General features: G+C 32.2%; 2 protein-coding genes and 2 non-coding genes across 4 annotated transcripts; 1 reads left to right on the top strand and 3 right to left on the bottom strand.

The window, feature by feature from the left end:
• The first annotated feature begins 22,035 nt into the window (after window positions 1–22,035).
• On the top strand, window positions 22,036–75,918 carry LOC149958398 (uncharacterized). Its single transcript, XM_090165822.1, has 3 exons — window positions 22,036–22,729; window positions 69,036–69,153; window positions 73,910–75,918. Exons 1-2 carry the CDS (start codon window positions 22,294–22,296, stop codon window positions 69,143–69,145), a joined length of 546 nt encoding a protein of 181 aa, XP_090021948.1. The 5' UTR covers window positions 22,036–22,293; the 3' UTR covers window positions 69,146–69,153; window positions 73,910–75,918.
• Window positions 75,919–82,525: 6,607 nt separating this feature from the next.
• Window positions 82,526–110,043, bottom strand: LOC149958397 (G1/S-specific cyclin-D3-like). The gene is made up of 5 exons (XM_090164947.1): window positions 109,597–110,043; window positions 106,223–106,438; window positions 100,963–101,122; window positions 86,731–86,879; window positions 82,526–84,647 (listed from the first exon to the last, which is right to left on the bottom strand). The coding sequence occupies exons 1-5, from the start codon at window positions 109,804–109,806 to the stop codon at window positions 84,441–84,443; spliced, it is 942 nt and encodes a 313-aa protein (XP_090021073.1). The 5' UTR covers window positions 109,807–110,043; the 3' UTR covers window positions 82,526–84,440.
• Window positions 110,044–115,627: 5,584 nt separating this feature from the next.
• LOC149958396 (5S ribosomal RNA) lies at window positions 115,628–115,746 on the bottom strand. Its single transcript, XR_016478701.1, has one exon. It is a non-coding gene; the product is annotated as a 5S ribosomal RNA (ribosomal RNA).
• A 961-nt stretch (window positions 115,747–116,707) lies between these two features.
• LOC149958395 (5S ribosomal RNA) lies at window positions 116,708–116,826 on the bottom strand. The gene has a single exon (XR_016479478.1). It is a non-coding gene; the product is annotated as a 5S ribosomal RNA (ribosomal RNA).
• Window positions 116,827–132,575: the final 15,749 nt, after the last annotated feature.

Genomic DNA, 132,575 nt, shown 5'->3' with positions numbered 1-132,575 from the left:
AATCAACGCGTGACCTCTACTGGCGAAAACAAATTGAACGTTACGCGCGCCACGCCAAAGAAACCACGACTTTCTTTTCTTACTTTCTATTTCGGAGTTTTGTTGAAATGCGGGTTTGGCTGGCTGGATGGGCGGACAGATATTTACGGTTTGTTTTTATCCACGTGTCGGTCGAGATTGATAGTATTTAGTAACCACACTTGTTTTTATTATCCATTTCGTCGAAATTAGAACTTGTCTAATAATTAGGATTAAGGGAATTTTCAAAATGAATTTTAAATTATGAAATGGGGGCTTAAATGTTAGTGACTGCCTGGTTGGAATAGTAATGTTTTATGACACTAGATGGGGTTAGAGGTTCTTGGAGGAGATAAATATTATAGTACTAACTGTACTATAGTTGGAATGGAGCATTTAAATAAGTCGATCCCAGTTTGTCATGGTGATAGGCGTGTGGCATACGGAAATGTGGCGCCCAGTGTGAGAAATAAGGCACTATCACAGGCCAATCGCCAGTTTAAAAATTAGCTGGGCCAGTTTAAAAATTAAATGCTTGGGGGTGTTAGTGGCCCTGGTGACCACTTAATAAATTTTTTTTCCCTTCAAGATTTTAGTTCATTAAAAAATACTATAATAATAATAATCCCTAAAACTGTTGGGTCTTTGTTTCTAGCACATATTGTCAAGAATAGATAATTTGACCATAAATTATGAACGCCTGATTTTGAAGGTTAAAAATGGCGAGTGGCCAGTGGCCAGTTTTTTAATTAAACGACCTAGGCTCTACTGGCCACAGGTCCAGTTTAAAAAAAATCCTTATTTCTCAGCCTGTTGGCGCCATCCCTTGATTAATTGCTGAACTATTTATCAGGGAAGCTGTCGTTTGCAACGAATCTAGAAGAGGGATCTACTCTTCGCTTGTTCTTGGATTTTGGAGGTGCGTAAGAAGAGTAGCCATATGACGTCACTTTACTCCGATTCTCCGGGGGCGAATAGTTCGTTTGCCCAAAATGTCTGCCATTTTAAGCAGATAAAGTCTGCATTTACAAAGGCAATTTGATCGACTAATTAAAATTATTTAATGCAAGTACTAAAAAAATTACTTCTTTAGCTCGTATAAGTAGAAATGCATTTAAAAAAAAAGTATATTTAAAGGGCCACAAGTAGTAGCAGATATGACCAATCACATTCTGGAAACAAGCGCGAGAAACTGGTCAAATTCAAACGCCGGTGTGTCCCTTTAACTCCCTGATTCCACATAAAAAAATTATCTTTGCAATAAAGACCAAGTGAAGGTTTATCTTGGCCCCACTTTTTAATTTAACTTGGGAATTTTTTTTTGCGACGGGCGGACGTTGTCGCATATTTAGTCTGAGCTGATTTCTACCTTCGATAATTTGTTTTCTATTACCATCAGATTTTCGGACACAGTCTATTTATAGCGTGACTATGTGAAGAGGATTAATCAATGAGGTAGAATAAATAGAGAACCAAAAATTCCAAATCCGCCTTCCAGGACCCATGGACCTACCGTTTCGCGGGACAGAGAGTTAAGCCTAGTAAATGAACTTAATCAAATCGTGTTGGCGCCATCTATCGTGTTATTGGAAAAGTAAACCTAAATATATTTTGCAAAAGTGTCTGCTTATAGAAACAGATGGCGCCAACACGATCATAGAACTAGAAATGAGACTAGAACCACTGCGCTATCCGGTAATCTCAAGGAAAACGGGCAAGTTAGAAGGCGGCCATGAGAGTGAAAACGATACTAATCCACGCCGGAGGGTGCCATCTAGGAGCAACAAAAACAAGGAGAACGCAGCTAGCCTTTAAACACGCTAACGAAGGGGTGTTGTACGAATTTCATTGGATGAGCGTCACGAGCCTTTACGCTGAACGTTTTACGGGCGGGGGGGGGGGAGACAATTTCCGAATTTTCCCCTACCGACGACAGCAGGCGCTAAATTGTCAAACCAATGAAAAACGTACGCAAGAAAATGCACGACTTTTGACGGGTTGCGTTCTCCTTGTGTGGGGTGTTGTGTTTGTTGCTCCTAGGTGCCATCTATTAAAAGAAATTGAAACTTTAATTTTTTTAAAATCGATGGCGTGCCTTCTAACTCGTATGTCTCACCACAATCTAATCGTGCTTCTAGTGTCATTTCTATTTCTATGAACACGATTGGATAAAGTTGAAACTTAAGCCTAATTCTCCTACTCAAATATAACGTGTCCCACGAATCCCAGATTTGTGTGGATCTCTAGTTCATATTCTATTCTACCTCATTGGGATTAATATTCCCAACTCAATGGTGGGTAATTTGATGTGAAATTAATTTTCTTGATAAACCAGGGTACGCGACGGAAGAAAACGTTATGGTAAAAGCTTTGAAGACTACAGTTCATGCTTTCTCTTTCAACGCCGTATGCCCTGTTTTACCAGAAAAATATTAGTCGGCCATAATGCTTTGAATTAGCGGTTGAATTGAGTTTTGAAACCGTTTCTTTAGCTAAATTTAAAAGCATCATCGAGCCGATTTGTGTGGTCGTGTGATTTCAAAAGGTTTTTTATAAATTCAATAACGTCTGCTATCGTACACAATTATTTTTTCATAGTTTGAGGACTATGGGATAATGGGTTTTAGTCGATTCGTTTCATGAAAGGTAATTTAGTTTTAAATACAAAGGTGTATAAGATTTTTTTGGTTTTTTACTTTTAATTCCCACGATTTTTAATTTAAAATCCTACGCAGACTTTGTTACCTGCTAGGCCTATGCAAAGATAATATAACTACGGACCCTAGATTCGAAATCAAGCTCCTTTCACGTAACGCAGGCTCTTACTGTGTTCCCGGCGGAAGTCGGAAAAAACTGCCTCCATGGAGCTGGCAGGGCTACCAACATATAGGTAAAACGTAAAGTTTTAGTGAAAATTGCGCCGTGGTTTTTGACTCGCGGTTTTCAAGATACTGGATATTTTTTCTACTTGAAACCAACTTTCTACCACTTACGGTTCTCGAGTTAGGTTTTGGATGACCTTGGAGACATGGTTCAAGGTCATCGACATTTTCGCAGTAGGTTTCCCCCTAAATCTTGTATACGACTTGAAAATTTAAAAATCGTACCTAAAACATATTTTGAGATATTCGCCCTGGTGTTTTTTTAGTGGACACCCTGTATTTTCCTATAATTCGCCTATTTTATTTCCTATATTTTCCTATAATTCGCCTATTTTATTTCCTATATTTTCCTATAATTCGCCTATTTTATTTCCTATATTTTCCTATAATTCGCCTATTTTATTTCCTATATTTTCCTATAATTCGCCTATTTTATTTCATATATTTTCCTATAATTCGCCTATTTTATTTAATATATTTTCCTATAATTCGCCTATTTTATTTAATATATTTTCGTATAATTCGCCTATTTTATTTCCTATATTTTCCTATAATTCGCCTATTTTATTTCATATATTTTCCTATAATTCGCCTATTTTATTTCATATATTTTCCTATAATTCGCCTATTTTATTTCATATATTTTCCTATAATTCGCCTATTTTATTTCCTATATTTTCCTATAATTCGCCTATTTTATTTCCTATATTTTCCTATAATTCGCCTATTTTATTTCCTATATTTTCCTATAATTCGCCTATTTTATTTCCTATATTTTCCTATAATTCGCCTATTTTATTTCATATATTTTCGTATAATTCGCCTATTTTATTTCATATATTTTCCTATAATTCGCCTATTTTATTTCATATATTTTCCTATAAATTCGCCTATTTTATTTCATATATTTTCGTATAATTCGCCTCTAAAATTCCTATTTTTCCTATAAAATTTTCGAAGACTTTCCCTGGTCACCCTGCGTATGTCGACGTCAGCCATGTTTTTTCCTATAGATAAAAATCTGCCCTCAAAATGGCGCCCATAGCCCAAGGTACAGATCGATAATACTCTATAGGAAAAAATATGGGTGACGTCGACAAACGTCACACCGATATAACTCTATAGGTTAATTTGAAAACGTCTGTACCATAGTTAAGGTCTAGAATAGCTGATCAGTTCAATTATTTACCGTATTTACCAGAGGGCGCATGTTGAACCGGTCCCAAAATTAATAAAACCAAGAACGTATATATGTATAAGAACGATGAGTAAAAGGCATCGCTTGGCACATGGGGTATGTCAAATGGAGAATATATTTTCCTTATTATAAGAAACGGTTTAGCAAGAAACATTCTTATTATAAGATTTCGCGATTTTTGCGTCAAGTTGAAAAGTTTGCGAAGTCGCAAACAAAATGGCGGCTGTGTCAGAGAAAGCAAATCAACAAAAACGTAAAGAGTGGTTTGATTCTTTCGTTGAAATACTTTTTATTTCAAAAGTATCGAAATTTTTAACGAATTTATTCGTAAAGAATTTAAGTCAAACAAGAGTGTTTTAAATGTGCTACTGATAATGCATGTTGCAGCTCAAAATAAGGCCAAGGCTTAAGAATTCTAATGACACTAGAGAGTACTAATTAATATAAATATCATTAAGCCTTGCCATCAAATGCTATTTCATAAATAGTACTCCGAAATGTTGATTTAATATTATAAAAAGCCTCGAAGAACAATAAAGATATATTTACCTTTCAAAATTCGCTCAAATTCTTCGGCTGTAACTTCAAATTTATAAATTATTCCCGTATCATCGTCTTTAAGGTATGTTAAATAATTCACCGCCATTCGACGCCATCTTGAATTCTTATTTAAAACTACCTCTAAAGCGATCTTACTAATCTTGCAAGATCTCTGACGTCAATCGCTCTTACTTCCGGTTTTAAAAATCGTCAAGTTCACGAGATCACAAGAAATCTTACATTTCTTGCAAGAAATCTTATCAACTTGACGTGCCCATGAGTTAATCGGTTTCAGAATAGCTCCGCCCTAAAATCCGCGCTGAACTAGAAACGGTTTTAAAGTGTTGGTTGCACGAAAAATCGATAGTAATAAAATCGAAAGAATGCGGGCTTGTTTTGAAGCCCAGGACGTTCTCTTTCCAAAAATGTCATTGTCGAAGCAAATTTCCAAGCCTAAGTGTATAAACTTTGAGTCCGAAACTGACCTTTTTCGCTCCCCAAAATCCTGAAATTTTCGGCGAATTTCTCTCTTCCGTAGCACGAGCAATTTGGGGCATATCGAAGCTGTAGTTTTATTCCTAAAATAGAAGGAACTGAAGTGGAGGGATTCTGTTTACTTGTAGAAGTTTTCAAACCAGAGGTTTTTTATCATAATATTAGGCTTATTATCGAAATAAAAAATATTTTTTTAGAGGGGCGCGTTGGAACGTTCTGGATTTAGGGGGGTACAGTGTAGAAGATTAATTTTGCGATCCCCCAACTTTTCACTTTGTTGAGACGGTGTAAGGGTTTTCACCCCGAGTTCTTCGGTTTCCCCTTCCCATATAAACTTGTGTAGGTTAACGGTAATAATGAGTGTAGTGAGCTGTTCGCTGCTTTGGCATGAAGGGCTTGTCACCACCCTCCTACGCGTTGTAACCCGGCCACCTGATTTTAAAGGCCAAAGGTGGTGACTTGTCTCCTTCCCCCAACCTCGTCCGGGTAAATAAGACCCAGGTTCCCCCGAATCGTCTCGACATAACCATTATCCCAAAGTACCATTATCCCTAAGTACCATTATCCCTAAGTACCATTATCCCTAAGTACCATTATCCCTAAGTACCATTATCCCTAAGTACCATTATCCCTAAGTACCATTATCCCTAAGTACCATTATCCCTAAGTACCATTATCCCTAAGTACCATTATCCCTAAGTACCATTATCCCTAAGTACCATTATCCCTAAGTACCATTATCCCTAAGTACCATTATCCCTAAGTACCATTATCCCTAAGTACCATTATCCCTAAGTACCATTATCCCTAAGTACCATTATCCCTAAGTACCATTATCCCTAAGTACCATTATCCCTAAGTACCATTATCCCTAACTACCATTATCCCTAACTACCATTATCCCTAACTACCATTATCTCTAAGTACCATTATCCCTAAGTACCATTATCCCTAACTACCATTATCCCTAACTACCATTATCCCTAACTACCATTATCCCTAAGTACCATTATCCCTAAGTACCATTATCTCTAAGTACCATTATCCCTAACTACCATTATCCCTAACTACCATTATCCCTAACTACCATTATCCCTAACTACCATTATCCCTAAGTACCATTATCTCTAAGTACCATTATCTCTAAGTACCATTATCTCTAAGTACCATTATCCCTAAGTACCATTATCCCTAACTACCATTATCCCTAACTACCATTATCCCTAAGTACCATTATCCCTAAGTACCATTATCTCTAAGTACCATTATCCCTAAGTACCATTATCCCTAAGTACCATTATCCCTAAGTACAAATACATTATCGCTATAATCTTACATAGGAATCCATATCTCTACTTGGAATGCTTATCGCGGCAGATTTTCGTCTCGATGCGGCGGACGGTTTTTTTGACGTCATGATGTTAACTTAACAAACAACAACGTGAGAGGGGAGCGTGCGCAGAGGGGATTTTTTCTCTCGTAGGTGGGGCCAAAGCTGTCTGAGTGATCTTACCATACGCGATACGCCACGATAAGCAAATGTTCCAAGTAGAGGTTTGGATTCCTGTCTTACACTTCCCACGGATAGTTACTCATATTTTACCAATGCAATTGTTTTTGAAAATCATTAACTATTTTTGAAAAATCATTGGGAGACTGCTGACGGGCATATCACTCGTTTTTATGGTGCATACTTAAAGGGAATATAACCCGCAAAGCAATCTTTATGGAAGACCTCTTCAATTTTTTTAAATTTCCCTGTACAGTGGCGCCAAACATTTCTTAAGTCAAAGGCAAGAGCGGCCAGAGCTGCAAACGTTGGTGTTCCACACCAAATACCTGAGGTTATATTCCCTTTAATCGGATTAAATGTATTAAATCATAGTAATCACGATTAAATTTTTAAATCCGATATAATTAATAATAATTAATATTTTAATCTTTTTAATATTGATTTAATCACAAGTTTATCTGTTTAATCACAAGTTAATCTGTTTAATCACAAGTTAATCTGTTTAATCACAAGTTAATCTGTTTAATCACAAGTTAATCTGTTTAATCACAAGTTAATCTGTTTAATCACAAGTTAATCTGTTTAATCACAAGTTAATCTGTTTAATCACAAGTTAATCTGTTTAATCACAAGTTAATCTGTTTAATCACAAGTTAATCTGTTTAATCACAAGTTAATCTGTTTAATCACAAGTTAATCTGTTTAATCACAAGTTAATCTGTTTAATCACAAGTTAATCTGTTTAATCACAAGTTAATCTGTTTGATCACAAGTTAATCTGTTTAATCACAAGTTAATCTGTTTAATCACAAGTTAATCTGTTTAATCACAAGTTAATCTGTTTAATCACAAGTTAATCTGTTTAATCACAAGTTAATCTGTTTAATCACAAGTTAATCTGTTTAATCACAAGTTAATCTGTTTAATCACAAGTTAATCTGTTTAATCACAAGTTAATCTGTTTAATCACAAGTTAATCTGTTTAATCACAAGTTAATCTGTTTAATCACAAGTTAATCTGTTTAATCACAAGTTAATCTGTGTTATCACAAGTTAATCTGTGTAATCACAAGTTAATCTGTTTTATCACAAATTAATCTGTTTTATCACAAGTTAATCTGTTTTATCACAAGTTAATCTGTTTTATCACAAGTTAATCTGTTTTATCACAAGTTAATCTGTTTTATCACAAGTTAATCTGTTTTATCACAAGTTAATCTGTTTTATCACAAGTTAATCTGTTTTATCACAAGTTAATCTGTTTTATCACAAGTTAATCTGTTTAATCACAAGTTTATCTGTTTAATCACAAGTTAATCTGTTTAATCATAAGTTAATCTGTTTAATCATAAGTTAATCTGTTTTATCACAAGTTAATCTGTTTTATCACAAGTTAATCTGTTTTATCACAAGTTAATCTGTTTTATCACAAGTTAATCTGTTTTATCACAAGTTAATCTGTTTTATCACAAGTTAATCTGTTTAATCACAAGTTAATCTGTTTAATCACAAGTTAATCTGTTTAATCATAAGTTAATCTGTTTAATCACAAGTTAATCTGTTTAATCACAAGTTAATCTGTTTAATCACAAGTTAATCTGTTTAATCACAAGTTTATCTGTTTAATCACAAGTTTATCTGTTTAATCACAAGTTTATCTGTTTAATCACAAGTTAATCTGTTTAATCACAAGTTAATCTGTTTAATCACAAGTTAATCTGTTTAATCACAAGTTAATCTGTTTAATCACAAGTTAATCTGTTTAATCACAAGTTAATCTGTGTTATCACAAGTTAATCTGTGTAATCACAAGTTAATCTGTTTTATCACAAGTTAATCTGTTTTATCACAAGTTAATCTGTTTTATCACAAGTTAATCTGTTTTATCACAAGTTAATCTGTTTTATCACAAGTTAATCTGTTTTATCACAAGTTAATCTGTTTTATCACAAGTTAATCTGTTTTATCACAAGTTAATCTGTTTTATCACAAGTTAATCTGTTTAATCACAAGTTTATCTGTTTAATCACAAGTTAATCTGTTTAATCATAAGTTAATCTGTTTAATCATAAGTTAATCTGTTTTATCACAAGTTAATCTGTTTTATCACAAGTTAATCTGTTTTATCACAAGTTAATCTGTTTTATCACAAGTTAATCTGTTTAATCACAAGTTTATCTGTTTAATCACAAGTTAATCTGTTTAATCATAAGTTAATCTGTTTAATCATAAGTTAATCTGTTTTATCACAAGTTAATCTGTTTTATCACAAGTTAATCTGTTTAATCACAAGTTAATCTGTTTTATCACAAGTTAATCTGTTTAATCACAAGTTAATCTGTTTAATCACAAGTTAATCTGTTTAATCACAAGTTAATCTGTTTAATCACAAGTTAATCTGTTTAATCATAAGTTAATCTGTTTAATCACAAGTTAATCTGTTTAATCACAAGTTAATCTGTTTAATCACAAGTTAATCTGTTTAATCACAAGTTAATCTGTTTAATCACAAGTTAATCTGTTTAATCACAAGTTTATCTGTTTAATCACAAGTTTATCTGTTTAATCACAAGTTTATCTGTTTAATCACAAGTTAATCTGTTTAATCACAAGTTAATCTGTTTAATCACAAGTTAATCTGTTTAATCACAAGTTAATCTGTTTAATCACAAGTTAATCTGTTTAATCACAAGTTAATCTGTTTAATCACAAGTTAATCTGTTTAATCACAAGTTAATCTGTTTAATCACAAGTTAATCTGTTTAATCACAAGTTAATCTGTTTAATCACAAGTTAATCTGTTTAATCACAAGTTAATCTGTTTAATCACAAGTTAATCTGTTTAATCACAAGTTAATCTGTTTAATCACAAGTTAATCTGTTTAATCACAAGTTAATCTGTTTTATCACAAGTTAATCTGTTTTATCACAAGTTAATCTGTTTAATCACAAGTTAATCTGTTTTATCACAAGTTAATCTGTTTTATCACAAGTTAATCTGTTTAATCATAAGTTAATCTGTTTAATCACAAGTTAATCTGTTTAATCACAAGTTAATCTGTTTAATCACAAGTTAATCTGTTTAATCACAAGTTAATCTGTTTAATCACAAGTTAATCTGTTTAATCACAAGTTAATCTGTTTAATCACAAGTTAATCTGTTTAATCACAAGTTAATCTGTTTAATCACAAGTTAATCTGTTTAATCACAAGTTAATCTGTTTAATCACAAGTTAATCTGTTTAATCACAAGTTAATCTGTTTAATCACAAGTTAATCTGTTTAATCACAAGTTAATCTGTTTAATCACAAGTTAATCTGTTTGATCACAAGTTAATCTGTTTTATCACAAGTTAATCTGTTTTATCACAAGTTAATCTGTTTAATCATAAGTTAATCTGTTTAATCACAAGTTAATCTGTTTAATCACAAGTTAATCTGTTTTATCACAAGTTAATCTGTTTAATCACAAGTTAATCTGTTTAATCACAAGTTAATCTGTTTAATCACAAGTTAATCTGTTTAATCACAAGTTAATCTGTTTAATCACAAGTTAATCTGTTTAATCACAAGTTAATCTGTTTAATCACAAGTTAATCTGTTTAATCATAAGTTAATCTGTTTAATAATAAGTTAATCTGTTTAATCACAAGTTAATCTGTTTAATCACAAGTTAATCTGTTTAATCACAAGTTAATCTGTTTAATCACAAGTTAATCTGTTTAATCACAAGTTAATCTGTTTAATCACAAGTTAATCTGTTTAATCACAAGTTAATCTGTTTAATCACAAGTTAATCTGTTTAATCACAAGTTAATCTGTTTAATCACAAGTTAATCTGTTTAATCACAAGTTAATCTGTTTAATCACAAGTTAATCTGTTTAATCACAAGTTAATCTGTTTAATCACAAGTTAATCTGTTTAATCACAAGTTAATCTGTTTAATCACAAGTTAATCTGTTTAATCACAAGTTTATCTGTTTAATCACAAGTTTATCTGTTTAATCACAAGTTTATCTGTTTAATCACAAGTTAATCTGTTTAATCACAAGTTAATCTGTTTAATCACAAGTTAATCTGTTTAATCACAAGTTAATCTGTTTAATCACAAGTTAATCTGTTTAATCACAAGTTAATCTGTTTAATCACAAGTTAATCTGTTTAATCACAAGTTAATCTGTTTAATCACAAGTTAATCTGTTTTATCACAAGTTAATCTGTTTAATCACAAGTTAATCTGTTTAATCACAAGTTAATCTGTTTAATCACAAGTTAATCTGTTTAATCACAAGTTAATCTGTTTAATCACAAGTTAATCTGTTTAATCATAAGTTAATCTGTTTAATAATAAGTTAATCTGTTTAATCACAAGTTAATCTGTTTAATCACAAGTTAATCTGTTTAATCACAAGTTAATCTGTTTAATCACAAGTTAATCTGTTTAATCACAAGTTAATCTGTTTAATCACAAGTTAATCTGTTTAATCACAAGTTAATCTGTTTAATCACAAGTTAATCTGTTTAATCACAAGTTAATCTGTTTAATCACAAGTTAATCTGTTTAATCACAAGTTAATCTGTTTAATCACAAGTTAATCTGTTTAATCACAAGTTAATCTGTTTAATCACAAGTTAATCTGTTTAATCACAAGTTAATCTGTTTGATCACAAGTTAATCTGTTTTATCACAAGTTAATCTGTTTTATCACAAGTTAATCTGTTTAATCATAAGTTAATCTGTTTAATCACAAGTTAATCTGTTTAATCACAAGTTAATCTGTTTTATCACAAGTTAATCTGTTTAATCACAAGTTAATCTGTTTAATCACAAGTTAATCTGTTTAATCACAAGTTAATCTGTTTAATCACAAGTTAATCTGTTTAATCACAAGTTAATCTGTTTAATCACAAGTTAATCTGTTTAATCACAAGTTAATCTGTTTAATCATAAGTTAATCTGTTTAATAATAAGTTAATCTGTTTAATCACAAGTTAATCTGTTTAATCATAAGTTAATCTGTTTAATAATAAGTTAATCTGTTTAATCACAAGTTAATCTGTTTAATCACAAGTTAATCTGTTTAATCACAAGTTAATCTGTTTAATCACAAGTTAATCTGTTTAATCATAAGTTAATCTGTTTAATCACGATCTAATCTTTTAATCACAAGTTAATCTGTTTAATCACAAGTTAATCTGTTTAATCATAAGTTAATCTGTTTAATCACGATCTAATCTTTTAATCATGATTTAATTCCTTTAATCACGATCTAAATTTTTTAATATATTTATTTTTAATCGTTATTTAATCAGCTTAACCGAGTTATAATCAATCAATCAATAAATCGATTTAATCGTCATTTAATCCTAATTTAATCATCAAGGGTGGAAACTTAATCATCGAAGTGAAGTGCCCCTCTGAGACTGCAAAGGTGTGTTTCATGAAAATATAATAATAACATTTATTTAGCAAAATAAGTATTGCAAGGATCCAATGAGACAGGGTGCTTTTCAGGGCAATACAACCAAATAATTAAATTAATTAATTAAAAACATTTAGAAACGAAAAACTCTTAAACCAACGAAATAAAAAATTCTAGATCAACGAAACGGAAAGTCCCTAGACCAACGAAATGAAAAATTCCTAGATCAACGAAACGAAAAATTCCTAGATAAACAAAACAAAAAATTCCGAGATCAATGAAACGAAAAAAAATCATAGACCTACGAAACGAATAAATCCCTAAATCAACGAAAAGAAAAAACCATAGAACTACGAAACGAAAAATTCCTACACCAACGAAACCAAACATTTATAGATAAAAGAAACGAAACATTTCTATTTCAACGAAACGAAAATATCCTACGTCAACGAAACGAAAAGTTCCCAAACCAACGAGACGAAAAAAACCATAGACCAACGAAACAAAAAGTTCCCAGACTAACGAAACGAAAAGTTCCCAAACCAACTAGACGAAAAAAACCATAGACCAACGAAACAAAAAGTTCCCAGACCAACGAAACGAAAAGTTCCCAAACCAACGAGACGAAAAAAACCATAGACCAACGAAACAAAAAGTTCCCAGACCAACGAAACGAAAAGTTCCCAAACCAACGAGACGAAAAAAACCATAGACCAACGAAACAAAAAGTTCCCAGACTAACGAAACGAAAAGTTCCCAAACCAACTAGACGAAAAAAACCATAGACCAACGAAACAAAAAGTTCCCAGACCAACGAAACGAAAAGTTCCCAAACCAACGAGACGAAAAAAACCATAGACCAACGAAACAAAAAGTTCCCAGACTAACGAAACGAAAAGTTCCCAAACCAACTAGACGAAAAAAACCATAGACCAACGAAACAAAAAGTTCCCAGACCAACGAAACGAAAAGTTCCCAAACCAACGAGACGAAAAAAACCATAGACCAACGAAACAAAAAGTTCCCAGACCAACGAAACGAAAAACTCCTAGACCAACGAAACAAAAAGGTTCCCAGACCAACGAAACGAAAAGTTCCCAAACCAACGAGACGAAAAAAACCATAGACCAACGAAACAAAAAGTTCCCAAACCAACGTTACGAAAAAAAATCATAGACCAACGAAACAAAAAGTTCCCAGACCAACGAAACGAAAAGTTCCCAAACCAACGAGACGAAAAAAACCATAGACCAACGAAACAAAAAGTTCCCAGACTAACGAAACGAAAAGTTCCCAAACCAACTAGACGAAAAAAACCATAGACCAACGAAACAAAAAGTTCCCAGACCAACGAAACGAAAAGTTCCCAAACCAACGAGACGAAAAAAACCATAGACCAACGAAACAAAAAGTTCCCAGACTAACGAAACGAAAAGTTCCCAAACCAACTAGACGAAAAAAACCATAGACCAACGAAACAAAAAGTTCCCAGACCAACGAAACGAAAAGTTCCCAAACCAACGAGACGAAAAAAACCATAGACCAACGAAACAAAAAGTTCCCAGACCAACGAAACGAAAAACTCCTAGACCAACGAAACAAAAAGGTTCCCAGACCAACGAAACGAAAAGTTCCCAAACCAACGAGACGAAAAAAACCATAGACCAACGAAACAAAAAGTTCCCAAACCAACGTTACGAAAAAAAATCATAGACCAACGAAACAAAAAGTTCCCAGACCAACGAAACGAAACATTGGCAGTTTACGAAGATGAATAATTCCCTAAAGGTATATTATAACGTACTTCTGGTATAAGTAACTTTCACGAACCGTCATCATCCCTTCACAACGAACGTCTATTGTCATCCCCGTTCAACGGCTTTCCCCATCACGCCCTGCTTTTAAATCATGGCCGTCATCTCAACCGAAACTTTACAATCCATTAAATACTTTAAATTTTCTTTTTAAAATTCCTCCAGCGAAACGCTTAGATAAGATTTTAGAAGAAAGCTATAGACAATTTCAAATCGTAGTTGTCCGTTGTTGTCTAAGTGCGGAAAACATTAACGGATAAATGGCAGACCTTTATTCGGGAAACTCGCGGGTTTACGACCACGCCACCCTTCAGGCGCTGTAATGACCATTGACCTCCTGACCCGCGCGACGCCCATGGCTCTAATGTCTCGCGCGTGCTTCAGACAACAATAGCTGGAGCCGCGATCGGCAATTTTGTAGAGGTCCAAGCGTACCCGCCCCCGGATTTTGATACAGCGCCGCAAATTTATAAATAATTTCAGGGGATGCTTCGTATCAGATTATTTCGTGTAGAAAAGCATTCTTTGGGGTGCTAACTCGTTGTCTGAGGACGGGGGGGGGGGGGGGGCACGTCTGGAATGTCTGCTCAGTGCTCATGTGGGAATGGATTTTGGGATACATTCTCTTTTTTACCGACTTGGATGGGAAAGTCTACTCAATCGTTGATGTTTTACCTTGATTGGAAGATTCGGAATCACGTTAGGCAATTTTTTACAAGTTAGAGAATTTATTTAAATAGTTTTTGATTCTCTGAAATGTAATTGTATTTAAAATTTAAAATATCTATATGAAATGTATGTCAAATGTATGTTCATTATTTTGGCAAAATCACTCTGATTTAAGGTGATTTCATAATTTTAAGCACTTTTAAATCATTTCAATCTCGATTTAAACATTTCCATATCGATATAATTATTTCCATATCGATATAATTATTTCAATTTCGATATAATCATTTAAATTTCGATATAATCATTTCAATTTCGATATAATCATTTCAATTTCGATATAATCATTTCAATTTCGATATAATCATTTCAATTTCGATATAATCATTTCAATTTCGATATAATCATTTCAATTTCGATATAATCATTTCAATTTCGATATAATCATTTCAATTTCGATATAATCATTTCAATTTCGATATAATCATTTCAATTTCGATATAATCATTTCAATTTCGATATAATCATTTTAATCTTGATTTAATCATTTCAATCTCGATTTAATCATTTCAATCTCGATTTAAACATTTCAATCTCGATTTAAACATTTCAATCTCGATTTAAACATTTCAATCTCGATTTAAACATTTCAATCTCTATTTAAATATTTCAATCTCGATTTAAACATTTCAATCTCGATATAATCATTTCAATCTCGATATAATCATTTCAATCTCGTTTTAATCATTTCAATCTCGTTTTTATCATTTCAATCTCGATATAATCATTTCAATCTCGTTTTAATCATTTCAATCTCGTTTTAATCATTTCAATCTCGTTTTAATCATTTCAATCTCGATATAATAATTTCAATCTCAATTTAATCATTTCTTATCGATTTAATCATTTCAATCTCGATTTAATCATTTCAATCTCGATTTAATCATTTCAATCTCGATTTAATCATTTCTTATCGATTTAATCATTTCTTATCGATTTAATCATTTCAATATCAATATTATTATTATTATTATTATTATTCAAATCACAATTTCATCTTTTATTCGTGATTTAATCATTTCTTATCGATTTAATCATTTCAATATCAATATTATTATTATTATTCAAATCGCAATTTAATCTTTTATTCGTGATTTAATACATGTGTCATAATTTAATCCAATTAATCAAGATTCAATTATTTTAATCTTGATTTAATGTGATTTAATCTTTTGAGGGGGTCTTAATAATAATGAAAGGACCATACAAATAATTGTAAAATTAAATTAAACGAAATTAATATTTTAAACAACATGGAATTCAGAAAAGGAAAAATGAATTAAACTAAGAATTTTGAAGCTTAATATCTAAAGTAGTCATAAATATATATTATTATTATTTTTATATTTATTATATAAGTACATAATGTTGTTCATATCTTAATTTTTAATTTCTTTGAAATAAAATTTTAACAAAAAATAATTGTCGGATGCGTTTTATTGCATGTTTTCGGTCAAAAACGTACGAAATCACTGCGAGTCATTCAGAAAACGTGTGTACGTTGCGCTGTTAATGAAGCCAAGAGCGTGAAATCTCTTAATTCGGCGTGTTTCCTAAATTGATGCCGAAATTCGCGTCCATTAGCTGGAAATCGTAGCGGTCATTATCAGCCTAATTATACAGGCTGACAATTTCTCATTTCGTCCTGTTGATCGTATCAGATACGAGGATTTCTATTTCGTGGACAAATTGAAAAATCAAACGTGAAATATTCGTTTCAATGGTTCAACGATTTTACGTATAATAATTTTTTTAGACAATTTCAAATTATTTTCGGTTGATCCACAAATATTTAAATTACCGTTAACTGTTATCAAAAATTTTAGTGAACTACAGTGGCGTAACTAGGAACTCCGCCCCCCCCCCCCTCCGCGAAAAACAACTCTGGGCCCTTTTAAATAGCACCGATTTTAATCATAAACGTTTGGGGGCCCCACCACGGGGTCTGCGGGGGCGCTATAATTTGTGACAAAATTTAAACTTATAGCTAGTACTTTTGTAAGTCAGGGTAAAACGAATCGTAATATTTAATAATATTATTAATAATTAAAAATTGGTTAAATTTAGCCCTCATTAAGTATAACTAGTATTCGATTAAAGTTATTTTATTAATAAATTAAATGGCTAACGAGCTTTTCCAATTAATTAAAAACTAATTACTTGGTTAGATTCAAATACAAAATTAACGAATTTTGTACTTATAACTTAATTAATATTTAATGAAAACCATTTTTATTGCCTGTATAAAATTGAAAATGTAGAAAATATTCAATTTTCAAAACTTTATGCAAAATTTAAACAAATAAAATGTCTAAGTCATACACCATTTAATTTATGGGCTTAGAGCGTTAATAATAATAATAATATTATTAATAATAATAAGCTAGATTAATGCCCAACGCACCAATTCAGGCTCAAGTCTTCGAGCGACTTTTAATACCCTAAATACAGGTGCGAGCGTACAGGTGGCCGGGTTACAATGCGTAGGAGGGTGGTGGCAAGCCCTTTATGCCACGCGAGCCAACAGCTCCCTACACTAGTTGTACACTTATTATTACCGTTAACCTAGACAAGTTTTTTTCTATAATAAACATAAACTAAATCAAAATAAACAAACTAAATCAAAATAAACAAACTAAATCAAAATAAACAAAAACTAAATCAAAATAAACAAAAACTAAATCAAAATAAACAAAAACTAAATCAAAATAAACAAAAACTAAATCAAAATAAACAAAAACTAAATCAAAATAAACAAAAACTAAATCAAAATAAACAAAAACTAAATCAAAATGGAATCAAAAACTTAAATCAAAAGAAAAACAAAAATAAAAACAAACGGGAAAAAAAGATAAATTTAAAACTAACCCTTATTTAGAAAACAAAATATAAACACAAAACAAATTCTTATCCAAGCAAATGAAAGCGGTGATATCGAATGACGTCGACGTCAACCCCCAAATAGCAACGCGGCGCAGCTGCAAAAACAGGAGAAAATTTCGTTGCAGCGCTCGTCAGAAAAATTCGAAATTCAAATTTGCGCGACCGGTAACCCACCAAAGTCGTTTAATAGTAATGTATCATCAGATAATAGTTAAACAATGCAACCTCGTTCTTACTCTGTGTTTTGTTAGAAGTGGGGGGGGGGTCTCATCTCGGTCGCCCATTCTATTTATTCACCTTAAAATCATTATCTCTTTGGGATGTCATTGTGTTTTGAAGCAGGTGAGAGGCGGGGGCAGACAGGGCGCTATCTGCTGCCGCGGCCACCAACAAGTGGTCGCGTCGAGTCCTTAAACATCTTCCATGGAAGACTTCGTTGAGTTACTTGAAAGCGGAAATTCAAATATTACATTCACATCATGTTGATATATTCATTTCGTACAAAAGTAGATTAAAACTAGTTTTTACAAAACTTATAAGGGACTTCGTTTTACCAAAAAGTCTCTAGGGTCTAGGGCTAGGCCCTGCACGATTAAATACAAACTAGTCCTGCACCTGTTTAAAATGTCCCGACGTAGTTTAAGACTTGTCCCTAATCAGTTTAAGATCGTTTAAGATCTCTCTAGAACTAATTTAAGATATCTCTAGAACCAGTTTAAGATATCTCTAGAACCAGTTTAAGATATCTCTCGAACCAGTTTAAGATATCTCTAGAACCAGTTTAAGATATATCTAGAACTAATTTAAGATATCTCTAGAACCAGTTTACGATCTCTCTAGAACCAGTTTACGATCTCTCTAGAACCAGTTTACGATCTCTCTAGAACCAGTTTACGATCTCTCTAGAACCAGTTTACGATCTCTCTAGAACCAGTTTACGATCTCTCTAGAACCAGTTTACGATCTCTCTAGAACCAGTTTACGATCTCTCTAGAACCAGTTTACGATCTCTCTAGAACCAGTTTACGATCTCTCTAGAACCAGTTTACGATCTCTCTAGAACCAGTTTACGATCTCTCTAGAACCAGTTTACGATCTCTCTAGAACCAGTTTACGATCTCTCTAGAACCAGTTTACGATCTCTCTAGAACCAGTTTACGATCTCTCTAGAACCAGTTTACGATCTCTCTAGAACCAGTTTACGATCTCTCTAGAACCAGTTTACGATCTCTCTAGAACCAGTTTACGATCTCTCTAGAACCAGTTTACGATCTCTCTAGAACCAGTTTAAGATTTATCAAGAACCAGTTTAAGATTTATCAAGAACCAGTTTAAGACTTGTCGCGCACAAGCTAAGATCTGTCTCTAACCAGTTTAAGTTAAGACCTGTCCCAACCCAGTTTACGAACCGTCCCGAACCAGTTTAAGACTCTCCACGAACAAATACAGACCCTCACACACGAGTTTAAGATCTGTCCAGAAGCGCTTTATGATAACTTCCAAATTAGTTTGAAATAATGCAAGCACCTGTCACGTTAAAATTGATCGAAAGTTCGAAACTAAATAAAGTCAATTTTGCCTTGGCGGGGACGTACACAGTGACCACCCTCATAAGGCCTCCGCGTGTGAGCGCGTCCCGGAGCCAGCCCGGGAAAAACCGTTGCCGAAGCGGGCAATTTGAAAACTCTGAGCTACGTGGCGTCGGATCGCTATGGCTCGTGATTTACCGTTGGGGGCTTACTGTTCCAACACAATAGGAATTGCGCTTGGCTGACTTTGTGAAATTTGTGACTTACTCTTCGTATAATACACGAAGCGCATCTTTTAGCTTTTATTTTGTTTTCTTTGTCGCGACGGTAGTTGTTGCCTGGTGTTTGTTTGTCGAACTAAAAAAAAGCCGTTGCGGTCGAAAATATCACGAGATCTCACGCACCTGTGTTTTTTAAATTGTTGCGCAACGATTTACGTTGTTTTTTCAGACTTGGTAACGTTGAATTTGGATACATTGTGTCTGGATATAAATACCTGTCTATTTTATTATATGAATATTAATTATTTTACGTATTATTCATATTATTAATTTATATTGTGTTAATGTTATGATAGTTATTATTAAAATCAAGTATTAATGGTAGTTTTTCGTAATTTTTTATTAAACCAGATATAAACTTATATTTTATATTTTTATAATTCTATTTTTATGTTTTAATAATTCTATTTTTATATTTTTATAATTCTATTTGTAAATATTTAAAATTCTAATTTTATATTGATATTTTTATATTTTAATTTTATATTGATATTTTTATAATTCTAATTTTATATTAATATTTTTATAATTCTAATTTTATATTAATATTTTTATAATTCTAATTTTATATTAATATTTTTATAATTCTAATTTTATATTGATATTTTTATAATTTTAATTTTGTATTAATATTTTTATAATTCTAATTTTATTTCGATATTTCTATTACTCTAATTTTATATCGATATTTTTAAAATTCTAATTTTATATTGATATTTTTATTATTCTAATTTTATATTAATATTTTTATTATTCTAATTTTATATTAATATTTTTATTATTCTAATTTTATATTAATATTTTTATTATTCTAATTTTATATTGATATTTTTATAATTTTAATTTTGTATTAATATTTTTATAATTCTAATTTTATATCGACATTTCTATTATTCTAATTTTATATTGATATTTTTATAATTTTAATTTTGTATTAATATTTTTATAATTCTAATTTTATATCGACATTTCTATTATTCTAATTTCATATCGATTTTTTTATAATTCTAATTATATAAATTTCATGATTCTGATTTAATATTGCTATTTTGATCATTCTAATTTTACATTTATATTTTTATAATTTTAATTTTATATTTTTATAATTCTAAATTTATATTGCTATTTTGATCATTGTAATTTTACATTTATATTTTTATAATTTTAATTTTATATTTATATTTTTATAATTCTAAATTTATATTATATATTTAAAAAATGAATAAACATTTAGCGAACTAATCGTTGTTACTAGTCTAAATATAAATCAGTGTTAATGCAATTAATCAAATTATATTAATCTAACGAGATAAATTGGTTCATTGCCAAGCACCCGGCGACCCGAATGACCTCTAGTAGCAAGAAAAAACCTCCAACTTTATCGCAAGCGCTAAATTCAAACCGCGTTTTGTGCTGAGGTAATTGGAAACAGCTGTGCAATTTCTTTGACATCGATAGAGACCTAAAAAAATACTATTAACGGTTCAATCTTTGAATTTCAAAATAAAAAACGTATTTTTTACTCACAAACATGATTAAATTCAATCAAGAGGAATTTTTATTCGATTAAAAAATTGTTTTTTAACCGATGAATGTTTGTTTTTTATTTATAAGCATTTATTTCCGCTTTTTATTACGGTTCTATTACTAGATGGCGCTGGTTTTGTTCGGAGATATGTGGACGATTTCGAAGTTTTTGTGACTCAGCACATTAATTCTATTAATGCGAAATAAGGTTTTGTTTATTATGCGAAATTCTACCGTTGGCAGTTATTTTGATTCGATTTCAAATTCAAAAGTGAACCGTTGGACCGTGTTTTTCTATGTTAATTGAGTTAATTTAATTTCATGCGGCTTTACTTTTAGTAATTAATGCTAATTTTTCTTGTTTGATTTGGCAAGTTAGGTTCAATGATATATTAAATTGATTAAAAGTAATTTAAAAATGTTATATTTATTAATTGTAGCTTTTAACAGACCTAGGTATTTATGAATAACTAAATATTTATTTATTTACTAATCATGAAGGTATTAAATGAATTTAAGTTTTCGTGATTGTGGAAAATAAACCAAAATTGTTCAATTATTAATTAATATGTAAAATACAGCATGTAAAATTTTAGACCAAAATGCTTTAAATATTCCAAAATATGTGAAATACAGCAAACACCATTTTAGACCAAATAGTCCCAATCAACATATATTAATTTATTTAAAATGGTATTGAATAAATCTTAAATTATATAGTTATTCCACAAAAAATATTGTAAACTGTTGATTTAATTCTTAAAAAAAAATAAACTGGTAAAAAATGAAGCCTTGTAATGACCTCTACGACCTTCCTGGAACCAAAATATAGAAAAACAAAATAACCCAAAACGAGTTTATAAAGAAATGTAAACAAACCGAAATTTCGAAGAATTCTTAGCCACTTATATTTAATAACACGAGAACGAGAGTGAATTCTACTTCTGCTTTATATGAATACGAAAAATCATTCAAAACATCTCCCTAAGAGTTTTAAAAAAATAATAAAAATATCAATTACAAACGTTTCTAAAGAAACGCCCCATAAATCTAACCGTTACAGCCACGCGCTCAACTTATTACGCACCGCGTCTCGGCAACATCACCCGAGAGCGATTTAAATTCAATTCGACCAATGAGAGAGGCGCGTCGCGTCACGTGACGCGTCAAAGGGGAAAAAACGCGAGCAACTGGCTAGCGTTCAAACTAGACGGCGGGTAGGGAATGAAGTTTTGACATCGGCGGCGTGGTTCCGCTAAAAAGGCATCGGTTCACGTTGGAACGGCTCAAACCCTGCCGGGCCTCGCACTCGGTAAGGTCGGCGCTGAGCCACGCAGATTTCGGACGCGTTTTAACTGGCTCGCGCGCGGTAAACTTATGAGAGTTCTGTTTACGTTTATACGGCCACGACGGGGGAAGGATTAGGACCTACCAAGGGCCCGGGGCAGGGGTCAACCAGTATGGGTGAAGTTGCGAGGCCCTGGACGAAAGGAGTGACCTTAGGGGAGCGTCGCAGGTCCGGGGGTCATACCCCGAGCGGAGTTTGCAGGAATCTGTTCGGAACGTTCGACCGAGAGGAAAATACGCGTTTTGTGAAGGAGGAATTAGCCTTGATAGCGGAACGCGAACGGGAGCGGTGGAATTTCGACTTCAAGGAGGAGAAACCAAAACAGGGACGGTACGAGTGGACATTGTTGTCGAAGGACGACGGGGACTTGGCTCCGGATCGCGGTCGAAGGTTCGCCGTCGATCAACCAGGGACGAGTGCCGGCGACGAACCTGAGAAGGACGCGGAAGAACTCGGTTCGTCTTCGCCTAACAAGAAGCGCGATTTGACGACCAAAAGTTCGAAGGATCTAAAAGACGGCGAGTCGTTGACGCAAACGCAAATTACAGGTTGGTCTGATTTCTATTATCTTACGATGCTACATGCAAGGTTTTACAGGGCTGCCACGGTACCTGGAAAAGTCAGGGATTTTGAATATGGGTATAAAAATCAGGGAAAAGTTAGGGAATTTTTTAAATTAGACTAAAAATCAGGGAAATGTCAGGGAATATAATTTCGGTTGCAAATAGAAAACTTTTACTAAAAAATAGGTTAAAAATTCAAAATCTTGGCACAAAATAAGTCAGGGAAAATCTGCGGAGATGGTCAGGAAAAGTCAGGGAATTTGATTGTGAAAAAACTGTGGCAACCGTGTTTTAGTATTTAGTAACATTTTGAAACTGCGGAGTTACACAAGTGTGCGCGGTATATGTTTTTACATGAGTTCAGTTCAGTTTAATTGTGGTTCAAAGAATAATTGTGTGTGAAAATTAAAATACTTGTTTCTGTGCTATGGTGGGGTTATTTTCATAGCTGTCACTCGTGGGAGACTGCGGGCGTTTTAATTTTAAGAGATTGTGGTACAATGTGTTAATGTTTTACTCGAGGCTATCAAACCTGCCATCAGTGTTGCGTAGTGGAAAATTCCAGGTGGCAAATAGTATGGAAAATAGTCCAGGCTAGAAAACCCACTATGAGTTTACTAGGCACTAAAATAGTGAACGAATATATATTAGAGACTTAGCATTGCAACTGGTACTTTTTGAGTGATTTTTGTGGTATTATTGAAAATTGAAGTATTATGTTCAATAGTTTAAAAATTTCAAACTAACTACGTGTTTATAGTTTTGAGACTTAGCCACTTTTTGCCAATGATCTGAGTTATTATAGCCTTTTGGTAAAACTGGTTGCCATGGAAATGGATCGTTTAGGTTCACTCTTCTGAGATAAAAAATTGAAAAGTTTTACTAAATTTTTAGAATGTAAATATTTGGTATTTGAGTGGCGTTGGATTTAGTTTTCAGTAATGGACGCAATTTCCAAGTTTTGAGACCTCATAAACGAATTTTAAGGGTTTTAGAAATTGCGTAAAATTATATAAATATTAAAATTTCTTCTGGCTGAAGAAAGATGCAAAATTCGTTTTGTAATTTCAGGGAAAAGTCAGGGAATTTAAAAATAGTCCTAAAAAGTCAGGGAATTCAATTTTATCTTGGCACTTTTTGAATTTAATTTTACTCTAGATGTATGACTTCCTTTATTTCCTTGAAAGTTTGGCAAAGTTTTTCAACATTGCAATAACCTTTTAAGTGAAATATTTAAATTTAAATTTATTAACTTCTGAAAAAAGTAAAAGATAAAATAAAAATTGTGGCCTTAAAAAGTCGGGGAAAATCTCTTAAATTGGTCAGGGAATTTGAATCCAAAATTTTATGGTAACCCTGAAGGGTTAAGAGTTTTATAAAACTACTGGAAATTTGCAATTTACCGATTTTGAAATGACACTACCGCTACATAATGAGGTAGGCTCGTCAACTCTAACATGGTGACGTATTTAACCATCTAAAATTAATTTTGATACCGATCAACGATTTTGAACAATGAAAATAACTCGTTCTAAAGTGATAATTTAACTTTCGTTGAAACCATTTTGAAAGTGTTAGCAATAGTTCTTTTAATAAAGTAACGTGGCCTTCTTGTTTAAATTTTGCTCTTACGTCACAGTCACTTACGTTAAAATTTACTAGTCTACGAGCGCGCGCTACATATAGCTCTTTCGTAGCGCGCGTGAGAATCGCACGCGCGAAGAATATACTTAAATAAAGCTGTGCCTCGTGACGTAACACCGACATTATAACAAGTTGGGCAAGACCACTTTTCATTGTATAAAATCAACTACTTTTTAAAATTAAGTAAAAAGTTGTCGAATATTGGTTTAAAAAAATGTCTGTAATTTTAAAACCTGAAAATAAAATCAGGGAAAATAATTAATAATCGTTGTGGCAACCCTGTTTCATAATAAGGGTTAACATTTTATTATAATTAAAACCCCTATATTTAAAATCAATGCTATCGTAGGCATTGTGTTAATAGTACCCTAATATTTACAACTACGCGCGTAAACGTAGCCAACCGTAACCAGCCGCCCTAAAACACTCACCCAGTACGCAACCTTTCATCGCGTACGAAAAAAAGTTGTAGCTTACGTTTCACCCCTAACCCTAATGGCACGCGCAAGCTCGTCCCGGGCTGATGCCTCCTCCTACGGTTTTATGTCAAAAACATCCCCTCCAATGAGGCACCCTCAAATCCCGGGCATTTATTTTCGGGGGGTACCCGAAGAGCGCCCTCTCACGGCACTTTTTAAAACCAACCGTCGCTGGAGGGAGATTCGGCCATTTTTGGAAAACGCCAAAAAACGCCTACTTTGTTTCAAGGGTTTTTAAGCGGCGTATTTTTATTTTCTACCTCCTTAGCTACGGACTAGACGGTTTTCAATTATGCCATTTCCAGCCTCGAAGACTAACGACAGGATAATAGTCTGTCTTTAGGGCTTTTTCGGTGTGTACATCCAGATGTGTGTGTTTTGTTGGCCGCCTCCTAGACTGTTCAGAATATGCAAATTTTTAGATTTTGTTTTTCAAAGGGCGGGTTTTTGGGGGGCTTGGTTTTGAATTGGTTAATTGGTTTCGTTGTTGTATTAATACTTGGGAGAATTACTATTTTGAGACAAGCATCATGGTTTAGTTTCAGATTCTGTCACGAGGGGCGTTGGAAGACGTTAAGTTTAGGGAACTAATCAGTGTTGCCAGGTGTTAAAAAATAAATAATGATAAAAGCTCCAAAATAGATTTCTTGGCAAAATGATTTCACTTCCATTATGAAGTTTTGAGATTTTAAGTGATTTTTCCTGACAAAACTCGAGGGGCTAACCACTCTTAGAAAGTCTGTACACCGGATTTCGCTAAGATTACCACTGCCAAAGGCAGGGACTTCAAAGATTACGTGTAATCCCATTAGTACAGTGAAAGGTACGGCTCTGTACACCGATTACGCGGAGTGATCAGCCCCTCGACAAAACTACGAAAAATTGCCTTTGGGAACGTCAAAATTTAATTGAAACGAAGACCTTTTTGAGCTAAACTTGAGAGAAAAATGTTAGTGGGTTCGAATATTATTGATAATGTGGTACACCCTATTAATATTATTGAAAATGTGGTACACCCTATTAGAATTATTGATAATGTGGTACACCCTATTAGAATTATTGATAATGTGGTACACCCTATTATAATTATTGATAATGTGGTACACCCTATTATAATTATTGATAATGTGGTACACCCTATTATAATTATTGATAATGTGGTACACCCTATTATAATTATTGATAATGTGGTACACCCTATTATAATTATTGATAATGTGGTACACCCTATTATAATTATTGATAATGTGGTACACCCTATTATAATTATTGATAATGTGGTACACCCTATTAGAATTATAAATTATATTTCTGTTAGAGCGTAAGGTGAATTGGAAGAAAGTCTTATCAGGGTACGGGGAAAACTTAGAAAATTCGGGGAATTTCAAAATTGATCTAAAACTCAGTCAATTTTTAAAACTTGTAAAAACGTCCAAGTTAGCGCCTATGATCTAGCGTCTGCTACAGACAAGTCATAAGCAGTGATGCCAGATTGTGGAAAATTTCCCACATTTAAAAAAAAATGGCACACCTTCATAAAATTGACTTTTTATGAAAGAGTCAATTAATACAATCATAAGTATTTTGTCGGATTCACTTTAACTGGCACCCCTGCAATTTTTTATGGCAATTTGGAAAGTCGTCTGCTAAATAACTGGCCCGTACAAACTGTGATTTTTATACTGGTAAAATTGTTCCTGGTTTTTATTCATTGCGAGATGAAAATAAAAGTAATATTTTCTTCAGGACATTTGTTATTTTTGTTTTACTCAAATATCATTGTTGTTTTTAGTGTTTTGGAGAACTAGGGGAATTTAAAGGGTCTGAAAGGGAAATTTCCTTTTCGTGACCTGGCATCACTGGTCTTAAGAACATTTTTTTCTTAAATATACTTATCAAAATGTAAGCAAACGATTTAAAAATTTATATTAAAATGCAAATCATTATTTATAAAGTCAAATTTACGATGAGGGAAAAGTAATTTAGCCGCTAGCTATCTAGTTTTCAATGGTGAATGAAAAGGGGTGTAGCTATAGTTTTCGGTCGCGAATAAGTTCGTGGAAATGGTCAGGTAATTTGAATCTTAAAAATCTGTGGCAACCCTGTTTCAACATAGTCGTTCGTCCTAAACATAAATACATAAGAGTAAAATTTAAAAAAATACGCGCTTTAAAATTCGTTCTGTTTCTATTCAAAATGCATGGAGATTTAAGTGAGCTATTCTAAGGCTTTGTCAAAACGCGTTTTTCCTCAAATAACGTCCGGATTGAGGAAACTGGTGAAATGAATTATAAGTAAATGCCTCAAGATGGCGCTGCTAGAATTCTTAGGGCTTTGTCCTTAAACCCATTACCCCTAAATCTTAAAAAGGGGCCTTGGCCAAACCGCAGTAAAAATATGACGTAACTGTAAAAAGGCCTTTAATCTCAACTAAATCTGCATTTTTTTAAACCAAATCTGGAAGCGTAGAATAGAAACGAATGAGAAAATTATGAATAGCTCGGACCCATTCCATACATCTCAATAACTGCCATCTCGTTTTAAAGCGGCGAACTAAATGGGGGGAACCCTAACGGTAACTCTTTCAAACTCGCACAAAAGAAAGCGTCCTATTATTATGTACCGAATCTCAACCCCGAATTCAACTACTAGTACGGTCGAGAACGAAAAGCGCCGTAGAGTCTGCGCGCTTAAGTTCACGTACGCGATCCCAGCTTAGGGGGAATTTGATGGTAGTTTTCTACCATTGGCCTTGACCCGGGTTTGTCAGGGCGCCGGGAGAGAATATGAATCGTTGAATAACCCTTATCCCTGAGCTACAGGGGGATCTACTCTAATCTCATACTATACGAGACATTTATGATGGTTCCTTTCTATTCTGTTTGCGCAAGGCTCCGTACAATGAATTTAATGGGAAACTTTGTAGCGCTTTTTGCCGCCACATTGTTATGGTTGAGTTCCAAAAGATTTATTTAGAATAGAATACGAAAATACTTAGCCCTCGCTTTACAAAAAATTTACGCGAATTTTTTTTTATGCCGTGAATAATTGCGTTCTGTCGTTGCTATGGTTACAGATAATGTATTGTGATATAAGTTTAGGTGAGTTTTAGCTAGTTTTTTCTGTATTCATTTATCATTGGTAGTAACATAAGTGTATAATATTCTTACATAAGTGTGACACTTCCTATTCTTCACATGCCAAGTTTTACTGAGAGCTATTCACAAGACACTGTATTACGGGCTTCGTCGCCGTTTGACAGCGCCTGGCTAGGGGAGATTTTCTTCTTGTGGTGACGTCATTCCGTTACTAGCTCTCAGTAAAATATTCCGCAAAGTGACAAACTTATGAAATAATATTATAGATTTATGGTAGTAACTATACGGGATGTATGGAATTTTGCGTATAAATATATTTTTATTTAGTATGTAAATTGTCTAAATGTAGATTTAATTCTAAATAAAATAATTAATTTCAGGGTTAGGTGATTTAAATCATAAGTTAAGTCTAGTTTTATTTAAATCTTAATTTTTAATCATAATTTAGGTCAAATTATTTGAAATCATAATTTAAGTGAAATTATTTAAAATCATTATTTAAGTCAAATTATTTAAAATCATTATTTAAGTCAAATTATTTAAAATCATTATTTAAGTCAAATTATTTAAAATCATTATTTAAGTCAAATTATTTAAAATCATTATGCCAAATTATTTAAAATCATTATTTAAGTGAAATTATTTAAAATCATAATTTAAGTGAAATTATTTAAAATCATTATTTAAGTCAAATTATTTAAAATCATTATTTAAGTCAAATTATTTAAAATCATTATTTAAGTCAAATTATTTAAAATCATTATGCCAAATTATTTAAAATCATTATTTAAGTGAAATTATTTAAAATCATTATTTAAGTGAAATTATTTGAAATCATAATTTAAGTGAAATTATTTGAAATCATAATTTAAGTGAAATTATTTAAGTGAAATTATTTAAAATCATTATTTAAGTCAAATTATTTAAAATCATTATTTAAGTCAAATTATTTAAAATCATTATTTAAGTCAAATTATTTAAAATCATTATTTAAGTCAAATTATTTAAAATCATTATTTAAGTCAAATTATTTAAAATCATTATTTAAGTCAAATTATTTAAAATCATTATTTATGTCAAATTATTTAAAATCATTATTTATGTCAAATTATTTAAAATCATTATTTATGTCAAATTATTTAAAATCATTATTTATGTCAAATTATTTAAAATCATTATTTATGTCAAATTATTTAAAATCATTATTTAAATCAAATTATTTAAAATCATTATTTAAATAAAATTATTTAAAACCTTAATTTAAGTCGGATTTATTTAACTAAAAAGCTTTTCATTAAAAAATAGGAAAATCACTGATTATTTTAAATATTTGATTACCTAGTTGGTTTAAAATAATCCCATTTTACAAAAAAAGTTTGAAAATTAATTTAATTATTACACTTGCCCATAACTATAAAAATCTGAAATTTAAATTTAAATCGAAATTAATCTATTAGCCTATCTATTTTAAATAGATCCACGTAGCAGCCAACGTGATAAGTTCTTCTGTCGGTTTGTCGTCTGCTAAGCAGACGATTTGGGTTTATAAATACAAAGCCTCTGATTAGTAGGCGAAAATGAGCTTCTCTCATTGGCCGCTATGTGGCTCTATGTAACCTGATAGGGAAAGTATCGCACAGTTTTAAATGAATTAATTCAAGAAATTAGTACGTGGTGAAGGTTAACCAATAACGGACAAAAGTAGGCTTTTCCCAAGCCAATTTTAAGTAATAGAAAGTAATTTAAAATCGTCTGCTACCACACGGTACGTCTTTTTTAAGCATCATAATAATCAGCTAGGCTAATACTCGAGGCCTAAGTCATCGAGCGACTTTTTAAGCCATTAATTCCGGTGGCTGGGTTACAATGCGTTAAAGACTTCAATATCGAAGGTTACTACCATTGTGTACTGTTTACTTGAATTGGAATTGTTGTAATTTGAAAATTTGAATAAATTTTAATTCTTGGATTTTGTTCCCTGGATTTCTTTTCAACGTCTTTTTCCCCCTGGATTTCATTTCAAGGTTTTTTTCCCCCTGGATTTCATTTCAAGGTTTTTTTCCCCCTGGATTTCATTTCAAGGTTTTTCCCCCCTGGATTTCATTTCAAGGTTTTTTTCCCCCTGGATTTCATTTCAAGGTTTTTTTCCCCCTGGATTTCATTTCAAGGTTTTTTTCCCCCTGGATTTCATTTCAAGGTTTTTTTCCCCCTGGATTTCATTTCAAGGTTTTTTTCCCCCTGGATTTCATTTCAAGGTTTTTTTCCCCCTGGATTTCATTTCAAGGTTTTTTTCCCCCTGGATTTCATTTCAAGGTTTTTTTCCCCCTGGATTTCATTTCAAGGTTTTTTTCCCCCTGGATTTCATTTCAAGGTTTTTTTCCCCCTGGATTTCATTTCAAGGTTTTTTTCCCCCTGGATTTCATTTCAAGGTTTTTTTCCCCCTGGATTTCATTTCAAGGTTTTTTTCCCCCTGGATTTCATTTCAAGGTTTTTTTCCCCCTGGATTTCATTTCAAGGTTTTTTTCCCCCTGGATTTCATTTCAAGGTTTTTTTCCCCCTGGATTTCATTTCAAGGTTTTTTTCCCCCTGGATTTCATTTCAAGGTTTTTTTCCCCCTGGATTTCATTTCAAGGTTTTTTTCCCCCTGGATTTCATTTCAAGGTTTTTTTCCCCCTGGATTTCATTTCAAGGTTTTTTTCCCCCTGGATTTCATTTCAAGGTTTTTTTTCCCCTGGATTTCATTTCAAGGTTTTTTTCCCCCTGGATTTCATTTCAAGGTTTTTTTCCCCCTGGATTTCATTTCAAGGTTTTTTTCCCCCTGGATTTCATTTCAAGGTTTTTTTCCCCCTGGATTTCATTTCAAGGTTTTTTTCCCCCTGGATTTCATTTCAAGGTTTTTTTCCCCCTGGATTTCATTTCTTTAGATTTTGTACCTAGATTCGTTTTATGCAAGCAGCCAGCTGCCAGTGTAAGGCAGACTAAACCGAATAACTATGTAGTCCGCCTTCAAACTTGGTGTGCAGAAACGCAAAATTTCGTTGAATACCCTTAACGTCCATTACATACTGCGTTTAAATTCTTTTGACAAGGCTTAAAACAACCCGGCAAGCGTCCATTGTAAATGATATTATTTTAGATTTTCGCTGCTGGAGGCGTTGGTAGTTTCGCGAATCGGCCACCAGGAGCGCCGTATTATTGAGCGCGTGAAATTAAAAATAGCATCCGCCCCCGCGAAGCGCCGCTAGTAAACAAAACCGAAGCGCGCTTTAAAAAGGCCCGTTTCGGGTTGGCCAATTTACAACTGGTAGACGTACGAGTTGAGAGATACGAGTGTAGAGGCAGACTGATATGAGCCTGTTGTGCTTGAACGAGGAAGTCGGCCGCCTATCGGAAGCAAAAACAAAGTCGACGCGTTTTCCTACCTCTGTATTCCAAAACGAATGTTTACTTATTATCTCGCCAGAATATGGTTTCGTCTTTTTGTTTTTTTGCGGGGATAATGCCTAATAACGTATCGGCATTTAGTTTGTTGCTTTGTTGTCGATGAGTCATTTAGCTGTGTTCGCACTAACACGTTTTACACACCTTCGGTAATTACAGGGCCCCCAGAGCTCCTATATTTCGTATAAAATACTATATTTTCAAACATTTCCTATAAAATCCTATATTTTTAGCAATGTCCTATAACATTCTATATTTTTAGCAAAGTCATATAAAATCCTATATTTTTAGCAAAGTCATATAAAATCCTATATTTTTAGCAAAGTCATATACAATCCTATATTTTTAGCAAAGTCATATAAAATCTTATTTTTAGCAAAGTCATATAAAATCCTATTTTTAGCAAAGTCATATAAAATCCTATTTTTTAGCAAAGTCATATAAAATCCTATATTTTTAGCAAACTCATATAAAATCCTATATTTTTAACAATGTCCTATAACATCCTATATTTTTAACAATGTCCTATAACATCCTATATCATTCTATATTTTTAGCCAAGTCTTATAACATCCTCAGGGCTCCCACCAGGTCCCTAAAATGCCTAAAAGCCCCTACTTTTTTCGAGGTCCCTAAACCACCATAAAACCGGGATTTGGTCACTAAATCACCCTATTTCTAGTGCATTTGGTGAAAAGTACCATCGGCTTAAAATATTTCGTAGAAAAGCGAAAAAAACCCGATTTAATGTGATAGAATTATTACAAAAAATTTAGTCATTTTTGGATTGATAAAAGTTTTTTAGAAATTAAAACTAAGTACTTAATTTTTGTGATAAAACATTTTTAAATTAAAACTAAGTCAGTTTTAAAAATTTGCTGCTTTTAAAAGTTTAAATAAAGATCTTATTTTTGTTTATTAAAATGGTCCCTATTTGGTTCCTACTTTAAAATATTTGGTTCCTATTTCACCCTATTTCTAGCCAGAAAAATCCCCTATTTCCCTATTTTTTTTTTGAGATTTTGGTGGGAGCCCTGCATCCTATATTTTTAGCAAAAAAAAAATTAAGATTTGAGTGTAGGCCCTGAAGTTATGTTAGGTCTAACGATGATTTTTGGCGTCGACTTGAAAAAAATTGTGTTAGGCCTAACGGAGATTTTCGGCGAGTGGGAGCCCTGAAATTACCATCGTCTTAGACGAGTTAACATTTACTTGAGCTTAAAACCCAGTTAAAATCTGTTTGAATTCTAGTTTTGACCAATGGAATTTAGAAATAACTCGGCATGATAACTTAGTTTCAAAGCGATAGTGTGAACGTAGCCATTACGACGTTAGCTAACGTAAACCAAGCTTTAAGTTTTTAAAGCCTTTGTAGTTTATTTGAAATTGCTCTATTTTTAAAATTGTGGTGGTCGTTTATGCGTTTTTTAAGGTTTATTTCAAATGTTTAAGTTTAGTGGTCGTTCTGATCATTTTTAAAATTTATTATTGCCAAACACGTTTTTACTTATTTGAAATTTATTACGAATTTATTTATATATAAAATGTGTTGCTGTTGTATTTCCATGTTTTTAAGGCAGTTTTGAAAACGTAACTGTGCAGTGTTCTTCATTTAATTCTTACATTTCGGACCCGTAAACGCCGTATGAAGTTAAAATTTGAGACCTGTCATTTAATTTCAAATCCCCATTTCACACTTAACCAAGTCTGCACATTTCAGTACATATTGCGATAGGAGTGTTCTCGAAATGTACGAAAGTGAGCTGTTTAGCATAACCATCTTCGAACGAATCATCGTGCCATAAAACCCGCGGAAAAGGCGCACGCGCTAATCATCTGCATAACGCGGTAGGAATAGAGGCTACTACAGACTATTCACCTTAAAAGATAACAAACAGCGCTCCAAGCGTCAAAAACATGAAATTCGCCGATCCGCCATACTCAAGTAATTATAACGGTTAAATGTTTAGGCTATAATTTATGCATTTTACAGTATGATAAAATTTTGAAGAGCCATTTAACAAAATTAACGAATCGTAGATATTTTGGGTATGTCTAGGCGCGGTTCTATATAGGGGGTGACCTTATGGGCCCGTGCCCACACTAAAATTTATGATAATATATACTTCCATTCGATTTCCTCCCCCATTCCCTATTACAGGGTTGCCACGGTACCCGGAAAACCGGGAATTCCTGGAAAAGATAGGGAATTTCAATATGGGTTTGAAAATTAGGGTAAAGTCGGGGAATTTGAAAAATTAATCTAAAAATTCGGGCCAAAGTCGGGGAATGTTAAAAATTTATCTAAAAATTTGGGCCAAAGTCGGGGAATTTGAAAAATTAATCTAAAAATTCGGGCCAAAGTCGGGGAACTTTAAAAATTAGTCTAAAAATCAGGGAAATGTCCGGGAATTTAATTTCGGTTGCCAATAGGAAACTTACTAAAATATAGGTTAAAAAATATAAAATGTTGGCACAAAATAAGTCAGGGAAAGCCTGGAAAAGTCAGGGAATTTTATTGTGAAAAACATTTGGCAACCCTGTATTATTTCCTAAAGTATGGACCAACTTAAGAATAATTTTCTAGAACCGTGCCTGGGTATGTCCAGAACGTCACGATGCTCAATAGTCTATTTTTTGTTACGTACAAAGCGTGGGCGAACCTCAACAACAACTCGTGAATCAGCGCAACCTTGAATAAATTAGCGTTCAACCCGCGCGTTGACAGTACAGCGTCGCGTTCATTGTACAAAGGCCGACGGAATGGAGATGACAAAATATGAAAATACGACGCGTTGTCTAACGAATACGTTTGTGGAACGGCAGGGGGGAGGGAGTCCGATTGGTAGAGCAGCCAGATTGTCTCGCGTAGTGAGACCGCGAGGGGGCAGTACTGTAAAGGCGCTCGCGATTGGGAATTACGCGCTAGTTCATCCGTACATTGTCTGCCGGTAGACGTCGTGGCTATTTTGGGAGAAAATGGAATGGCGCAATGCCACGGATAATTACCTGCAGAACTACGCACTCTCGCTCTCTTTAGCGGCTGCGGTGGGCTCGTCTCTCTGCGTCTCCGGCTGATGGAGATTATATCAGTGGTCGCTCGAAAGGACAAGATCTGAAAACAAGCAGTCCCGTTTTGTAGGCATGAGCTACGGTTCGGTTTATTTTATTTTTGTCAATTCGAAAAATCGATTTATATCAATTTTTTTATTTAAAAATTTAAATTTATTTTTTATTTTTTAAATATTTTATACCCCCTTTTTCGTTACAAATTTATAAATATTTGGAATTTAATGGTTTTATCGTCGTGGTATTTGATATTGATCGTTTTTATCGTCGTGGTATTTGAAATTGAGCGTTTTTATCGTCGTGGTATTTGAAATTGAGCGTTTTTATCGTCGTGGTATTTGAAATTGATCGTTTTTTATCGTCGTGGTATTTGAAATTGAGCGTTATTATTGTCGTGGTATTTGAAATTGAGCTTTGTATTGTATATTTGTTAATTTAGTACGTCTTTAAATAATGGAAACTTTTCACCTGCAAACAGAACTCATAATTTTAACAAGCACTATATCAACAGTGACTTGCAGGTCCTGGCTCTCGGAAATATTACTTCTTGGCAGTTTCCTTGAAGTTGTTTTATTGAAGCGTCTATGGCAGAAATTTCCCAAAAATAAATTTTCGTACGGACAAAGATGAAAACATCGTATAAGCCCCCCCGCGATGAAACGGCCGGTCGTCGAATAAAAGTCAACTTTTGGGTGAATTTTTCAGTGCCGCTTGGTTGACTCCGACGACGTGAATCGTAATATAGAAAACAAATTTATCACGCTTCAAGCTACATTTAAAATAATAGAGGGAGCCACTAGCGCTGCTACAATGGACGTCATTTCCAAAACTCTATTCACTCGAGAAATTAGGTTTTTGACTCTTGGCCCGTTTCGTTTCAAGGTTGGGACCCTATTAGGCACTGCTTTCCCCCATTAAGTCCCCCTCCGCTACAAAAAAAAACCCTTTTTATTGAAAATTATGGACTCAATTTTTTATAGCGTTGATATTTGTTAATTAACTTTCGTCTGGTTTTTTTTTTGTTTCAATGTTTGATGTTTTTTTAAATTTAAGGACGGTTATTAAAGAAATTATGTAAAGCAAATATTAATTTGTTTTAAAAATGGGTTTTTTTGACATAATTTGTTTTATTCAAATCTTAACGTAGGGAAATTGAGAGTTAATTTTCACGGGTTGAATTTTTTTAATTGGATGCGTTTCTTTGGATTAGTTCTACTCACGATTTTATGCAAATCTTTAAAACGGTTGGTTTGGTTTCAGCTTAATTAGACTCTGTCTGGTGGTTTTTACATTAATAGGTTGTTTATATGCATTGCTGTATTTTACTAATGGTATTCAGTTACTCATTTTACGAAAATTGCCAATTATTGAAATTTAATTCCAAAAAATATATGTATTTTTGAAAAAACCCGTTTGATAAATTTTTGAAAAAAAAAACTTTTACGAACTTTCAAAATATCTTTGAAAAAAAACTTTCTCGCAATTTAAATAAATAACCTTAGTAATTTAAAAGAACAGTTTTCAAAACAAATTTCCTTTTAAAATAGTAAGCATGAACTGCAGTCCTATGATCGTTTTACCATTGCTGTATTATTGTATTGTCCAATCACTTTTCTCTATTTCGTCTATCATGTTGTCCGGGTTGGCAATTTTTGGACTTAAACAAAAATCAAATTAATCGATTTTTTTTTAAATCGGACTTTTTTTATTTATTTGATTTTAATTAATTTCAAAGTTTTATATAATTTAATTAGTATCATAATTTTACCCAAAACAAATGTTTTAATTTTTAAAGTCTAATATGTATAATTAATTTATTAAATTTAAGCTAATAATCATATAGAAGTTTTTATTTTTTAAAACCTATTTTTTTACTTTACAAAACAAATTCGGCGGAATCTCCACCCACAGGTAGAATCCAATGCAGCATTAGGGGGGAGTACAAGAAATATTATAATTAAACCTTAATTATAGCAATTGGCGAGGTTTTTTTTTTCAAAAATACTTTATGAATATTTATTTAAATCAATGTTTTTTTTAAAATTTCATTGATTTAAATCGTGATTAAAGGCAATGTCATATCCGTCGAAACACTTTTGATTGACTAGTTCGGTATTTCTTCAATTAATTAGATAAACTTTTGGTGCAGTGAAACGCGTGAAAACAAAACTTTTAAAAACTATAGTCAAAACGTTTGAAATATTTACTGAAACTAAATTGTGATTTAGCTCTCCTTTTTGAATAATATGCAAATATCATATCTTTTGGTAGTTGAGCAATCGATTTTGTTTTGGGGTCGGTCGGGTTGGGGATGCTCAGGTACTCCAATTATCACCTGCTAGTGTTCGTACGGGGACCCCGACCCCGACCCTGAAAGTCGCGGATCCCCGACTTTTGTCCCCGTCCCCGACCCCGACCCCGACCCCGACTGTCGCAAACTAAGTCGGGGTTTTCCATTTTTCGGTGTTATGTTTTTGTAGTGTAATTTTAAATTTTCGCGCCAACGCACCCCGCTAAAATCCTAAAAATATATAAAATATATAGGTTCCTTTTCTCCCTTTTTTCGTGGGCGACAATAGAATAATCCGAATGACCTTCGGCTGATGCCGCTGAAGTAGCTCTCGCTTGACGCTTAACTCCGACTTGAGTAGCTTATTTAAATTTTAGTTTCACTTTCATAATTTCCGTTGTTTCGGGCTCTCTCTGGGTACGTTCAACAACTAGGTAACGTTCATTCAACGTAATCTTAAAAAAAACTCAACGTTTCAACGGTGGGTATCGTGACGTCATCAGTTGTTGAACGGCAAAATAAATTCAACGCTTCAGCGTTGAGAATTTATTTGTTGAACGGGGTTGCGTTGGATTGTTGAATTTTTTTTTGGCGTCGTATTCAAAAGTCATGGAAAGGAAAAGGAAGCTTGCCTCTAATTTTCGTTAATGACGATGAAATCAGCCGACATCTTGGCAAAACTGATCAGACGCTTCTGCAGACGACCTTTTAGCGCACTCAACGTACTTACAACGTCTCCCCTAGGCGTTGAGTTTTTTCCTCAACCGTTGAGCATCGTGACGTCAATACCGGAAGTTCTAAAAGTCGTTCAACAACTTTCAACGCTCCAACGCTGCCACCGTTGACTCCGTTTCCTAGTTGTTGAACGTACCCTCAGTCTCAGCTAAGGAGTTACAACGTTTGTAAATAACTTGTGAATTTATGAAACAACTTACTTAAACAATTGCCTAAGCTATAGACCTCTAGGCTCAGTAAAATTGGGTTATTTTTATAATTTTTCTATTCATAATAAACTCAAACAATTTTCCATCCCCGACCCCGACCCCGACCCCGACTTGTTTTTCGCGGGGTTAGACCCACCCCGACCCAGACCCCGACTTTATTTTGTCCCCGTACGAACACTATCCCCTGCCCCCCCCCATATACGGGTCTGTTTCTTATTGCCCCAAAGAAAGAACTTTAATGGTTCATTTACAATAATTGTAATTATTAAATATCGTCTCGAACTAGTCATAAATAAAAAATTTAAATATTTAATATCCGAAACTACCCATCCATAAACTCCAATTCCAAACTTCAATTTCTAAAAACTTAAACCGTAACACCATACCATTAACAAATATAAGTAGCCTCTCGGGCGGAAAAATATCAAAATTAGCATATTCGAAAATCACCGTGCAATCCAATTTTCACAACCAAACAGAGAAATAACTATATTTAAATACAATAAACATGACTTACAATATTTTGTACTCGTTATCAATAAGTATTCTCCACTTAAAAATAACCCGCGGAGTACACCTGTCTATGAGAACTGTTTTTAAAAATAAAAGAAAATATTGTATAATAATTTTGAGTCGAACCTATTATTAGCCAAACCCATGTTACGCGTACCTTCTGACTCTGAGCTATCACGATTTTCCAAATAGCGCTTCTCGTCAAGTTAAGTTTGTAGCGTCTAGATCGGAGGGAAAAGCCTAGATCGAAGCCTTCGTTGATAGCCTAGTACGCGCTGTAAGGTTAAGTAGGGGGATCTTTTGGTTTCTCTTTAAGGAGGTATCGCCCATACTAATGGAAATTTCAAGGCTGTTTTCGCGAAAGAAAAAGTTGAATTTCTTTTTTCGAAAGAACGCATCGCCAATTGTACCGAACACGGGGATCATTTTAAAGTACTTTAAAACGATGTAATATTTCAGGCTGAACGCGAGGATTTTGTGTCAAATGTTCGAAAGGCTGTTCTTTCTTTTGTGCTGTTTCGCGAGTCTCGTTTCCAGCCGATTGTGTAACACGTTAAAAATAAAATTTACCCCCCCCCGTAATAGTTTTGAAAATTAGGTATACTTTACTTTGAATTTTATTATAATTAATATTTTTTGTATTATATTATTATTACTATTTTTTGTATTATATTATATTATTATTACTATCTTTTGTATTATATTATATTATTATTACTATTTTTTGTATTATATTATATTATTATTACTATTTTGTATTATATTATATTATTATTACTATTTTGTATTATATTATTATTACTATTTTTGTATTATATTATATTATTATTACTATTTTTTGTATTATATTATATTATTATTACTATTTTTTGTATTATATTATATTATTATTACTATTTTTTGTATTATATTATATTATTATTACTATTTTGTATTATATTATATTATTATTACTATTTTTTGTATTATATTATATTATTATTACTATTTTGTATTATATTATATTATTATTACTATTTTGTATTATATTATAACATATTATTAATATTTTGGAACTTTTACTTTATACTAGATGATTATTTAATATGTGAAATTAAAATTAAACAATTTCAAATAATAGGTTATTTGTAGACCATTTAAATTATATAACTTCTTGTTATTTTACATAATTTGAATTTCGATCAGTTTTAAAATGTGATCGTTGCATTTTATTGAAAGTTTTCAAAAATGTGATTGTTGCATTTTTTGGACAGTTTTCTAAAATGTGATCGTTGCATTTTTTGGACAGTTTTCAAAAATATGTGATCGTTGCATTTTTTGGACAGTTTTCAAAAATATGTGATCATTGCATTTTTTGGACAGTTTTCAAAAAAATGGGATCATTTCATTTTTTGGACAGTTTAAAAAAATGTGATCATTGCATTTTTTGGACAGTTTAAAAAAATGTGATCATTGCATTTTTTGGACAGTTTAAAAATATGTGATCATTGCATTTTTTGGACAGTTTTCAAAAATATGTGATCATTTCATTTTTTGGACAGTTTAAAAAAATGTGATCATTTCATTTTTTGGACAGTTTAAAAAAATGTGATCATTTCATTTTTTGGACAGTTTAAAAAATGTGATCATTTCATTTTTTGGACAGTTTAAAAAAATGTGATCATTTCATTTTTTGGACAGTTTAAAAAAATGTGATCATTTCATTTTTTTGACAGTTTAGAAAAATGTGATCATTTCATTTTTTGGACAGTTTAAAAAAATGTGATCATTTCATTTTTTGGACAGTTTAAAAAAATGTGATCATTTCATTTTTTGGACAGTTTAAAAAAATGTGATCATTTCATTTTTTGGACAGTTTAAAAAAAATGTGATCATTGCATTTCGTTGGGAATTTAATTAGTATAGAATTATTAGTAGAATAGAACCCACGACGTAATATGCAAGGGAGGAATAAATATTTATTTCTAATTTATTTTATTAATGACATACATCTGGGGTGGTATATTAAAATTTTTAATCGGGTGCTAAATCTGTAATCACTTAAGGCTTGTCACTATCCGAACTATTATGTCACAAAATAACTTAAATTTATCTCAATGAACCAGACTAATTGGTATTTTAATTTATATCAGAAATTTTGAAAAACCTTCTCTAATTATCCAAACTGAAATTTTATTTATTTATTTATTTATTTATTTATTTAATTTATTTCCATAATAGGAACTTGGCCTTGCAAGCCGAATCGGCTTTTGCGCAGGCACTTACAGGGAATAATCATTCGCATGAAACGAATATACCAAGTACAAAAAAAAATAATATTTGAAGTATTTAAGCTACAAAACAAAATACAAATCAAATCCAAAATATTTTTTTTTGCAAATGAAAAATATTAAACGAATAACCTGAATTTTTGTGTTCTTTATAAACCATACAAGAAGCAGTTTAACCCAACCCTTAATTCCCTTAAAACCCCTTTACGAAAAAGCCTTATAAATCTCTGAAGCTCAAAGTAGCCCCCACCCAAAGTCAAAATAAGGCTTCTTCCAATTTTTTTAAGCGCGTACATATATTTCAATCTTTTTCGAACCCGTTTTTTTTCCTTGTTCCAAAGCAATCCTGTATTTAGTTCTTGTTTTTTTTGTTAAGCTCCTATATTCTCTGCCCATTAAAAGTAGCATAGCAGCATAAATCTTGACGCGTGGATTGTGATGGGAGACGCGTGGAGCGATTCCCCCGGGTTTTATTTCGTGCTTTTTTCTTTTTATTTTCGTGCCTTTATTTTCTTTTTCGCCAACAGCCAACAATCTTCTTATTTTTTCGCACTCGAAGCGAAGTCCGGATTTATTATCTTTCTTAGCTTATCGTTTTGGTTTTAAGAAAAACGAGCTGACTTTACCTTTTTTCGACTTTGATTGTAGTGTCGGGTGGTGTTGGTTTAATTAAGGAGCGTGTGGGCTAGAGCGAAAATGTTGTATCTCGCGGATGGTAGTTTTAGGTTTTATGGGCGAGTTTTAATGGTTAGATATATTTTTTTTTATTAGATTTGTCTAGTGCCAAACGTAATATTTTTAGGTGGTAATTTAAAATAGACAATTTTTTATCTTGGGTTAAAAATTTAAATTTATTATTTAGACCGTTTTTTTTCAAGTTATTACAAATTTGCACACAAAAATTTTATTAATTATAAATAAATACAGTTACCGATAAAAAATTATATGATTTTATTTATCAGTTATATTTTCTATTTCAAAAATATTTCAGTTAAATCGATCTTTGTATTTTGTTAATTTTTTTAAACATTTATCCTTAAGTTATAATTAAATAATAAGGATTAATTAAGAAATTAAAATTAAAATTTAATTAAATTTAATTATTAGCAATTGCACGGGCAGCAAAAGTCAGCATTTAAATATTCACACCCTCAGAAATCGCTTTCCAGGCATGAAATAAAGATTTTAGAAATTTATTAAAAACAATTTTGAGATAAAGTAGAACTCGCGACTAACGCAATTTAAACTAGACTATACTAAAACATATAATAAAAATAAATTACATTTTTGCTCAACAGATGACGTGCCCCAAAAAGCCCCCGCGGAAACTTCACTACTTTAAATGTTAACGATATAATAAACAGAAATGCAATGCAATTTTCTGATTGTTTTAAATATATTTAAAAAAATCTGACATTCTATAGAATATTTTTTTATAAAACCTATGCGTAAAAATAGTTAAAAAAATTTCGAGTTCCAATAAAATGTTTCTTGACTGAAAAGTCAAAAGATTAATTGAGGATAATGTGGCAATTAGAACCACTCTCCGATCTAATAGGAACTACACTACTTGCAACCTTTTCACATTCCTTTAATGTAAACATTAAAAATAGGAGATACGACGTTATGATTTCGTCACAAAAACTCTGGGCTTGTTGCGACTTGTTGGGCGCGTATCTACGTACAAAGCTTCGATGCAAACTGGTTTTCGCTAACTCCAATATAAGCTTGAGTTTTGGCGTTTTGGAGGGGCGGGATAAAAGTTTTTGCCATCAGGGCTTCATGGCAAGGTCAACAGTCCAATCCAAGGATTTTAAAAAGACTCGCAAACGCTGCCATGCGCCCGAACCTTCTCTTCTTGTAGAGAGTTCTGTTTCGAAGATTTACGTGAACTAATCTTTCTTCATCTATTAAATATATTATCTTATTTTTTTTATATTTTATATTTAACGCGATTGGCCGATGGGCTGTGACTTTGGCTTGGAAAACTTTCGGTGTTGATGGCTTAGTAATGTTTTTTTACCCTCGAGGGCTTCAATGTTTATTTTGGTTGGCTGGTGTCATAGACACGCCATGGTACCTACGCGAGGGTTGATTGAGGGTCTCCTACACACCCAATTTTGTTTTACAGTTTACGTCATATCATTTGGAATTATATAATAGACAACAAATTTAGCAGATGGAATTCCATTCTGATTAAATGAGATTTATTTAAAAAATTGTCCATTTAAATTATTCTTTAATAATCAAATGATTTTCGAAAATAGTTGGCGATTTAAATCAAATGATTTTCGAAAATAGTTGGCGATTTAAATCAAATGATTTTCGAAAATAGTTGGCGATTTAAATCAAATGATTTTCGAAAATAGTTGGCGATTTAAATCAAATGATTTTCGAAAATAGTTGGCGATTTAAATCAAATGATTTTCGAAAATAGTTGGCGATTTAAATCGACTGATTTTTGAAGAGAGTTGGCGATTTAAATCGACTGATTTAATTTTTTTAATCCCTGATTTAAATAGCCTGATGTTTTACTGTATTTAAGAATGTTCAAAAAATGTTTCTGTAGCAACGTCAATACAAAATTGTTTCAGGTACTAATTAAAATTTAAATAATTTTCATGCATAATTTAAATTAATCTGATCAAATCAAGGAAATAGAGGGCAAAAAATTAATAAAAATTATTAATCAATGAATTTAAAAAAAATCACAGTCAGCTAAGTTGGAAAGTCTGTGTAAATATTGAATTTCCACCAGTTAAATCAATGTTTTTGGATTAAATCTCACATTACAAAAAATGTTAAGTCCGATAAAAGTTATTTTGTTATTAGGCAATTTTTGAAAGTGGTTAAATATTCGCGATTTAAAATAATATCATTTGAAAGGTTTTTTTTTTTCAAAATTTAACAAACATTTGAAATTTGACGCAAAATTAGAAAAATTATTTTTAAATTTGAAATCGTTAGGAAATTTAAATTGGCATCTGAAATATTTTGAAATTACGGTAATATTGAAAATAGCACGTGAAATCAATGGGAATTATGGTAAATCGTGGATATTGTAAAAAATGCAATAGAGTGGTGTCGTCTGATACGATTTTGAAAACTTGTAACGTCACAGCTGTAGTGTTAATAGTGGCCGCCATGACAGTTACCGTTTTTTATCAATAGGCAAATTACAATGGTGACGTCGCTGGGTTTCAGACGACAACACTATTGAAATATTTTGGTAATATAAAATAGATTCTTAAATGACACCGGAAAGTTTAAAATTTCTTTGTTAATATGAAATAATAATGAAAATACATAAATTTGTTCAATTTGAAGCATTTCAATTTTATACAAATAAAATACTTGTCATTGAAGCTTAATTTGCACGATGAACTTATTATTTAAAAAAATATTAAAAAGGTCAATATTTACTTAAATTGGGAAGTATTTTCATCATTCATTTCGTATTTACAAAGAAATTTTAAACTTTCTAGTGTCATTTTCAACGATATTTTATATTACCAAAATATTTCACGCTCAATTTTTACAATATACAAAAAATTTAGGTATTTCTCAAAGCCCATATTTAAATCAAGTTTTGTAGATAAACGTGTTTTTCTTAGCAATAAAAACGCCAATTTAAATGACGTTTGAAGATACCCAAATAAATTAGATAATGATGTTTACAAATATCGTACGTTACGTCGATTCTAAGAACCGAATTATCGATAAAGAGGGAAATTTACAATATGCAAATTATATTAGCTTCCTGGCCTTATCTTCCTTGGCCGCTGTTTTGTTTTTCGAGTTTAGTGAACTTCGAAAAGAAGTATGCAAATCTGTTTTTTTCCCAAGCATGTGCCCTTCGAAGTGAAACGAGGACATTAGGAATCGAGATTTTAAATTTACGACTGTGGGCTGTGGCACATTCGAAACCGGCGAACCAAGATGCCCCAGGAAGGAATATTCAACGAAAATTTAGGTTTAGTTCTTTCAAAGTGGGCATAAAAAATAATGTTGTTGATACCAGAAATAGACCACGTTAGTCGATCTGGTTTCACCGTTCTGTGGCGAAAAGAGCGTTAGTCAGATACCAGATAAGTGGGGTGGCGGAGTGGTTAGCGCTTTCGCCTCGCAGCAAGAGGAGCCGGGTTCGATCCCAACTTGTGGTACTGGGTGAAAACTCGGAACTTCTAATTCTGCGTTGAGTTTGCAAGTTCTCTCCCCACTGGTTAAGGGGGATTTCCCCCGAGTTTTTGTAGAGGTTAACGGTAATAGTGAGTGTAGGGAGCTGTTGGCTCGCGTGGCATGAAGGGCTTGTTACCACCCTCCTACGCATTGTAACCCGGCCACCTGTTTAAAGGCATTATAAGTCGCTAGATGACTTGGGCCTAAGGTTGTGCCTTGGGTATTAGCCTAGTCGATTATAATTATAACCACAAATACATTTGTACCCCGGGGAATCCAGACGCCACGTGCACCGATACATCGATTTTATTAATATTTGAACCGATACATCGATTTTATTAATACTTGAACCGATATATCCATTTAATTAATATTTGAACCGATACATCGATTTTATTAATATTAGAACCGATATCCATTTTATTAATATTTGAACCGATATATCCATTTAATTAATATTTGAACCGATATATCCATTTTATTAATATTTGAACCGATACATCCATTTTATTAATATTTCAACCGATATATCGATTTTATTAATATTTGAACCGATATATCCATTTAATTAATATTTGAACCGATACATCGATTTTATTAATATTAGAACCGATATATCCATTTTATTAATATTTGGGCCGATACATCGATTTTATTAATATTAGAACAGATATATCCATTTTATTAATATTTGGGCCGATACATCGATTTTATTAATATTAGAACAGATATATCCATTTTATTAATACTTGAACCGATATATTGATTTTATTAATACTTGAACCGATATATGCATTTAATTAATATTAGAACCGATATATCCATTTTAATAATATTTGAACCGATATATCGTTTTTATAATTTTGAACCGATATATCGTTTTTATAATTTTGAACCGATATATCGTTTTTATAATTTTGAACCGATATATCGTTTTTATTAATTCGAAACATATATCTTTTTTATTAATTTGAAACCGATATTTGAACTGACAACTGATTCACACATAATCATTATTTGAACTAATATTAGGATTTTACCGATGGTAAACCGGTTCCATTATTTGAACCGATATATAGGTAGCCAGGAATCCATACCTCTACTTGGAATGCTTATCGCGACAGATTTTCGTCTCGATGTGGCTGTCGGTTTTTCTGACGTCACTAGGTTAACTTGACGAACAACAACGCAGAGGGGATTTTTTTATCTCGTAGGCGGGGCCAAAGCCGTCAGTGATCTTACCATACGCCATACGCCAGGATAAGCTTTCCAAGTAGATGGTATAGATTTCTGAGGGAGCTAACAGTACTACGTCCCACGACGTCACCCATGCTTTTTCCTATTGGAAACAAATTCTATCCAACATGGCGGCCAAAGCCAAAGCTACGGTGTGTTGGTTCCCTTGGGAATTTAACCTAAATAAAGCCTTAATTTACCTTTTGGGGTCTCGATTAATTATCGGTTTCAATAACGGTATCGGTTTAAAGTAAAAAGTAGGTTTCATTATAGCCGCGTTCACACTACGCACTTTGGAAACGTTTTAAAACGGTTTCGAAAGATCAAATTCAACATTTTCGTAGTCAACTGTACTAATAGGCATACGATAAATACATTCGACACCCAAATTTTACAATTTGATATTTCGAAACCGTTTTAAAACGTTTCGAAAGTGTCTAGTGTGAACGCGGCTTATGTAGTTATCCAATTAGTTTTATTTTATTTATAATAAGCTAGGCTAATACCCAAGGCACCACCTTATTAATAGTTAGTGAGAATGGCGGTGTTGAAACGATCCCGGCAAGACGGGGAAGATAAACTTCACCGACGTTAGGCAATTTGCAGGGTTGGAAATGTTTTATTTAAAAAAAATCAAATAAATAGATTTTTTTGATTTAAATCGGATTTTTAATGATTTTTTTATTTAAATCGGATTTTTCATGATTTTTTATTTAAATCGGATTTTTAATGATTTTTTTATTTAAATCGGATTTTTCATGATTTTTTATTTAAATCGGATTTTTAATGATTTTTTTGATTTAAATCGGATTTTTAATGATTTTTTGATTTAAATCGGATTTTTATTGATTTTTTTGATTTAAATCGGATTTTAATGATTTTTTTGATTTAAATCGGATTTTTAATGATTTTTTTATTTAAATCGGATTTTTCATGATTTTTTATTTAAATCGGATTTTTAATGATTTTTTTGATTTAAATCGGATTTTTAATGATTTTTTGATTTAAATCGGATTTTTATTGATTTTTTTGATTTAAATCGGATTTTAATGATTTTTTTGATTTAAATCGGATTTTTAATGATTTTTTTATTTAAATCGGATTTTTCATGATTTTTTTATTTAAATCGGATTTTTATTGATTTTTTTTATTTAAATCGGATTTTTAATGATTTTTTTATTTAAATCGGATTTTAATGATTTTTTTGATTTAAATCGGATTTTTAATGATTTTTTTATTTAAATCGGATTTTTCATGATTTTTTTATTTAAATCGGATTTTTATTGATTTTTTTGATTTAAATCGGATTTTTAATGATTTTTTTATTTAAATCGGATTTTTCATGATTTTTTATTTAAATCGGATTTTTAATGATTTTTTTGATTTAAATCGGATTTTTAATGATTTTTTGATTTAAATCGGATTTTTATTGATTTTTTTGATTTAAATCGGATTTTAATGATTTTTTTTATTTAAATCGGATTTTTCATGATTTTTTATTTAAATCGGATTTTTAATGATTTTTTTGATTTAAATCGGATTTTTAATGATTTTTTGATTTAAATCGGATTTTTATTGATTTTTTTGATTTAAATCGGATTTTAATGATTTTTTTGATTTAAATCGGATTTTTAATGATTTTTTTATTTAAATCGGATTTTTCATGATTTTTTATTTAAATCGGATTTTTAATGATTTTTTTGATTTAAATCGGATTTTTAATGATTTTTTGATTTAAATCGGATTTTTATTGATTTTTTTGATTTAAATCGGATTTTAATGATTTTTTTGATTTAAATCGGATTTTTAATGATTTTTTTATTTAAATCGGATTTTTCATGATTTTTTTATTTAAATCGGATTTTTATTGATTTTTTTTATTTAAATCGGATTTTTAATGATTTTTTTATTTAAATCGGATTTTTAATGATTTTTTATTTAAATCGGATTTTTAATGATTTTTTTGATTTAAATCGGATTTTTAATGATTTTTTATTTAAATCGGATTTTTATTGATTTTTTTGATTTAAATCGGATTTTAATGATTTTTTTGATTTAAATCGGATTTTTAATGATTTTTTTATTTAAATCGGATTTTTCATGATTTTTTTATTTAAATCGGATTTTTATTGATTTTTTTGATTTAAATCGGATTTTTAATGATTTTTTTATTTAAATCGGATTTTTCATGATTTTTTATTTAAATCGGATTTTTAATGATTTTTTTGATTTAAATCGGATTTTTAATGATTTTTTGATTTAAATCGGATTTTTATTGATTTTTTTGATTTAAATCGGATTTTAATGATTTTTTTGATTTAAATCGGATTTTTAATGATTTTTTTATTTAAATCGGATTTTTCATGATTTTTTATTTAAATCGGATTTTTAATGATTTTTTTGATTTAAATCGGATTTTTAATGATTTTTTGATTTAAATCGGATTTTTATTGATTTTTTTGATTTAAATCGGATTTTAATGATTTTTTTGATTTAAATCGGATTTTTAATGATTTTTTTATTTAAATCGGATTTTTCATGATTTTTTTATTTAAATCGGATTTTTATTGATTTTTTTTATTTAAATCGGATTTTTAATGATTTTTTTATTTAAATCGGATTTTTAATGATTTTTTATTTAAATCGGATTTTTATTGATTTTTTTGATTTAAATCGGATTTTTATTGATTTTTTTGATTTAAATCGGATTTTTAATGATTTTTTTATTTAAATCGGATTTTTATTGATTTTTTTGATTTAAATCGGATTTTTATAGATTTTTTTGATTTAAATCGGATTTTTAATGATTTTTTTATTTAAATCGGATTTTTATTGATTTTTTTGATTTAAATCGGATTTTTATTGATTTTTTTGATTTAAATCGGATTTTTATTGATTTTTTGATTTAAATCGGATTTTTATTGATTTTTTGATTTAAATCGGATTTTAATGATTTTTTTGATTTAAATCGGATTTTTAATGATTTTTTTATTTAAATCGGATTTTTCATGATTTTTTTATTTAAATCGGATTTTTATTGATTTTTTTGATTTAAATCGGATTTTTAATGATTTTTTTATTTAAATCGGATTTTTCATGATTTTTTATTTAAATCGGATTTTTAATGATTTTTTTGATTTAAATCGGATTTTTAATGATTTTTTGATTTAAATCGGATTTTTATTGATTTTTTTGATTTAAATCGGATTTTAATGATTTTTTTTATTTAAATCGGATTTTTCATGATTTTTTATTTAAATCGGATTTTTAATGATTTTTTTGATTTAAATCGGATTTTTAATGATTTTTTGATTTAAATCGGATTTTTATTGATTTTTTTGATTTAAATCGGATTTTAATGATTTTTTTGATTTAAATCGGATTTTTAATGATTTTTTTATTTAAATCGGATTTTTCATGATTTTTTATTTAAATCGGATTTTTAATGATTTTTTTGATTTAAATCGGATTTTTAATGATTTTTTGATTTAAATCGGATTTTTATTGATTTTTTTGATTTAAATCGGATTTTAATGATTTTTTTTATTTAAATCGGATTTTTAATGATTTTTTTGATTTAAATCGGATTTTTAATGATTTTTTATTTAAATCGGATTTTTATTGATTTTTTTGATTTAAATCGGATTTTAATGATTTTTTTGATTTAAATCGGATTTTTAATGATTTTTTTATTTAAATCGGATTTTTCATGATTTTTTTATTTAAATCGGATTTTTATTGATTTTTTTGATTTAAATCGGATTTTTAATGATTTTTTTATTTAAATCGGATTTTTCATGATTTTTTATTTAAATCGGATTTTTAATGATTTTTTTGATTTAAATCGGATTTTTAATGATTTTTTGATTTAAATCGGATTTTTATTGATTTTTTTGATTTAAATCGGATTTTAATGATTTTTTTGATTTAAATCGGATTTTTAATGATTTTTTTATTTAAATCGGATTTTTCATGATTTTTTATTTAAATCGGATTTTTAATGATTTTTTTGATTTAAATCGGATTTTTAATGATTTTTTGATTTAAATCGGATTTTTATTGATTTTTTTGATTTAAATCGGATTTTAATGATTTTTTTGATTTAAATCGGATTTTTAATGATTTTTTTATTTAAATCGGATTTTTCATGATTTTTTTATTTAAATCGGATTTTTATTGATTTTTTTTATTTAAATCGGATTTTTAATGATTTTTTTATTTAAATCGGATTTTTAATGATTTTTTATTTAAATCGGATTTTTATTGATTTTTTTGATTTAAATCGGATTTTTAATGATTTTTTTATTTAAATCGGATTTTTCATGATTTTTTATTTAAATCGGATTTTTAATGATTTTTTTGATTTAAATCGGATTTTTAATGATTTTTTGATTTAAATCGGATTTTTATTGATTTTTTTGATTTAAATCGGATTTTAATGATTTTTTTGATTTAAATCGGATTTTTAATGATTTTTTTATTTAAATCGGATTTTTATTGATTTTTTTGATTTAAATCGGATTTTTAATGATTTTTTTATTTAAATCGGATTTTTCATGATTTTTTTATTTAAATCGGATTTTTATTGATTTTTTTGATTTAAATCGGATTTTTAATGATTTTTTTATTTAAATCGGATTTTTCATGATTTTTTATTTAAATCGGATTTTTAATGATTTTTTTGATTTAAATCGGATTTTTAATGATTTTTTGATTTAAATCGGATTTTTATTGATTTTTTTGATTTAAATCGGATTTTAATGATTTTTTTTATTTAAATCGGATTTTTCATGATTTTTTATTTAAATCGGATTTTTAATGATTTTTTTGATTTAAATCGGATTTTTAATGATTTTTTGATTTAAATCGGATTTTTATTGATTTTTTTGATTTAAATCGGATTTTAATGATTTTTTTGATTTAAATCGGATTTTTAATGATTTTTTTATTTAAATCGGATTTTTCATGATTTTTTGATTTAAATCGGATTTTTATTGATTTTTTTGATTTAAATCGGATTTTAATGATTTTTTTGATTTAAATCGGATTTTTAATGATTTTTTTATTTAAATCGGATTTTTCATGATTTTTTATTTAAATCGGATTTTTAATGATTTTTTTGATTTAAATCGGATTTTTAATGATTTTTTGATTTAAATCGGATTTTTATTGATTTTTTTGATTTAAATCGGATTTTAATGATTTTTTTGATTTAAATCGGATTTTTAATGATTTTTTTATTTAAATCGGATTTTTATTGATTTTTTTTATTTAAATCGGATTTTTAATGATTTTTTTATTTAAATCGGATTTTAATGATTTTTTTGATTTAAATCGGATTTTTAATGATTTTTTTATTTAAATCGGATTTTTCATGATTTTTTTATTTAAATCGGATTTTTATTGATTTTTTTTATTTAAATCGGATTTTTAATGATTTTTTTGATTTAAATCGGATTTTTATTGATTTTTTTGATTTAAATCGGATTTTAATGATTTTTTTGATTTAAATCGGATTTTTAATGATTTTTTTATTTAAATCGGATTTTTCATGATTTTTTTGATTTAAATCGGATTTTTATTGATTTTTTTATTTAAATCGGATTTTTATTGATTTTTTTGATTTAAATCGGATTTTTAATGATTTTTTTATTTAAATCGGATTTTAATGATTTTTTTGATTTAAATCGGATTTTTATTGATTTTTTGATTTAAATCGGATTTTTATTGATTTTTTGATTTAAATCGGATTTTTATTGATTTTTTGATTTAAATCGGATTTTTATTGATTTTTTGATTTAAATCGGATTTTTATTGATTTTTTTGATTTAAATCGGATTTTAATGATTTTTTTGATTTAAATCGGATTTTTAATGATTTTTTTATTTAAATCGGATTTTTAATGATTTTTTTATTTAAATCGGATTTTTATTGATTTTTTTGATTTAAATCGGATTTTTAATGATTTTTTTATTTAAATCGGATTTTTATAGATTTTTTTGATTTAAATCGGATTTTTATTGATTTTTTTTATTTAAATCGGATTTTTATTGATTTTTTGATTTAAATCGGATTTTTATTGATTTTTTTGATTTAAATCGGATTTTAATGATTTTTTTGATTTAAATCGGATTTTTAATGATTTTTTTATTTAAATCGGATTTTTCATGATTTTTTTATTTAAATCGGATTTTTATTGATTTTTTTGATTTAAATCGGATTTTTAATGATTTTTTTATTTAAATCGGATTTTTATTGATTTTTTTGATTTAAATCGGATTTTTATTGATTTTTTTGATTTAAATCGGATTTTAATGATTTTTTTGATTTAAATCGGATTTTTAATGATTTTTTTATTTAAATCGGATTTTTCATGATTTTTTTGATTTAAATCGGATTTTTATTGATTTTTTTGATTTAAATCGGATTTTTATTGATTTTTTTGATTTAAATCGGATTTTTAATGATTTTTTTATTTAAATCGGATTTTAATGATTTTTTTGATTAAATCGGATTTTTATTGATTTTTTGATTTAAATCGGATTTTTATTGATTTTTTGATTTAAATCGGATTTTTATTGATTTTTTTGATTTAAATCGGATTTTAATGATTTTTTTGATTTAAATCGGATTTTTAATGATTTTTTTATTTAAATCGGATTTTTAATGATTTTTTTATTTAAATCGGATTTTTATTGATTTTTTTGATTTAAATCGGATTTTTAATGATTTTTTTATTTAAATCGGATTTTTATAGATTTTTTTGATTTAAATCGGATTTTTAATGATTTTTTTATTTAAATCGGATTTTTATTGATTTTTTTGATTTAAATCGGATTTTTATTGATTTTTTTGATTTAAATCGGATTTTTATAGATTTTTTTGATTTAAATCGGATTTTTAATGATTTTTTTATTTAAATCGGATTTTTATTGATTTTTTTTATTTAAATCGGATTTTTATAGATTTTTTTTATTTAAATCGGATTTTTATTGATTTTTTTGATTTAAATCGGATTTTTATTGATTTTTTTGATTTAAATCGGATTTTTATTGATTTTTTTGATTTAAATCGGATTTTTATTGATTTTTTTATTTAAATCGGATTTTGTTTTATTTAAATCGGATTTTTATGGATTTTTTATTTAAATCGGATTTTGTTTTATTTAAATCGGATTTGTATTGATTTTTTTATTTAAATCGGATTTTTATTGATTTTTTTATTTAAATCGAATTTTTATTGATTTTTCTATTTAAATCGAATTTTTATTGATTTTCTGATTTAAATCGGATTTGTACTGATTTTTGTTTTATTTAAATCGGATTTGTATTGATGTTTTGATTTTTGTAAGTAGAAATGACATTATTGGTGGTTTAAATATTAAACAGCAACTCAGATCTAACCCAGATTTTCTATCCGCAAAACTCGGTAACAATGTGTCGGAATCAAAAACGATTTTGCCACCTGCAGATTGTCATCAAAATATTGTGGCTGAAAACAAAGTTATCTTTTGCTTCTGACGCGTTGGTGTCCTTGAAAACGGGCCGTTGATCTCGGCAGGGACTGCGTAATGAGGGACATGGATTTCACTCTCGTCTTACGATATCACCATCTTTGTCGGTCATCCGCGATCAAACATTCGATTATTAGAGTTTCGGCTAGGAGCAACAAACACCAGGAAAACGCAGCTAGCCTTTAAACACGCTATCGCAGTGTTGTGTTGTTGCGTAAAAATTTCATTGGACGAGCCTTTACGCTGAACGTTTTACGGAAAGGGGGAAGACAATTTCTGGATTTTGCCCTTCCGAAGGCAGCAGGCGCTAAAGCGTCTAACCACTGAAAACTGTACGCGAGAAAATGCGTGACTTTTGAAGGGTTGCGTCACACAAGTTTTTTCAAAATTAAAAAGATGTTGTTGGTGCACTTAACGTCACATCGCTAGACGTTAAAAATTTTAAACAATTTTTGCTGAACGAAATTTTTTCCCAAACGTCGGGAAGAGACGTAGACGTTCGCGTTTACGAATAGAAATGGGTTGCTGAAACTCTAATATTTCGCAGGATCGTGTCGGGTTTTTTCCTCCTGATCTGAGCAAGCCCCCAATATTTGAAATCTAAAATTAGTGCTTTAACAAAATATGAAACTAGAAAGTGCACTATAAATATAGTAATTGACAAGGTTGACATAGTATCTGGAAATGTCAGGGATTTTGTAAAGAAATAGTACTTAAAGAAATAGTACTTAAAGAAATAGTACTTAAAGAAATAGTACTTAAAGAAATAGTACTTAAAGAAATAGTACTTAAAGAAATAGTACTTAAAGAAATAGTACTTAAAGAAATAGTACTTAAAGAAATAGTACTTAAAGAAATAGTACTTAAAGAAATAGTACTTAAAGAAATTGTACAAATGTCAGGGAATTCAATTTTCTAATTTTTTAAAACTAAAATATAGGTTAAATTTTGGCTTAAGTCATGGCAAATCTTTGGAAATGGTCAGGAAAACCCGATAAAGTCGGGGGATTTGAAAATGGCCCTAAAAGTCAGGGAAATAGTAAGAAATAGTACCAAAATCAGGGAATTTACTTTTGGTTGCAAATCGAAATTTTCTGAAAAACTTGGGGCAACCCTGAATTGAATTTGTGTCAGCATATCCCTACATAATTCACATAATATACCTAAATTATATTTTTCTTGAAATATACGCGCTTTTGTAAGCGCTAGGATTTCTTTTGACGCGAAATTCCTGGTCCCATGGAGTGTCAGACCCACACAAATAAGCCGAACGGGCGGACCCCAAGAACCTTATTTTCTCTCTCTACAAAGCTTGACATTTTGAAAGCAGACAAACTCACCTGAACAATGCGCACCCGAAGACGTCCACTTTCGCGTTTTACACAATGACGCGAATAAACCCTAGGAATTTGTCTCTTTTGTGAAATTGGGATAAAAGTCTGCGAAATATTTTGTGGCCCCTTGCCATAGAGAAGTGTGTGGTGGACAAACTACAGTGCTTTTATCACTTTTCCTACTATCAGGGTTGGACGATTTAAATCAACTTGATTTAAATAATTTTTTATATAGTATTTTTGAAAAATAAAAAACCTCGCCAATTGCTATAATTTTGGTTTAAATATAATCTTTCTTGTACTTCCCCCCTATTATTGCATTGGATGCTACCGGTGGGTGGAGCCTCCGCCGAATTTATTTTGTTAAGTACCAAAATAGGTTTAAAAAAAAACTTTTATATAATTATTAGCTTAAATTTAATAAATTAATTATACATAAATATATATATATATATATATATATATATATATATATATATATATATATATATATATATATAAAATTGAGAATGTCCGGGACTTTGAAAATGGGTCTAAACGTCAGGGAATATTAGCAATTTGTAGGGAAAAGTCATGGAATTCTATTTTGGGTGAAAATGGAAGATGGGTTGTCTGAATTTGGAGTCTGAAAAAACTGCCAACCATTTCTAATTCGCCAAGGCATGGTACACGAAGACGAAATGGTAAGCACGAACTACCGTCCGAAGGCTTTATTTTGCCATTGCCAGAGTATACGTCCAAACACAATTTCTTCTTCGCGTATCCTGTTGTATAACAAAAGCAAGAGAGAGTGTGATTCATCTGTCATAACTACGACCAGGTTCGCGAACCAGCCGCGTGCAACCGGTTTCGTTCCCACGATGAATCGCTTCAGAATTTGATTTTGATTTTTAGCACTGATAATTTTTTTAATTAAAATAATTTTGGGTTCATACAAACACGGAAATTTCGGGAAATTGGATTGTCGACAGAAAAGTCGATAAATATCAGCAATTCGCATTTTCTGTGTACAAATATTGGAAATGTTGGCGGGGCAATTTGGGGGGAAATGTTGGCGGGGCAATTTGGGGGGAAATGTTGGCGGGGCAATTTGGGAGGAAATGTTGGCTGGGCAATTTGGGGGGAAATGTTGGCGGGACAATTTGGGGGGAAATGTTGGCGGGACAATTTGGGGGGAAATGTTGGCGGGACAATTTGGGGGGAAATGTTGGCGGGACAATTTGGGGGGAAATGTTGGCGGGACAATTTGGGGGGAAATGTTGGCGGGACAATTAAGTAAATAGCCTATATAAATAATTTTTAATTAGTGACGACCCAAACTGACAGACAGCGCTCTAATGTCGCGTAAACCAGCGTGAAAATGATCGTCCCGCTATTTGTAAATTAATACAGTGCGCGTTACATCCATACATTGTACCTGAGTTGAATTTTTCATTTACAACCTGTCATGTCCCTGGAGAAAAAATAATAGTAGAGTATCCATTGCTTGTAATAACCACGCGCTGTAGAAAAAACTATAATTGGTCTTACTACGGGAATGATTAAGCCCAAATTGGCCGCAGGGGGACGCTACGCTCATCCTCGTTCTCTCTCTCCGTTGACTTTTGACTTTCGATTTCTACTAGCAGGGTAATAACGCGAAAGGCCCTTGGGGTAGATGAACTATCGTTCGCTCTGCAAGGTTACGCCACCAGGGGGCGTGACATCGCCGCCGGGTATGATTCGCGATGCGCGACATCTAGCGAAGCTTCGGAGAACTATAGCCTAGGTAATTTCGATTTTAACGGCGTTTTATGGCAAAGAAAATTGTAGTAATTTTGCCTTGACGGTTTTCAAGGGTGTATTAGTGCCTAATTTATTTCAATCTGGTTTTTATACCAAGCTTACTTTGATAATTTATTGGCTATTTTGAAGCTGTTTAAAGTTTTGGTTGGTTTTTTTAGTTACGTTGATATCGTAGCCTGCTTTATAGCGGTTAACTAATAAGTTAAATTGCGTTTTGGATAATAAATTTGGCTAAGTTTCGTGTAAATAATGAATTTTACTTTTCGTAATAATTAATGGTGGTTAACAAGTTAATATCTTCTTAGTTAAAGTTTAATTCTTCGTGGATAACTTATTTTTTCGATGTTAAGCTATTAATTTAATAATTAATTTAATAATAAGTCTGCTGGTTGAATTTAGCTTAGCAAACCACGATTGATATTAATTTAACTAAGTTAAGTTGAAATGACTATAAAGACGATAAATGTTAAGTTAAACTAAGTTTAAATAGCTAACCACGAATAAATTTAAGTTAAATAAGCTAACTTGAAATAGCTAACCACGAATAAATTTAAAGTTAAATAAGCTAACTTGAAATGGCTAACCACGAATAAATTTAAAGTAAAATAAGCTAACTTGAAATGGCTAATAACCACGATAAATATGTAGTTAATTCATTTTAGCTAGTTAACTTTAAATGTTAAGTTAACATTTATCGTGGTTATTTAGCCTAAAGTGGTTAAAGTGCAAGGTTTTAGTTTAGTTTATAGCTGTGCAATTGTCTCAGTAAGCTTAATTATTTCGTTTAGGATAAAAAATACCATTTTAATCCCTAATTAAAATAAGACTTTTTCTATTTAAAATCTATTAAATTTCACCACATTAAAGTAAATAATATTTAATGTTGAACATTATTGCGCTGTTTATCTACTATCTTTCACACAATTTTTGAAGTTAAACTTACGTCCGCGATTTAAATAAACACTGTTGACTAAAGTAGCAACTTCATCACTCACCATCTAGCGCCTTGAATCGGTACTAAAGCGATTAGTGTCGGTTTAATTGCCGAAAAAATTGATCAACTTAAACCCGCCGCTTCGAAATCTGCAATTGATCAGGATCAAACTGCTCTAAAAGATGATAAATCAAAGGTTTAGGAATTGCGTTGCTCTGTTCGAATTAAAATCGCGATTGTAGTGCAGGATGATTGCAGCGTTATTTAAGTGACAAGATGATTGAACGCCTGCATTGGAAATGGACCCGGAGGGGGGGGGGGGGCTGATTATTCACAGCACGTGTAATTTAGTCCCCACGTTAGCGTTGTCCCCTCTATCACTACAATTACTGACTGGATTGAAATGACCCGTTTTTGGCCATCGGCTATTTTAAAATGTATTCAAGCAAGTTGATTCTAGATTATATTTTGTAACGTATTGTGTAGGAAGCCGAGCCTTCGCTGCAAAGGGAATTACGGGTTTTATAGATTATATACAGTCGATTGACAGTGGTATTTGGCAGTGGTTTTAAGATAGTATTTTCCAAAATTTATTCAGGTTTTTTTTAAATACTGTAATTTAAAACTAGCGCATAAATAATTTTGTTGTTTCCGAGTTGCTTGATTAAAGATCATTTATTTAAATTGTATAATGAAATGACGATACAATAAATATAAAGTAAATTCCTAGTAATGTTATTCAAAAACTTGACTGTTTTGACAGGAAAAATTGTTTTAAATGTGTAAAATTCCAATACAACCAAACATTAAACTAACAGGGTTCATACAGACCTAGAAATCCTGAAAATATCCTGGTAAACAGTTATAAAAATCAGGGAAATAATCGGAGAGAAACCTGGAAAAATCAGGGAAATATCCGGGTGATAAACCTGGAAAAATCAGGTGAATATCCGGGAGAGAAACCTGGAAAAATCAGGGAAATATCCGGGAACGGAACCTGGAAATATCATTGACAAATCCTGGTCAAAATATGGGAAATATCCAGGTAAACACTTGGAAAGATCAGGCAAATAGTGGGAAAATCTGGGAAGTCGGTTGGCCTAATATTTTCATACAAGTGTTTTTTATTTTTAAATTTGTAATTTTTCAAAATAGTCGATGCCATCTGTATTTGCCATTCCATTTGAAACACTGCCAAAACGTCAACATCAAGTTCTACTATAAGTTTGGCCATTTTTACACAGTTAACTAACGCAGTTAAGCCACTAAAAACGTACTAAAACAACCAGCCATTTATTAAAATCTCAATATATTTATTGGTACGATTAAAATCATTATAGCTTGACGCAACAAATAAACGCATCCCCGCCTTTCACGCCACTGTCAATACGAAACGGTCCCTGTTATTGAAAACGTCCAGCGCTCGACAATCTCGCTTGTCCGTACGTCGCGAATGCGCTCCCCGCTTTTAGTCTTAAGGTCGATAAAAACCAGTTTCATAATAACAAGCGTCAACCTTGGGAAAAACGTAGCGTGGTTTTTGATTTGGACCGCTTGACGTTGTGGCTGCGTTCACGCATGCGCGTGACGTCAGATACGATCCCTGGAATTACGTCACAAGGGGCGCTGAACTCCGGGTTTAAAAGCTAGTGTTTTTCAAGGACAGATACACCCCTTGGTGAAAGAAAAAATCTACTCTTACTTCTTTTGGTAATGTGTACCGCGTATGGCAAACCTTTACGGCGTTTTCACTAATTGTTTTTTTATTATTAACTAAGCTTCGCTGTTTAATTGCGGTATGCTTTAACTCTTAATTATTGTGTTGGGATTATTATTAGGAGGGACAAATGCTGGAAATTTCTATTCTTTGAGCACTTATTTTTTTAGTTATCTTTTATTTTTTGTCCAATTAAAATAATATAATAGTTATCAGATGAGTTTAGTGGTAATTACTGCAATATTGTATCCAATTTGAAGACTTATTTGAAATTTTAAATATTAATTGAATTTTTATGATCCCTAAATTTAAAATACAAGTAAATTATTTTATTATTAATTATAATAAAAAATTAAATTAAACGAATTGTAATTTAGTTATGGGGCGGTTTTCACGCGCCTCCCCTAAGTACGCCACTGCATTAACACGCGGGTATTTAAAATGTTATTTGTAGGGTCTCTCGTTATACATTTAAAAAAAATCTTTGTAGGGTCTCTCGTTATACATTAAAAAAAAAATCTTTGTAGGGTCTCTCGTTATACATTTAAAAAAAATCTTTGTAGGGTCTCTCGTTATACATTAAAAAAAAATCTTTGTAGGGTCTCTCGTTATACATTAAAAAAATTCTTTGTAGGATCTCTCGTTATACATTAAAAAAATCTTTGTAGGGTCTCTCGTTATACATTAAAAAAAAATCTTTGTAGGGTCTCTCGTTATACATTAAAAAAAATCTTTGTAGGGTCTCTCGTTATACATTTAAAAAAAATCTTTGTAGGGTCTCTCGTTATACATTAAAAAAAATCTTTGTAGGGTCTCTCGTTATACATTAAAAAAATTCTTTGTAGGATCTCTCGTTATACATTAAAAAAATCTTTGTAGGGTCTCTCGTTATACATTAAAAAAATCTTTTTAGGGTCTCTCGTTATACATAAAAAAATTCTTTGTAGGATCTGTCGTTATACATTAAAAAAATCTTTGTAGGATCTCTCGTTATACATTAAAAAAATCTTTGTAGGGTCTCTCGTTATACATTAAAAAAAATCTTTTTAGGGTCTCTCGTTATACATTAAAAAAAATTCTTTGTAGGGTCTCTCGTTATACATTAAAAAAAATTCTTTGTAGGATCTCTCGTTATACATTAAAAAAATTCTTTGTAGGATCTCTCGTTATACATTAAAAAAATCTTTGTAGGGTCTCTCGTTATACATTAAAAAAAAATCTTAGTAGGGTCTCTCGTTATACATTAAAAAAAATCTTTGTAGGGTCTCTCGTTATACATTAAAAAAAATCTTTGTAGGGTCTCTCGTTATACATTAAAAAAATTCTTTGTAGGATCTCTCGTTATACATTAAAAAAATCTTTGTAGGGTCTCTCGTTATACATTAAAAAAAAATCTTTGTAGGATCTCTCGTTATACATTAAAAAAATTCTTTGTAGGATCTCTCGTTATACATTAAAAAAATCTTTGTAGGGTCTCTCGTTATACATTAAAAAAATCTTTTTAGGGTCTCTCGTTATACATTAAAAAAATTCTTTGTAGGATCTCTCGTTATACATTAAAAAAATCTTTGTAGGATCTCTCGTTATACATTAAAAAAATCTTTGTAGGGTCTCTCGTTATACATTAAAAAAATCTTTTTAGGGTCTCTCGTTATACATTAAAAAATTCTTTGTAGGATCTCTCGTTATACATTAAAAAAATCTTTGTAGGATCTCTCGTTATACATTAAAAAAATCTTTGTAGGGTCTCTCGTTATACATTAAAAAAAATCTTTTTAGGGTCTCTCGTTATACATTAAAAAAAATTCTTTGTAGGATCTCTCGTTATACATTAAAAAAAATTCTTTGTAGGATCTCTCGTTATACATTAAAAAAATCTTTGTAGGGTCTCTCGTTATACATTAAAAAAAAATCTTTGTAGGGTCTCTCGTTATACATTAAAAAAAAATCTTTGTAGGGTCTCTCGTTATACATTAAAAAAAATTCTTTGTAGGATCTCTCGTTATACATTAAAAAAATCTTTGTAGGGTCTCTCGTTATACATTAAAAAAAAATCTTTGTAGGATCTCTCGTTATACATTAAAAAAATTCTTTGTAGGATCTCTCGTTATACATTAAAAAAATCTTTGTAGGGTCTCTCGTTATACATTAAAAAAATCTTTTTAGGGTCTCTCGTTATACATTAAAAAAATTCTTTGTAGGATCTCTCGTTATACATTAAAAAAATCTTTGTAGGATCTCTCGTTATACATTAAAAAAATCTTTGTAGGGTCTCTCGTTATACATTAAAAAAAATCTTTTTAGGGTCTCTCGTTATACATTAAAAAATTCTTTGTAGGATCTCTCGTTATACATTAAAAAAAATCTTTGTAGGATCTCTCGTTATACATTAAAAAAATCTTTGTAGGGTCTCTCGTTATACATTAAAAAAAATCTTTTTAGGGTCTCTCGTTATACATTAAAAAAAATTCTTTGTAGGATCTCTCGTTATACATTAAAAAAAATTCTTTGTAGGATCTCTCGTTATACATTAAAAAAATCTTTGTAGGGTCTCTCGTTATACATTAAAAAAAATCTTTGTAGGGTCTCTCGTTATACATTAAAAAAAAATCTTTGTAGGGTCTCTCGTTATACATTAAAAAAAATTCTTTGTAGGATCTCTCGTTATACATTAAAAAAATCTTTGTAGGGTCTCTCGTTATACATTAAAAAAAATCTTTGTAGGATCTCTCGTTATACATTAAAAAAATTCTTTGTAGGATCTCTCGTTATACATTAAAAAAATCTTTGTAGGGTCTCTCGTTATACATTAAAAAATCTTTTTAGGGTCTCTCGTTATACATTAAAAAAATTCTTTGTAGGATCTCTCGTTATACATTAAAAAAATCTTTGTAGGGTCTCTCGTTATACATTAAAAAAAATTCTTTGTAGGATCTCTCGTTATACATTAAAAAAAATTCTTTGTAGGATCTCTCGTTATACATTAAAAAAATCTTTGTAGGGTCTCTCGTTATACATTAAAAAAAAATCTTTGTAGGGTCTCTCGTTATACATTAAAAAAAATCTTTGTAGGGTCTCTCGTTATACATTAAAAAAAATCTTTGTAGGGTCTCTCGTTATACATTAAAAAAAAATCTTTGTAGGGTCTCTCGTTATACATTAAAAAAAATTCTTTGTAGGATCTCTCGTTATACATTAAAAAAATCTTTGTAGGGTCTCTCGTTATACATTAAAAAAAATTCTTTGTAGGATATCTCGTTATACATTAAAAAAATCTTTGTAGGGTCTCTCGTTATACATTAAAAAAAATCTTTTTAGGGTCTCTCGTTATACATTAAAAAAAATCTTTGTAGGGTCTCTCGTTATGCCAGGGCCCCCAGAGGTCCTATAATTCCTATAAAATCCTATATTTTCAAAAATGTCCTATAACTCCTATATTTTTAGCAAAATCCCCCAAAAGTCCTATAAAATCCTATAATTTTGGTATTTGGCCCATTTAAAATCAGCCACTCAGTTAAATTGCTAGATTTAGCTATAGGATAAATTCCTATACGAAATCGTTCTAGTCTATACTTTTGTTATTGTTAACATGGTTAGCTACTAGTATATTTTGGTGATAAAATGGTTAAATAGTTTCTAGTTTTTAAGTGAAAATCAAAGATTTATTTCATTAAATATAGATTTTGTTTTTAAATGCATAAAGTTAGTAAATTAAATAGCATATATAGTCCTATAAAATCATATAATTTTATATAAATAGTCCTATAAAGTCCTATATTTTTTAAAAAATAATCCTATTTTACCTATAAAAAAATTAAAGATTTGAGTGGGGGCCCTGTTATACATTAAAAAAAATCTTTGTAGGGTCTCTCGTTATACATTAAAAAAATCTTTGTAGGGTCTCTCGTTATACATTAAAAAAATCTTTGTAGGGTCTTTCGTTATACATTAAAAAAAATCTTTGTAGGGTCTCTCGTTATACATTAAAAAAATCTTTGTAGGGTCTCTCGTTATACATTAAAAAAATTCTTTGTAGGGTCTCGTTATACATTAAAAAAATCTTTGTAGGGTCTCTCGTTATACATTAAAAAAAATTCTTTGTACGGTCTCTCGTTATACTTTAAAAAAAATTCTTTGTAGGGTCTCTCGTTATACATAAAAAAATTCTTTGTAGGGTCTCTCGTTATACATTAAAAACAATTCTTTGTAGGGTCTCTCGTTATACATTTAAAAACAATTCTTTGTAGGGTCTCTCGTTATACATTTAAAAAAAATTCTTTGTAGGGTCTCTCGTTATACATTAAAAACAATTCTTTGTAGGGTCTCTCGTTATACATAAAAAAATTCTTTGTAGGGTCTCTCGTTATACATTAAAAAAATTCTTTGTAGGGTCTCTCGTTATACATTAAAAACAATTCTTTGTAGGGTCTCTCGTTATACATTTAAAAAAAATTCTTTGTAGGGTCTCTCGTTATACATTAAAAACAATTCTTTGTAGGGTCTCTCGTTATACATTTAAAAAAAATTCTTTGTAGGGTCTCTCGTTATACATTAAAAACAATTCTTTGTAGGGTCTCTCGTTATACATTTAAAAAAAATTCTTTGTAGGGTCTCTCGTTATACATTAAAAAAATTCTGCTATCTTCCTTTTTTAAATTTTAATAAAAAAAGATGCTCATTTAAATTTTGTGAAATTTAGTGCAATTGGGTTTTTTAAAACTTGAGCAATGAGAAAATTTTATTAGAAATTTTAATTTTGTGAAGTCTGATGATACTTCAAATTTTAATTGGGTTTTTTCAAAACTCTTATTGAGTCATTAGAACTTTATTAAAAATACTTATTTAAATTTTGTGAAATCTAGTGACAATTCATATTTAGATTGAGTTTCCGAAAATTCTTATTGAGCCGTTAAAATTTTATTAAAAATACTTATTTAAATTTTTTGAAACTTCGTTGGTGATAAATCAAATTTTAATTAAGTTTCTCAAAATTCTTATCGATCTTTTGGATTTTTATTAAAAAATACTTAACACTGGGTTTCACAAAATTTAAATAAGTATTTTAATAAAATTCCTAAGGCTCAATAATAATTTGGAAAAACTCAATTAAAATTTGAGCTATCACTAGATTTCACAAAAATTTAAATAACTCAAATTTTAATTGAGTTTCTCAAAATTATTATTCAGCATTTAGAATTTTATTTAAAATAGTTATTTAAATTTTGTGAAATCTAGTGACAATTCAAATTTTAATTGAGTTTTTCAAAATTCTTATTGAGCCTTGAGAATTTTATTAAAAATATTTAAAAATGTACGTTTTTATAAGATTTTTCAAAACTGTCCCTGGCCCTCTTTAAACTGTTTTAAATTCCCATTAATTTAAAGGTTTTATTTCGTGTACATTTTTCTATTTCAATATCTTGGAATCTGTAGCTAATATTTACCGAAACATTTCCAAGTTGCCCACGAAAATGGTGCTATACCCCCCACTTTAGAATCGCCCAAAACACCGCACCCTTTAATTACAAGCCCTCGCTATATGAAAACCCCCTCGCCTTAAAATTACTCCATTATTTGCGATGACACAGTGGCAGGGTTACCTAATTTCCTACTGACATTGTGAAACGGATACAAAAATGAAGAAAGTATATCCATTTTTATCGTATTTCGGTATTTTTACTTTCGACGGGATGAAAACTGAATATGCAGGTGCGCCGGATCACATTTTTAGTGCGACGTCACGACCGCTAGATATCGCCAGCCTCGGGCGATATTTTCTTTTTTTTACGCGCCGAGTTTCTCAATATGTCCGCTAGATGGCAATGTCCTAATAGCCGTGTCGCGCGGCCCTCTTTGATGTCGTTTCGCCTGTTACGACTGCAGAAGGCGCTACTAACCTATAGTTATGCCTTGACTCCGTTCTCGAGTAATTCCATTAAAAATTGTTCAATGCTTTAATGTATTTTTGCTTTTCCAGTACAGTCTCTCCCCCCTCGTTTTATCCCCCCCCCCCCGTCGGCCAATTTAAATGCTGCGGCTCAGTACTGATTTTTATATCGTGAGCTTTCGGTGAATCTCTCCAGGGGGCGTAGAGGTTGTTACCCTTACCGTAAGGATAGCGCGCCAACAAGTCGGGTTACTTCGGATATTTTCACGCTTTTACTTTTAGACGCGCATTTCTATAGGTTTTGAAATTAGATTGTTTATTTTTTTAATTTGGGTGATGTATATTTTGTAAATTGGGTGATGTATATTTTGTAAATTGGGTGATGTATATTTTGTAAATTGGGTGATTTATTTTTTGTAAATTGGGTGGTTTTTTAAAATTGGGTGATGGTTTTTTGGAAATAAGGGTTTTTTTTAATTGGGCGATGGTTAGGATATTAACCGGGAACGAGTTAGGATAATATATGGCGTTAACCGGGAACGCGTTAGGATAATATAGGATGTTAACGGGGAACGCGTTAGGATAATTTAGGATGTTAACGGGGAACGCGTTAGGATAATTTAGGATGTTAACGGGGAACGCGTTAGGATAATATAGGATGTTAACGGGGAACGCGTTAGGATAATATAGGATGTTAACGGGGAACGCGTTGGGATAATACAGGGTATTAACCGGGAACGCGTTGGGATACGATAGGATATTAACCGGGAACGCGTTGGGATAAGATATGATATTAACCGGGAACGCGTTTGTATAAGATAGGATATTAACCGGGAACGCGTTGGGATAATACAGGGTATTAACCGGGAACGCGTTGGGATACAATAGGATATTAACCGGGAACGCGTTGGGATAATACAGGGTATTAACCGGGAACGCGTTGGGATACAATAGGATATTAACCGGGAACGCGTTGGGATACTACAGGGTATTAACCGGGAACGCGTTAGGACAGTATAGGATGTTAACCGGGAACGCGTTTGTATGAGATAGGATATTAACCGGGAACGCGTTGGGATAATATAGGATGTTAACCGGGAACGCGTTTGGATAAGATAGGATGTTAAACGGGAACGCGTTGGGATAATATAGGATGTTAAACGGGAACGCGTTGGGATAATATAGGATGTTAACGGGGAACGCGTTGGGATAATATAGGATGTTAACGGGGAACGCGTTAGGATAATATAGGATGTTAACGGGGAACGCGTTGGGATAATACAGGGTATTAACCGGGAACGCGTTGGAATACGATATGATATTAACCGGGAACGCATTGGGATAAGATATGATATTAACCGGGAACGCGTTGGGATAATACAGGGTATTAACCGGGAACGAAATTTCAAATATTTCTAAAAATGTATTCTTTCAAGTTGAAAATGTTGTTCGACATTTTCAAATAATAACCAAATGCATTCCTTGAAATGGAAAAAGGAGTTATCTAAACGGACATACGGAACAAACGCATTAGCCCTCTATCTTTTCGTATCGCGCGTAAGCACCGCGTACACGTAATAGTTTTGTAGCGAAAACGTCGTATTTCGCAATCGTAATGATTCCTGCTGCGCGCCACCCCACCACCCCCCGTTCGTTCAAGTGATGGCAGTTTGAAGAACAGGGGGGCTGGAAAGGGGGGTTGATAAATTAAACGAAGATCCTACCCCCCCTCTTTTAAACAACTCAATGCAAGTTCAAGGCCTTTGTCATCCCAGTGAAAGCGTTTCGAAATAAAAATGACTAAACTGTATTATAATGCACCTTCTGTAATATACGCGTTTGAAATTACGTTATTAATAAGGGTGTGACGTCACGCGCGCAGTCATGGAGGAGTAAATAAAGCTGTTGATACATAGATGATAGCGGCTCTTGCGCGTTTGTACAGGTATATGCTAACACGCAACCCCTGCGAACAGACCGTACTTCTTTGTCTTGCTCTAGTGCCTTGCGTGTTGGCCGAAGGGGCAGGCGAGCCAGAAAACTAAAATTTTACTCTTTTTTTTGATAAATTGGATAAAAATTGATGATTTTTATAATTTACCGAGTGGTTTGACTTTGTAAATTGTCTAATACAGGGTTGCCACGCGTCAGGCAAAACAGGGAAAGGTCGGGGAATTTAAAAATGGGCCTCAAAAGTCAGGGAAAGGTCGGGGAATTTAAAAATAGGCCTAAAAAGTCAGGGAAAGGTCGGGGAATTTAAAAATGGGCCTAAAAAGTCAGGGAAAGGTCGGGGAATTTAAAAATAGGCCTAAAAAGTCAGGGAAAGGTCGGGGAATTTAAAAATGGGCCTAAAAAGTCAGGGAAAGGTCGGGGAATTTAAAAATGGGCCTAAAAAGTCAGGGAAAGGTCGGGGAATTTAAAAATGGGCCTCAAAAGTCAGGGAAAGGTCGGGGAATTTAAAAATGGGCCTCAAAAGTCAGGGAAATGTCGGGGAATTTTAAGAATTTATAAAAAGTCAGGGAATTCAATTTTATCTTGACACTTTTTGAAGGTAATTTTACTGTAGTAATCTGACAAATTCTATGATTATTTAGTTCCTTTAAAGTTTTGCTATATTTTGTTAACGTTACAATAATACTTTTGTACTGACACGTAGGCTGATTTATACTTATAAACCTCTGATTAAAGTAAAATATGGAGCTAAAAATTGTTAATTTTGGTTTTAAAAATTCCGGGAAAATCTCTTCAAATGGTCAGGGAATTTGAATATCAAATTATTGTGGCAACTCTAGTAATTATTGGGTAAAATATTATATATATTATATTATACAGAGTGTTTCAAAAGGTTATGCAAAAATGTGAAGGAGTTGTAGGGGGTGAGTTGGGAAGTATGCCTGTTTTTCCCCATTTTAATACGATGAGTTAAAAGAGCGCCAGAGAGCTTCAAAAGGCGGCCTACTAGCCCCTGGAAGTAGGCTGCAACAAGTGCCAAACCAAGAAGCAGGGACTTTCAATACTGTTTAAGTTTACTTTTTTACGCTGGTTACCTCGATTTGTTTTCAAACTCCTTTTTTTAACTATCACACGAACCCAAACCTTAATGTTCGCGTTTCCCTGCCGCTTGGTTTGGCGCTTGTTGCAGCTTACTTCCAGGGGCTAGTAGGCGACACTTTGAAGCTCTCTGGCGCTCTTTTAACTAATCGTTGGAAAATGGAAAAAACAGGCATACTTCTCAACTCACCCCCTACAAGTCCTTCAAATTTGTGCACACGCTTTTAAAACACCCTGTACATTATATTAGAGATTTGGAAAATCGAAATCATTCAAAATATCTCTAAAACGACCGAAATCCCATTCGTTCGAAAACGATTTAACATTGAGTTCTAATCGATCGAAAATACCCCAATTGTGCGGTTTACAGCCCAATTTTGCACGTTTATATTATTTTTTATAGTACATCAAATTTCGTCGCGTTAGCCTTACTCGACGCAATTGCTACAAACTTAACCATTCACATTAAAAAATGAAATTGTTCGAATTATTGTATTCTTGATATAAATAAAAAGTTCAAAGCATAAATATATTTATAAAAGCGCGCCACCCTAGGGAAGTGAGAGACTAACCTAACCTAACCTAACCTTACCGTTAGTACACCTGTAGCAATTTTGTTTAGGTATAACGTTTTTTGCGTACCCTGCTATATCTCGGGGCAGAAGTAAAAAACAAAACAAAAGGTCCCAATGAACCGAATCCGCCTTTTGGGCTATATTTCGGAAACATTCAATTCGGTCGAATGGGATTTCGATCGAATGGGAATATACCAAATTGCACTAGAGTCTAACATTTTAAACTTAATATTTGAATTTTTGAAATTTACTACCCAGTACGGTGAAAATTATGCTTAAAACTTCTTAACGCACTGAATTAAATGATAAAAATGTGTTTATTTCTTTTTAAGATTTCTTACGAAAACGCAAAAGTACAGTGAGCAAGAAAGTGACGAGTGCTGGTGGCAGCGAATCTCCGTCGACGAACCAGGTCAAAGTTAAAAGACGGGCCTCCACGTAGTAATTCTAGTAAGAAGACAATTTTTTACGTTCTCACTCATTGAGTTGGCAATAAATAGAGGTACAAATAAATCTGGCTAGCGCGGGACCAATTTCGTTCAATATGGAGCAGTGGCGTCACCAGGATTTCAAAACTGGTGGCGCTTAAGCCGTAAGCACTGGCAAGGGCCATCCCATTGAGGGATATGGGGGAGGGGGGTGCCCCCAAAAAGGTTTGTTAAGTTTAAACATTGAGCCGGCTAGGAAAAATGAAATTGTTTATGCCCATTTTTAAGTTCGAAGAAACATTTCGGCAAGTAAATTGTAAAAATTATGAATTTTAGGAGGCGCTTTTCGGAAATTTTAGGTGGCGCTTCAGAAATTTTACAGGTGGCGCTTCAGAAATTTTACAGGTGGCTCAAGCGCCGCCTAAAACACCCTAGCAACGCCACCGATATGGAGACTTTTTAAACTATATCGTTCAACCGTGGCGGCATCTGTCTCTAGTGGTGGCAACTATATTGCAATTGAATTTTTGCGCGAATCATATAACTTTACAAAATATAGATGGCGCTACCGCCCAATTATAAAGATGAATATCGTACAGTCTTCTCAAAACAGGTCCCGCGTAACCATGGCAACCGAAATGGTAATTGTAATTCTAGCAGTATTATTCCCAATTCAATGTTCTCACTCCGCACTCTTTTCCGCCATTTTCCTCCGCTAGGCGTCGCTCTAATCTAACCCCCTCAACTGTTTTAAATTTCATCAAAACAAGCGTGACGTCACGAGTTAGAAGGGGGGAGGAAGTCGAACATTTTTGTCGTTTTTGGCATAACTGATCGCGCGATCCCGAAATTCGGGAACCCGATCCGCTTTTGGTTTTTACGGATTTTTTTCTGCCGCTCCTTCAATTGATTTCGAGGAATTTGTTCTTGATTAATTTGCCGCGAAAGAAAGTTTATTATTTCAGTAGTATTGAGTTCCAGAGTAAACTTTCGTCATAAAAAAATTGCGCGGGAAAAACTAGGAATGGGGGAGGGTATTTACGCCCCCCTTTTCCGAAATGTGTCGTCAGCCCAAGGAACGATATTGATAAAGTGCGTTGAACTCTTAGATCAGTTTGTGGCCCGGGGCGGGTTACTTCTTCTTAGAGACGATGTTTGGGGGAGTGAGCGTGGGTGGATTATGATTTTCTGTGGCGTTGGATGTCCCTAAGGGTTGTTTACAGTACCTGGTGAAACTAAAATTTTAAACTTTAAATAAGTAGGGAATTTTTTTTTGAAATTTTAGAAGTTTAAGGATTTTAAAATGGGCCTGAAAGTCGGAATTTTAGTAATGGGTCTGAAAGTCTGGGGAATTTACGAATGGGTCAGAAAGTTCAGAAGTTTAGAGATTTTAAAATGATCTAAAAGTCGGGGAATTTAGGAATGGTTCTGAGTCTGGGGAATTTACGAATGGGTCTGAAAGTTCAAAAGTTTAGGAATTTTAAAATGGATCTGAAAGTCAGGGAATTTACGAATGGGTATGAAAGTCGTGGAATTTTAGGAATGGATCGGAAAGTAAGGGAATTTACAAATGGGTCTGAAAGTCTGGGGAATTTAGGAATGGGTCTGAAAGTCTGTCGAATTTAGGAATGGGTCTGAAAGTCTGTCGAATTTAGGAATGGGTCTGAAAGTCTGTCGAATTTAGGAATGGGTCTGAAAGTCTGGGGAATTTTAGGAATGGGTCTGAAAGTCTGTCGAATTTAGGAATGGGTCTGAAAGTTTGTCGAATTTAGGAATGGGTCTGAAAGTCTGTCGAATTTAGGAATGGGTCTGAAAGTCTGTCGAATTTAGGAATGGGTCTGAAAGTCTGTCGAATTTAGGAATGGGTCTGAAAGTTTGTCGAATTTAGGAATGGGTCTGAAAGTTTGTCGAATTTAGGAATGGGTCTGAAAGTCTGTCGAATTTAGGAATGGGTCTGAAAGTCTGTCGAATTTAGGAATGGGTCTGAAAGTCTGTCGAATTTAGGAATGGGTCTGAAAGTTTGTCGAATTTAGGAATGGGTCTGAAAGTCTGTCGAATTTAGGAATGGGTCTGAAAGTCTGTCGAATTTAGGAATGGGTCTGAAAGTCTGGGGAATTTTAGGAATGGGTCTGAAAGTCTGTCGAATTTAGGAATGGGTCTGAAAGTTTGTCGAATTTAGGAATGGGTCTGAAAGTTCCAAAAGTTTAGGAATTTTAAAATGGATCTGAAAGTAAGGAAATTTACAAATGGGTCTGAAAGTCTGGGGAATTTACGAATGGGTCTGAAAGTTCATAAGTTTAGGGATTTTATGAATGGATCTGAAAGTCGGGGAATTTTATGAATGGATCGGAAAGTAAGGGAATTTTAGGAATGGGCTTGAAAATCTGGGTAATTTTATGAATGGATCGGAAAGTAAGGGAATTTTAGGAATGGGCTTGAAAGTCTGGGTAATTTTATGAATGGATCGGAAAGTAATGGGAATTTTAGGAATGGGCTTGAAAGTCTGGGTAATTTTATGAATGGATCGGAAAGTAAGGGAATTTTAGGAATGGGCTTGAAAGTCTGGGTAATTTTATGAATGGATCGGAAAGTAAGGGAATTTTAGGAATGGGCTTGAAAGTCTGGGTAATTTTAGGAATGGATCGGAAAGTTGGGGAAATCTAAAATTAGTTGGTGAAATTTAAAAAATTAGTGTAAAAGACAGATGATGTTATAAAATAACAAGAATGTAGTTTTTTGAACAGATAATAAGTGGGCAGCACCCTATTCGCTTCATGATTTTCGAGAGAGAAACCAGGCCCCTACGTACCAAAAAAATATAATATGATTCCCCCTATTACTTTCTTCTACCGATGATGTTTTAGGATACAGGCGAACTCACGACGAGAATGAGATGAATTGGAAAGGGTTAGCTTGTAGTTTATTATGAAGTTTTTATTTGGAGAACGGAAGCACGTGCTAGCGTATCAAAGGCCTAAAGGGTAAATGAATCGTCGCATTGTATTTGGCGTTTAACCCTTCGTAAGAAACGTTAGCCATCCCAAAACTGAAGTACTTCAATTTTAATAAAAAAAATTACCAAGTTACGTTTTAACGACTTAGTTAATGATTCTGTCACAGATGGCGACACTGTCTCGAGAGTTTTTTCGAGTGCCCAAATGGCCGATTTGAATCGGATAATGCGCCTCGCTGTGGCTTCTCTAAGTGTCGCTCTCTTGATGACGCCCAGCCAATTATATAATGGTCCTTTCTTGCCAGTAATCAACCCCAAAAATTACGTGGCTTTTTTCCAGTTAATTAAAAAAAACTTGAATTATTACCGGCGCTCACATTAAGCCCAAAGGTTTAATTTATGCCCAAAACTTGTACCTTAATTTCTCGAATTAAGTCTTTAAGAGTAGTTTTAATGTTAATGAATCATTAAGTTCAGGATGGACTTTTTTAAAATTGTCGGTTGGATTTCGTATAATATTTATTTTCAAGTTTAGCTATTAAATGCCCTTTTGGGTAGGCTTAAGTTTCAACGTTTTTTACAATAATAAAAGTTTTAGTAGTAATAGTAATAGAAACCATAGTAATTGACATAGAAACAATAGTAATAGAAACAATAGTAATAGAAACAATAGTAATAGAAACAATAGTAATAGAAACAATAGTAATAGAAACCATAGTAATAGAAACCATAGTAATAGAAACCATAGTAATTGACATAGAAACCATAGTAATAGACATAGAAACCATAGTAATAGACATAGAAACCATAGTAATAGACATAGAAACCATAGTAGTAGACATAGAAACCATAGTAGTAGACATAGAAACCATAGTAGTAGACATAGAAACCATAGTAGTAGACATAGAAACCATAGTAGTAGACATAGAAACCATAGTAGTAGACATAGAAACCATAGTAGTATAGACATAGAAACCATAGTAGTATAGACATAGAAACCATAGTAGTATAGACATAGAAACAATAGTAGTAATAAGCTAACCTAATAATTAAAAATTTCCCAAAATCCTTATTTTCAATAAATCTTCTGCAAAATACCATCGCTACAAAATATTTTAAGGTCAGTTTACAAAGTTGTCAAAGCTAAGGATGTATCGAAACGCAGTAGCTACAACTGCTATAAGTAACATACTCACCTATAAGTATGCCATAACTGTTTTTGTTAAATTTCCTTTTGATTCGTCGAATACGTTTTCAAAAGAACGAATGACATAAGCCCTTAAACCAGGCAATCCCGGCAGTGCTATAAATCCTACAAAATCCTATAGTTTTAATACCTATCCTATTTTCTCCCTAAATTTCCCATAAGTTTGACTTATTATGTTTCTGAAATACTTGTTTATTTATTGAAAGCTTGTTCGTTCGGCTCGCGAAAATTGTTTTTTTTTTCTTTATATAGAATTTTAATTTTTCTTAAATTTTTGAAAGCATTTTGTTTTTCATTTTTAAAGTGAAAAATGTCCTATAATATCCTAAATTTTTATTTTTTTATTTTATGTATTTTATTTTGTGTCCTGTACAAATTGACAAAATAATTCTAATATTCTTGAGATGTATCGAAACATAACTGCTATATGTAATAACACACTTATAAGTATTCCATAACGGTGTTATTTTACTTAAACTTTTTTAATTCGTCCAATTATTATGTGGCATAAAATAAATCAGGGGAAATCTTGAAAAGTGAGGGAATTTGAACTATGCTTAAGATTAAAACTGGTAGAACTATAAATAAATAATAATTATTAATTCTTTCTAATTTCAGATACCATTGAAGTTCCAAATTATGAAGAAAAATATCCGGATCTATATTTAAGGCGCCAAATTTCTTTCTTTTGAATGATTCAATTTGAATTGGTTCAAATCCCGGTGTATTACCATGGAAACCATCAAAATTCGACAAACAGGTTGCTTAGCAACTAAACGCTATTTCTTCGAATCACTTTGGATAACCGAAATTACAGTTGCTAATGGCAAAATGGAAGAAAACATAGTTAAGGAATAGTTCAATCTTTTTTTTGTTTCACTGAGATCTCATTTTTAAGTCGACCAGTTTGACTTGAAATTCCACCCACCAGCAGCGTACATGTAATATTTTTTAATTCTAATTTTTAATTGCTTTCAATTTAAATTTAATTAGAATCTTAAAGGGCTTTAATTTTCATTGATTGAAATATTTGCAATATCATTTTTAATTATAGATTCTTTATATATTCATTACAACTTCAAAAAAATCATTTCTAATTTGCGCTAATATATTTTACTATATTTAATATTCATTTGAATATAATTACATTTCAATATGTAACAAAAAATACTTCTATTTATTCTTAATTTGAAACAAATAAAATTTCACGGCAAATTTCAAATAAAGCCAGCCAGCCGTTATAGTTTAGTCTATAACGTTTCATTTAAAAAGGAATTCAATAGTAAAAACAAATATAGTGGGGGGGAAATGCGCAAATCATACCTTAAAATTTCATATTGTCTATCATTTCGATAAAAATATTTATTTATAATTTATTTCTATTTGTTGGGTTACATAATATGCAAGTAGATGTATATTTAAGAAATGGTAAAAGTGAAAAAAGCGGTGATGAATTCAATTTAATTAAAATTAATTTAATTATAATAGTAAGAAAACCCAACAAGTTTATAACAGTACAAATTTTGGTGGTCAATAAAATGTATTTCGTATCCATGGTAACGTTACATAACATAACTTATGTATCTGAATAAATAAAGTATTTCTAGAAGTTAATTCTTCGGATACAGTTAAGTTTCCATGGAAACGTTTTTTTCACGCTTTACTTTTCATGGCGATCCAATTTTCTTCGTTGTCATGGTAATAGCTTTTCTTCAAATTATCCTGTAACCATGGTAATATTAAGTATTCCAAATTCGTAAATTGGCTTCATTCGTTGCTAAGGCATTATTAAATTACCCTCTTTAATGTTTCTATGGTAACAATAATTTTTATGACTTGTTGCTATGGATACTTAATATTTTGAATTACAATGGTAACATAAATTATCTTTGAGTGTCATTTAACTCATTGCTAATTTAATTAATTAAATGTTTCACCATGGTAACCTTTATTTTAAGTTTAAATTTAATTTAATTTCTAAAAATACCCTTAAACCACCCTTCTAACTATGGCAACTTTTACAATTGATTATCGTACAATTAATTATTATCATTTAAATTAAATTCATTTGGCTGTTAACATTCTCTAAGTTACTTATCATAAATTACCATAAGAAAGGTAATCGAAAAATTTGTAAATTATAAGAAACAGAATTTCTAAATTATGTACATTAATTTTTTTAATTTCACTTTTATAAAAATATATTACTGTGGAGATTTGTTTTAATTCTATGATATTAGCTGCAATTGTGATACCGCGTTGCTTGGTTTCCGCCATTTTGGGCCCTTATTTTGGTGACGTCAGTCCTTAGGGGCTCCTATTTGATTGGCTGAGAGATCGGTGACATCACACCATAGCAGGGGTTTTTGGCCAATCATATTATAATCAATGGCCTTAATACGAAGATCTCAAAAATATAAAGTATATTTTTTCTCAATTGTACATAAATTTATAAGATAAATGGATATTATGTTTTTTTATATAATTAGATTATGGTTTGGTTTATTTTAGAGTTTTAGGTTTGAAGAATATTGTATATCAAATATTTTGTGTGTAAAATTTCTAGAAGAATATTTGGAAAAAAATATTATGGTTGATTAAGTTTAGTGGATTTCATAATAGTGTAATGGTTTCAATAAAAAATGTATTTGGAAATGAAATATTGTGTTCGTTTCGAGTTTCCCGCGGTTTTATACATTTCTACTAGGTGGCGCCATTACGCGGAGTCCTTGAGAAACATCTAGGATTTTTTTTAAATAGTTGCAGAAACTATTTAGCAGATGGCGGTAGTGCACCGTTAAACTATCGATTCTGTTTCTTAAATTAAATAAAATTTGCGTAAAATAAATAAATTATAATATTAACTAGTTATAAATTATTATTTTAGTAACTAATTCAATTATTTAATGTTAAAATATCATTATCATTAAAAGTGTTATAAAATCACAACTTCGAATGAAGCCGCCAGATGCCGCTAGGTGAAGCGTCAAAAACCTACGGTATAAACGGTTTTCGGTTTTCAAAATACGCGGCTAACTCGGCCATGTTTACGATATATTACTCGTAACTAATACAGTTAAAAATAGGCAATAAACCTCAAGTTTCATACTAGAAAGTAATTTTAATGTGCTTGATGGATAGTCAAGACACTAAACGTAAGTAGAAATATTTTCTATGTCAGTTTTTTCGCTAATGTTGGTCTTCGACCGAGGCTTACGAAATTCGTACCAATACGTTTACATCAAAACGAGACCGCATGTGTTGCCTTTCAGCGTTCATTTCTGTTTGTATAATCCATTCAATGGCAATCAATGTACCGTCAATTGGAAATTAATTTATCTTTGAAAAAGCGAACGCGGAAGTATTTCGTTGTCAAATGACAATCGATGAACCATTGTCGCGAAGAATAATTTGTCGTCGAGTTCTCAGCGCGTTGGCCTAGTGTCTAGTTTGTCTACGTGTCTAAAACGATTTCGACTTACAAACTGTTATGCATACTTTCTAACGGCAGGCAGCCCAGCGGTACTATAAAATATATAAAATCCTATATTTGAAAACCTGTCCCCACTGGTGTAAGTGGTTTCTCCCGAGCTCTTCGGTTTCCCACATGGTTTCCCATTCCATAAAAACTTTTAGAGGTTAAAGGTAATAGCAAAAGTGACATAATTACCAAAAGTGTATCAATAGGACCTATTTCCTAATGAATGTTACGATCGAAATACAAGTTGGGAGGGGAGAAGGGAAAGTATGCCTTGGGGAGGGAAGGAAGTTAAGACCAACAAGTAACGCCTCGTAGTGAGGAACGGAGGAACTAAGTAGCACTGGTCAAAGTTGGTGTATTTTTTGATTTTTCGTCGTTCTGTGGAGATGCTATCGCCATCTACCTACGATATAATACCATAGACTAAAAAAAGATCCAGAGAGGCGACAATAAATAGTCTTCTATGTGGTCGATCTCGAGTCGAGCATTCATTAAACCTTTAGCATAGGAAAGTACCGGGATTGTCACCCTTTTGGTAATTATGTCACTTTTGGTAATAGTGAGTGTAGGGAGCTGTTGGCTCGCATGGAATGTAGGACTTGCCACCACCCCCCTACGCATTGTAACCCGGCCACCTGAATTAATGGCTTTAAAAGTCGCTCGATGACTTAATTGGGCCTAAGGTGGTGCCTTGAGTTATTAGCCTAGTTGATATTATCCTGTAAATCCTTGAAATGCCGTACAAAGTCCTATCCGTATATAGAAAAATGTCATTTAATTTTTTAATTTTAGGAATCATTATCAATTTTTTAAGCTGAAATTTAAAAAAATTCAGCTCCATTCTATCCTGTATTTGAAAATTTTCAGTCCTATATTACCTTGTATTTGAGAAATTTCAGTTCCATATTATCCGTATTTGAGACATTTCAGTCACATACTATCCCGAAATTGAGACATTTCAGTCACATGTTATCCGTATTTGAGACATTTCAGTCACATGTTATCCGTATTTGAGACATTTTAGTCACATGTTATCCGTATTTGAGACTTTTCAGTCACATGTTATCCGTATTTGAGACATTTCAGTCACATGTTATCCGTGTTTGAGACATTTCAGTCACATGTTATCCGTATTTGAGACATTTCAGTCGCATATTATCCGTATTTGAGACAATTCAGTCACATGTTATCCGTATTTGAGACATTTCAGTCGCATATTACCCCGAAATTGAGACATTTCAGTCACATGTTATCCGTATTTGAGACATTTCAGTCACATGTTATCCGTATTTGAGACAATTCAGTCACATGTTATCCGTATTTGAGACATTTCAGTCGCATATTATCCGTATTTGAGACAATTCAGTCACATGTTATCCGTATTTGAGACATTTCAGTCGCATATTACCCCGAAATTGAGACATTTCAGTCACATGTTATCCGTATTTGAGACATTTCAGTCACATGTTATCCGTATTTGAGACAATTCAGTCACATGTTATCCGTATTTGAAACATTTCAGTCAAATATTAAGGGCTTCAAAAGTCGCATGATGACTTAGGCCTAAGGTGGTGCCTTGGGTATTAGCCTAGCTGATTATTATTATTATATTATCCCGTAATTGAGATATTTCAGTCTCATATTATCGCGAATTTGAGAAATTTCAGTCCTATATTATCCCGTGCATTATTTAGTAATAGTAAAATATTTGTGTCGACCATTTCAGGTGGACACAGATATTTTACGATTACTATATAATGCACGTGTACACAAAAATTTAAATATTTACAAATATTAAAATTATTGCGTACACCTGAAATATTTACAAATATTAAAATTATTGCGTACACCTGAAATATTTACAAATATTAAAATTATTGTGTACACCTGATATATTTTGAAATGTATTTTGTATACACGTGTATGTACTATTAAAATTTTGGTGTACACTTGCATATTATACTAATACTAACATTTTGGTGTACACGTGCGTAATATACGAATAGTAACATTTTGTGTACACGTGCATACTAATATTAACATTTTTATGTACACGTGCGTACTGATATTAACATTTTGGTGTACACGTGCGTACTAATATTATCATTTTGGTGTATGCGTGCGTACTAATATTAACATTTTGGTGTACACGTTCATACTAATATTAAAATTTTGGTGTACACGTGCATAATATACTAATATTAACATTTTGGTGTACACGTGTATAATATACTAATATTAACCTTTTGGTGTACACGCGTATAATATACTAATATCAACCTTTTGGTGTACACGTGCCTAATATAATAATATTAACATTTTGGTGTACACATACAATATCAAATATTATTAAAATGCTTGAGTAAACGAAAGATATTTACAAATATAAAATTTTTGGTGTACACGAACGTTTTTTACCAATATTAAAATTATGTGAGGAACATTTAGAATTATTCGCTGTTTATTTTGAATATTTAACAAGGATCCCTCAAATGGAAATATTTCAATTGAACTTGGACGTTGGCAGACAGCTGGTTTTTGTAGAAGCGTGAGCGATAGAAGCCCGCGATGTTATACAATGTTATAACGACCCCAAAAACATCCCGCCCACCATCGTGATCTAGCCACAAATTAAGCAAATACCGAAAGCCTTACGCGCAGAGTGTCCGTGGAGGCCTCGCAGACAGAAGCGCCCCGCCGCGGGAAATAATAACAACGAGAGGGTGCTAAAACAATCATTAATGGTGTCACTTTAAGCTGCTGTTCGTCTCCGCGCCTTATGACTCACGACTTAATCATCCCAGACTTCCGTTTTGACACTCGTTTATGCCCTGACCCTCAAATTCCCCCGTTTTGGGGTCATTTAGGATAAGTTCAAATTCAACTGGGTTGTCTCTACGGGCTTCGAGTGATATTTTTTTACATCTGAAATCGTTGACTTTTCCAGGCTATCTCTGATCAATTTTTGACAATATCCCAGGCATTTTTAGTAATACAGGGTTCATGATATTCTCAAACTGATTTCCCTTATATTTCCAGGTTTTCCCAATAATATTTCCAAGTTCTCCCAGTGATATATCTAGGTTTTTTCCACTGGTATTTCCAGGTTTCCCTTCTGATATTTCCAAGTTTCCCTACTGATATTTTCAGATTTTTCCACTGATATATCTAGGTTTCTCAACTGATATTACACTGTTTCCCTACTGATATTTTCAGATTTTTCCACTGATATATCCAGGTTTCTCAACTGATATTACCGTGTTTCCCTACTGATATTTTCAGATTTTTCCAGGTTTCTCAACTGATATTACCGTGTTTCCCTACTGATATTTTCAGATTTTTCCAGGTTTCTCAACTGATATTACCGTGTTTCCCTACTGATATTTTCAGATTTTTCCACTGATATATCTAGGTTTCTCAACTGATATTACCGTGTTTCCCTACTGATATTTTCAGATTTTTCCACTGATATATCCAGGTTTCTCAACTGATATTACCGTGTTTCCCTACTGATATTTTCAGATTTTTCCACTGATATATCTAGGTTTCTCAACTGATATTACACTGTTTCCCTACTGATATTTTCAGATTTTTCCACTGATATATCCAGGTTTCTCAACTGATATTACCGTGTTTCCCTACTGATATTTTCAGATTTTTCCAGGTTTCTCAACTGATATTACCGTGTTTCCCTACTGATATTTTCAGATTTTTCCACTGATATATCTAGGTTTCTCAACTGATATTACCGTGTTTCCCTACTGATATTTTCAGATTTTTCCACTGATATATCTAGGTTTCTCAACTGATATTACACTGTTTCCCTACTGATATTTTCAGATTTTTCCACTGAAATATCCAGGTTTCTCAACTGATATTACCGTGTTTCCCTACTGATATTTTCAGATTTTTCCACTGATATATCCAGGTTTCTCAACTGATATTACCGTGTTTCCCTACTGATATTTTCAGATTTTTCCACTGATATATCTAGGTTTCTCAACTGATATTACACTGTTTCCCTACTGATATTTTCAGATTTTTCCACTGATATATCCAGGTTTCTCAACTGATATTACCGTGTTTCCCTACTGATATTTTCAGATTTTTCCACTGATATATCTAGGTTTCTCAACTGATATTACACTGTTTCCCTACTGATATTTTCAGATTTTTCCACTGATATATCCAGGTTTCTCAACTGATATTCCCTGTGTTTTCCCACTGATATTTCCAGGTGCAAGATTACCCAATGTTTTAAGTGTAACTCTCCATCTCATTGCTAACTTAACCAATCTTATATATTAATAAGGTATTGGAATTACCCAATGTCTTAAGTGTAACTCTCCATCTCATTGCTAACTTAACCAATCTTATATATTAATAAGGTATTGGAATTACCCAATGTCTTAAGTGTAACTCTCCATCTCATTGCTAACTTAACCAATCTTATATATTAATAAGGTATTGGAATTACCCAATGTCTTAAGTGTAACTCTCCATCTCATTGCTAACTTAACCAATCTTATATATTAATAAGGTATTGGAATTACCCAATGTCTTAAGTGTAACTCTCCATCTCATTGCTAACTTAACCAATCTTATATATTAATAAGGTATTGGAATTTCCCTGACATTTCTGTCGGCAATTTAATAGTTCTTTTTATAAAGTAACGTGGCCTTCTTGTTTAAATGTTGCTCTTACGTCACAGTCTCTGACTTTTACTAGCCTATGAGCGCGCGCTACAGTCGCCAGATGAATATAGGTTTTTCTAGCTCGCGTGCAAACCGCTCGCGCGAAAAATACACCAATAAAGCTGTGTCTTGTGACGTAAGAGCAACATTTTAACAAGTTGGGCAAGACCACTTTTTATTTTATAAAATCAACTATTCCATTATATTTTAAAGTAAACAGATCGATATTATATTCCAGGCCATATTTTTAGGTTTAACAAGGAAAAAATGAAATATAACAAACTTTATTATACGTACCCCTTAGCCTTAAACCTGGTGACATCAATGTCAATTAATATTATAAACTTTAACTTCAAATACCTTAAGACTGTAAATCCAGCCAAAAACTGAAATAGGTTCATTTTTACTATGCCTACGACCATAAGTAACATAATAACTATAAGTATGGCCCTTTCAATCGTTTTAATGGTAATTTTATTACCGAATTAAAATAAGACGTTCATTAAAGTTGGTTAATTTTTACAGGACCTACGACCATAAGTATCATAAAAACTATAAGTATGACCCTTCTATCGTTGCAATGGTAATTTTATTACCGAATTAAAATTGGTTAATTTTTAATGGGCCTACGACCATAACATTTTATGACCAAATTAAAATAAAGTTTTTCAAACCGGTTAACGTTTACCGTGCCTACCATCATAAGTCATATTACTATTACACTTGTTAGCGTTTTAATGGTAATTTTAAGACCAAACCTTTTATTGACACTGAAACTCTCGCCCAACTCCGACTTGACAGAATGAGTAGTATGATATCGTCCTTGGTAGTAGCAGATTTAGACACTAGGGGGCTCTGTGATGAGAACTAAACCTAGATTGCGCAATAGCTCGGAAAATCAGTTCGGCGGTAATTTTTGCTAATTGACATACTTACTGTTACCATGTTACTTATGCTACGACGACGACGTACATTTCGCCCTAAAGATAAAATGCGATTTAAAAAAATTGGTCAAAATATATAGTCCAAAAATTATATTTTTATTTTTCCAATCTGTGCAGACAATCTTTTTATCTACAGTTTTTATACAATACATTAAATTAATAATTAAATTTTTTTACCTTTTAATATTATTTTTTCCCCTTACTCTCTCATAACTTTCATTTTAAAAATTTCGTAAAAATACTTTATTTTTTTAATATTGCCTTTTCATGGCTCACAAAAAAGAATTTTAGAAAGTTGTATTTTTAATATTTTAACATTTATTTGAGCTGTTTTAGTCCTTAACGTTAAATTAGGGTTTGTAACATTTATTTTTAACAATTTGTTTTAAAACTGAGGTTTATCTTTTGTTATAATAATAACATCGTCGTTGAAAATTGGTGGGCTGAATGGGTTATTTAAATTTAAAAATTTAAATTTGGTTTTGGAAAACGTTCCAATAAAAACCCGTATACATACGATGAATATGAAAATGATTATTGAACTTAAAATATGGAAGTGTTATATCATTAACATTGTTTTTATTTTTGTAAAATTACAAAAATATCGTTTTTTAAAAATTCATTAAAATTTTAAAATTCCAATTTAAAAGATTTTTATTATTAATATTATTTCGCTCACGTTAAAAATTTGGAAAACCATTTAAAACTGAAATTTAATATTAATCTCAAAATTATTTTTTTTTTAAATATGAGCTTATAAAAATTATTTTTCACGTAATATTTAACACTTTGATTAAAACAAAAATGAGCTATTTGTTGGTGGTACAGAAAAAGAAGAAAACTTGGGAAATTTGAGATCAAACTTGACTAAAAAATTTTAATATGAATTTTGAGAAAAATATCGAAAAAGTGAATAAGAGGTAACTGAAAACACAAGTTTCGTAAATTTTTTTTAAATATGACATAAAATATTTTCAAAACTTTCTCAAAACTGTACAGACTAGACTGCCGTTTATAAAATATAATTATGCGTAAATTTTTTTGGATTTTTTTCGGAAAAATTAAATAACTTAAAACACGGTAGAAATGCAAGTGCAAAGCTATAAAAAAACTCGAAAAAAAAAACATGCTTTGTTGTGCCCTTCTAAATGTTTTTACAATATTTACACACTAAAAATACGGAATGTAATTCTTCATAAAACAAAATTCAAGATATTAAAAAAAATGACTTAGTCATGAACATCCGTTTAGATTTTACAGTTTCAGTTTATAATCTCCTAGTTTTAGAGATTTCTAACATTTTAGTCAGAATCCTACTGTAATTTTAGTAAGAACCCTACTGTCATTTTAGTAAGAACCCTACTGTCATTTTAGTAGGAATCCTACTGTAATTTTAGTAGGAATCTAAGGTAGTATTATTTTTCAAATTGTGAAAGTATTTCTCCCATGGAGTGAATCCTACTACAGAATGAATCCAACGCGATAATAGTACGAAATAGTCTATTGTAGAGTTAATGCGGTGCCATTTTGCTATTATAGCGTATACAGTAAATCCTGCTAGTATAGTATGAATCCAAATGAGATAGGATGAATCTTGATATTGTTAGAATGGATTTTTCTATGAAACCTTTCGATGTTGAATCCTGCTATTTTGATACTTTTAAGTATTTCACTGACTCGATCCGGTTTAGGGTGCCATTTAGTACTTATCATAATTCTGCATTTTAATACAGATCTGAATTAACTATAACCATACTATTTTTTAACTTAACTACTTTAAGCGCTCTACAAATTGCATATATTACGAAATCTTCGCTGTCATAAATTCATACCAAATATTTAAAAAAATACCTGTAAATCGTGAAATGTTGAATAAATGTTCATTGTTTCAACATTTGTCAAATCGAAAAACCTGACGAAAATAAACTCATTTTTTTAGTTTTATCAAAAAAAAACAACCACTGGCCATCTGGTCCCACTTGTTAAATTCCGTATAAAGTCAATAGATATTTTTTGAATGTTTATGTTTTCAAAAAGTGACGTCTTGAACGTCTGTTGGTGTTTCGGGTTGCAAAGGACTGTAATCGGCCGGGAATTCGTACGGCGAGTTCTTGCTGGTCGGCGTTAAGGCGTTGCTTCTGTCAGGGCAGTAGCTGATTTGAAAAGGGTCTGACGCGGGGGCCATGTTTTCGCGCACTAATTGTTCCACTCGTTCGTAGCAGGCTTTGATCGATTCCTGCGAAAATTCACAAAAAAATATTTCATTATTATAAATATTCATCAATATTTCGCTTGTTAAGGCAGTTTCACTTATCATATGTAATACATAAGTAGGACTACAGATAAGTAAATTCATAATACGGAAGACAGTGAAAAAATTATTTCATAAATTTTTCACGTATTAAAGCATTTTCATTTATCATAAGTAACGTACATACATAAGTAGGACTACAGATAAGTAAATTCATAATACGGAAGATAGTGAAAAAATTATTTCATCAATATTTCACGTATTAAGGCATTTTCATTTATCATAAGTAACGTATGAACCGTAAGTAGGACTACCGCTTAGAACATACATTTAAGAAAATATAAAATTAGACTTTTAGATAAAATACATTGTCCTATAGTTCAAAAAGTGGCTATTACCAATGGCGTATTTAAGCATATAATTAGCCTTTTCAGTTTCAATAGAGCCACGTAGCGGCGAACGTGAGAAGTTAATAAACTGTTGAATTTTCGTCTGCTATGCAGTCGATAAATCGCAAAGCGTGTGATTAGCAGACGAAAATTAAGCAGTTTGTGAGGATCTATTTAACCGTAAAGGGTAATTGTAAGATAAAATAACATGTTTTTTTAGTTCAAAAAGTGGCCACTTCAATTTTATTTATTCTTTATCAACATTGGTTTTGGCGAAGTTCCCCGACTTTTTAAGGCTAAAATTTTGATGTTATATTTTACTTTTATCAGAAGTTAATAAATTTAAATGGACTTAAATTTCAGTAAAAACGTTATTGCCAAACTTTCAATAAAATAAATGCTATTCATAGAATTTGTCATAGATCTAGAGTATAAATTACCTTCAAAAAGTGTCAAGATAAAATTAAATTCCCTGAATATTTACAAATTTTTAAAATTTCCCGATTTTTTAGGCCCATTTTTAAATTCCCTGACGTGTGGCAACCCTGAACTAGACAGTCAACGCCCTTTTCAATAAACTAAATTATTTAATTATTATTATTTATTAGAAAAAACTTAATTCTGTATTATTTCACAGTCGATTTGGCAGCCCGCGTTCCCGTTAGGCGGAGCCACTGGCCTTAGGGCCGTCGGTAGCAATCAAAATAATTAGTCCCGAACAAAGACAACGGAAGTCGGGACCAGGACACCGCGTGCCCATCATCTACAGATGTTTCTCTCAAAAGCTTCCTACTAATCGTGAAAGGCCATTCTTTGTCAACGCACAAAGAAAGTTTATTCTTCTATCCGTTAGGTGGCGCGTGCCGTGGGCGTCGTTTCGCCTCCCCCCAGGGTATAATTGATTTCAGAAGTCCGGAAGCACAGACCAAAGTTTAAATTCCGTATAGCAAAATGGGATTATTTTTGGCAATTTGTAGAATTATTTTTGGCAATTTGTAGGATACTTTTTGGCAATTTGTAGGATATTTTTTGGCAATGTGTAGGATTACTTTTTTGGCCATGTGTAGGATTATTTTTTTTGGCAATGTGTAGGATTATTTTTTTTGGAAATGTGTAGGATTATTTTTTGGCAATGTGTAGGATTATTTTTATGGCCATGTGTAGGATTATTTTTTTGGCAATGTGTAGGATTATTTTGAGCAATTTATAAAAATAATTTGGGCAATTTCTAGTATAATTTTGGGCAATTTATAGGAGCATTTTTGGCAATTTACAGGATAATTTATTATGAGGGACATTAAAAAATTTCCAGTATAATAACAGGGTTCATACAACCTTTGAAAAACCGATTTGCCTGATATTTCTAGGTTCTTTTACAGATATTTTTATATATCCCTGAATTTTTAGTCAACAGTTTGTTTCCCTGATATTTCCACGTTCCCATGAACCCTGAATAATACATTTTATACGCAAAACTGTGGTTAAAAAATTTCAGTGCTTTCGAAAAAATTACAAACTGAAAATTTTATACGCAGATATAGATGGCGTAGCGTTAGTTTTCCATAAAATAAATAAATATATACATTCTTCGTGAAAAATCTCAAGAACTTAAAGGATAATAGAGGATAGGTTTAAAAATATAGGATTATTAAAGATCATTATGAACATTCGACGCTTACCAAAGACCTGCCCGTTAATTCGTGGAGTTTCTGCAAGAGGTCAGCCAAATTCGTCCACGCCCGGCTCAGTTGACTGGACAAACCGTGCGCCGAGTTGGCCACGCACGCGCAAGCCACGACGGACGGACTGAAATCCAAGAAATGGTGATCTGGGGAAAAATTAAACAGTTATTAGCCTTGAGGAATTGGAACTAGAAAAGTAGGCTTAGATTTTAAACTTCCATATTTTATTTTCTTAAAGGGAGTATGTACTAAATCGAAAAATGATCCGGTAACACGCACTACGACAAGGTTTCTTAACGAAACTAGCGCCAATTACCCTTGTAAAACCGGTGGCAGTAATGTAAATGCCCAATTTACAATATTTGGAGATTCATCTTTTAATGACAATTTTTTAGGATCATAAATATTATGTACTTTTGACGTGAATATTTAAATATGACGAGGTACCTTTAAACTCAGGATTAAGAACGGCGGCTTTCGTGCCAAGCCTCTCATGACGTCACATCCTGAATTCTACACACAAAACGTTACGCACAATGAGCTCTGAATAAAATAGAAATTTGTTTTTTTTTGGCGCTGGCCGTGGGGTCTGCAGTTTTCGGGGTTGGGTCTTTCTTGATCATTGTCAAAAGAGAGTTGGAAGTTTGTGACAATGCATTTCCTATTTAGACCGGTTCATTCCTTCGGCGACCTTTAAAGGGGGGACATACAAACTATCACCCCCCCCCTCGCGCGGTGTTAAAGGGACAGTTGCGGATACGAATCGCCGGTTTACGCAATTGATATCGTTGGATGTCAGCGTTTAACTAAGTTCTTTTAAATTCTATGATTTCATTTTTCTATCCTTTAATTTCTTTATTTTTCCTATAATTCTAAAATGGTTCTTTTAAGTTCTATGAATCTATTTTTATAGCTTTAATTTCTATACTTTTCTTATAATTCTAAAATAGTTATTTTAAATTCTACGATTTCATTTTTCTATCCTTAAATTTCTATATTTTTCCTATAATTTTGAAATGGTTCTTTTAAGTTATATGAATCCATTTTTATAGCTTTAATTTCTATATTTTTCCTATAATTCTAAAATAGTTATTTTAAGTTCTACGATTTCATTTTTCTATCCTTTAATTTCTTTTTTTTTTCCTATAATTCTAAAATGGTTCTTTTAAATTCGATAATTTCATTTTTCTATCCTTTAATTTCTTTATTTTTTCTATAATTCTAAAATGGTTCTTTTAAATTCTATAATTGAATTTCTTATAATTCCTTAATGATTCTTTGAAATTCTATAATTCAATTTCTTATCCCATATTTTCCTATAATTCTGAAACGGGTCTTTAAATCCTATAATTCATATATTTCTTATAATCCTGAAAGTCCTAAACCTTCAATTCATATAGTTTCTATAATTCTGAAACGGTCCTTTAAATCCTTTAATTAAAATTTTAATCCTATAATTCTAATTTTTTCCTATAATTCTAATATTTTCCTATAATTCTAATATTTTCCTATAATTCTGAAACTGTCCTCTAAATCCAAAATTAAAATTTTAACCCTATAAAACCTAGAATTAAATTTTTATTCCAATAATAATTCTTATATTTTCTTATAAAACTGACTTTTTTATCCTAAATATTTCTGAAATGGTCCTTAAATCCTATAATTCATTTATCCTTTATTTTTATCATATTCTGGTAAAATTTTAAAAGATTATCTCGGCAACAAGAAATTTGTAATTTTTATCATTTACCAAAATTTAAATCAGCGGATTCGAAAAGATTTTGAAAGTGAAATCCGAAAAGGAATTTCAATATAAAATTAAAATCTTATATAACTTAGAAGAAATTTGGTAACAATTCTAATCAGCCCAAAATCACAGAGAAAGTGGAATTAGGTGTTCCGTGATAGGCTGAACACTTAATATGTCTTTATTTTAACAATAAATTGAATAAACTTTAAAATAAATCAATTCAATCGACCGCGCATTACCTTAAAAAATAAATTAATAATTAAAATCGGCAAAATCATTAATTTAAAAGTCCTTGCGCCACGTGGTCGACGGTAAGTTTAAAAAACCTTGGAAAAATTTGTTTCAAGGAGTAAAAAAAAATCTGGTCCTTTTAAAGGTAAGAAAAAAAATACTTCTACGCGTTTCGTATGGGCATGCGCAGAACATTAGAAAGTAAATGATAAAAAGGCAGCCCTGTCGGACAGCAGCTGCATTGTGTGTCGCTTCACATCTGCCGTTAGGGTGCGCTGAATGAAACGGAACTGGAGCCCCCCCTGGTGTGTGTTGGTATAATAGCCTCTATCGCGATTGTCCATTTCGATCCCCCCAGGGGGCGGCTGCTTCGGAACTTTAAAAATGGCGGCCGCCGATGCACGTGGTGGGAAAATTAGGCGCCAAAAGTTCCCGCGCAGGTGAACAAGATTTTGAATTTCGAAAAAAAAACACGCGATTTAAAAATGGCCGTCGTTTCCGGTCTCTTTAAACTTGGTTACGGTTGCTGAGCATTGGGATGGGGGCGTCGGACTTTCGCGGTACTGCCAAGATACCTCAGTTAGCTTTGTTATACGGTTAGCGCGTAGTGTTGGGGATGTGGGGTCGTATTGCAATTTTATTTTACCTCGGTGTAAGGTTATTTTGCGGGATGTTTTAAGGGGTGGTTAGATGATAGTATGGTGGAAGTATGGTGTTTATTGAGGTTTAGCGTTGTTCCGGTATCACGTGAGATGAATTGGGTGGTTTAAAGGGACTTTTAATATCGCTAGCATATTAAATAACTAATAAAATTAATATTTAAATCGGGGTGCGTGTCTATAAATATTTTTATTTTAATAATATTAAACTAAATATTTATATATTTAATTGTGGCTATTCAAGTATTCATAGTTTTTAAAAACTGTCTAGTTGTATAGTTCATTTGAGATAGTTTAAATTATTTTTGCAACATCTAAAATTCACTCATTTTTAAAAAAATTTACGAATAAATATGTTGAAAATTTACCATTATGTACAAAATTCGGAATTCCTTAAAAAAATATCAAATTAAAATTAACCGATTTGAAGAATTTTAAATGGATGCTATTCTTAAAATATAATCTCGAGATTTTTTATCCCATATCCCAGATATTTTTGTCCTAAATCCTAGAGTTTTTGTCCTAAATTCTAGAGTTTATCATATATCCTAGAGTTTTTATTATCTTTTATCCTAGAGAATTTTTATCCTATACTCTAGAAAAAAATTATCCTATATTCTCGAGATTTTTTTATCCTATATTGTCGAAATTGTTATCCTATAATATAGAAATTTTTATCCTGCAATTCCTATATAATTTGGTCAACTATGTGAAACTAGTCCTATATTTGACGAACTCTTAAAATTATCAACAGAAAATCGTGCATTTATAGCAAACCATATGGCAATCTAAACATGACGGAAAAATATGTCCTTTAATAACCTATTACATGTTCAGAATTACCATTCAATGGAAATCAGACCCTCAAAAAACAGGGTATTTGTCAGCTATTGTACGCTTATTTTTATCCATTATATTTTAATATCAGTTCATTCCGAAGCAAAGCTGTAACACGTCCCCTGAACGACGGCATTCCCCCCAATACCCACTAGTTAATAGTGGGAAAATGTTACTGATAATAGTTCACGTATCATTAATTTTCATTGGAAGCAGATGGGCATTCGTCCCAATAGACAATCTGGACCATAATACGGTCGCCATGGCAACGCCCGCGTATTCTCCATTTTTCTTTTTTGGTTTCAATTTTTTTTTGTTTTTACGTTTGCGTCGCGCGCCGAAGCGAAACGTTATAGATTGGTTCACGTCGGCTGGCTGGCTCGTTCCTATTACCTTATTATTTTATTAATTTGGTGTTTTCTACTGGGGGGCCTTATTTTTTCGGGGTGTGCGAACGGGACTGATCTATGGGGTCTATTATCGGATGTAATTACCTTGAAATAGTTTGACAGAAGGTAATGATGCTACGACAGTACGTCACGTGATTGGGTTTCGGGCGTGAAGGTTTGAAATATTTTAGGTGTTTTGTTTCTTTCGGGGTCGTGTGGGGTGTGGGAGCAAATTGGACGGGGTTCGAATACCGTGACGTCATCGTGACGGGTTACGCGATGCCGGGTTTTGATGGATCATGTGTGTGTATAGTCTTATTTTTGGGGTGGAATGGTGGATTTTGCTATAAAACCTTTTTTGCAATAGGTTTTTAATAATCATTATTGAATTATTGAAATCTTAAATCCGAATTTAATAGTTTCAAAAGGGATTTAATAACTTTAATAAATAGAGGTTTCAAATTTGTTTAATTTAATCTATTTAACCTGGATAAAATAGTATTTACTTGGCATTAAAATTAATCGAGATTAAATCATTTTTAACAAGGATCCAATGTAATTCCAGTCTAATTCGAAATGTAACCATTCTAATTGTTATTTAATCCAGTTAAATTTTTAATCACAACAATCAATACTCTAAAAACCCAAAAACCGAAAAAGGTCTAATAAACATTTTCAATTTACATGGTGTTTCAAAAGGTGATGCAAAAATTTTAAGGAGTTGTAGGGGGTGAGTTGAGAAATATGCCTGTTTTTTCCACATTTTCCAACGATTAGTTAAAAGAGCGCCAGAGAGCTTCAAAGTGCGGCCAACTAGCCCCTGGAAGTAAGCTGCAACAAGCGCAAAACCAAGCAGGAGGGAAAGGCGAACATTAGGGTTTGGGTTCCTGTGATAGGTGAAAAAGGACTTTGTAAAAAAATCGAGGTAACCAGCTTAATAAAGGTAAACTTATTTTAAGTCCCTGCTGCTTGGTTTGGCGCTTGTTGTAGGCCACACTTTGAAGCTCTCTAGCGCTCTTTTCACTCATCGTAGGAAAATGTGGAAAAAACGGGCATACTTGTCAACTCACCGCCTACAACTTCTTAACATTTTTGCATCACCTTTTGAAACACTCCGTATTTTAACGCAATCCTTCCATTGTTCAAAAACTGCTTCAATATGGCACTCTGTAGAATTAAGTTAATTTTTAATTCAATTTTAATCTGCCGTATTATAGGAATATATTAAAAAATGCGCTCGTATTTCTACGTAACGCGCAAAAGGCTGGAGCGGCGATGATAAGTGCCATTCTGCAGAACCATCTGCTCCGGGGGCATTTCGAACAATAGTACAGTTAGAACAGCTGTAGACGTTCCTCAACGCAGCGCGTGCCGAAATGACCTCCCCCCCTCCTTCCCGGCACACTTTATATACCTGCACCCCCCCCCCCCCCACCCGTATCAAAATCTATTATACTGTTCGACTTATCAAAAGACGACTGAATATAAAATTCCAAAAAAAATTCAAATGCCAAGTTATCCCCTTTAACAAAATACAGATCGCCTATTTTCATTTTGTTATGTGTGTGTTTTTTTGGCTTGTGCATAAGGCATAATGGGTTGTGTTTGGAGGTAAAAATATGGCGTGCAGGGTTGCTAGGGCAGGGGAAAAGAATCAACGAGAATTTTCAAATTGGATTAAAAATAATTTTAAGAATGTTATGGGTTAGTTTTCATACTTTACAACTACTGCTTTTTTCAGACATGGTTTAGACTCTTATTTGGTAAATTTCTATATTCCTCGCGCTACTTAGCAGGCCACAGATGGTAGGTTAGTTAATACTTCAGCAATTAATCTATGGATGGCGCCACGTTAGTTACCATGACAAAATTTATTAAATCTAAAATTCTTCCCAGTAAATACATTTCGGTTTCACTCAACCAAAAATCGGCGTCCAATTTAATACGACTTAAAAAATGGTTTAAACTACGAAGGAATTTCGTAGAATTAATTCGGCTTACAGGTGATAATTTGCCCCCAAAAGCAGCTGAGTCAAAAAAATTCAAGGCTAAGGCAATTAAATTTTTAGCGGTACTCTTGTGGCAAAATTCGTGCTAGTCAGAAAAGTCCGTAACACCGTTAATTTTTTGGTGAAATTTTTTATATCTCTGGTTTTAACCGTTAAATCAAATCTCGGTGATATCTGATACGTGCGGCTGCAATTACAATTAGCGACGGTCTTAACTAGTTCGGCTTGGTTAGTTTCGTGTTATTTTTTGATGTTAAGTTTTCTTAATTGGGTGAAAATGCTTTCCACGAGGCTTAATGACGTCATTTTAAAAATTGGACAATCAGAAATGGATATATCATTAGTGGAAACATTTTAGGCATTTTTGGTCGAAGGTATGCGTTGCTTGAATTGATCGAATTTTGGGAAATATTTGGGGTTTTTTTGGTTTAATTTATTTTCTTTTGTCATAACATCAAATAAATATTATAATTTTACAGTGTTCGTACATTGTCCCACAGGATCAAATTGCCAAATTTTCCCTGACCATTTTTGTAGAATAAATTAATGTTTTAAGGTGAAAAAGTCGCTTGATGACTTAGGCCTAAGGTCGAGGGGTCGGACACTTGCCATTATTTTGTACGGGATTTCGGGATTTCGTTGAGATTTTGGCGATTTTATCATTATTTTTGAAGTGATTTTGGGATTTCAATGTTAATTTACCATAGAAAGAGTTAGAAGATTTTGCGATTTTAGACAAAGTGTACGGGATTTTGGTAAATGTCCGACCACTCGCCTAAGGTGGTGCCTTGAGTATTAGCCTAGCTGATTATTATTATTATTATAAAAAAATACGTATTTTTAATATATCTTTCAAAAATGTATTTGCCTAATTTTTTGGGGTCATTTTAAAATTATCTTACTTTTTTTTGGATAATTTCAAAATTCCCTGACCTTTTAAAAAACATTTTCAAATTCCCTGACTTTTTAAAAAACATTTTCAAATTAAATGACTTTTTAAAATACATTTTCAAATTAAATGACTTTTTAAAATACATTTTCAAATTAAATGACTTTTTAAAAAACATTTTCAAATTCCCTGACTTTATAAAAAACATTTTCAAATTCCCTGACTTTTTAAAAAACATTTTCAAATTTCCTGACTTTTCCAGGTCGTGTACGAATCCAGTTTTATACTAAATATATCTACAGACTTATCTTGTACATACTATAACTAAATAAAACCTGTTTTATACATAAAATAAAATAATATAATGCACCATAAAATAATAAATCAAATAAAAATGCACCTTGAGGGCGAAGTTTACTATAATTGAGTTTTAGATTCTACAAAAGAGTTTTAATTCTATAATTTTGAGATTTTCATCCTAAAGGTATTAATATTTTTATCCTATAATAGATTTTTATCCTGTAATTTTGCTAAATTTATGCAATGTTTTGAACATTTTTATCCTTTAATTTTCTGGTTTTTATCGAACGTTTTGAAGATTTCCATCCACCAATTCCTCCATATCATGGTCAAACTATTGTTTGAGGTCCCGTAATTCGCGGTTCGAGCAATTCCCAAAAAATAGCCGCTATTCGAAGCCCCCTCTTGGAAAATGCAAACTAGCCATCAAAATGCAAAAGCTAGCACGCCAAGCCGACATCTGCGGAAATTTGGCAAGAAAACACGTCTGGCCAGTCCCCAGCGATGTACCCCAAAGGTCCCCTCATTGTTCAGGGGTTGCCAGGCCCCCGACGCCAAGAATATAACGCTCTATAGAGACACCCCCGATTGAAATTTGGCCTACGATGGCACGCTTACGGGGGGGATGGGGGTCCGTTTGCCACGTGTCTCCCGTCTGAGCCTGTTTTATTGTTTGCCAGACCGGCGGGGGGAGACGTGGTTTGCCCCCCCTTTTTAGGGGTGACTAAAATGCCTGTACATCTGTTGATGCGCGACTTACGTATGGGCACCCACGATAAACTGATAGTGTTTTGTACAGGGGGCGCCGTTCGGTTGATTGGGCGGTGCTTTGGGACTTTCGAACCTAACCAATTCTCGCGTGGATTCTAAAATATCTCAAAATGTGCTAAAAAGACCCCATTTCTGTAGGTCGCAGACGTTGATGGTTTAATGCTGAAATGGGTCTTACTTTTAAACTAAACTCATTTCTTTCGTTTTATCTTATTGTTCAATTTGGAGAAGGTTATTTCAAATAGTATTTTCTTATAGCCTACTTATCTTAAGTAGAATATACTTTATTATATATAAATATTTCTTAAATAGAATATACTTTATTTTATAGAAATATATCTTAAGTAGAATATACTATATTATATAGAAATATATCTTAAATAGAATATACCATATTATATAGAAATATATCTTAAATAGAATATACTTTATTATATAGAAATATATCTTAAATAGAATACTTTATTATATAGAAATATATTTAAAGTAGAATATACTATATTATATAGAAATATATCTAAAGTAGAATATACTATATTATATGTTATATAGAAATATACCTAAAGTAGAATATACTATATTATATATTATATAGAAATATATCTTAAGCAGAATATACTATATTACGTAGAACTATATCTTAAGCAGAATATACTATATTACGTAGAAATATATCTTAAGCTGAATATACTTTATTATATAGAAATATATCTGAAATAGAATATACTGTGTTATATAGAAATATATAACAGTATATTCTACTTATAATATATCAACATTTAACAGTATATTCTACATAAGATACATTTTCAAATTATATAGTATGTATTATATTAAATATAAAACATGTATTATTATATGGGGGGGGTGGTAGAGAAAATGGGAACAGCATCGATTGTACACGTCACGTCTACTACCGCATTTTACTACGAAATACCTTTCCCAGATTTTGATTCAAACCCAGACGAGAAAGTCTGGTTACGTAAAAAGCACTATGGTCTCGAAGCGAACCTTAGAAACGTCACATTCAAATACCAGTAAAGGGGGGGTGCTTGCCCCCAAATCACAAAGAGCGTCTCCCCAAAATCCCAGTTCCGGTCCTCCTCTCACAAAGAACTCTTCCTCTTACAAAAAAATAATCTACATACGAGTGAGAGACCCTACCTTCGCCGTTTTTATATTACATTTTTCCAATTGTTCACGTTTAAAAAAACTCCAACCCTTTTTTAGGTCGAGTTAGACTAGTGCCATAAATTTGGAGTAGTTCCTAGGTTTGGTTAAGAGTTAACCGATAGCGTGTGAGTTATACTGGACGAATGGCTCGTAAAGGAAAGGTTTGGTGTTAGGTTAGCTGGTGGATTTTCGTTTTAAAAGGATGAACAAATTTGCGAAAATACCGGTCTGGGTTACATCAGAATCTTAAATATTGAAATGTTGGCGACTTATATAGGTGTGGTATGGGTTTTTTTTAAAAAAAAAGGGTAGGTAAGTTGCTTGCGACATCTCGGGGTTTTTAGACGCGCTAAAACTGGATTGGCTGACATTAGGTTCGTGTCATTTGCTGAACTAGACGGCGTGAATTTGTCACCGTTTTGTTATTAAACTAGTTTAAACTAGTTTGAATACGTCGACTTTAAAAATTAAACTATTTTTAAAACATTTACAATGATACGTTTGACAGTGGCCAGAGATATTGAAATACTTCAACTAAAACTAATTTTAAACAATTATTTTCTAAGTAAAATTTTCATATTTTACACATTTTAGTAAAAGCAAAACTAAAAATAGCTTTTGCGCGTTTTAATAAAAAATTAAATAGCATTATAAGGTTTTAAAGCCAAAATTAAATTTCGTTTTAGAAATCAAGGATTACCATTTAGACAGTTCAATACTATTCCGGATATTAGAATGTGTCTAGTGGTATGATTATATATTACAGAAATAAGTACGAAATGTCTTGTGTTCAAGTAATATAATATAAAAACCAATGGTCACAAATACACTTGAATTAAAACAACATTACTGAAATAAAATAAACTGAGCATGTAAAAAAATTTGGGGTAGTAAAAAAAATAATTTTGTAAGAATAAGACACTAATGATAAACATTTGGGCTTGGACAACCGTACGGGGATATCAAAAACAAAACGTCTTTGCTAACTTAAAAGTCAAGATAGTAGGAAAATATACGAAAAGCTAAGTTCAAGTACCGCCTGATGTTTTAAGAAATCAACGGTGACGTTAAGGGGGAAGAATACGGTTTTTTTTCAAGCTTAACGTTTCTGTTTTAACAATTACATAATTGAATTATGTTATTCTTATTAGGATGAACCTTCCTCTAGTGCTTAAAATAATTTTGATAATTATAATATTAATAGTTAACGAGATATAAGGTCCTAACTAAAGGGTAGTTTGGGCGCTTGCCCAACTTGTTTAGCTCCGGGGGTCCGAATTAAAACGTAATAACTTGATTACTTTTAAATTTAAAAATTTCAAAATTATTTTAGTCACCAAAGTTAAAATACAAAGTTAATAGAGTAGACAATGCCATTGTAGTCTTCCCCCTTTAAGAATATAGAAAAATTATAAATATTTAAAAAATGTAAGAATTTTAAAATTAAGCTTCGCAATCCTATGAAGTGATCGACCCACATATTCATCCTAGTAGCCCAGTGTCTTCTAACGGGACAGTCCAAGAACACGAGGCCTTTTGCTTTCTAGGACCTAATTCGCGGGCCATTTCAGCGCTCGGGGAACTAAACTAGCGAAATTCTACAATCAGCCAAGCGTACGCCAAGACATCTGCGTTTGTGTCTCGAAACAAAATGGGAGATGCATCACTTTTCAGTGAATCCCGTTTGAATTTTGAAGACCCCCGCTGATCGGCAAAAGGTCTGTGTTAGGCCATGGGTAACGGGTCCGAGCCACCTGCATGGATGCATAGGCCCCTAAGCCCCAGGGACAACGAATTAAAAGGCATTGTTTTTACCAATTCGTAATTGTCTTCTATTTAAGTTTATCATCTGAAGCTTTTTTGGGATGGTTTTTCGCAGATGTTTTCATTATTTTAGATGGCTGCTCAGGTTGATAAATTTGACTAAAAACCCATACTAATCTTAATTGAGATCTCAAAACAACGTTAATTAGATTAAAACAAATTCATATATGATAGGGTGATTTTATTAAAATAATTCAAATATGATAGTGTGATTTTATTAAAATAATTCATATATGATAGGGTGATTTTATTAAAATAATTCATATATGATAGGGTGATTTTATTAAAATAATTTAATAAATAATAGTGTTATTTTATTAAAATAATTTAATGTATAATAGTGTTATTTTATTAAAATTGTATTATAAATAAAAGGCTAATATTATGAAAATAATTTATAATGTATAATAGTGATTTTATGAAAATAATTTATAATGTATAATAGTGATTTTATGAAAATAATTTATAATGTATAATAGTGATTTTATGAAAATAATTTATAATGTATAATAGTGATTTTATGAAAATAATTTATAATGTATAATAGTGATTTTACAAAAATAATTTATGTATAAAAGTGTGATTTTATTAATAGGGTATTTATTAAAATGTCAAAAAATAATTGGTCACCAATTCCATTTGAAATCAACCCAAATAACGCTTAGCGGTTAAATTTAAATAAAGACCCTTTTAGAAACGCTAAATTTTAATTAAGGAAAAAGAGTACTTAAACGTACATCGGATAAAACCAATTTTTTACGAAAAATTTCCAATCCTGGTTGAAAAAATAATAATCCAAAACCCAAACCCACAAACCATTTCCCGCATCCTTTGATCATATTTTCAAAGTATAAAACCCAACATTGTTTAACCACCGCATTACACACGTGCATCTAATCCCTTGCACCCCAAAAAACCACCCCAATAAAGAGGTGCCAACCCTCCAGCAGGAAACCCCCTCTCCTCAATCGCATCCGTAACCCCCCAAAAGCGCGTGGCGTTGGTTCTTGTAAGGTTAGGTCATCAATACAAAAATCAATGCCCCCCCCCTCCAAATATTGGATCTTAGCCAAAAATCAAACAGGATATGGCTAGACGCTCTTCATAATGGTCGAATTCAAGCTGGCTGCCACGCGCCGCGTGCTTTATTGGGAGACTAGCTTCCTGAGATCCCGGACGGACCCCCAAAAAATCTCGAGAAGGAAATCAAAGATTTGAATGAACGACACATCTCCAACCACCCTCTGGCCGCCGTCTGCTCCCCATTCAAATTAGACTATAGGACTATTCTCTGGGCCGTTATAGACCCAGGCATCGGCGTTGCTGGCATTGTCAGAAGCGCTCCTAAAGTCGAGACAGATGTTACGATCCAACCCAATTTTACTCAGAGCGGATGCCCACTGATCAAGGCGAGCGTATTTAATGAAATATAAATAATATAAAAGTAATATGTGGTAATCGTTAATTTTCAAACCACAACCGGGTGGCTGAGGTATCTTCAGATTCAAATTCCTGATTTATTTTCCATGTTTCGAAATTAAGGCAAAATTACGCAAATTTCAACTTTATACATTACTGTTATCAGAAATTAAAGAAGTTACTTATATTTTGTATAAAAGTGAATTTAATTAACTAAAAAAATTTATTACAAACTTTGCTTTTGATATCACCATAAAACGATTTAAATTTCCCTAACTTTTAGAAAGTTTATTCAAAATCACTGAATTTTGAGTCTGAAAATTCCCCTACTTTTAGAACCATTGTAAGAAACCCCCTACTTTTAGAACCATTCTTGAAATTCCCCTACTTTTAGAACAATTCTAAAAATTCCCCTACTTTTAGAACAATTCTAAAAATTCCACCCTGATTTCCCTTGCCTTCCAAGAAACCTGAGCTATATTTAACACCTTTACACTGTCGTGTACCACTGGATAACTATCTTAAAATTGCACCATCTCAAATGGATTTGATTTCGAAAGTAAAAATGTAACACACGTGTCAACAAACCCCCGTCTCCTTGTGTCTTTCCTTTTATAGGAGTCTTTTCGAGGACCTTTTCCAAGTAAACAGTAAACCGGCGCACCCTACGCCTTGGCACGACGGGCATTTATAATCCATTGATAAAAACGGTTCATCTTAAGAAACAGCAAAGCCACTTGACGAAATATATTTTTCCTAGAACGGTTCCCTCTCTGTAGTAATCTGTGGCCAACAGCTGAGAGCCGTCCATTTGACGCGATTGGGAAGATCCGTGAATGAACGAGTCTACCAACCCCTACTAGTTATATTACGACGAAGTGGCAAGACAAACAGTTGTAAAGATAACGGCTAGCTCGTAGTAGCGGCTTATGCTAGTTGTCAACATTGTCATACTGTGCCCAGAATTTTATCTGAATTTATTTTCAAAATTTCAGTGAAATTATATTATGGTTACTTGATATTTTTAATTAAAAAACTATTTGATTTAAATACGTTTTCTATTGATCTTAATTTGCTTTTTAGACATTTAATAGTTTTCCCCGGATAATTTATTTATAGTTATAAACCAAAATTAATATTAATATGAATAATAAAAATAATAAAATTAAATATTTTGCAACTGCAAAAAATTCTTTATTCAGGGTGTCCACTAAACAATATTCAGGGCTAATAATTGAAAAGCTATTTTTACTATGTAAAATAAATCATTTGATTTAAAAAATTCAATAAATCATTTGATTTAAAAAATTCAATAAATCATTTGATTTAAAAAAATTAAAAAATCATTTGATTGAAAAAGTCCAATAAATCATTTGATTTTAAAAAAATTTAAAAATCATTTGATTGAAAAAAGTCGAATAAATCATTTGATTTAAAAAGTTCAATAAATCATTTGATTTAAAAAAGTTCAATAGATCATTTGATTTAAAAAAGATCAATACATCATTTGATTTAAAAAGTTCAATAAATCATTTGATTTAAAAAGTCCAATAAATCATTTGATTTAAAAAAGTCCAATAAATCATTTGATTTAAAACAATCAATAAATCATTAGATTTAGTTACGTGAAATAGAAGTTATAGTTAAACGATTTTTCGATTTAGAAGATAAGTCCTTTAAATGAAACGCAATCAGTTCGAAAATAATCCCGACTTTCAGTTTAAAAATGCAAATCAACGTTTAGTTCAAATATTGCTCGGATGATCCTGGTTTAAACAAAAGGTGAATTCCAAGCGACTCCTTGTTTTAATAATCTTCGGGAGCAGCCGTTGCCTTCGACGTAATCGAAAGTCTAAATACCACGCGTAAATTCTGATAGAGAATCCATTGACAATTTCAGCTGGCGTTGTACTAACTCTAAGTAACTTATTTGCCAAGCGCGCGCTCGAAAACAAAATGCAGTTGGAAGAGAACTTACCGGTTGAGCTTAAGGACGTGAAGATGGTGGCGTGCTTCCGTACTTTTTCGTTGTCTTTGCCTTCGATTTGTAACCTGTGCATTAATTGGTCCATGAAATCGTCCGGAATGGTGGCTGAGATGTCCCATTTCAATTTTGTTAATACTAAAAGCTCCCAATTCTGCAAAAATAAAATTTATAAATTCCATTATAATTCATAATTTAATTTAAAATATAAAATTTTACGTAATTTTTTCAATAAACGATTTAAACGTGGAATATTTTTTTTAATTAAACCATCTTATAATCAAGATTTAGCCTCTAAAATACTTAATTTCGTTGTAATAAGAATTTAAATTTTCAAAAATTTCATTGCGATTTCACCATGTTTTTACGAGATCAAAATCATTTCACATTATTAAATTAAAAACGAATCCAGAAAATAGTTAAATTAAATTTAACCAATAATTTTGCTAACCATAAAATTTAACCAATGATTTTTCTAACCATAAAATTTAATGATTTTTCTAACCATAAAATTTAACCTAATAATTTTTCTAACCATAAAATTTAACCAATGATTTTTGTAACTATAGAATTTAACTAATGATTTTTCTAACCCTAAAATTTAACCAATGATTTTTCTAACCCTAAAATTTAACCAAGAAATTTAATAGAGGTTGTAAAATTAAGGAAACCACGCCTACATCCGTCTCAATTTTGCCACAAATTAATTTAAATTTAATTGACATTTAAACTCTGTAATTTCTTCAATATCCTATACTTTTTTCCGCCATTACTTACAGTAATAACACCTGTATTTTTTTTTACAGAAAAAAATTTCGAAGGACAACCGAATTATAAGCGCAATTTAAGATAACACCGCGTAGGAAGTGGCTAATAGCTTTTATCCACGCTCTACAGATAAATCGTACGAACCGTATTATTTATACAGCTTGATACAAGGTACGCGTGTACCGCGTGTAAGGGCTAGACGGGTTTCGTCGAACGCTGTCATTATCTCGAGTTCTAATTACGGGGAAGCCCCAGTGGTAACGGTATCCTTTACAACCCCTTCTTATTACTTGACCTAGATTTGAAACTGATCTTTCTGCGTTGCCATTTCATTCCCCCTAGCGGTGATTTCGTAATGCCGTTTTTACAATGGTTCCTCTGTAGAGCTGTGCGAGTAGTGGTTTTCGGCAATCGAGTCGGTTATCGAGTATTCGAGTCGGTTATCGAGTATTCGAGTCGAGTAATATTGAAGTCGAGTCGAGTAATCGAGTACTTGATTAAGGGGAAACTTTCTCTTATACGAGTCGAGTAACTAAAAAAAACCTCGAGTAATATTGTCATCGAGTACTTTGATTAGCAGCTAATTTTAGTCAAGTAATTATTAAATTAATTTTAAAAAGAGTATAAAGTAACTTTCAATGCTGAAAAATATTCCTTTAATTTAAATGAACCACAGTTTCCACAACTTTGTAGGTACCGTTTATTGCCCCCCGAAAAGTGGTAAAAACCCCTATTTGAACTTTGAAGCAACGAGGATAGAAAAAAAACACCAAATACTCGACGAGTTTAGAGAGCAGCTTATTCGAGTAATCGGGTACCCGACTATGCAATTTTTTGGTACTTTGTAATCGACGAGTATTCTCCAATTACTTAGTCGAGGTCGATGTCGAGTTCGAAATCGATTTTTTTCAGGTTTGTTTTTCGTTTTGGTTTCGATTCATCCCGCAGCTTTTTGTGCCAACTACGCCACTAATTTTCATATCGATACGACGCCATCTTGGAAAATGGCGGATTATAATTATATCTCTTAAATTATAATTGTAGTGATTTTTAACCGATTTGGATGAAATTGTCCGCGATGATTTGTCACATCCGGTATATATGACCTACAGAAATTCGTCGCCATCTTGGAAAATGGTGGATTACCATCTTTTAAGGGTTAATTGCCGTAGTTTTTAAACGATTTCGAGGAAACTTTGTGTTGGTTGATTATACCCGGTAGATGACTTATTATTGAAACAGGACGCCATCTTCGAAAATGGTACATCAGATATGCAATAACTGACGATTTTTTTATACAATTTGGTTCAAACTCTACAGCAAATTACAGCATCCAAGAATAAAAATATTACCCAAATCGCCTGTATCATGGCAAAACCTAGTAAACGCCAATTTCAAACATTTAGAGTTAGTTGTAAATATAGGTATTAAGTACAACTTTGCTTTACCTCAAGTAGTGTAAACCAAAATCCGTAATTATCTCGAATTTAAGAAAATGGCGTTTACTACGTTTCGTCATGGGACTCGGAATTATTTTATCTGGTTTTTTTTATTCCGAAATATGGAGAAACAAAACACAGGTCTGCATAAATAATTTGAAGCTACAGTAGAAAAGCAAATCCACGTGACTCGTTTCTCATTCGGTAATAAAATATATTTAAAAACAGGAAGAGACGTTGATAGATTCGCGTATTTCCATTTCATGGTCGAGATAGTCTCTGAAAGGACGTTCCCACGACGCCACAAATGTCTCATTCTTTCGGAGTGTTTTCGCGTTTCAAGGAAAATTCGCACTCCCCGCTACAACGTGTATTCCGCAATTTTAACATTTAATTATTTTCAAAGGGTTAAGCCTATTTCCGGTGATTTTAAGAAACCACCGCTAGAGGGTGCTACGGAACCTCCCCCCTTGAGTTTTTTTTTGCGCGCTTGAAGGTTGAAAGTAGGTCAATCGTGGCGTATTTCGATACGTGTGTATTTTTTTGACACACCCCCGACTCTGTGGGTGGCTGTTTCGCAATTTTACGTAAAAAATTAGGTTTTTTTTTCACTTTTTTTGTAGTTGGTGAATTTAGGCTGTGTCCGAAATTTTTCAATTACGTTAAATTTTTTTTTTGGTAAAGATAGCCTGCGTCCGAATTATTTAAATTACGTTTTATTTATAATTTGGTAAAGATTGGCTGTGTCCGATTGTCTTTAATTATGTTTTGTTTTTACTTTGGGAAAGATAGGCTGTGTACGAATTTTTAAAATGCGTTATATTTTTACTACAATGGTAAAGATAGGCCGAGCCCGAATTTTTAAATTACGTTATATTTTCTGTAACTATAGGCTGTGTCCGAGCGTTTTAAATTAAGTGTTATTTTTAATTTGGTAAAGATAGGCTACGTCCGAACTTTGGTAAATGAAGTTTCAGTTTATAGTGTATTTATATGTTTATATCGGGCTGATTTGGTTTCAGGGGGAGGGAGCTGACTGTTGGAGCGTGAGAGGGTTTGCCAGCGACGTTCAAAATAGTCTCAACAAAGTCGTTCTCCCCAGGTTTGAATAAATTCATACAACTCCAAAGAGAAATTCTGTCGCCATCACGTCGGCGTTATTAGATTCCAAATGTTTAAAACACGGTGAGAAATAATTTATGAGAAATGCATTCTTAGCATTCTTAATATAACCAATATTATGTTTGTTTTCTAAATAAAATAATTTTCTAGTCTTTATGTGTAAATTCGGTAATATAAAGAAGAATATAAAAAATTAAATACTATAACTATAATTAGAAGTTTCATTTAAACCAAGGAATACCTCCGCGTGTGGTGCCACACCAGAGTGATTGAGAAAAATCATATCACCTCGTCCAAGAATCGAACCTACGATCTTTGGATTACCGCCCCAACGCCACTACCATTGGACGACCGAGGCCACGAATAGTCAGGCCTCGGACACCCAATTTATGAATGACCCGATCTGGTTCACATTATTGACGGGATACATATAACCCGTTGTTAATTTTACGTCAACTAATTTATAACAGGTCCGTGCTAGCCTGTAGTCATAATAATGAGAATTTATAACTGTACTTTCGTTTAAAAAAATAATGAAACTACATTCATGTTTTAATTTGCCTAATTAGCGGTTCATTAAGTAAGATAATTTTCTATTACCTTTAAAATGTTAATTTCTATCGATTATTGAACAACCTTGAACTTAACCTCTGTTTGTAAGGCCTCCACACGTCATATCTCAAAAAACAATGTTTGTATCATCCGCATTCGAGCCAAAGTAACGTTAAACACGATAAGGCAGAGCGACACCATACGGCCATCCTAAGAACTAAGAACGTGACTAACGGAAATCCCCCCCGCAACTGCAACTTAGTTTATCGCGATGGTCCCCAAAACTGTCCAACCACAAAATGGTCGAAAATTTGGCGTGGGCGAATTTAAGAGACTCTTTTTGTCATTGTTTCAGTAAAATTGCCGGAAGTAGTCTTTTGTGGTTGACAATACCGGTTAATTGTCGCCCGATGACTTTCTCTTCTAACGGCGGTTTTGGCTGAATTTTAACGCCTATTATCGTTATCGGTATTTTTCCGTTACGAGAGATTCCAGCGGATACGCGAGCGATGCGTTTCCGCCGACGCCACCTAGTGGAGAAGATTGCCTCCACCTCGTCTGACAATGGGATGTTTATCCAGTGGGTGGACCCGTCGAGGCGGTAAAACGCTGGCGACCCGCTTTTGGCTTAATGGTTCAATTTTGGTGTCGCTCGTCGATACTTGTAATGTAATGCTCGGGATCGAATTACTTGAAAGCGGAATGTGCGAAATCGAATAACTCGAAATCAAAAGTCGAATAACTTGAAAGCGTGCAATCTAATAATTCTAACACTATATTGAATTACTCGAAAGCAAGTTATCGAATAATTCAAAAGCATGAAATCGAATAATTCGAAGGCATGGAATCGAATAATTAAAAGGCATGCAATCGAATAATTAAAAGGCATGCAATCGAATAATTCTAACACTATATTGAATTACTCGAAAGCAAGGAATCGAATAAATCAAAAGCATGAAATCGAATAATTCGAAGGCATGAAATCGAACAAATCGAAGGCATGGAATCAAATAATTCGAAAGCATTAAATCAAATAATTCTAAGCCGTGAAATCGAATAATTCGAATAGCTCGAAGGCGTTTGAAGTTTTAATTATGATGAAATTTTTTTAACCGTTATTATTATTTTCTAAGTTGTGATGAAATATTTATATCTTTCGATGTCTGAATTAATACGAATAATAACCTATTTTATAGCCTGCTCTGCAAGCGGCTTTCAATCGTGATTATCGATATGAAAATCTTGAAATCATGGTTAAAATCGTGATTATCGATATGAAAATCTTGAAATCATGGTTAAAATCGTGATTAAAATCTTGAAATAATGCATAACCACGGTTGAATTAATTAGTGAGATAATGAAAACAAACTGACCAAGACTTCTTCCCTGGTGACTGAGAAATCGGTGTAGTCGATAATATTGTCTATGGTGATGGCTCTGGTTTGCCTGAACTTGGACGCCATCAGCAAGCACACTCCTCCCAGTAGTTGCAAGTGTCTCTTGGGCACGTCGGTCAGCGACAGGAAACGGTCCAGGTAGTTCATGGCCATCGGGAAGACGGCATTCTCGCACCGCTGGTCCTCGCACACCTAATCGGAAAACAAATATTCATACGTCATTTCATGGAAATAATATTCCTTATTTAATCGGAATACTATTAATAACTTAATCTATTAAAAATTTAATCGGAATACTATTAATAGTTTAATCGGAATACTATTAATAATTTAATCGGAATACTATTAAAAATTTAATCGGAATACTATTAATAATTTAATCGGAATACTATTTAAAATTTAATCGGAATACTATTTAAAATTTAATCGGAATGCTAGTAAAAATTTAATCTGAATACTATTACAAATTTAATCGGAATACTATTTAAAATTTAATCGGAATGCTAGTAAAAATTTAATCTGAATACTAGTAAAAATTTAATCTGAATACTATTACAAATTTAATCGGAATACTATTTAAAATTTAATCGGAATGCTAGTAAAAATTTAATCTGAATACTATTACAAATTTAATCGGAATACTATTACAAATTTAATCGGAATACTATTAATAATTTAATCGGAATACTATTTAAAATTTAATCGGAATGCTAGTAAAAATTTAATTGGAATGCTATTTAAAATTTAATCGGAAAACTATTAAAAATTTAATCGGAATGCTATTAATTTAACGAGAGTAATATAAAAAAAAATAATTCGAATAATATTAATACTTTAATCGAATAATATGCATAGCTTAATCAGAATAATATTCATAGTTTAATCGGAATAATATTAATACTTTAATCGCAATCGGAATAATATTAATACTTTAATCTGAATAATATTCATAAGTTAATCGGAATAATATTCATAATTTAATCGGAATAATATTCATAATTTAATCGGAATAATATTCATAATTTAATCGGAATAATATTCATAATTTAATCGGAATAATATTCATAATTTAATCGGAATAATATTCATAATTTAATCGGAATAATATTCATAATTTAATCGGAATAATATTCATAATTTAATCGGAATACTATTAAAAATTTAATCGGAATACTATTACAAATTTAATCGGAATACTATTTAAAATTTAATCGGAATGCTAGTAAAAATTTAATCTGAATACTATTACAAATTTAATCGGAATACTATTACAAATTTAATCGGAATACTATTTAAAATTTAATCGGAATGCTAGTAAAAATTTAATCGGAATGCTATTTAAAATTTAATCGGAAAACTATTAAAAATTTAATCGGAATGCTATTAATTTAACGAGAGTAATATAAAAAAAATAATTCGAATAATATTAATACTTTAATCGAATAATATGCATAACTTAATCAGAATAATATTCATAGTTTAATCGGAATAATATTAATACTTTAATCGCAATCGGAATAATATTAATACTTTAATCTGAATAATATTCATAAGTTAATCGGAATAATATTCATAATTTAATCGGAATAATATTCATAATTTAATCGGAATAATATTCATAATTTAATCGGAATAATATTCATAATTTAATCGGAATAATATTCATAATTTAATCGGAATAATATTCATAATTTAATCGGAATAATATTAATACTTTAATCGGAATAATATTCATAATTTAATCGGAATAATATTCATAATTTAATCGGAATAATATTCATAATTTAATCGGAATAATATTCATAATTTAATCGGAATAATATTCATAATAGTATTATTAATAATTAAGCCCGTTGAGCGCGTAGGTTTTTGTACAATGTGAATGAACTAAGCTTTTCTAGTATCGCATTTATAGTGTTTCCTTTGACTGATAACGAGTGGAACTTTAAAAGGCATCTTCAGAGACGGGTTATGTCAGAGCATCTCCTTCAAAGTGGATTTACCGCCTCGGCTGATATTATTCAGTCTGATAATCAGACAGCTGCTTACTTCACCTTTTTTCTTCTCGAAAACCAATAAATCCTTTATCGAATTTCAGTTTTCTCGCTTTAAGTACCCCGAATTTAATCGTTGTATTTCCCTAAATTCCACAATTTACCGTTAACAAGGGCTCATTTCGTCGATTTAGCTACCTTCGTGAAATTCATTATAGTTTAGCAAATTTCGTGAAATTCATATGGTTTTGCTCATTTTGTAAAATTCCTTGCAGTTTAAATAATTTCGTGAAATTTTTTAGTTTTAATAATTTCCTGGAATTTCTTAGTTTTAATAATTTCCTGAAATTTCTTAGTTTTAATAATTTCCTTAAATTTCATTTTAGTTAAATTCCCAGAAATTCAAATAGTTTTACTAATTCCCTTAAATTCATTTTACTTTTGCTAATTCCCTTAAATTCATTTTAGTTTTACTAATTCCCTTAAATTCATTTTAGTTTTACAAATTCCCTTAAATTCATTTTACTTTTGCTAATTCCCTTAAATTCATTTTAGTTTTACTAATTCACTTAAATTAATTTTAGTTTTACTAATTCACTTAAATTCATTTTAGTTTTACTAATTCACTTGAATTCATTTTAGTTTTACTAATTCACTTAAATTCCGAATAGTGTTACTAATTTGTCGATTCTCCCGTGTAATTTAACTAATTTCCCGAGACTCCTTATCTTATTTAGAAAAATAAGTAATTTATTAACTTATAATTTCTTATATACGACTAAAACCTAATTTGTTAGGAATTTGTGCACCACATTTCTTGGGTGATTTTCCCCTTCGCTCCAATGCAATGCAATGTCAGCTAAGTCCGATAAGGCGTTAGTTTTACTTCCACATTGTTTGCACTCGGCCAGCTGGACAAGTTCTTTGTGCGCGAACAGGCTCCCTTAATCTGCTTCCACCCCCTCCGACTCCCCCTCTCCGTGCCTTAAACAATAGATCCGTCCCATCTCATAGCGATGTCGTTCCCACTGTAAAACGCTCATTGCCGGTTATACAAATATCCTAATACTACGGTTAATACCTTATCTACAGTCCCTTTTCACTAGACAATGAAATGCAACACGTGCGACAGAAAAAGCCACGAGATGGCTCTGATATCTACTGAAAGCGTGTATTGAAGAAATGGGCTCTTTAAATTTTCAAAATGCCATAACCTTCGTAATCCTCAAATAATAATTCAAGACATTTTGGGGCCCCTGAAATTTTGTTACCTAGTACTTAAAGATTTCCCCCCAAACCTCCCAAATAATATTAGCCCCGTTACATTTAGGTCAAAAATTAGGCCAACTAAAATACCTCCAACATCCATGACGCGACGATTTTCCTCATGCTGGGTTTCACTTCAGTTTGCACTGTGGTAAAATAGTCCTTGTTAGGTATCCTGAATTGTTCCGTTATCAATAAATTGTCCAAGACCCTCGTATCATTCACCAAAGTCCTGTCCACTTGGGACAGTAAACTATTTTCCATTAAACTCGCGTTTTCGGTACAATAAAATTCGGCCATTTTCGGGACACACAAAAACCTAAATTCACGCGAAACAAAATAGCGACGATTAGGATAACGGCTTTTATTTGGGACACGACATCCGACGCAATTGGTAGATTTAACTTTAATACGTCTTATAAAATTACTAAATTTTCCGTTCAAATAATTTAAACGCAGCGAATATTAAAATATACTTTGTTAAAGTCCCTGTTGCTAGGGCTGGAAGCGGAATTCACGAAGAAACCGTCCGCTATAGCGTCCAATCTTCAACTGTCTGATGGTGATGGCAGAGAGAGAGGGACGCAAAACTGGAACTCGGGGGGGGGTTTCCAAAAATCTCTTCTCTTTCGCTAAGGGGGGGGATGGAATTTCCTATCCAAGGTTGGTATTAGCAGCGCTACAGATGTTTTTATGCCTTGGCTTTTATTATTTCGACCCTCCCTTCTTTTTCTATCTCTGGTTGAGGTTGTGACGTGGCGCGAAACTCGTCCGTGATTGGTCAACGGGTTTTGTTGTGTTATGTCTGACTCCCAAGATTTGGGAATGACGGAGTTGAAGTGTAGTGGATTGTAGACGCGTGGTAAAAGGTTTATATGGCTTTGCGTGAAGGGGGTGTAAATGTACCGTCTCTCACTCCCTGGGTGATAAATTTTTAGTTTTAGAATTGTTTCTGTGAAAGGGGAGAAGTGAACCTTAAAGGTACTCGAAATTTTTTGCTCGTCAAAAAGGGGAAAAATAAATGTGGTAAATTTTTCTATTGAAATCTTATTAAAAAGTTGAAAACAACGGTATGAATATTATTTAATTTCATATTTATTATTGAAACAAGTGATTTTGTTGTTAATTTTCATTTAAAAAAATTATTCACTTAAATCAATTACCTTATTCTTCAATCATAATTATGTATGTAAGTAAGTAAGTAAGTATAATAAAACAGAAAACGTTTGCTCAGCAGATAAACACAAACAGCAGTTTCAGAGTTTCTCGCGGTGACCGCTACGTGGCTCTTAGTTAACTGAAATGGCAATTCAACTATTTATACCTTTTTCAGATGAGGCCCATTAAATCTGATTTGGAAAACCGCAGTTTCTACATCAGTAGATATATCAGTTTAAAAAGTTAACTGAGGCTTACAAAACAGACCTACAATGCACCTTAGATTATTCAACAATAAATAGGTTAAGTCAAACGTGAAATTCAGTGGGCGAAAATTGTTCACCCTTATTAGGCCTAATATACGTTTTCACGTCGACGCAAAAATCTTCGTTAGGCCTAACACAATATTTTCAAGTCGACGCCAAAAATCTTCGTTAGGCCTAACACAAATCAAGGAGGATTCGTTAGACATAACTTCAGGGCCTCCACTCAAATCTTAAATTTTTTATAGGAAAAATAGGATTATATTTCTAAAAATATAGGACTTTATAGGACTATTTTTACAAAATTATAGGATTTTATAGGACTATATATGCTATTTAATTTACTAACTTTATGCATTTAAAAACAAAATCTATATTTAGATAATTAAATCTTTGAATAGAAACTATTAAACCATTTTATCACAAAAATATACTAGTAGCTAACCATGTTAACAATAGCAAAAGTATAGACTAGGATTACTTGGTATAGCAATTTATCCTATAGGCTATAGCTAAATCTAGCAATTTAACTGACAAGACTGGTTGGATTTGAAATGGGCAAAATATCAAAATTATAGGATTTTATAGGACTTTTGGGGGATTTTGCTAAAAATATAGGATGTTATAGGACATTTTTGAAAATATCGGATTTTATAGGAATTATAGGACCTCTGGGGGCCCTGTAAGTTTTCGCGTCGACGCAAAAAATCTCTTTTACCATCGTGGCGTTTTTGACCTTATGAAAACCATTCCTTACAAGGCTTGATGCATTAATACTTCCTAGCGAAACCCCAAAAGATTTTATTATCATAAGGGCGAAATTCCAAAATGAACGCCAGAGGCGCCTAGCTTTGACCTCGGATTAACAATAGAGTAATATCGGCGTGACGTATGTCGACGTCACCCATGCTTTTTCCTATAGATAAAAAACTGCCTTCAAAATGGCGGCCATAGCCCAAAGCTACAGAGCGATACTACTCTATAGTAGTGCCTACAGCCTACCTGGATATATCACTTGGAAGAAACCTGACCAGCAAATGGCTTTTGCGACAGCAGCGCTGCTTCGGCGAAGTTAACGGATAATTTTCGAAACTCCCGTAACACGTAGCCTTCTACAAGGCAGAACCCGTAACAAGCACTTAGGAAATGCACGCGGAACACTAGAGTGATATATCCAGGTAGGCACTACTATTGTTAATCCAAGCTTTGACTGTCCAGTTCCCCGAAGTACCCATGGGAAGAATTCTACCATAGACGAAGAACGGGTCTAGGCGTCTCAATAAAAGCAGATCAGCGAGTCCCCAAGGAGTAAAGCACTGACAAGGAGACGACCCGAGGTGATAATCACCGATTTTGTTCAAAGTCGAGTATAATGTACACCTCCATGTAACTTGAAAAACCTACAAGGGAAAAGTTGCGACGGGCTTTCGTTTTGCCATGGCAACCGAAAACGTTTTTGACAACATGATTTGGAATTATTTCCATTGAAAATAACATGGGAATCTGAAGGATTTTAAGGGTCCCCAAATTGACCAAATTGCCTTTAAACTTGATTAAATTAAATTTTTAAAATCAATTTAAATGTATTTTTAACGGTTTTGAAATTTTAAAATATTTTAATTTTTTGAAAGGTTTCACAGATTCCCATGTTATTTTCAATGGAAATAATTCCAAATCATGTTGTCAAAAACGTTTTCGGTTGCCATGGCAAAACGAAAGCCCGTCGCAACTTTTCCCTTGCAGATTTTTCAAGTGTCATGGAGGTGTACATTATACCCGAGTTTGAACAAAATCGGTGATTATCACCTCGGGTCGTCACTCGTCTCCTTGTGAAAGCTAGGTTTTATTTAGTCCTTGTCTCTTGGTTTTGAAGCGGTGCCGAAAATAAAGACCTTTTCACACGAGCCAACTTTTTAAATCAAAATGCTGAGTCAGCAAAAATGGATCAGTGATCCATTTTTTTCTCGCGTACATTTTTGGTGGATCAACTCTTCGAACTTTTATTCACACGAACCAACTAGTTGACTCAACTCAAGTTCACTCATCTAGTTGGATCAAAAAGTTGGCTAGTGTGAAAAGGGCTTAAGGCCACATTTTAGGCGGTAAAAGTTATATAAAAGTTTAAAAAAGATAAAATTTTACCTTTATATCATATAACATTTATCATTTACTTCGACCAGGACGACCCCGTGTGCAAAGGCTTGTCTCTTTTGTGAAAGTGTGGTGAAAGTGAAACGCAAAATCTATTTTACAAGTCGTATTGAAGTTGGCTTAGTTGGTTGGTTACCGGTTGAATTGGCAACCCTGTTACCGCCCGACCGAAAATATTTCAGATCAGTGACTACGAGATAGGAGAGCAGCGTTTATTGAGAAAGGATACAATTTAAAAAATTGAAAATTCACGGCTTCGTTGATTGTGATAATAATAGTTACGTAAGAAAAGTTGTACAGGAAATTATTGAATTATTTAACAGAAAGCACAATCTCTTTTTCAAAAAAAATGTCTGTTTAATCAGCTAATAATCGTTTCAAACGTGACAATGTTTTTATTAAACGCTTTGAGCTGAAAATCATCCATTTTTTAACGTTCAAATTTGAAAATGAGGTTACGACTATTTAATCTAAATAAACATTGTGTTCGTCAAGTTACGAAGAGTACCGTTTCCTGGTTTTGATTTATTTCGAAAGTTGTCACGCGCTTGTCCGACACTTGTGTACACAAACGAAACGCGAATCTTCCACAGACATAGCTGGAGGTTTATTGAACTTAAAATTTGACATTTTTCACTCCTTCTTCCTGCGTTTTAATGACGTAACTTAATATTCTAAGTTAATTTTTAAGATATGTAAATGTTTTATTGCTCTGTTACGGCAAACGTTTTTCTCTGAACTTCAAACGTAATTTGTTTGTCCTATTAAAGAGATTAAGCTCGTACAATAAAACGTCTAAGGAGAGCGCCTAGACAGGGCGTAGATAATTACAATTTGAACACCTTTGATAAAATGTTAGAAATATAATTGCGTTAATTTTGAATAAATTTATCTGGTAATTTTGTATAAATTGTAATTTAATAACTATTGGAATGACATTTTTCACAACAAAGAGAGTCTAAGATAACATCATAGGTCACGGAGGTCATGAAAATTCAGACACTATTATTAAATTAACAGTTATTTATAGCAATTAAAGTATATATGAATTAAATTAATTATTATTTTAATATTTAATACTAAAATTTTATTTATTTATATAATTTTTAACTTAATTCTATATTTCTAAAATTGTGTAGAGAAACTAAAATTACTAAGGAATAAATTAAATGCAAAATTTTTATTAATATTCGAAAATTAAGTAAATTTATTTATTTATTTCTAAAATTTAGAGAAACTGAGACATATTTAAATTAAATGCTAAATTTTTATTAATATTCGAAAATTAAGTAAATTTATTTATTTATTTCTAAAATTTAGAGAAACTTAGACATATTTAAATTAAATGCAAAATTTTTATTAATATTCAAAAATTAAGTAAATTTATGAATTTCTAAAATTTATAATTTATATCTATATTTGGTTATAAAATTAAATTAAATTAAATATTTTTCTAAATATAAAAAACTTAAATTTTAATATTTCTATAATTTATTCCTATATTGTGGTTTTAATACTTTTATCCCCTTTCAACCCCAAAAATCAACTCGATTTCAACCAGGAATTTACTGATGCATGTGTATATGTATAGGTTCACATTCCCAATAATTTAATTAAAAAACTGAACTAATTCAGCCCGAGGGGTATTCGTTGGTAAGTTACCGTTTGAATAAACACAAAAAACTCGTTGTTTTAGCGTAAACTTTCTCACGAAAATATCGAAAGTGATTAGAGCTAACCTTAGCCCAATTAAAATTCAGGGCAAAGGTTAGCAACGTTTCAACGAACAAAATATTACGCTTATAAGCGCCACAAGTAATTGGTATAAGAAAAATATATATTATTTTAGGGTGCCATAAAAATGTTAGATATTTTCTATCACACAAAAGAACGCCACTGGAGCGTAGCGAACGGTCGAATTTGACAAAAAAAATCTTAAATATTTTTTTGGTAAAAAATAAATTGGATGACAATAGGGATGTTTGTACCTACAAATAAAGAATACTTTGTATTTTCCGAATTGATTGCAAACGAGCTAAGCTCATGTATTTGGTTTTGGGCGCAATGATTTTAAATTTGAATAATTTTTCACATTCATTCTTCATGGCACTAATTAATTGTTTGGTTTCCCTCGCCACCTAGCGGATGCAAAATTCTCTAACGGATAAAACGAACTTAAAACAAATCAAATCAAATCGTTATTTCATTAGTGCTTTAAAACCATATTTTATACTATTGGTTGTTGGGCTAAATCAACAGAGTGACTTGTGACTTATTATCAATAAATTAATCTAATTTAATTTTTCTAATTAGTCAAAAGTAAAATAAACAGTCATATAAAATAATTAAATATTAATCCAATTTTAAAACTTTCTAAGCAATTCCAGGGTTGGAAAATCAATTAAATTAATTTAAACTAATTGTCATTTTTCTAAATTATGTTTAGCCATTAACCACAAATTGAATTAGAATAAGTACCCGACGTTTTTAAATATAATGCAATATAAAAGTTATTTACTAAATTAATGGAAAAAATAAAAAGGTATGGTAGCCAACGGCACGCGGTGTTCCCAGGTGGTCTCCCTCCCAAGTACTGACCGCACTCGACGCTGCTTAACTTCAGTGATCGGACGAGAACCGGTGTATTCAGCGTGATATGGCCGTTGCCGACGAGCGACGTGTTGGAACTTCTAGCATTTACTGTTACAGTTCCCTTATCTGTGACGTAACTAAAGACGTTACGTTCAGCTTTCTATCTCCAAGATAATCGTTCTTTTTAGAAAGTAGGCGTGGTCTTCTTGTTTTAATGTGACTCTTACGTCACAGTCTCTTACTTTTACAAGTCTTCGAGCACGTGCTACAGTCGCCAGAGGAATCAGGGGCTAAAATAAGGATTTCTTAGAACTGCCCAAAAAAAAATAACTATATACAAACGAAACTCAAAAAGTATAATTTCAATGAGCTATAGAAGCAGTTGGAAACTTGGAATTATAATATTTTTAACAACTTGTTAAATAAAACCACAATAGCTGCAGGTATTTTAATTTTTTCGTATTCTTTTGCGGTAAATTCACGATAAATAGCATTGCCCAAAATTGCCACAACTGCCCACTATTTTAGACCCTGAGAGGAACATAGGTTAATTTGTCTGATTTTATATTATTTATTACAGTTTCAACACTTTTAAGCATACATTTGTGGTTGTATTTATTGGCTTACTATGAATTAATTAAAATAATTAATTTATTTGAACGTTGATCTCTAAACACAGCGCCATGCTGAGGGAGTCGCTACCCCATCTGATGGCAGAAAACGTTACTAAAATTTCAAAGATTTCCCCTTAAAATTATAATTATTTATCTTAATTCAATACACATAGTAAAATCACTAATTTCGTTTAATTTTTAGTTTTGTAATACGAGAAGAGTAACATTTTAAATGCCCAAAATGGTGAAACGCAAAATTTGTGGCCTACTTTACTTTAGGGTTTCATCGGTTCAGCGTTATCTACAAAATTTATTTATTGCGACTCTAGAATTTGTCACAATTTTCTGAGCGGTAAAGGGGTAAAATTCTTCTCGTTTTCAATTATTTATTACTTTTAAGATGAAAATTTAAAAAAGTATGGTTGCCAACGGCACGCGGTGTTCCCAGGTGGTCTCCCTCCCAAGTACTGACCGCGCTCGACGCTGCTTAACTTCGGTGATCGGACGAGAACCGGTGTATTCAGCGTGATATGGCCGTTGCCGACAGGCGGTGTGTTGGAACTTCTAGCCGCCACTGTTACAGTTCCCTTATCTGTGACGTTAAGCCTTCCAAGGAGCCTTCTAACTCAAAAGTTAAATTTGATCCACGAATTTGGGAAGCAGATGAGTGATGAATAGAATAGGCGCTTCAAAAAATATCTTCAAGTTAATAATAATAATTTTATTAGTCAGGAAAGGAAAGTGAAATACCCTTATTGAGCCCTGAAACACGAAATAGAGTAGTTTCAGTTCGTAGCTTTGGCTATGGCCGCCATTTTGTGCGGGATTTTTTCTCTATGGGAAAAAGCATCGGTGACGTCGTGTCACGTGATACTGAAATCACTGTATATACAAACAAAAGAAAACAATAAGAACGAAAGTGACATACAATATATAACATTAATTAATAGTTAGGTTAGCTATATGCGTAGTTAAATTGTAGGTTAAAATAACGAAGTTTTTATTTTAACCTACAATTTATAAAATATATAGCAGATAGAAAATTATATATATATATATATATATATATATATATATATATATATATATATATATATATATATATATATATATATATATATATATATATATATATATATATATATATATATATATATATATATATATATATATATATATATATATATATATATATATATATATATATATATATATATATATATATATATATATATATATATATATATATATATATATATATATATATATATATATTTTGTTATTTATTTTTTACCAGCCACAAAAGTGACAAAACTTATCAAGGCGGCTGAGGATTTAACCTTAACAATTGTCGGGAGCTGATTCCAATCATTTATAACCCGTTGAGTGAAAAACACACGGCGATAAGTAATATTTCCGAGAGCTAGGACCTGCAAGTCACTGTTAATAAAGTGCTTTTAAACTTTTCATCTGTAAATAGAACGCCGTGTTTTTACAAAGCTTTAATGTGTCCTTTTAATCTACCTGGTTAAATAGACACACTCGCGGCCAGGGTTGTTCAAAATGCATTTTAAAAATGCAAAATGCCATTTTACATTTTGCATTTTGAGTTTCTAGGAAACTATTTTTTTTTTAACATTTTGCATTTTGTGGGTTTGATATGTGGAAAAACATTTTCAAAATACTATTTCAAAATGTTTTTACTCAGCTCTGGTGCCATCATCGCAGCTCTTGTAGAGAAAGTTCGTCTGCTATTTACTTCCTCGTTCAAGTAATCATATATGGCTGCGAGGATGGTTTTTAAATATCTACGTAATTATTATTAATTACTAATTAATAATAATAATTAATTAATAATTAATTATTAATAATTACAAACTAACGGTGGTAACTAATTATTAGTGGTAAAAGTAAACAAAATGCATTTGTAAAAACATTTTGTCTTTTTTTAATTTTTATTTTGAGCTGCAAAAACCAATTTTCAAAATGAATTTTGTATTTCGCATTTTGAGTTACAGAGAAAGTATTTTGCATTTTGAAAAAAAAAGCATTTTAAACAACCCTGTTGCATACCGTAAAAGTGAAATGTTTCCATTACTTCAAAAAGCACTATATAAACAGTAACTTGCGGCTAGGACTCTAGGAGCAACAAACCCAGCACCCCACGCAAGAAGAACGCAACCCGTCAAAAGTCGTGCATTTTCTCGCGTACATTTTTCATTGGTTAGACGCTTTAGAGCCTGCTGCCGTCGGAAGGGGAAAAATCGGAAATTGTCTTCCCCCCGCCCGTAAAACGTTCGGCGTAAAGGCTCGTCCAATGAAAAATGTACACAACACTGCGTTAGCTTGTGTAACGCTATTTTAATCGAGATATATAATTCCTTTGAGTTTCCCTCTAGCGTTCAAATGTAAGGAACATTATAAAACTAGTCTAGGGGTATGTTATTCAATGAAATCTAAAATATCGCGCCAATAGTCCATTTTATTACCACACTACTTACAAACGCTAAATAACGTTAAAGCGCGCAAAAGTTAAACTAAAATCAATACACATCAACAAATAATCCCCGATAAGGCGACAATCCCAAACCCCAGATGTCTAAAACTATCCCACCCACCATTCAAATTATCCCCGACACTCTTAAACAAAATATATCCTAATTATGTACTCTGCCAGATTTGTATTACCTATATCGTAAAATATTTTGCCAAGTTATGAGCTGTTAAAAGTAGTACTTATCACAGATTATTGGTGCACTCAAATCGTCGACACTACACTAAATTTGTCAGATCTTCAACTCTGTCCTTTTTTGTCAAGTCTCCAGGTTTTGATCGCCAAGATCATCCGGGCACATTGGGTCACGAGTCGGTTACACCAATCGCTGACCGCGGGGGGATTTGGGTAACCAATCCAAACATCGAAAGAGGGTACAATTAGAAGTTTAAATTTATGACGGGATGTTGAATAATTATAGAGGTAACGTTGAGAAAATATTATTTTTAGGTTTTACGATGGGTCTTCGTAGATGATACCGCGAAAGGCTCTATGGCATATCATGGCAGGCTTTTTTTTTATTTGGCATGTTGGAATTTAAGATTTACAACTATAGGCAATCTGGTCTTTTCGAGTCTTCTAATTTTTGGCAGATAAATAAGTTTTTACTCTTTTCCAAAATATCGCGAACACTCAAAAAGAGGAAAACCGCATCGTAAATTATTTGACCATCGGCACGGTCTTTTTATTGTGGATATTCCTGAGAAAATAGTTTATATTAACAAAAGGAAGGGGACTTCGACCTTCAAAAGGGGGAAACCACTGAAACTAAGGTACGCCAAACTTGGCCCGCGTCCTGGGGGATCTAGGCATGGACACTGTCGCGGATTTGGTTAAAAACAACATACGAAAAATAAAACTTTAATGATAAAACTAATTTTTAATAAAATTTTGAAGAAGCGTAAATTTTTCCGTGGCACTTGTTTAAAAGCTAGCTGCGTTCTTCTTGTGTTTGTTGCTCCTAGCTTGCAGGTCCGAGCTCTCGGAAATATTTAGTGTTGTAAGTCGGAAAATTTTCCGTATTTTTACGCAAAAAATAAAAAACAAATTAATTCCATGATTAGTCAGTCCATTATAAAGCGGAATTTTTGCCTCATTTTTTCGAATTTAAAAGTAAAACTAAACCTCTAGACTAGTTTAAACTGATTAAAAATGTAACACTATTAATGTTTTGTGGTATATTTACATTTTATATCGATAAAAAGTTAAAAACATTAAAAACCCTTAAAAAGTAATTTATGTTTTAATTTTTTATTTTAGCGCCGCAATCCGGAAAATTTCCTGGAAAATTTTCCGCATTTTATTTTTCCGGAAAATTAACAACACTAGAAATATTACTTCTTGAAGATGTTTTATTGAAGCGTTTGAAGCTCACACCGATGAAGTTTTTTAACCTTAGACAACCCAGATATTTACGCGATGACGTAGCGATTTCGTAATCACGACGCCATTGACGTTGGTGTCAATTTGTTAAACTAGCCATAAAAACTATTCTTACAAAATAATAACAAATAGCTTTCTCTAATGGGCCTAGTCACTGAAAAATGCCGCGAAATTTTGGCGGGGTCATCCCAACGTGGTGGAAAAACGCGTCTACTGTTTTGTGGCAGTCATGATAATGTCAATAATCCTTTAATTTGCGTTCGTCATCTTGGCTCTCGTATTTCCGCAGTATCTTGTGACTACGAGCCATTTCATACTTTGACAAAGAAATTATTTATCACCGTGTTTTAAACATTTGGAATGCCTACAGTCACCATGTCGACGTTATGACTACAGAATTTTGATTTTGAGTTGTAGTAAGTATTATTATCTTAAATATCTTATCGCAAGTATTATTATCTTGAATGTCCTATCGCAAGTATTATTATCTTAAATATCTTATCGCAAGTATTATTATATTAATATTATGATCTTAAATATCTTATGGCAAGTATTATTATCTGAATATTATGATCTTAAATATTTTATGGCAAGTATTATTATCTTAATATTATGATCTTAAATATCTTACGGCAAGTATTATTATCTTAAATGTCCTATCGCAAGTATTATTATCTTAAATATCTTATGGCAAGTATTATTATCTGAATATTATGATCTTAAATATTTTATGGCAAGTATTATTATCTTAATATTATGATCTTAAATATCTTACGGCAAGTATTATTATCTTAAATATCTTATGGCAAGTATTATTATCTTAATATTATGATCTTAAATATCTTACGGCAAGTATTATTATCTTAATATTATGATCTTAAATATCTTACGGCAAGTATTATTATCTTAAATATCCTATCGCAAGTATTATTATCTTAAATATTTTATGGCAAGTATTATTATCTTAATATTATGATCTTAAATATTTTATGGCAAGTATTATTATATTAATATTATGATCTTAAATATCTTATGGCAAGTATTATTATCTTAATATTATGATCTTAAATATTTTATGGCAAGTGTTATTATCTTAATATTATGATCTTAAATATCTTACGGCAAGTATTATTATCTTAAATATCTTATGGCAAGTATTATTATCTTAATATTATGATCTTAAATATTTTATGGCAAGTATTGTTATCTTAATATTATGATCTTAAATATCTTACGGCAAGTATTATTATCTTAAATGTCCTATCGCAAGTATTATTATCTTAAATATCTTATGGCAAGTATTATTATCTTAATATTATGATCTTAAATATTTTATGGCAAGTATTATTATCTTAATATTATTATCTGAAATATCTTATCGCAAGTATTATTATCTGAAATATCTTATCGCAAGTATTATTATCTTAAATATCCTATCGCAAGTATTATTATATTAAATATCTTATCGCAAGTATTATTATCTAAAATATCTTATCGCAAGTATTATGATCTTAAATATCTTCACCCTTAGTTAGTATTATATGCATTTATTTACATAGGACTGTGCGTCTCGTGGTTTTAGGCAATCGAGTCGGTTATCGAGTATCAATTTTTCTCATCGTGCATTCGACTAATATCGAAGTCGAGTCGAGTAATCGAGTACTTGATTAAGGGGAAACTTCCTCTTATTCGAGTCGAGTAACTAAAAAAAAACCTCGAGTAATATTGTCATCGAGTACTTTGATTAGCAGCTAATTTTATTCAAGTAATTATGAAATTAAATTTAAAAGGAGTATAAAGTAACTTTCAATGCTGAAAAATACTCCTTTAATTAAAATGAACCACAGTTTCTACAATCTTGTAGGTAGCGTTTATTGCCCCCAAAAAAAGTTGTAAAAACCCCTCTTTGAACTTTGAAGCAAAGAGGATAGAAAAAAAAATACTCGACGAGTTTAAAGAGATCAGCTTATTCGAGTAATCGGGTACCCAACTATGCAATTTTTTGGCACTCGGTAATCGACGAGTACGAGGACGAGTTCAAAATATCGATTTTTGTAAGATTGACGTACTTTTAAAGTATTGGAATCAGTAAAATAAGTTCAGACTATTAATATTTGTTAGAAAATTTTAAAATAATGCGTTCCAAATATGAAAATTTTAATATGATGCGTTCAAAATATAATTGTTTTTAAAATGATGCGTTCAAAATATAATTGTTTTTAAAATGACGCGTTCAAAATGTGAAAATTTGAAAATGATGCGTTCAAAATGTAATTTTTTTTTGAAAACGATACGTTTGAAATGTTATTTTTTTTTAAATAAGGCGTTCCAAATGTGAAAATTTTAAAATAAAGCGTTCCAAATGTGAAAATTTTACAATGATTCGTTCCAAATGTGAAAATTTTAAAATGATGTGTTCAAAATGTAAAAATTTTAAAATTATGCGTTTCAAGTATAGAAAATTTGAAAATAATGCGAAAATAATCCAAAGTTCTATATTTAAAACTAGACTTGTAGAGGTTAACGGTAATAGTAAGTATAGGGAGCTGTTGGCTCGCGTGGCGTGAAGGGCTTTCCACCACCCTCCTACGCATTGTAACCCGGCCACCTGAATTAATGGCTTTAAAAGTCGCTTGATGACTTGGGCCAATGGTGGTGCCCTTCGAATTATCGATATTTTAAAATTGGGTATTCGAAATATGAATATTTGTAAAATAATCAATATTTAAAAAAATATAACTCTTTTTTTATAAACCGAATTTTGAAATGTGCCAATTAAAATCCAAAATAATAAGAATCTAACCGTTTCTAATATCTTAACTTGGAGGGGTGGTTTCCGGCGGTCACCGTTGACCTGGAAATGACCCGTGCGTTAATTTGGGACGCCAAGACGCAGGGGTGAACGTATTGCCCTGGGGGCTCGTCATACTTAGCAGTGGAGGAAAATGATACATTTTTCGCTTTCTTTTTCGACGTCATCGGAGCATGCACTCCCGCGACAAAGGGTGCAAAGTGTCAAAACGGAACTAGGCTTAAGGGGAGGGCTTATCAAATTCCCGAAAATGTCTGTCCCTATCGTAAATAATGAGGATTAGTTTTTCGTTTCTAATATTTTGGTAATTGAAATTGAGGGGTCTCGCACACTCCAGAGAAAAATTATTTTTGAAATCTTGAAATCAATTTGAAAATCCCAAAATCTGGAAATCAGCCTTAGAAATCTTAAAATTAGGGCTGTGCGAGTAGTGGTTTTAGGCAATCGAGTATCAGATTTTATTTCATTGAGTATTCGAGTCGAGTAATCGAGTACTAATTGATTAAGGGGAAACTTTCGCTTATTCGAGTCGAGAAATAAAAAACGAGTCGGGTTATCGAGTACTTGATTAGGAGCTGGTTTTATTCAAGAAATTATGAAACTAAATTTAAAAGGAGTATAAAGTAACTTTCAATACTGAAAAATATTCCTTTAATTTAAATGAACCACAGTTTCCACAACTTTGTAGGTACCGGTTATTGCCCCCCAAAAAGTTGTAAAAACCCCTCTTTGAACTTTGAAGCAACGAGGATAGAAAAAACAAGTACTCGATGAGTTTAGCGAGTAATCGGGTAACCGAATATGCAATTTTTTGGTACTCTGTAATCAGCGAGTATTCTCCAATTACTTAGTCGAGGTCGAGTTCAAAATATCGATTTTTGTAAGATTGACGTACTTTAGTAAAATAAGTTAACACTATTAATATTTGCTAGAAAATTTTAAAATAATGCGTTCCAGCCCTACACAAAATCCGTTTCTGATATCACTTTGATACCATACGCAAAATTTGGCGCTACAAAATATTAGGGGGGGGGGGACGTATTATTTTAGGTACATATTACAAGTTTGCAATCGAAAACAAAGTTTACGGGTAAAGCTGTAACTATGATAAGGAATAACGTTAAGTAATTAATTCAATTTATTTTAAATTTACCCTGAAAATTTTCGGGGTTTTAAATTTAATTTACTCGATTTGTGGCTTTAAAATTAAAATACTTGTGTTATTCATGTCCACGTTGCAAGTTTAAAACCGAAAAGGAGCCCAACTTTATAGTGATAAAGCAGGACTAATGACGACGAAAATTATTTTCATTTTAGAACCAGAGACGTTATCAAACAGGATCCCTACACGTGATACCTTCGCACAAGCGCAGATATAATTAAGCCTTTTTTCCTGTGTAAGGTGCTGACAATAAGGAATTTTTAATTGGGAGGACGTTCTATTTTTTATTCTAACGCGACGTCTTATTTGCCTCCTGGCATTATTAAACGGAGTAATATTTTTGTTAATGGCAGATGTAACGGGTTGACCCCCGCGAGAGAGAGTTGAAGGCCAGTAGCGCGCTCTAGCGACGGGTTCAGACACTATCACGTTTTTCTTGCAAGACGCTCTACAGCTGAAGCGGACTTCCGGTGCGCGTTGAGGAAGTTGTCGGACGGACGTAGTCTCTATTTAAGATTGGAAATTAAACAGAAACTCTTTTTTTTTCCTTTCGAGCAGATAAAGTTTAAAGAGTTTTAATAAATGTTATTGACTCTCCGGCGTCTCGGCCTCCAATTAGCCTTTTAACGGTGTTGTCCGTTCAGTTGCATCCGCTGCGTTAAAAACGGTGACATCGCGTAACCTATTTTGCATATTCCCTATATCTCTGATAATCTGATTGGCTTGATTAATTGTACATTTTTGTTTGTTTGTGTCACAGTGTCAGTGGAGAGAACAAAGTGTTCTAGAGCTTTCAATGACAACGTTTGTAGTCACGTTCTTTAAAATCGGTTATGTCTACTTTCAAAATGAAAACGAGTACGCTTCGTTTCAGATAATTCGCTAGACCCGGGTACACGACGAAACTCTAAAAGCCTTTGAAAAATACTAAATCGCGTCTTATTGCATTAGCAATGTTAATTTCGTGTAGCCTGGTTTATCACCATTATATTTCTTGTATGGTCGTACGGATTTCACCCTAATTATACAAGGCTTAGGATTATTTCAATTCAAACTAATTCGACTACTATCGAAAACCAGAACGCTTCATTTCCGATAATTCGGTAAAACAGGGTACACGAACAAACTCTAAAATCGTCTATACAATACTAAAACGCGTCTTATGTATGGCTGTAAGCATGAGCAATGTTATTTTCCTGTGGCCTGGTTTATCACTAATATTTTTCTTGTATGCTCGTACGGATTTCAACTTAATAGAGTAGTATCGCTCTGTAGCTTTGGGCTATGGCCGCCATTTTGAAAGCAGTTTTTTATCCATAGGAAAAAGCATGGGTGACGTCGACATACGTCACGCCGATATTACTCTATTGTACAAGGCTTAGGAGTATTTTAATTTAAACTAATTCGACTACTATCGAAAACCAGAACGCTTCATTTCAGATAACTCGGTGAAACCGGGTACACGAAGAAACTAAAAGCGTTTAAACAATACTAACAATGTATGGCTGTGAACGTTGTCCAAAAACATAATGCTGTTTTCGCGTACCCTGGCTTACCACAAATAGTTTTATTAATTAAAACCAATAATAACGCTTTTTAACACGCATGGTGTGGGAAACGAAAACTGCAGAAACTGATCAGTGACTCACAATGTAGTCATCCAAACTTCTAATGCGCTTTGCTTGGTATCTTTATTATCTCGAAACGTGAGTGCAAATATATTGTAACTGGGTCATTTGTAAATCTGAGATAAATTTTTTTCTTTGATAAATAAACATGGTAAAATAATACAATTTTGAAATTAAAAAAAATATTGCAGGGCTGTCACCAGGTTTCTAGAATACCTTAGAGAGCCTATTTTTCATCAACGGCCCTAAACCCTCCTAAAATGGGGATTTCGTCCCTAAATTACCCTATTTTATTTTTATAAATCCGGGAAAAACATCACCTACTTAAAATATTTTTGTAATTTTGTTCAAGGCCAGTTTAAAAAATTGTAAACTTAATTGTAAAATTCCTTGTTTGAATTATCGAACCTCTCGACCCCTGTTAGAATTCTCGAACCCCTAATACGATTCCGAGGCCCTTGAGCTCTAGCCCCTACTAGAACTCCTGAGCTCCTGTTAGAATTCCCTCGCCCTTAAGCTCCAGCCCCGGTTAGAATTCCCTGGCCCTTAAGCTCCAGCCCCGGTTAGAATTCCCTGGCCCTTAAGCTCCAGCCCCTGTTAGAATTCCCTCGCCCTTAAGCTCCAGCCCCTGTTAGAATTCCCTCGCCCTTAAGCTCCAGCCCCTGTTAGAATTCCCTCGCCCTTAAGCTCCAGCCCCTGTTAGAATTCCCTCGCCCTTAAGCTCCAGCCCCGGTTAGAATTCCCTGGCCCTTAAGCTCCAGCCCCTGTTAGAATTCCCTCGCCCTTAAGCTCCAGCCCCTGTTAGAATTCCCTCGCCCTTAAGCTCCAGCCCCGGTTAGAATTCCCTGGCCCTTAAGCTCCAGCCCCTGTTAGAATTCCCTCGCCCTTAAGCTCCAGCCCCTGTTAGAATTCCCTCGCCCTTAAGCTCCAGCCCCGGTTAGAATTCCCTGGCCCTTAAGCTACAGCCCCTGTTAGAATTCCCTCGCCCTTAAGCTCCAGCCCCTGTTAGAATTCCCTGGCCCTTAAGCTCCAGCCCCTGTTAGAATTCCCTCGCCCTTAAGCTCCAGCCCCTGTTAGAATTCCCTGGCCCTTAAGCTCCAGCCCCTGTTAGAATTCCCTCGCCCTTAAGCTCCAGCCCCTGTTAGAATTCCCTCGCCCTTAAGCTCCAGCCCCGGTTAGAATTCCCTGGCCCTTAAGCTCCAGCCCCTGTTAGAATTCCCTCGCCCTTTAGCTCCAGCCCCTGTTAGAATTCCCTCGCCCTTAAGCTCCAGCCCCGGTTAGAATTCCCTGGCCCTTAAGCTCCAGCCCCTGTTAGAATTCCCTCGCCCTTAAGCTCCAGCCCCTGTTAGAATTCCCTCGCCCTTAAGCTCCAGCCCCGGTTAGAATTCCCTGGCCCTTAAGCTCCAGCCCCTGTTAGAATTCCCTCGCCCTTAAGCTCCAGCCCCTGTTAGAATTCCCTGGCCCTTAAGCTCCAGCCCCTGTTAGAATTCCCTCGCCCTTAAGCTCCAGCCCCTGTTAGAATTCCCTCGCCCTTAAGCTCCAGCCCCTGTTAGAATGCCGTGCTCCCGAGTTCCTGTTAGAAAGCCCTAACCCCCTGTTAAAGTTCCGAGGCGTTTGAGCCCCAAGCACCTATTCCTGAAAATATGAGGGGCTGTTACAGTTACGAGCCCTGAATTCCCGTTATAATGCCGAAACCGCGTTAGAACAGGTAATTTGATACTACTAGGCAGTCGAAATAGGGTCGAAAAAGTATAACAAAATTCAACGAAATTTTGGGGGACGAAATCCCAAAAACCTTTAAACGGCCTTTGGTTTTAGAGAATTGAAAGAAAAATCCCTAACAAGCCTTATCTTCTCTTTCGTTAAACAGCCGTAATATCGAATCAATTTTTCACATTGCTGATTTGAGAATATTCATCCCCAAAATCAACGAGACAACTTGGTGGTAACAAATGGGGCTGTTGAACCGGCAAGGTGCGCTCGGAAACCCCATGCTGCGGCGACACTTCATTACAAATGACAATATTCCGACTGATATTGGCAAGCGCGCTCGATTCACTAGCATACGACGGCTTTCCCACCGAACACGACTACCAACTACAAAATCTCATTCGACAAGCTTTTCTCTGAAGTTTACTGATACAGGGAGATCAATCTCACGGAATATAAAAATTTACACTCCCAAAATTTTACACTTTAAAATAGACATCTATTTAATATTGGAAGCACGTTGAATTGGTGAAATATTCTTCACTACTGACTATTTGTGGTGAAATTTCGTGCCTTAGTATTGACAATTTGTGGTGAAATTTCATGCTTTAGTACCGACAATTTGTGGTGAAATTTCGTGCCTTAGTATTGACAATTTGTGGTGTAATTTCACGTTTTAGTATCGACATTTTGTGGTGAAATTTCGTGCCTTAGTATTGACAATTTGTGGTGTAATTTCATGCTTGAGTATCGACATTTTGTGGTGAAATTTCGTGCCTTAGTATTGACAATTTGTGGTGTAATTTCATGCTTTAGTACCGACATTTTGTGGTGAAATTTCGTGCCTTAGTATTGACAATTTGTGGTGATATTTCATGCTTTAGTATCGACATTTTGTGGTGAAATTTCGTGCCTTAGTATTGACAATTTGTGGTGATATTTCATGCTTTAGTACCGACATTTTGTGGTGAAATTTCGTGCCTTAGTATTGACAATTTGTGGTGAAATTTCATGCTTTAGTACCGACAATTTGTGGTGAAATTTCGTGCCTTAGTATTGACAATTTGTGGTGAAATTTCATGCTTTAGTACCGACAATTTGTGGTGAAATTTCGTGCCTTAGTATTGACAATTTGTGGTGTAATTTCACGTTTTAGTATCGACTCTCGGACCGTTCTTTCTTTTTCACCTCTTTTGGTTTCCTCGAAACCTTTTTAGTTCTTCTTTGACCATAACGGATATGATTCGCGCACACAATGCGTCCCTGGTTTTTCCGATTTCACCACTCGGTTCAACATACCATGTAGCTTTCAACCAAAAACTACATATACGCTTCGCTTATTAGACTGGTGTCTCCATACCAAAAACCTGTTAATACTTTAGAAACACGGGAGAAGCCTTTGACCAGCCGTTAGAGGCGCCACTAGTAGCACTCTGAAGCCCGGGGAAAATTTGACTAGCGTCTGCTATCGTATGCAAGTTGAGGCATTGAACACGCCTGTCTATTTAACGAAGCGTATATATAGTCTTTGCTTTCAACATTGGAAAGTTTTATGGAAAACACGCGAACGCAACGAACTACTAAAAATACTGCATTAATTAATTATTATTATTAATTACTAACGCGTGTTTACAATGGGGATTAGTGGATAGGCCCAGCGGGCCCCACCAGGATGGCGTCGAATTCGACCCCAATAGAAACAAGTTTGCCTAGTCGTATATGGTGTTGAATCGTTGTGAATTATGAGAGTTTGCCCACCTTTTGTCGGTTTCCTTATTCGGCAATTTGCCAATATTTGCGTTTATTGTTTTAACATGTTTTTTATGTATGATATATATAGAAGAAATTAAATTCATTAGGTGTCTATTTTTGAATACGGTTGCATTTATTCACTTTAATCGATGCTCCCTTAGCTAGTGACGAATGGTAGATTTGCCCTGCGCCTTGTCACGAATATATGGTTTTACGTATGTTTAAGTGTTTATATGAGTTGACTTAATATTTCGTCACGCAGTTCTATAAACTTCTTTTGTACATTTTCGACTTTGTTAAAAAGATAGACAGCACAGCCTCCCCAAGAAATCATGTCGTAGGTAGGCTTTGACCTGACTAGGCTTAAATAAAGAGTTTTAAATGTGAATAGACCCATGATGAAAGTTCGGGGGGGCAGAAAATTAACATTTTTACCTGGCAACTCAGCAGTTGGACGGAACATCCGTTTCCTTACTTCCGCCTGTATATTTCAATGGCGGTCACGTGGTTCAAAACGTCACAAACAGGATGTTCCGTCCAGAGGTCTCACTTAAGCCTCGTCTGCGACCCCTCTTTTGTTATGGGTCTATTCAGTTTTCCCGAGTCTAAAATTATACCCAGGTCTTTCAATTTGGTGGTACGTGGAACAATTTCGTCATTTATCACGTAATTTTGCATGATAGGGTGGGCTTTTCTCGTAAAAGAGATGGCTAGACTTTTGGTCTCATTTATTAGTAGGTTGTTCGCGGTGCACCAATAGTTCTTTTTATAAAATAACCTTGGCCATCTTGTTGAAATGTTGCCTCCCCGCTTCAGCTGTGGATCCGTTTTCTCTCCCACTAAATAGCTTATGAACTCATTCTAGGCATTGGCTGAACTATTCCAGGGCAACATTTCAACAAGTTGGGTAAGCGAAAAGACCGAGCGGAAAAGACATTTTATAAAATCAACTATTTGCAGCCCTCGTGATATCTTCTTGTAGCACTCTGCAGTCGTTTGATTCAAGAATTGTATGGTAGATCTATAGGTCGGCGGAACGAATAAATGAACCGGCAAAATTTCGATTAACCATAAAAAGTTGGGTTAATTGTTTTTTATGAACATTTTATACGAATAAACAACGATTTAACATGCAAACATTATCGGTTTTTTCGTATATTTTTTGGATAATTTGCGGTTATGAATAAAAATAAATAATTGGATAATTTCTTATTCAAACGCCGACCTCTAGATCTTATTATCATCAGCAAATTGCTTAATGTTACTCTTTGTGAGAACAGCCGGAAAGTCGTTGGCGTATATGGTATATAAAAGGGGGCCGAAGGACCTACCCTGGGGCACTCCGCGAGTCGTGGGATACGTAAAATCAGTTAGGCAATCATTACATTTGATAAAATTAGTTCATAATATAATTAATAAATATTCATGATATTCATAATATAGTTAATAAATATTCATAATACAGGGTGTTTCAAATTGCTCGATCAGACTATTTAACGTACATTTTTTAAATTTTCAGGGTGTGTAATTTCATTATAGATCTTTTCAATTGTTAAATTTAAAAAAAACACGAATAACTTTTATCGGTTTTGAAATATTTATTTTTTCACCGGTGGGCGGTACACCAAAATGTTCAATGAGAAAGTTGTAGGAAACATCCAAATAAAGTTGGTTCGGACGAAATAGGTCTACTTAAAATGAGTTATGAGGTTAAGAAAAAAAAACAAGTTGGTACTAGGAGGCAATAGCTTTTTACCTTGCTTTTTCAAACCAAATCTTAACAATTGTAATTAATGAAGGTATGGTTCAATAATACCTCCATCGGCGGCAATGCAGATTTCAGCACGATACAGCATATTATGGTAGACTTGTTCCCTAATGAAACCCCAGAGAAAAAATTAAACCTTGCTGGCCATCTCACGGGACCGTTGTTTCCAAGGTAAAAAGCTATTGCCTCCTAGTACCAACTTGTTTTTTTCTTGACCTCATAACTCATTTTAAGTGGACTTATTTCGTCCGAAACAACTTTATTTGGATGTTTCCTACAACTTTCTCATTGAACATTTTGGTGTACCGCCCACCGGTGAAAAAATAAATATTTCAAAACCGATAAAAGTTATTCGTTTTTTTTTAATTTAACAATTGAAGAGATTTGAAAATTTAAAAATGTACGTTAAATAGTTTTTGAGAAAAATAGTCTGATCGAACAATTTGAAACACCCTGTATAGTTAAATATTAATAATATAGTTAATAAATATTCATAATATAGTTAATAAATATTCATAATATAATTAATAAATATTAATAATATAGTTAATATATATTCATAATATAATTAATAAATATTCATAATATAGTTAATAAATATTCATAATATAATTAATAAATATTAATAATATAGTTAATAAATATTCATAATATAATTAATAAATATTAATAATATAGTTAATAAATATTCATAATATAATTAATAAATATTCATAATATAATTAATAAATATTAATAATATAGTTAATATATATTCATAATATAATTAATAAATATTCATAATATAGTTAATAAATATTAATAATATAATTAATAAATATTAATAATATAGTTAATAAATATTAAATATATAGTTAATAAATATTTTAATAATATAGTTAATAAATATTTTAATAATATAGTTAATAAATATTAATAATATAGTTAATAAATATTAATAATATAGTTAATAAATATTAAATATATAGTTAATAAATATTCATAATATAATTAACTATAATAGTTAAATCAAGACATAAAGAACTAGAATTTTTCTTATTATTTTTAGGACGTAATTTCTTAGTTATCTCTTTAGATCTAACATCTTTATTTCAAGATGTTTCAACACATCACCTTGTACAAAATATATCTCGGCTTTTATTCTTTAAGATCTGATATACGTTTCTAATTCCGTTCTAAATAGAATGGCTATTGTGTTGATCAGGATTAATAATTTGTTGAGTAAAATGATTAGCCAAGCCATGTGTGATCCATTGTTACATTCTCCCGTTTCAAGTACTTCTTCGAGATATTGAATTATTTCTCGAGTGTTTAACATTCTTTAATTGCAACCTTATCTTGATTACGATGTGAAGACGAAAGTTGTTGTCTTCGGTAAGATCACCTGAATATATTAAACAGGATTTTCGCTTATCATCGTTAAAATAATTTACTAATTTGTGGGATATTAAAACGATTTAGACTTTGGGACCGTTAACAATTAATCTAAGCCTATTTATTAATTGTTTTACCTCTAGAGAAA

Source organism: Leiobunum rupestre, chromosome 2 (genome assembly GCF_980474605.1).
Source record: "Leiobunum rupestre chromosome 2, qqLeiRupe1.1.hap1, whole genome shotgun sequence".
Taxonomy (NCBI): Eukaryota; Metazoa; Arthropoda; class Arachnida; order Opiliones; family Sclerosomatidae; genus Leiobunum; species Leiobunum rupestre.
The sequence above is the reverse complement of the archived record's forward strand: the minus strand, read 5'-3'. Positions and strand labels throughout refer to the sequence as shown.

Excerpts from the sequence above, each read along its gene's own strand:
- LOC149958398 (XM_090165822.1), top strand. The coding sequence starts at position 22,294 with ATGGGTGAAGTTGCGAGGCCCTGGACGAAAGGAGTGACCTTAGGGGAG. Across the intron at positions 22,730-69,035 it reads GACGCAAACGCAAATTACAG|ATTTCTTACGAAAACGCAAA; the intron begins GTTGGTCTGATT and ends TTTCTTTTTAAG.
- LOC149958397 (XM_090164947.1), bottom strand. The coding sequence starts at position 109,806 with ATGGCCGAATTTTATTGTACCGAAAACGCGAGTTTAATGGAAAATAGT. Across the intron at positions 106,439-109,596 it reads TCGCGTCATGGATGTTGGAG|GTGTGCGAGGACCAGCGGTG; the intron begins GTATTTTAGTTG and ends TTTTCCGATTAG. Across the intron at positions 84,648-86,730 it reads AATTAACGGGCAGGTCTTTG|GAATCGATCAAAGCCTGCTA; the intron begins GTAAGCGTCGAA and ends GAATTTTCGCAG.